This window comes from Ipomoea nil, unplaced genomic scaffold (assembly GCF_001879475.1).
Source record: "Ipomoea nil cultivar Tokyo-kokei standard unplaced genomic scaffold, Asagao_1.1 scaffold1421, whole genome shotgun sequence".
Lineage (NCBI taxonomy): Eukaryota > Viridiplantae > Streptophyta > Magnoliopsida > Solanales > Convolvulaceae > Ipomoea > Ipomoea nil.
The window spans coordinates 7273801-7411315 of NW_017617849.1; the positions used below are offsets into that span (position 1 = coordinate 7273801).

General features: G+C 34.8%; 18 protein-coding genes across 29 annotated transcripts; 9 read left to right on the plus strand and 9 right to left on the minus strand.

The window, feature by feature from the left end:
- Nucleotides 1-5378: 5378 nt before the first annotated feature.
- LOC109187969 (phosphoglucan phosphatase DSP4, amyloplastic-like) lies at nt 5379-9326 on the minus strand. The gene is made up of 14 exons (XM_019338416.1): nt 9071-9326; nt 8900-8978; nt 8765-8809; nt 8084-8183; nt 7773-7849; nt 7609-7685; nt 7442-7522; nt 7238-7370; nt 6897-6956; nt 6697-6753; nt 6454-6549; nt 6276-6335; nt 6048-6155; nt 5379-5751 (listed from the first exon to the last, which is right to left on the minus strand). Exons 1-14 carry the CDS (start codon nt 9097-9099, stop codon nt 5620-5622), a joined length of 1134 nt encoding a protein of 377 aa, XP_019193961.1. The 5' UTR covers nt 9100-9326; the 3' UTR covers nt 5379-5619.
- Nucleotides 9327-11214: 1888 nt separating this feature from the next.
- LOC109187971 (uncharacterized hydrolase YugF-like) lies at nt 11215-13865 on the plus strand. Its single transcript, XM_019338418.1, has 9 exons — nt 11215-12018; nt 12095-12192; nt 12456-12553; nt 12654-12703; nt 12808-12903; nt 12981-13070; nt 13167-13355; nt 13445-13510; nt 13609-13865. Exons 1-9 carry the CDS (start codon nt 11821-11823, stop codon nt 13747-13749), a joined length of 1026 nt encoding a protein of 341 aa, XP_019193963.1. The 5' UTR covers nt 11215-11820; the 3' UTR covers nt 13750-13865.
- LOC109187970 (SEC12-like protein 1) lies at nt 13839-17428 on the minus strand. The gene is made up of 10 exons (XM_019338417.1): nt 17032-17428; nt 16826-16920; nt 16572-16704; nt 16287-16378; nt 16072-16171; nt 15911-15983; nt 15535-15655; nt 15318-15437; nt 15077-15147; nt 13839-15000 (listed from the first exon to the last, which is right to left on the minus strand). Exons 1-10 carry the CDS (start codon nt 17194-17196, stop codon nt 14873-14875), a joined length of 1098 nt encoding a protein of 365 aa, XP_019193962.1. The 5' UTR covers nt 17197-17428; the 3' UTR covers nt 13839-14872.
- A 9784-nt stretch (nt 17429-27212) lies between these two features.
- On the plus strand, nt 27213-34901 carry LOC109187903 (glycosyltransferase family protein 64 protein C5-like). 2 transcript variants are annotated; one of them, XR_002055319.1, is made up of 5 exons: nt 27213-28031; nt 28404-28526; nt 29388-29555; nt 29638-31454; nt 34890-34901. XR_002055319.1 is itself a non-coding variant. In XM_019338301.1 (4 exons), exons 1-4 carry the CDS (start codon nt 27684-27686, stop codon nt 31318-31320), a joined length of 2322 nt encoding a protein of 773 aa, XP_019193846.1. In that variant the 5' UTR covers nt 27213-27683; the 3' UTR covers nt 31321-31584. The 2 variants fall into 2 exon arrangements, 1 of the variants encoding a protein (XP_019193846.1); XM_019338301.1 differs by lacking the exon at nt 34890-34901 and having other exon boundaries at nt 29638-31584.
- LOC109187904 (protein trichome birefringence-like 14) lies at nt 33839-38541 on the plus strand. 5 transcript variants are annotated; one of them, XM_019338305.1, is made up of 7 exons: nt 33839-33912; nt 34705-34889; nt 35178-35345; nt 35783-36004; nt 36212-36407; nt 36634-37479; nt 38455-38541. In XM_019338305.1, the coding sequence occupies exons 2-6, from the start codon at nt 34745-34747 to the stop codon at nt 37460-37462; spliced, it is 1560 nt and encodes a 519-aa protein (XP_019193850.1). In that variant the 5' UTR covers nt 33839-33912; nt 34705-34744; the 3' UTR covers nt 37463-37479; nt 38455-38541. The 5 variants fall into 5 exon arrangements, with proteins under 5 accessions (XP_019193850.1, XP_019193851.1, XP_019193847.1 ...); XM_019338306.1 differs by lacking the exon at nt 38455-38541 and having other exon boundaries at nt 35783-35836; nt 35870-36004; nt 36634-37882; XM_019338302.1 differs by lacking the exon at nt 38455-38541 and having other exon boundaries at nt 36634-37882.
- Nucleotides 38094-43164, minus strand: LOC109187902 (pentatricopeptide repeat-containing protein At1g71210). Of its 2 annotated transcripts, none has more exons than XM_019338300.1 (2): nt 40228-43164; nt 38094-38788 (listed from the first exon to the last, which is right to left on the minus strand). In XM_019338300.1, exon 1 carries the CDS (start codon nt 42994-42996, stop codon nt 40303-40305), a length of 2694 nt encoding a protein of 897 aa, XP_019193845.1. In that variant the 5' UTR covers nt 42997-43164; the 3' UTR covers nt 38094-38788; nt 40228-40302. The 2 variants fall into 2 exon arrangements, with proteins under 2 accessions (XP_019193845.1, XP_019193844.1); XM_019338299.1 differs by having other exon boundaries at nt 38094-39978.
- A 2871-nt stretch (nt 43165-46035) lies between these two features.
- On the plus strand, nt 46036-50749 carry LOC109188342. The gene is made up of 13 exons (XM_019338976.1): nt 46036-46620; nt 47291-47434; nt 47524-47736; nt 47821-47910; nt 48090-48206; nt 48277-48546; nt 48752-48908; nt 49051-49128; nt 49221-49324; nt 49517-49687; nt 49838-49912; nt 49995-50102; nt 50199-50749. The coding sequence occupies exons 1-13, from the start codon at nt 46231-46233 to the stop codon at nt 50514-50516; spliced, it is 2235 nt and encodes a 744-aa protein (XP_019194521.1). The 5' UTR covers nt 46036-46230; the 3' UTR covers nt 50517-50749.
- Nucleotides 50750-55355: 4606 nt separating this feature from the next.
- On the plus strand, nt 55356-57790 carry LOC109187590 (protein LAZY 1-like). The gene is made up of 6 exons (XM_019337819.1): nt 55356-55472; nt 55560-55632; nt 55818-56362; nt 56447-56636; nt 56733-56788; nt 57355-57790. The coding sequence occupies exons 1-5, from the start codon at nt 55467-55469 to the stop codon at nt 56750-56752; spliced, it is 834 nt and encodes a 277-aa protein (XP_019193364.1). The 5' UTR covers nt 55356-55466; the 3' UTR covers nt 56753-56788; nt 57355-57790.
- A 2304-nt stretch (nt 57791-60094) lies between these two features.
- Nucleotides 60095-62693, minus strand: LOC109187583 (pollen receptor-like kinase 3). Its single transcript, XM_019337814.1, has 3 exons — nt 61747-62693; nt 61008-61630; nt 60095-60851 (listed from the first exon to the last, which is right to left on the minus strand). Exons 1-3 carry the CDS (start codon nt 62463-62465, stop codon nt 60283-60285), a joined length of 1911 nt encoding a protein of 636 aa, XP_019193359.1. The 5' UTR covers nt 62466-62693; the 3' UTR covers nt 60095-60282.
- Nucleotides 62694-65263: 2570 nt separating this feature from the next.
- LOC109188150 (sm-like protein LSM1B) lies at nt 65264-78495 on the plus strand. 4 transcript variants are annotated; one of them, XM_019338699.1, is made up of 7 exons: nt 65268-65666; nt 65808-65876; nt 66047-66162; nt 66241-66303; nt 66442-66523; nt 68431-68440; nt 78485-78495. In XM_019338699.1, exons 1-5 carry the CDS (start codon nt 65564-65566, stop codon nt 66517-66519), a joined length of 429 nt encoding a protein of 142 aa, XP_019194244.1. In that variant the 5' UTR covers nt 65268-65563; the 3' UTR covers nt 66520-66523; nt 68431-68440; nt 78485-78495. The 4 variants fall into 4 exon arrangements, with proteins under 4 accessions (XP_019194246.1, XP_019194244.1, XP_019194245.1 ...); XM_019338700.1 differs by lacking the exons at nt 68431-68440; nt 78485-78495 and having other exon boundaries at nt 65268-65615; nt 66442-66770; XM_019338698.1 differs by lacking the exons at nt 68431-68440; nt 78485-78495 and having other exon boundaries at nt 65269-65666; nt 66442-66770.
- LOC109188149 (ubiquinone biosynthesis protein COQ9, mitochondrial-like) lies at nt 66983-69502 on the minus strand. Its single transcript, XM_019338697.1, has 6 exons — nt 69152-69502; nt 68594-68701; nt 68141-68302; nt 67832-68003; nt 67373-67446; nt 66983-67226 (listed from the first exon to the last, which is right to left on the minus strand). Exons 1-6 carry the CDS (start codon nt 69473-69475, stop codon nt 67146-67148), a joined length of 921 nt encoding a protein of 306 aa, XP_019194242.1. The 5' UTR covers nt 69476-69502; the 3' UTR covers nt 66983-67145.
- LOC109188148 (probable polygalacturonase) lies at nt 75612-81523 on the plus strand. The gene is made up of 5 exons (XM_019338696.1): nt 75612-76493; nt 78932-79052; nt 79574-79822; nt 80378-80531; nt 80834-81523. The coding sequence occupies exons 1-5, from the start codon at nt 76074-76076 to the stop codon at nt 81357-81359; spliced, it is 1470 nt and encodes a 489-aa protein (XP_019194241.1). The 5' UTR covers nt 75612-76073; the 3' UTR covers nt 81360-81523.
- Nucleotides 81524-95148: 13625 nt separating this feature from the next.
- LOC109188371 (protein TIFY 10A-like) lies at nt 95149-97249 on the plus strand. 3 transcript variants are annotated; one of them, XM_019339019.1, is made up of 6 exons: nt 95149-95532; nt 95741-95867; nt 95961-96247; nt 96351-96428; nt 96610-96632; nt 96717-96797. In XM_019339019.1, the coding sequence occupies exons 1-4, from the start codon at nt 95382-95384 to the stop codon at nt 96410-96412; spliced, it is 627 nt and encodes a 208-aa protein (XP_019194564.1). In that variant the 5' UTR covers nt 95149-95381; the 3' UTR covers nt 96413-96428; nt 96610-96632; nt 96717-96797. The 3 variants fall into 3 exon arrangements, with proteins under 3 accessions (XP_019194564.1, XP_019194563.1, XP_019194561.1); XM_019339018.1 differs by having other exon boundaries at nt 96610-96797; XM_019339016.1 differs by lacking the exons at nt 96610-96632; nt 96717-96797 and adding an exon at nt 96840-97249 and having other exon boundaries at nt 95152-95532; nt 96351-96408.
- A 3707-nt stretch (nt 97250-100956) lies between these two features.
- LOC109187199 lies at nt 100957-102381 on the minus strand. The gene is made up of 2 exons (XM_019337326.1): nt 101731-102381; nt 100957-101495 (listed from the first exon to the last, which is right to left on the minus strand). Exons 1-2 carry the CDS (start codon nt 102279-102281, stop codon nt 101330-101332), a joined length of 717 nt encoding a protein of 238 aa, XP_019192871.1. The 5' UTR covers nt 102282-102381; the 3' UTR covers nt 100957-101329.
- A 6052-nt stretch (nt 102382-108433) lies between these two features.
- On the minus strand, nt 108434-109400 carry LOC109187994 (ethylene-responsive transcription factor ERF017-like). Its single transcript, XM_019338445.1, has one exon. It carries the CDS (start codon nt 109151-109153, stop codon nt 108647-108649), a length of 507 nt encoding a protein of 168 aa, XP_019193990.1. The 5' UTR covers nt 109154-109400; the 3' UTR covers nt 108434-108646.
- Nucleotides 109401-110370: 970 nt separating this feature from the next.
- Nucleotides 110371-111346, minus strand: LOC109187993 (ethylene-responsive transcription factor ERF017). The gene has a single exon (XM_019338444.1). The coding sequence runs from the start codon at nt 111238-111240 to the stop codon at nt 110608-110610; it is 633 nt and encodes a 210-aa protein (XP_019193989.1). The 5' UTR covers nt 111241-111346; the 3' UTR covers nt 110371-110607.
- Nucleotides 111347-118843: 7497 nt separating this feature from the next.
- On the plus strand, nt 118844-121374 carry LOC109187991 (20 kDa chaperonin, chloroplastic). Its single transcript, XM_019338443.1, has 6 exons — nt 118844-118961; nt 119072-119248; nt 120064-120243; nt 120324-120479; nt 120781-120858; nt 121005-121374. Exons 2-6 carry the CDS (start codon nt 119075-119077, stop codon nt 121176-121178), a joined length of 762 nt encoding a protein of 253 aa, XP_019193988.1. The 5' UTR covers nt 118844-118961; nt 119072-119074; the 3' UTR covers nt 121179-121374.
- A 136-nt stretch (nt 121375-121510) lies between these two features.
- On the minus strand, nt 121511-127479 carry LOC109187990 (auxin response factor 19-like). Its single transcript, XM_019338442.1, has 13 exons — nt 126517-127479; nt 126198-126310; nt 126002-126097; nt 125858-125914; nt 125622-125777; nt 125462-125546; nt 125142-125232; nt 124811-124975; nt 124517-124712; nt 124255-124393; nt 122487-124171; nt 122207-122397; nt 121511-122120 (listed from the first exon to the last, which is right to left on the minus strand). The coding sequence occupies exons 1-13, from the start codon at nt 126557-126559 to the stop codon at nt 121985-121987; spliced, it is 3153 nt and encodes a 1050-aa protein (XP_019193987.1). The 5' UTR covers nt 126560-127479; the 3' UTR covers nt 121511-121984.
- Between the last annotated feature and the right edge of the window lie 10036 nt (nt 127480-137515).

Below are 137515 nucleotides of genomic sequence, written 5' to 3' on the forward strand. Positions count from 1 at the left end.
CATGTTAATTTGGGCTGAAATGTTGTAAATGAGGATTTTACTTTTATTAAAGTCATTTCACTAAGAACCTGGAGCTTGTGGTTGAGTGGAAGGGACACATCCATCCTTATTAACCAAAGGTGAGCAACTTTAAATCTCTAGGCCAAAGCATAAATGATATTGCAATAATTAATTTATTTATGATCATTGGTTCACATATTTGATTTATTTATTTTTTTTTTAATTATTCTCGTTGTAAACATAAATGATATTGCAATAATTAATTTATGATATTTAGCAAGTTGTATTTTTTTTTTAAATATAAAATTTTATCATGTTTAGGGATTAAAAAATATTTTAGAATTATTTTTATTAGTAAGTAATTTTATTTTTAAAATATTTTTCAGCAACCCAAACACTCCATTAGTCTATAATAAAAAAAATGAAAAATAAAATAAAGTTATTTCATTAAGAAAATTAAAACTAATTAAAGTAAATCTAATCATGCTATATTTATTTGTAACTGTATATTAATTTCATTTTGAAATGAGTGGTTAATATCTTTGAATTATTTTTTTTTTTCAACTATTATAAACAAAAATTATGATACTTATCAAATTGTATTTAAAAAAAAAAAAAACATTTACACATGTTATGAGGGATTAAAAAATATTTTAAATTATTTTTTATTAGTGTGCATTTTTATTTTAAAATATTTTCCAGCAATCCAAACACTCCCTTAGCGTCTCATCAAGAACGGATAAAGAAAAGTCATTTCATTAAGAAAATTAAAACTAATTAAAATAAATCTAATCATGCTACATTTATTTGTAACTCTACATTAAGTTTATTTTGAAATATTTGGTTCACATATTTGAATTATTTTTTTTTCTTTAACTATTATAAACAAAAATTATGATATTTATCAAATTGTATTTTTTAAAAAAATATAACATTTACACATGTTATGAGGGGTTAAAAAATATTTTAAATTATTTTTATTAGTATGCATTTTATTTTAAAATATTTTGCACTAATCCAAACACTTCCTTAGCCTCCCATAAAAAATTGATAAAGAAAAGTCATTTCATTAAGGAAATTAAAACTAATTAAAGTAAATCTAATCATGCTATATTTATTTGTAACTGTATATTAATTTCATTTTGAAATCATTGGTTCACATATTTCAATATGTTTTTAATTATTATAATTTATAAACAGAAATAATATTGTACTAATTAATTTATGATATTTATCAAATTGTATTTTTTAAAAAAATATAAGATTTACACATGTTATGAGGGATTAAAAAAATATTTTAAAATTATTTTTTATTAGTAAGTATTTAAAAAAAAAATCACCAACTCAAACACTCCCTTAGTCTCCATAAAAAAACTGATAAAGAAAAGTCATATCATTAAGGTAATTAAAACTAATTAAAGTAATTGTAATCATGCTATATTTATTTGTAACTATATATTAATTTCATTTTCAAATCATTGGTTCCCATATTTGAATTATTTTTTTTCCTTAATTATTATAAACATAAATAATATTGTACTAATTAATTTATGATATTTATCAAATTGTATTTTGTAAAATATAGCGTTTTACCGGGAAAATTTTTTGTTGTTATGAATTTAAAATGAAAATAAAAAAAAATAAAAAGATATTAAAATGTACAATATAATAATATAGTTGGATTTTTATATATTTGGTCAAGTACCTATTTTCATAACATACAAAATTAAATTTTAAATATTGTATGGTTAATATAATCTCTAATCATGTACATATTTAGATAAATTTATAGAAAAAATTTATAAAATTAAATTGATTTATTCCAAATTGTATTTCATATATATTATAATTCTAAAAAATATGAATAATAATAATTAAGAGAATTGTACTTAAAAATCAATAAAAATGTAAATTCTAAATTTTGTATGAATAAATATAAACTCTAATCAGAGGTATATCATTATCTCTATATCTCTATCTCTATCTCTATATATATTAAAGCAAAATGGTTGACACAAATTTTTTCCCCAAAACGTAAGGACATTTTTGTAATATCATTTATTATTATTATTATTATTATTATTATTATTATTATTATTATTATTATTATTATTATTATTATTATTATTCATTACCCTATTGTGGTGGCTGGCAATCCAATTAATATGTCATTATTTACCTATTGATTACGCTCCAATTTTTATTTGACTCATTATTCTGGCTGGTAATCCTCTCCATAATTAGTGGCAATCCTTTCCATATAATTACTATTTATATTTAACTTATATTATGCTGGCTAAATAATGAAAAAAATATATTTCCATAAAATAAAATATGTCAGCACTTATCTAAATAATTACTTACTCAATAATTATTTATCCTCTCCATATAATTAGTTCCGTATTGATTATAGAAATTATAGAAATTTAAATTATTATTAATTAGTGAATTTTTGGTATCATTTTCCTTTTTAGTTAATTTGGTTTCCTTTTCTATGTTTTTTACTGTTAACAAATTATTAGTATTAATCTCCTTTTATATTTTCCTTTTTAAGCTAATAATTTATATCCAAAATTATTGTACATTTATTTTAGTTTCATTTCCTTTTCTATTTTTCCTACTTTTATTCCTAACAAATTATTAGTATTACTCTCCTTTTATATTTTCATTTTTTACTGCTAATTAACCTTATTATTACTATTATTATTATTATTATTATTATTATTATTATTATTAACTGAATCCCGTTTTCATTTCTTTTTTTTCTACTGGTAATATTATTATTATTATTATTATTATTATTATTATTATTATAGTAATTATTATAGTAATAATAATTCGTTATTATAGTATAGTATTTTAAATTAAATTATTTAAATTAAATCACCCTATATATTTAAATAGATTACCATAAAGTTACCATAATAATTACACAAAATAATGAAAGAAAAATTATGAGAATAATTACCCTTAATAAAAATTAGGAAATTATATTAAAAAATAATGAATATATTATGGTAAGTATAATCTATTTTGTGCGAATCATATTATATATTAAGTATAAAAATATATATGTATGTAAATTACCATAATAATTACACCAGAAAAGGTGACAATACATAATTATTAGGCAATAATATTAATAATTAATTATTAAGGCAGGTAAAATTGATTTTGTACTAATAATATTATACATTAATTACTAATAATATTGTACTAAAAGCCGTGAGTCTATATAGTACAAATCCTTTCTTAAAAGTTAAAAAGGACAACCCCGAAAGCATTGGGTGGCTGCTAACTGTCAATCACCTTGCTTTTATTTTTTATTTTTTATTTATTCTAGGAAACCTTAAAAAAAAAAAAAAAAAAAAACTTGTACCAATAATTTTACTCTAATCATCCAACCATGATATACGACATAGTACAATGTGGGGGAAACGAAATAGGTTTGAGATGACTGCATTCTTTGTATTTAACAAACTATAGCATGACATCATACATCAGTCGTGTACTAAATTAAAAAAGAAAAAGAAAATATCAAGATGGTCACAATAGCAAGCACTCAAAGGATAGGGAGCTACACAATCCTTATTTGTCTTGCATGGCAAATCATTCTTCTTCTTTGCTTCATCACCACTCCAAATACCTACAATCATTATATCAACTCACAATATTAGAGTTTTCACACATCTAATAAACATGTATGTTCTCTCTTATATATTTTTAATGTAGACTCTTAAAATATATATATCATTGTGAAGTTGAAGATCTGATTTTACCGTCGTTATTATTCTCGATCGTATCTCTACAATCTTTCATAAAAACTAAACCATTAGGGTTCTATTACCAAGGCTCTTCCTCCTCAATTTTCTTTTGTTGAAGCAGAGCATCCTTACGTATCTTCAATCTCATACCAGACGATATAACCTGCAAAACCTATTGAAGTACTGGAGAATATAGTTAGAAAAATATAATAAAAAAAAATCATACGAAAAGAAAGCAGAAAAATAAGTCTGAGATTCTTTGATTGATGGGGGAGGCTAGAGATTAGAAGAATTATAAGTTTGTATTTATAGGTAGAAAATACTAATTCAAAAGGAAAGAATAATAATTTATTTATTTAAGGTAATGTTGAGGTAATAACATTATTATTATTATTATTATTATTATTATTATTATTATTATTATTATTATTATTATTATTATTACAAAAATGCCACTAAATTTTGGGGAGAAAACTTGGTAGGAGGATTTTACTTTTATATATATATAGATTATTATTATTATTATTATTATTATTATTATTATTATTATTATTATTACAAAAATGCCACTAAATTTTGGGGGGAAAACTTGGTAGGAGGATTTTACTTTTATATATATATAGATAATGAGTAAATATCTGAAATGGTCCCTCGACTATAGCTAAATTCACAAATTGGTTATCGATTTTCAATTTCAACCAATTAAGTCCTTAACTTTGTAATTTTGACACAATTTGATCCTCTGTCTATTTGACCGTTTGTTGACTGTGATTTTCGAGGATATATATGTAATTTCATGGTCCATCGTCGGTTTTTTAAGGTTTTGGTTGCATTTCCAGACCGCATTATTACATTTGAATCCAGTGCCGAAAGCAATCTACCAAATCCGGTCGCCTTTCTTCATTCTCCATTTGGATTCAATGTAGTTGAGTTCGTACCAGAGCAAAGAAGACGACGTGTTTATGAACCAGTGCAACGTCATCCTGGAGGCCTCCACGTGCTCCGACGAGAGCTGAAGGTTCTTCTGGAGATCGTCGATCACGGTCAACAAACGGTCAAATAGATGGAGGACCAAATCATGTCAAAATTATAAAGTTAATGACTTAATTGGTTGAAATTGAAAGTCGAGAACCAATTTGTGAATTTAGCTATAGTCGATGGACCATTTTGGGTATTTACTCTAAAATAATTGTTCATTAAGAACCAAATGGCTTGTGGTCCACTGGTACTCGGTCACTCCCTTAAGTGGGAGGTGATAGGTTCGTACCTCAGTTGAGGTAAGTAGTGCCCTAGGATGTAGGGTATCCCCTTCCTTATAATAATTAAAAAAAAAAAATTGTTCATTAAAATGCTAGCAATGAAATTGGCATCAGCTGTTATCATGCCTGTTATCGTAATTTTACCAGTAACAACTATTACAACTTTTTAAAAAATTCATTGGGCTAATTATTATTTTTGTATAAAGTTCGATAGTCTACTTAGCCCTTTTTCATATATTGTTTAAAAAATGACTATTTAAAAAAACACTTCATAGATAAAAACCACCGCTTAGTAAATAATTGATGAACAAAAATTAACCGTAGATCGATATTATTGAAGGGATGAAAAATGTTATTTCTCTATAATCTAAGAACAAATAGTGTTTATTTCCTATTTTCTTTCTCATCCAAACATAACATGAAACAAACAATTATGTTCATATTATTTTCAATAGTAAAAGCGGTAACCTATGGTCATGTTTTATGTGTATATCACCTACAAGGAAAGAACTTATTCAAACTATGACCAAATCTACAATCACATATAATTGTGATTCCTTCTAACAACTCCAACGGTGCATCTCTTTTCAAGGCTTTCAGTCTTCAACTGGAAACGTGTCGAGAAACTGTCTAACTGTGAGCCGTTCGTTCTGTGTAAGATCGGGGTCAGCATCTGCCAGCCTTTTACGAGTTGCTGCGCTTGTACTATTTGGGTTCCGGTCGAAAACCTGCAGGATATGTTAGTAAAGAAAAGAACTATGTCTAACAACTTCACTCAAATATCATTGTGCAGTGGAGTACTCTTAGCTATCGAGCATCAAGAATGCATGAGATTGGTTAATTTCAACACTAAAGGCGTGATTTCTAGAGATCGTATAGGGTTATGCACTCCCCGTGTGTGAGGATATTGGTTCATTTTGACACTAAAGGCGTGATTTCTAGAGATCGTATAGGGTTATACACTCCCCGTGTGTATATGATATGTGTAGGAAGAGGCAAAAGCAAAAGAGGAATAGAGCCTCACATTCATGCAGTTGTTGACATTTCCATCCTTGTTTGGAGAAGTGACGGGCTCAAACCTATTGTAAACCCATTCTCCATCAACGATGTACTTGTACTCGTAATATCCTTCCTGTTTAAACGACAAATTTCAAAGTTCAATAAACTTTAGACAACAATAGGTTTCGCCTTTTCAAAGTTATTACATTCATAAATAAAACCAAATTAAAAAATAATAAAATTAATAACTTACTGGCAATTCCTTCCTGAGAATCCATAAACCTCGATATTCATCAAATTTTAATGGTAATCCCTGAAAAGAAACTGCAATAAGAGATCTCGTAGAGTATATGGTAACAAATAAAATCAACTAAGTATGCAAATTACTATTGAGTCGTAAACTTTTAGCAAAACGGGGACTTGAGTATCACCTGGCCCCAACCAATATCAAGTCCAGATATTTCCACTGTCGAACAATCATCACCATACCATGTCAATATGATCGACTTCTTTTTAAGACCTGTAAGCTTTTAAACGGGAGGAAACTTAGTTAAAAACCGATCAAATTTAGAATTTTCGCAATCAACACCGAGTCACAGCAGAAGTATATGTCGTAGACTGGATAAGAAGCACCATTATGGCTGTGACAAACTGAAAAAGATTCCGGGACTCACAATATCAGCCGTGGCACTTTTTATGGCATCCAATTTTGGACAGCACGAGCGCTTACTCTGATAAGAGAGAAACAGTGTTTTGAATTTATAAAATTTTCTGTATAGAATTGAAAATCTTAAATAACAATGAAATAGAAAGAGAAAGATTCAACATTTGGAAATATTACATTCCCGTGATAAATGGTAGAGAAAAATCCTACCAAGAGTAAATCATAAGCTTCGCTAAGTTTATATCCTTGAACCCAAAACATATACGATAACTGTAATTCAAAGAGTCAAACCGAATATTAGTGCTAGGCATGAAAGAAAGCTTCAGATCTTCTAGGCGAAAACCTAACGTTAACAACTTGATCTTGTCAATCCAAGAAGTAATGACTCGGGAGTCAGGACATAGCTATGTGTTAAGAGTCCCACATTGATAAAATAAGAGAGAGAATATATGGATTTATAAGGCTATGGATTAGACTAGCTAACTGGTTGGATTCAATCTTTTAGTGTGATTTATAACATGGTATCAGAGCCTATATTAAAGAACTGATACCGCAACTGCAGGTGCTCTTCCAAGTCCAGCAGTGCAATGTATGTAAGTTACGCCCCCATTTTCATTGATAGCCTTATGCAATTTGCTAACTACAGCTGGAAGTCGCATCCGCAAATTAAAAGCATCAAAATCCCTGCATAATTAAGCACCGGTTAGTTAACTAAGAAGCATCACCGGACCACACATTTACTAAATAATACTAACCTTATTTCAGCACGTAAGTGTTGAATGTCACCGCATTTATTGGCATACTCACGAATAGCACCAATATCAACGTCAAAGTATCTGAAAATTTCTAATTAAGGCCTTCAACAAAAAGAAAAGTAGCGTGGATAGCAGTGTAAAGACATCAGAACTAATATTTTGGATACTCGAGATCTGAATTCTGCTGTAAGCAAAAAATAGTTTTCACTCCTATCTTGCGAAGCTTGTCAACATCCTTGGGAGTCTGCCATTAGAGGTAGAATAAAGAGAAGTCGAAAGATTGCTGATTTAATGGATGGTAATTCATACATATCAAAGAAATTTGAATCACCTGTAAGCATGACCCGACAATCAAATCTGGACGGATAAAGTCATAGTTCATTCCAAGTTCATGTCTATAGGTCAAGACTGCAATTATTCCGGTTAAAATAAGTTAGAAGAAGAATGATCAGCAAACAAATTAAACAAGAGATTCTGATAGATGCAACATTTGTTAATATAAGAAAGCACGTCCAAAGGGTTAAAGAAAACCAAACCAAATAACCAATATGTGCATCTAATAGCTAGTCCACCTATCCACGCGGAGATTTGTATGAAGTATTCATATTACGTGTGGTTCACATTTGAGTAAGATTGACTTACCGGCCCCCATTGCTTCAGTCATGTTAATACTGTAAGTGTCAGACTTTTCATCAACTTTGACACCTTCCTTTCCGGTACTGGATTTAGAACCAGATATAGCCTGAAAGAATAGTTTACCAAGCAAAACTATGGCCCCTGATCATGGGATTAAACAAAGGGATAACATATCTGAATTCACTAGCGATTCTCAGTAAAGTGTTGGGATTAGGATGAACGCTTTACTGGTTCAAAGTCCATGAGTTAGGACTAGCTAATTGGTTGGATTCAAATAAACATATAGGGAGTATAAAAACGACACCCTCAAATCTCATTGAGTTAAAGGTGAGATCTTGACAGTGTTTAGCACTTTAGCCCGCACAAGATGGTAGATTGTGGGTAAGGACACAGATCGAGCCCCGACAGCCACAGTGTGGGAGCCACACCCAATATGGTGGGCCCTTGTGGGCACGGGGCACTAGTCTTCGCACCAAATGGGAAGATGAGTCACCCTAAATTTATGAATGAAACCCCCCATATCAATTACAGAGCAGTAAATTTCATCATTTATGAGAGAATGCTGATCATATATATATATATATATATATATATATATATATATATATATATCAGGTTCCATTTATGCATCAAGAAAACTTCTAATAAAAACTTATTCACCCATTAATATAATGATTCAAATTTTACCTGTGCCACAATGCGAAAACCATGATCTGCAGCTTTCACCACTCCCTGGAATAAAAATTTTCCCAAAGATTTGTTTTTTTTTTTCAAATTGATCATCTAAGAACACCAATATCAAGAAATATAAGTAAAGATTACCGGTGTGGTATTAAGCGAGAGTGGTGGCGAAAGCTTTCTCGTAGTGGCGGTGAAGCTTTGCAGTGGCAGAGAAGACGATCTGACAAAATTTACAGAAAATTAGCATTGCACATTACGAGGTAAAAATGACAGTAATTTATAATATAACAAAATAGTGGGATTTAAACAGACCCAATAAAATGATTCTGAAGGCAAATCATTGTGATTATGTATAGCTCTAGCGGATGGGAAGCGGCGCGGGGTGGCGGTTTACGATTTACGAGTATTATTTCGTGAGGTCTGATGACTGGGAAGCTCTACCGAGCTGGGCTTAAACCAATCTGCATTGATATCTTACGTTATTGAAATCTAGAAATCGATGTTTGGGATGGAGAACTCCCTTCCAATTATTTTACAAATGCCACCATGTTTTTGTATTTTGCAGTTGTCAAAGAAAACAAATTCAAGAATTGCAAGTTTGCAACCCAAAATATCCATTGAATTAGCAAATTTCAGTTAATTATTTTTTAACCAACAAATTTAGATTTCATTAATGGTTAATAAATTTTAAAAATTTTAGTTATTGGTTAATTAGGTTTGAAAGTGTGGGTTAATCAAATTTTTAATATAATATAATTAGTTTGGTTGGTGCGAGTGGATGTGCACTCTTGTTCATTAAGAGAGATAGGAAGTTTGAATTTCCTGGAAAAATAGCATTTTGTCCTTTAATTGGGTCGACTTAGTGCGAACGAGGATTAGTCTGAGTATGGTACGGGTTTAAAGGTGTCTCTTACAATTAGGCCCTACTCAGAACACCTCGTGGTCTGACTAAAAAAAATTAATAGGGAAAGGGGTCAAATAGGCCCCTGAACTTTATTCGAAAATACAATTAGGCCCTTGAACTTCAAAGATGTACAATTAAACCCTTAAACTTATCATTTTAGTGCATCCAAACCCAATTACCGATAATTTACCTGAAATAGCCAATCATCAAAATTCCGGTGACAATTCCGACCAATATTTCGGCGATATTTTGAATTAAAAAAATTCGGCGCCGGTCGTTGGAAGATGACTGGACAGCGGCCTTCTCTATCGGAGAAGACGACCAGACGGTCGTCGTCTTCTCCACTAGAGAAGGCAGCCAGACAGTCGTCTTCTCCATGACCTGACAGGTCGGTCTTGAACTAATGGAGAAGACAACCAGACTGGTGCCTTTTCCAGTGGAGAAGACAACTGGTCTAGTTGTCTTCTCCAATGGAGAAGGCGGTCATTCGGTCGTCTTCCGATAGCCGGAATTCGACGATCGTCGTCGTTTTTTTTTTTTTTTTTTTTTTTTAACTCAAAAAATCTTTAGAATTTTGGTTGGAATTGTTGCCAGAATCTTGATGACGGGCTATTTTAGGTAAATTATCGGTAATTGGGTTTGGATGCACTAAAATGATAAGTTTAAGGGTTTAATTGTACATTTTTGAAGTTCGAGAGCCTAATTGCACTTTCGAATAAAGTTCAGGCATCTATTTGACCATTTTTCCCATTTAATAATGATGGCCTATTTGATCATTTTTCCCTAAAATGTATTATTCTCTAACTGAGCTTGTGCGAGTAGCACGCGTGAAATGTAGGATACTATGAATGAGTATTGCATTCCTTTCATTAAATATCTTATGTCTTGTCAAAGACAAGACACCATATACATCAAACTCACTAAGAATAAGTGGAATATAATGCCACTGAGAAATAGTGGAATGCCATTGAGAAGTATGAACGCAGGACTGATCTGATTAGAAACCTTGACGTTCAAGCGTGCCCCATACCAAATGATGGCTTCGCCATCTTCAACCATTTCAGTGGGAAACCCAATTATTCATTCATTTCCTAAGATCAGAACCCACAATTCAACTCCATAAACAAACAAAGCTTCTAACTTAGCTTGCATAGGAATCTTAATTGTTTCGTCGTACTCAGGACGGAGTCAGAGGGGGCTGCCCCTCCCCATCACATGTATAACCTTTGTATATATATATAGTACAAGTGTTAGTATTAATATAAAAAAACATATGAATGTTAACATAGACTTCCTTAAGGGAGCAATCGGATACCAGTGGACAAGGACCTTGATTGAGTTAACATGAATGCACATGGCCAAGACTGACAGGCCCTATCATTGAATAGTGTGTTTTCCTCGTCATTAAAAAAAAAAAAAAAAAGACAGCAATGGAGATTCCACTTTGATGGAAACTACTTCATTCATGCCCATTATATATATATATATATATATGCAAGTCAACTAGCAGTAGCATATATAATGAATGGTGTATCAGTCAAAACAATGTCTGCAGACTGATCCTGATCCTCACTCAGCTCACTGTTCTCGAATTGTCATTCCAAACCGTGTTGACCAAGACTTATCCACCTGATGATCTCCTGCTCAATCCATTGCATGATTCATCCTTTCATCACTCACATGTCAAGTCCCAAGATGGCCTCAACTGTGTTCATCTGCCTCTCAACTGTTCTTTCAAGAAACTGGAAAGCAAGAGCTCATGCAACTAGCTAAGACACTAACCACTACAGTGAGCCAATCTTTAAGGTTTCCAACATTAATGGAAGCCAAAAGCCAAGAGGGTTTGGTTCTGGGGTTCATGTTCCATGGACAAAGATCATTAGCTAGTAACTAATAATCAAGTAGTTTTACTAATTTGGGATTAAAGTGCACTTATTGTATGTTAGTTCCCATTAATTTGAGTATCATAATTAGGCAATTCAAGTCCACTCCAGGTCTCCAGCAAACTGCTAAAAAGATATATAGTTTCTTGCACTTTTTGCACTTTTACTAGAAGCTCTGCACTGTCATCAAACTTACATCTTGCTACTGAGCTTCTGCATATAAATACATCTCACAAAGACCATCTGTGGTGCCAAAGAAACAAAACATTCTAAATATGGGAGCTTTAACCTTAGGATCTCCAATGGCTGCAGGAATAATTAGTTGTATGTCCAGAAAGTGGATGGTGTTGGAGGTCCCTACTGAGAATAATGGCTGTTGTGGATTTCCATCTTTCCTTCCTAAGGAAGTTCACAGAATCAAAGACCCTTTTGCCAGAACTTTGGCTCAGAGAATCCAGAGGCTTCCTGTCCAGGTCAGTCCTAAAAGTTTTTGGGGAAAATAAGGTAATCTCTGGAGTAAGTTCTGTTGACATATATTATATTATGCAGGTTGGACTGTCTGAAGGGTGTATAATGAGTAGTTGTGTGAAGCCAAAGATACAAAACGGCGGCGCAAATCCAGTGGTTCTTCTCCACTGTTTTGACAGGTTTCACACTTTTCTGCAATCTTTAGTTAGTATCATTATATTCTGCACTTTATTGCAGTTGTGGTTTTGGATAGTGACCATTTGATTGATAGCCTGTGACTAAGATTTTTTGTCACATCATCCAAAAATAGAATCATAAAAGACTGCACTTAATGCCTTAAAGCCCTTAACCATCACCTTTTTGAATTGGCTTAATCCTATTTTTCAACTTTTTGGCTATGAAATGGTTATTGGTCTTCTGTTTTACATGTTTTTATCTCCAGTTCTTGCCTGGAATGGAGGTGTGCATATCCCTTGCTTGAGGAAGCTGGCTTAGAGGCCTGGGCCATAGATGTTCTTGGATGGGGTTTCTCTGATTTAGGTTAACTCGAAATCGCATCAGATCATATATAATTTCTCATCTGACTTATGTCTTATGTTATAATGGTTTCATGTTTTCTATGTTGTATCCATTTTTACAGCAAGGCTTCCTCCTTGTAACTCAGCATCAAAGAGATACCACTTGTACCAGGTAAAACCAGTCGAAAACAATCCAAATTTCCTGATTTTGTATCCTAAACAAGTGTTTCTAAACCATCTGATCTTTCTGATAACACCATATATATATATATATAGCTCTGGAAGGCTCACATCAAACGACCGATGATACTAGTTGGCCCGAGCCTTGGTGCTGCAGTTGCAATCGACTTCGCTGTCAATTTCCCAGAAGCTGTAACAAATACTATTTTCGATCTGCTGACTTAATTTCAATATCTTTTTGGATGAAACACAAAAAGTTGTTTTTGCAGGTTGATAAATTGGTTTTGATCAATGCAAGCGTTTATCTGGAAGGCGCGGGATTTTGGACAAAGCTGCCAAGAATGATGGCTTATGCTGCAGTATTTACTCTCATTTCTAAAAACTAAAACTTTATACCTGTTAGAATGAATAATCAGTAAATTATGTATCGCTAAAAACGGTGTCTTGATGATTAGGCCTCTCTGCTGAAGAGCATCCCGGTAAGGATGTATGCAAAACTAATGGCTTTTGATGGTATATCGCTGTCTACCTGCATCGATTTGACTGAGGTAAGCCGGCTGCACTGTCTGTTACCTTGGTGGAAAGATGCCACTGTTAACTACATGCTCAGTGGGGGGTATAATGTTGTTGATCAAATCAAACAGGTACCTTAAAAAACATTATTCTTAGTCTGTCTGTTTCCATTCGTGATTCGTTGCCAGCTTATTCTACTAACACGGTCTTGTCACCGTAGGTGAAACAAGAAACTCTCATCATCTGGGGTGCCTGCGATAACATACTCAGAAAGGAGCTTGCTCATGTCAGTGTTCTTTTCTTTTTTCTGCAGATATTTGAACTTAAATTTGCGTTATTTATGTGATGATGAGTGGATTGTTTTCGGGGGGCGTTTTTGTGCAGAGATTGAGAAGTGAGTTGCCCAATGCGATTGTGAATCTGATCCCAAAATGTGGCCATCTGCCCCATGTTGAGAAGCCGGAATCAGTGGCAAAGCTGATTGCAGAGTTTACAAATGGCAAAAAGGAGGCATCTTTTCTTTAGTTTAGCATATTTTAATTGTGTTCATCTTAAGCTGTAATAAAGTTGTATGGTTTGAAATTGTAAAAGAAGTGGGCTGAAACCCAGAAATCCAAACATGATTAAATTCCAGAAAAAAAGTGTTGTATTTTTCAGAAGTCAATAGACAAACAAGCCCAGATTCTCTGCAAATCTTGAGGTGAAACTGAAACATTGGCAGAGTTTTCTGTGTTTTCTCCATCAAGAAACATCTCCCTCAAATGATTCCACTCTTGAATCAGCCCTTCCACTTTAGCATTCAATCTTGCCACACACTCTCTGATGTTCATACCTTCTGCACTTCTTTCTTGCAGTTCAACAACTTCACCTCTGGTTTTCTCTACCTCTTCTACCCAAGCTTCGATTTCGCGTTTCCTCTTCTTCTTCTTCTTGTTCTTCCCAGCTTCCATGCCCACTGTGAAGCTGTTCAGGATCTCCAAATTCCTCTGCAGATCATCCATACACCCACTCCGAGCCTCGGAGATAGAGTCTGCAGAATCAACCTCCATATCCATCACTCACAAGCTTATGCTATGATTGAAACTGAAAGAAAATCCAATTACATAAACAAAAAACCAAAGAGAGAGAGAGAGAAAGATGGTTTTGAAGAAGCAATCTGTACAAGATAACTTTATTTATCACCATTTTGCAGAAAGCATACAATTCAAAGTCAACCATGCCCAAAGGATAGATTGTTTATCTTGGAAAGTAAACTAGTTGACAATACTTATTTTACAGTTTGTTTCTGTTTCATTTACCTAACCTCGCTTTACGTGACGCAGATCAAATTTTTTTTCTGCAACTGTCAGGAAAAAAAAAAAACAAAAAAACAAGAACAGCACAAACAACCAGGATGTGTTCATTGAACAGAAACAAAAAACCTTAACAATGTTTTGAGACAAAAGAAAAGCTGTTAATAGTTAGGCTACAAGTAGTTGAAATGAGTCTTTAGGTTACTAACTGTCTGCAAAAAGTTTTCTGGTTCTATAACATAATAGCCTGAATACAGTCTGTTAAAAATCTCGGAATATATTGAAAGAACATGGATCCAAACGATCCCTGGATCGATAAGATTGTGTATTCCAAATGTCCAAACATGATTCAGTCTTCAGATGTCTGTTGGTCTCGAGGATGGATCGGGGAAGTTCCAAAAAGACTGGGATTTCTGGAAGAATACGTAAAATGCAACAGCTGATGCTAAGAACATTCCCAGGAGTAACAGATAAAGCTGCCATTCTGCAATGACAGAAAGGAATACGATCAATCTCAGATTCTGAAATGGAGAGAGAGAGAGAGAGAGAGAGAAAGGCACCTTTCCATTCTGCAGGAAGACTTAACTTGGTTACCATTGCCCCCCATTCAGCTGATGAAGTAAGAACAACCCTGAAATCGACACAATTTGAAAATACTGAGGTTAAGTATCCTAGTACACAATGCCCCAAAAAACACGACATTTGGAAAGAGGTTCTCTTTGATTTACGGGAAAGCACACAACTTTCCCGTCAAAGGAGCATTAAGAGGTTCTCTTAAGTCTATGCAAGATTGCAACATACCTTTCACTAGGACAAAACTCCAAGGATGCAATGTTTGAGCCCGAGTGAAGTCTCTTACTCGAGTGGGAAACCTCCATCTTTTTCACTTCAATAGTACAAACATCCCCATCTTTGCTTCCACTGCATTTCCATAAATCGAACACAAGCACAATTTTTGTTTTGCTCGAGACGATGATGATACTCAACAAACGCTCCAATTACAGATAATCATACTTACATGGCAAGGTATTTCCCATCTAAACTAACTGACATTACGGAAGCTGGCTTTTTCAGAAGACTTTTATGCCCAATTTTCTTCCACTCACAAATATCCCAGACAGCAATCACCGTCTTATCACCTGTTCACAGCCATAAGTAGGATCAGATCAAAACAAAACAAAAAGGCCGGGAAAGTTGAAGCATGTGCTCCATCTCAACTAAAAGCCTAAGCTGATAGTTGATTGCACATTAAGCTCTGATACCAAATTGAAGCATGTGCTCCATCTCAACTAAAAGCCTAACTAAAAGTCTAAGCTCATAGTTGGATTGCACATTAATGGTTATATGCTCAACAGGGAAGACTGCATATATTAAAGTCTGCATTTTTACCATACCCTTTTGGACAGTGCAAAACAAGAATGGCTTTGTTCCATCTTTAGAAAAGCGACAAAGTCCAAACTTCTCGTCCTGCCAATATACATCAAAATCCTAAGAGAATGAGGGAAACACTCTGTATCAAACTTAGGAATTAGGTACTAATTGATGTTAAACGTACAGGGTTTCGTGCTAGAGATGACACCGGAATACCATCACTTGTCTTCCATATTCTCGCTGCACCATCAGTAGATGTTGAAGCTAAGAACTCGGAATCTAAGCTGAAAATATAAAAGGGGAGAATGCAACAATCACAACAATCCAATCCTTTATCCAAAAAGATAGTTATGAAAAGATATCCTTAAAGATGCTTGAAAGTGCATTCAATTCAGTCACCTAAAATCCATATCTTGAAATGACTTGTGAGCTCCTGGTTCATCTACAATAATGTGCATGTTTGGCCACTCATAGAGTCTGAAATGTCCATCCTTCAAGTTTAACAAGGGAAATGTCAGATGATGGATAAACTATAGTCATCTATAATACTATAAGGTTCCAAGTTTGACTTTCCGTGGAAATTGTCTATTTTACGCCGATCAGCTATGGGCAACCTAGACTAGAATCACAAGACGGGTTTTGTCCAGAATGTATACAAATATAGGAATATTAAAATTCACTTACAACACCACCAGCAGCCAATCTAGATCCATCAACACTGAAGGCCAAGCACTGTTGTGGACCAACATTTTGGAGATGAATTAAGTATTTACACGAAAGTTTTAGGTTATCTTCCCGACCATACAACTCGAACAATCTGCACATAAAACCAAATATTTTGTCTATCAACTTGTAGTGTCACAACCAAACTCAAAAAAAAAAAAAAAAAAAAAAAAAGGAGCCATTTTTATTCATTTTAGAGAGGAAAGAATGCTGACTTGCAACCAGTGGTAGTAGAGCAAACGACGACGTCTCCACTGGGATGCACCGCAATGCTCACAGGTTCACATTCTCCTTCAAACGCATACTTTGCCTGATAAGTTTTCCGGTCATCATTAAAATTTCACCAATTTCTAGCCATAAAGATTGCATTTTTATGTTGCAGGAATGGTAATACATGAAGGGAAAATGAGTGTGGGCGAACCTTTGGAGAAGGAGAAAGCGAAGTAGTTTTGGGATGGAAGGAAAAAATCTGCAGCGAAGAAGGGTTGGACTTTCCGATGACCACCAGGTGAGCGTTCTCCGGCCGTCTGATCCACGACGCACACGCCACTGTCCCCTCCTCCACCGGCGCTTTCCCATTGTCCATTATCCCTCCCTCAAACTAATAAACCTCCGACGCCCACGCAATCTTGAATGCACAGAGGTACCAACTGAGGAAGAAGATAAAGGCTGTTAGTTCCTTGTAGGAGTTTAGTTTTTTTTTTTTTCAGGTGTTGAACGTCATTTTCGATCTTGCCAATGTAAGACAAACTGGTCGTGGTATACGATGAGCAGACCGCCGACTTTTGTTTCTTTGCCCGGACATACGTCGCACTGAAATGGTCAGCAGTTTATGAAGCATATATATATATATAATACGGAGTATATAATATATAATATATAAATGTACAATTCAATTATCAGACTTTTAGTTAAAATGAAACACATGCGCATCAAAGTTAACTCCATACCAAAAATCATGAGTTCGATAATTCACAGTTAAAAAATATTAGCAAAAATTAAATTCATAATTTGTGTGTACAAAAGTAATGGTCCACCCGTTCAATTATCCCTTTCGTGGCAATAAATATTGTTATATTTTATTATTAATGAAATATAATATAATTGTATTATTATGACCATATTTTCTGGTTTGGAACTGTAATCTGTGGTTATAATCTTACTTGAAAAATAGTGTGCAAAAGCATCTGGGCTTTCCAATGGCGTCCTTAGTCTGGGCTCATATGATTGGAAGTCTACTGGGCTTTTCTAAGTTTTGACTAAATAGTGGATTCCTTTCAAAAAAAAAATAAAATAGTGAATTAGTCTCTCTTTCTTCCAAGTCTTAATGGGATGCTAAGAGCATCTCCCACGGTGAAGTCTAATGTGTATGTGTTTTGTATTATGATTTTTTGTGTTTTGTATTATAAAAATTCTGTATTTTACAAGTATAAATCTTGTATATCATTATTTTGATTCATGGTCCATAATACTATATAGACTTTAGTTTATGATATAAATTGTCAACATGCTCCGTGTAAGCACGTAAATACACGCGCATGTTGGTGCGCTTCTTTGCCCACACGTGATGTGCGAATTGAAGTATTTTTTCTAATCATAAAAATTGTAAAAATTTACGAAGTAATATGTTGTAGAAAGACTTTTTTTTTTCTTTTCTTTTCCATTACCTATCTCCTTCACATCATATGAATTGCATAAAAACTAAGAAAAATTCCATTAATGAAGATGCTCTAAAGATATTACTCTTTTTAGTATCTTTTACTCCCTATTTAATAAAGTTATATAATATGTTTTTGCTAGTAATACATATAAATACAAAATATATTTACGACACTATTATAAAATTAGGGGGGGAAAAAGAAGATAAAGGAGAGGACATTTAAGAATAGACCCTACCTTCACATGATGCCTTCTATTCAAGAACATTTAGTTTGACGTATTTTATCAAACATATTTATAAGGAAATTAATGTTTGTGTTAGAGTTGTTGGGTCGTGTCCATTTAGACCACTTTTCAAGATGGCTGGGTTATGATTTAGAAGACTCATTTCAAAAGTGGTGGGCCAATCCATTTTTTTCATTACTTATTACTAACTATCTCAAAGAGTCGAAGTTAGTCCCACCTGCTTAGTTCGATCTTTGAGTAATATCCATAACTACTCAAAGTCTTTTTTTCTTACTGAAAAGTTCGATCCCGTCTCGTCTCTCAGTGTCAGTATCGGCCCAGCAGAGTACTTTCGCTGTTGGTATTCTTTTCGATCTCTACGCATTTTAACCACTTTGACCATAATTAATCGGTAATTACCCTTATGCCCCATAATCAAATAATACCACCTTAACTAATCTCTGAACACATACATCTGCAGATAGCTGAGATAAGCCAAAGGAACACTGACAACATTAACAAAATGTGCAGTTAGTTTAATGTGGTTTTGCATACTGCCAAACCCAAAAGTACAAGTACAATACCACACGGCTATCTACAAACCGTACATCGGTGTACTGCGTGTCTATGTCCTAACAAATCGAAGAGCACTTGTATATATATATGGTGCAAGATTTGGATAAGCATATATAACTACTCCAGATTATTTCAAGTGGATACATATATAAATTTTATATTTTGGGTGACTAAAAAAATTGTAACAATTAGGGATAGTAATGGGATGGGATTGGACCCCTATTCTTACTCTCATCCCCAGTTGGTAATAAAAACTCCTCACATCCTGGTCTCTGAGGAAAATCTCTGCCACAAGTCAACCTTATAGTTAAACTAATACTAAGTAGTGTATATTGTAATAAATCTCGTTTTACCCTAACTGATAAAAGAATCACAATGAAGGAGGTAAACCATACTGGATATGGATAAGCAAAACAACTGCTAATACTTCATATTATTTCTAGTGGATACATATAATATCTTATGTACTGTGTATATAATATAAGTATAAATCATTAATTATTCTGACTACAAGGTCTATAGTTCGACTCTTTGTAGAATTTATTTTGGTCTTTTCAATTTGAGCCGGTTAGTTATGGATAATTCAGTCTAATTTACTTCGTTATGCTCTTTTGATGGCTAAGATTTTGACGACCGATTTCACCTAAAACATACGTTTAAATAACAATTATATAATTTTTTTTTTTTTAAAAACAATTATGGACTGCCCAGTATAAACTACTCCAGATTTAGTAGCCACGTAAGATATCCTTTTTAGTTGTTTATGTTCGTCTGTTGTTGATTTGTAACTTTAATAGAAGCTAAGGCTCCTGATCGTGCCGTCGTGCATCACCGTACCAACGCGTAGGATTAGGAGCAGGATGTAAGCAAATAAGCAATAATGGTTATCTTATAAATATTCCATTAAATAAGTACAACCCCATAATCATATTCAGTTATCCTGGATCCGGATTAGGTATATATACATGTATCATTTACCCTCTCAAATTGTTGGAATAATTTGTTTAATGAGCACAAGATTTCAGTTCGCACGATTTCACGGGATCCACATTTAATTCAGTACTTTTATATATTGCTCTGCTTTGCAGAGCTTATAGTTTATTTTAAGCTACTAATAAGCTATAAGCTCTGTTTGGTAATGTTCCTAAAATAAACTTCTAGCTTAAAATAAGAGCTTATTTCGGAACGCTACTTTAGGTAGCGCTTCAAAATAAGCTCCTAGCTTCTTAACTTTTTTTCCATCTTTATTCTTATTATTTTAAAAAATGACATAATTTACCCTTCCCAATTAAAACAATTTTCTCTTCTCTTTTATCCGCAACTTTCACCGTTATTATTATTATTATTATTATTATTATTATTATTATTATTATTATTATTAGATTTGCAACAATATTAGTACTTCATTATGAGATGCATGCTAGATCATGATTATGTTAATAGTTTTATTTTAAAATGTTAATTTTTTTAAAAGACAAAATGTTAAATTTTAATATGTAAACAAACTAATTTAAATTTTATGAAAATGTCATTTTTAGTCTTTTTACATTTATCAGCTTATCAAAAAGCTAATTTTACCAAACACTTTCAATCATAACAGCTCTTCAGTTTTCAGCTTCGAGCTTATATCTTTTCAGTTTTCAGCTCCTAGCTTATAGCTTTTCAGCTAGGTTTGCCAAACAAAGCCTATATATATATATATATATATATATATATATATATATATGACTTTACTATTATATAATATAATAAATTAAAGTCAAATTTTGCTATTGGTTTAGCCTAATTTTGACCAAATAAATGAGATAGCTAGTGGGTGTGTATGTATAATATTTTGTGCAATTATAAACTTGGTAGCTAAGCAAGCCACTAGCTCCATTCCAACTTCCAAGAAGGAGTGAGCTAAGGTAGTGGGTTGATGATCTTTAGATGTTTCATCATCACTGATAGTTTAATTATAGGAAGCAACTTTAACCAATTAAGTTGTTGAATAATTGATTTGATAATAATAATAATAATAATAAGATTTAAAGTTTAACTTCTTGTGATAGTTTTGTAATAATAATAACCATTATTACTTAATTGGGTCGGTTTGGTGCGAATGAAGATTAATCTGAGTATGGTACAGTTAGAACGTACTAATGTTTTTGAAAAATAAAGGTGTCTCCTACAATTAGAACATATTAGAATTTTTGAAAAATAAGAAAAAAAAAAAAAAAAAAAGAGGAAGGGATAATTTTATAAATATTACAAATTTAAAAGTTTATAATAATTATAAAATTAAACTCGTATTTTTTTACTAAAATTTTTAATCATTGACAAATTTTAATGAATGACAGTGAAAATACTATGTCATTAATATCATCACCATCTACAATAATGTAACTTACTTTTCATAAAGTAGTTAAAGATAATGACACTATCCGTTTAGAAGCTCTTATGCATATATTCATAATACACACCTATTAAAGGTATAATTGTATTTTGAATTGAATAATATAATAATAAATGGAGGATCATATGAATCTTCAAGAATAGTAATAAGCCAAATCCACATTTTCCTCCATTATTTGGCCCTATTCCACCTTAATATATTGTTTGCTTTCGTGGGATATTGCCAATACAGCTAAACTATGATTTGACAACACTTTTGTAGTATATACCGATATTTGAATATAATATATATGATACAAGAATTTCGATTTAGTTTATTTTATTAATTGAGAGAAGTGTTAAGTACTACGACTCTTCACATGAAAAAAAAAAAAAAAAGAAAAAAATCTAGAATATTGATTGAAACTAGTGTTACAGATACTATACGCAACTTAATTTAAAAAAAAAAAAAAAAAAAAAAAAAAGATTCCACCCTCAAACCCATCTAATTGAAGCAAAAATTATCCGTATTACCGTATATACACTCGGCAATCAAGAATAAATTGCATTTACATTTTGTTTGAATATTCTTTGTGTAAAGCATTTTGTTTTGTTTTGTTTGGATTGGAGGAATCATGTTATGAAATCCTTGCCGTCCAAGAGCTGGCAATAAGACATTTGGGCATAAATGAAGGGATGTGATGAGTTGTTTTCAAACACCATATATACCATCCCAGGAGGGCAACAGATGATGAATATTAGTGATGTAATTTCATTTTCATAGGATGAATTGTGGACAGATCAGATCAGACCACTGAATTATTGTGCATATAGAATAATATATAATAATTGTGCATTATTGAGAAGAGAATTGAATCAATTCAATGTGGTCCTAGCTAGCTTGTTTACATTCATCATCACCATCTATCATTCTTCAATTTCACCCTGCCTTTTACCTCAGATCACTAGTGACACCAAATCAGTCTGAACATACATTTCAATTTATATATGCTTTTTTTGCCCCGTGTTAAGCAAATAATCATTAATGTGCAATCTAACTATCAGCTTAAGCTTTTAGTTGAGATGGAGCGCATGCTTCGATTTCTCCGAAATAAATGACCAAGTAAGTTTAGTATGATTCTCGTACTAAAACAAAAAATCATGAGTTTGATTATTATCGACACCCAAACTAATAAGGTCGATAGACATGGGTAACCTGACAAATAAGGTCAATAAATACCTCCCACAAGGAGTCAAATTTAATTTGAATCCATCTATTTATCAACATAACTGTCTAACCAATTTGATTGTGAACCAAAAAAATACTTTTGTTTATGGTGTCTTTTCAAAGCTTTAAATAAAAACGATACACACATATAAAATTGTTAAAAATTAATTAATTAGTAGGAAAAAAAAAAAAAAAGAGCACAATTGGGATTGAATGTTTTGCATGTATTTGTCAATAAATAAGTGGAAAAGAGATATTCGGCCATCAAACTATTGGGGTGTGGGCAATGCTTTATAGTCAAGCATTGTATTTGGAGCTATGGCGGCACTAATTCATCATCAAATTCTTTGTTGATTACCTGTCCGACAATGACATTGTGACAACAAAACAAGCTAAACCTATTCCCTATTTAGGATGCTCTACAATTAGTAGAAAAAAAAAACATAAAAAAATACCTTGATAGGATTATAGGAATTTCTTAGTGTAAAATCTTAATGACCGATAAAGATTCTCTTTTTATTAATTATACTTTATAGCTGCATTAGCAATATGCTTACCATCGTTTTTCAGTATATTAATAAATTTTTTCTGCACCCACCATCCTTTAACTTTATAGTTACATTAACAACGCACTTATCAATTGTCCTAAACTATTAAATTTTGTTGGATATATACTAATTAAATATTCTTTCTATATACCCACCACAATCCTTTAATCTTATAATTACATTATCAGCTTGCTTATCAATTATCTTTAATTGTTTGATTTTTCTATATATTATTTTAATTGTGAAACAATTGTTAAAAAAGAAAACAAAACAAACACTATTGAGAAAAATAAATGGCGTAGATTCCCATGGGCAGTGTGTTAAAGCTAATGCAGGTAGTGTATGCAGACATAGAGACAGACAAGAAAAGTATACCCACTACAACATTGTAGTTTGGCCGGATCGGATCACCATTGGGATCCAAATGTTATCCGTTTAGGGTTTAGGAATATACTAGATACCCCAATATTGCTTCTACTAAAATATGGATCTTCATGGTCATCATCCTTGTCCCCTGCACAATTATGCTATTGTTAATGACCTACTTTATATATATATATATATATATATATATATATATATATATATATATATAGCACACAATAATAAATAAATAATACAATTTTGAAATGATTAAGTCGTCTTTTAAAAATTAAATGATATGCGTTTATAATATAAGGTGCTGGCGCGCACAAGGGATTTGCTCACTTTAGACATAACTATTGCCGCCGAGGTTTGAACCTTGGTCTCTTTTCTCAAACACTACCTATTGAAACCATTGAGCTAAACCCGTGCATGCTAATTAATGATTTCATATATGTATGTGATAGCGTAAATTATACTACGAGTCTATGAATTGTTATAGGTAAAATCAATAAAGTAATTAGAGTGCGTGTAAAACCTATTTTTTTAGACTAGGAGGTAAAACCGAATTATCGACCCTTAAAGTTAATTATCAAAATGGTCCATTGATTATAGTGAATTACCAATTTGGTCCATGTTAACGGTTGACTAACGGTCAAACAAAAGGAGGACCAAATTGGTTAAGATTTTTAAAGTTGAGGGACTTAATTGGTCAAAAAATAGTCAAGGACCAAATTAGTAATTTCACTATAGATAATGGACCATTTCGGTAATTAACTCTAACTTTATAGGTGTTGGAAATAGAAAAATGCTATTTGCACCACCATCATTAAATGTGGTCAAAGATTAATATTTATTATCAATTTTTTTTTAACAATCAAAATATTAATTAATTATTAAATTTAAAAAAAAAAACCGTCACTTTTCCCGGTGAGAAGGCAATCCACAATGGGTTGTCTTTTCACCACAGAAGGTGACGCTTCATCTTTTTTTTTTTTTTAATAAAAATTTATTTAATATTTTGTAATTATATTTTTAAATTATAAAATTATTAATTATACCTCATAAATGAAGTTTGATCAAGGTGTTGCAAATAGCAAAATGAATTTCCATTTGACTATTTACACCATTTATATAATTATGAAAAATTTCACCTTAGATCCTTAGAATTGGGGTTCAATCTTTTAAAAAAATAAAAAATTTTACCTTTTTACATTTTTAAAAATACTTTATATCATTTTTGATCAAAGGGTGGTGCAAATAGCAACACCATTTTCAAAATTGAATAGCTTTTCAAATCCTAGGGCGGCATAAGGAGCTCTTGACTAAGATCACTAGGTTGGGCTAAAACTTGGAAATTGGAATCAACGACCAACTCAGGCGGCTGGAGCCTGGAGGCCACCGCACACGGCGGCACGTGTCTTGTCCACCTAGTAAGGTTGACCAGGACGTGAATTTACTTTCCTACCCATGAAAATATGGTCCTAGTGTTCAACGCCAAACAATTCCTTATAGGATAGCTTCGCACAATTAATTAACACTCCAATTCTAAGAACGTTAATGCTCGTACCGCAAGCTGTCCGTTTTTGACTTTTGATAATCCAATTTCTACAACATTAAAAAAGAATTGTTCAACAAATTCCTAATCTTTTAGGACTACAATGTAATTCCCATTTCCCAAATATAAAATAATAAAGAAATTGTGCAGTTCATCATAAATTTTAAGATAACTGCACTTTTGCTATTAAAAGAGAGTCGTGTAATTTCACTCACACCATCATGGGTAAATTAATTATTTTTATTAACAATAGTTTGTTAACTAGTCCAAATCAATCATCTAAACCCATATTTCATAGGTGAATTACTATTGGACATTTTCTCTTTATTGTTAAGAACGCCGTAAAATTTTACCAAATCAAATTGTGTCGTTTATTACTATTCTATGCTACCATGGAAAATTGAAACCTAAGTTTGATAATGTTACATCAATGGATAGAGATGTGATGGCATCATAGTAATAGTGGGATAAGGACATTTTGTCAAGGATGGCTGATATGGTGATGCCAATAGAAAGCTATGGTCAAGCACTCCAAAAGTTTTAATAAGTTTTTAGGCATCCACTTGCATTATGGTTGCCCATAGAGCACAAATTCAAATGGGAAGTTAATTTTTAAATTCGTGATTATCAAATTAATTGTTCAATCAATTTAACTGCTACAATAAATATTTACTCTTTCATGTTTTAAAGTTAGTTATTGCAGCTCAAGTATATTCATTTAACAATAAATCATCTTATTTTGATATGAAAACTTACTTAAATTTAATTTAATCGAGAAATTAAGATTTGTTTTAATCGGCAGGAACAAAGTGAATGCTCATAAAATTTTAAAAATGAATAAAAACGCATCTATTCATGCAAAGAATCCTCTTAGGCTGAGGCAAATCAGACTTGTCCTATAATAAAATCTTATAGATGGAGGATGAAATTAAGATGACTATTTAAATCATTTAAAATAGTTTAAGTTCTATTCTTATTGTTAATAATTAATACGGAGTAACTCTTATTAGAGTTTAGGTCTCTAATATGGACAACATTTTTTTTTTTTTGGTGAAATTTAAGAATGAAAAAAAAAAAAAAAAAAAAAACTAAAGAAACAATCCATAATACTAACTTTTTATATGGGCAAGAAATATAATGCTAAAAGGTCAAGAAAATGGAAAATATGACTATGTAAAGTTAGAAATCATTTAATGGTTCTCATTTAGCACTTCCCAACTCCTACCAATCAAAGGAAAATGGTGGGAAATGGAAGTGATTTCATGACTCTTCTTTGTCAAATACTAGTGGAGATCATTAATTAAGGTCAATAGATGAAGGCCCTACCCATTTCGATCCACACCCAACAAACACTGCTAACTACATGATTATCAACATAATAATGATCTTTTGTTGTATTCCAAACAAACAATGTTAATGTATGTATACAATGTGAACATAATTATGTATTGATAATTTTATTGAATTCCTTTATTCTCGCTCACAAATGTCAAATTCTCTTACCCCAGGCTCCACCCTTACTTGAAAAGTAATTGAAGACTAAATCACTGTAACTCTAAAGCTCTAAGGAGGCAATGAGCCCATCATATTAGGTGTAACTCTTACACTGTAGTTGCCATATCATATTTGGTAGAAAAGATACTAATACATATCAATTATCTTATAAATCCTTGTATTATTACGCTAAACATAAAATTTTAGCCGGAAAGTTAGAACGAAGCAAACTCAAAGTACAAGAATTATGCTCTATCCACTCGTTCACTTATCTCGGGACATGACCATTCTTCATTTCTTAATGACGAGAGAAACTTGCAGGTTGTGCACCCTACTCCTGCACAATAACCCACAAACCACAAAATGATAACTAAATTGTACTAAAACTACCCCATGTGACAACTCAATCCAAAGATTGTTTCATGTTGGTAAGTATCCAGAAACATACTCTACCCACTCAATCACAACGTACAACTTTAAAGATTTTAACTTATATTGATGAATTCAGATTAAAGGAAAATCTTTTAACTAAAGTCCAAATCTTTTTAACTAAAATGAACAGAAAAAAAGGGCGTTAGATATCTTTCCCGAATGGATGCAAATATTTTGTAGTGAACAGAAGACCAAAAATGTGTACAATAGTAGTTATAGACAACTCATGATGTTGGAGAGATTGCCCGAAGTTGCAGTTAACGTTTTTGTTCCGTCACCTTCCGCAAGTTTCCAAGTCTTTCCCAGGAACAAATAGACAATTTCCAGTCTACTCCCACAGCCACCGCTAGTCCACTACGCCACCCAGTTTCTCTCTCTCTCTGTCTCTCTCTATCTGACGTTTCTCGTTTGCTAAATTTAGGTTCTTGAAGAGTTGTAGACGTGTTTGTATATATAGGTAGATGGATACATTTCCACGCATGAAATGCTGGTGTTCTAGTTTGGGTGTCTGAGCGCTCACGCCCACCGAAGTGCCGGCGGTGAGAGATATTGTTATTATTTATCTGTTTTTCCGGTGGCTCAGCTTTGAAAAATCCGGTCTTTGTTGGAATTTGGAGATGGGTTCGGTCTCAATTGCGGTCTCGGGGTCCGCCGCGGCAACTCAGGGCAGTGGTGGCGGGTGGTGCAAGTGGCGGTGGAGGAACAATAGCGGCGGCGGCGGCGGCAGCAAGAACGGCAACAATAACGTTAGCGGCGATCTCTGTGATCTTTCGTCCGCTTTCGCTTTCTTTGTGGTGTCGTTTGTGGTGCTGGGCTCGATTGCCGGCCTATATTCGCGGCTCATGCTGACGCCAAATGTCAGTGCGGGCCTCTCCTCCTTGGGCTGCCGGGAGGACAATGAGGGTTCGTGGGCCATTGGTGTTTTCTACGGCGACTCTCCCTTCTCCCTTAAGGCTGTTGAAGATGTAAGCTTTACAGTCTAAAATGAACTCTTTTACAGTGTCTTTTATTGTGATTTTTAGGTCAAAGCTTCCATTTTTTACCATTTTGAGGTATGGGTTTTCTGGGTTCTCATTAATTTTCCTGTTCAGGTGATTCTGGGTTTTTGGTTTTTGCCTTAAAGTTTGATTTTTTTTTTTATTTTTTATTTTTTGGAAATTCTGAATTTGGTAACTATTGATGCTCTTCTGGGAATCAGCCTGAGGATAATCATGCATGATGAAACTTTAGCTTTCTTTTTGGGGGAGGGAATTGATGGTTTAAGTTTTTTGTGACTTTATTTTTTTAATTTTATTTTCTTTATTAATTCTGAGTCTGGAAATGGATGGCATATGCAGATGAATGTACAGAGGGATAAGAGTGCAGCATGGCCAGTGGCCAACCCAATTGTGACCTGTGCTTCAGCTTCACAACCCGGTTTTCCCAGTAATTTTGTTGCTGATCCCTTTCTTTATGTTAAGGTAACTTGATTATTCTTTTCATTTAATTATACTTATCTCTTTTGACCTGGATAAAGCCCTCTGGCCTACTAGGCACTGGCTGATGAAGTTTGCAGTTTAACTATGCTTGCAGTAAAGAGTCTGAATGGATGATCGGTTGTTAGTGTTATACTCGGTGTGGATTAGTATTAGAGCTTAATCCTGTATTAGTTTAATCATTTGATGGATTGCCTTTCCAGCTTAAATTAAGCCACTACTGTTCTTAATTAGTTGATTCATAAATCGTTATCTGCTTTTTGGTATTGCCACTATTTAAATTGTCTGATGGGGTCGGGATCTATGATGAACTTATCCAGTTGGTGGTAGTTCCTACATGCGCTATCTTGATGACTTTTAAGCTATATATGACAAGTTAATTGTTGCTTTGTCTATGTTTTGGTGAGATTTCAAGTTTTATTCGCTTTTCTAGATTCCCATTGTTCATTATGCATCAACTAGTGTGGTCAATTCTGTGTTGAGAGGAGGGGACCGGTACAATTTGATGGGCTGCATATGACAATGAGAAAGAGTACAATTTTCAAGAGTTGATACAAATTGCTTTGATATTTCGAGAGAATAATCGTTGCCCGGGAGCTCAATAGCTCATTGGTAGATTGAAATCTGACGTGTAGTGTTATTAGAAACTCGAGGTTTGAGTATCGTTATGACAGTGAAACCCGAAATTCCTTTCCCCTGTTTATTCGCCCTCTCCTTTTATCACTCTGAAGCTTACCTGCTAATCTAAGTATTGGTTGCACATCATGAACCTTTCCAAGTGTAATTTATGTTCTCGGATTACCTTTTATCTCTCCCAAAGCCTGATTTTTGCTCACTCGATTTCAGGGAGACGTTCTGTACCTATTCTTTGAAACTAAGAATTCAATCACAATGCAAGGAGACATTGGAGTTGCGAGAAGCGTTGACAAGGGAGCAACGTGGGAGCAATTGGGCATCGCCTTGGATGAATCATGGCATCTTTCCTATCCATATGTCTTTGACTACAAAGGCAACGTAAGATCTCAAATCCATAAAACGGTTAGTATTTTTTTAGTTGGGTCATTTATTCAATATTTGAGATACACGTTTTCTGCAGATATATATGATGCCCGAGGGGAGTGCAAAGGGGGACCTTCGTGTGTATCGAGCTGTAAACTTTCCATTGCAGTGGAAACTCGAGAAAGTCATAATGAAAAAGCCCATGGTAGATTCTTTCTTAATACTGCACGATCGAAAGTACTGGCTTTTCGGTTCGGATCACAGTGGTATTGGCACCCAGAAGAATGGACAACTAGAGATCTGGTATAGTACCTCGCCGTTTGGTCCTTGGAGACCACATAAGAAAAACCCTATTTATAACACGGATAAGAGCATGGGAGCTCGAAATGCAGGCAGACCGTTTATGTATAATGGAAGTCTTTATCGTGCTGGTCAAGACTGTGGTGGAACATACGGGCGACAGATTCGTCTCTTTAGGACCGAAGTTCTTACAGCTCATGAGTTCAAAGAAGTTGAAGTTTCATTGGGGCTTAAAGAGTCTAGTAAGGGACGAAATGCGTGGAATGGCGCTCGCACACATCACCTCGATGCGCAACAACTGAGCTCGGGCGAGTGGATTGGTGTTATGGATGGAGACCGTGTGCCTTCGGGAGATGCAAATCTCCGGTTTGTTCTTGGTTGTGGTTCGGTTCTAGGCGTTGCGGGGCTTGTTATGTTGTTGGGAATGTTACTCGGGGCTGTGAGATGTATCGTGCCCTTAAGTTGGTGCCCCCATAACGTGGGAAAGAGAAGTGACGCTTTATTGGCTTCTGAAAACCCGAACTCGTTCACTTCGAAACTGAGACTGTTTTGCAGCAGATTGAACCGTGCAAGCACATCTCTACACGCGAGGATAAAAGTGAACACCTGTAGCGGGAGCTCTATTCTTGGTTTAATATTCTCGGTAGCAGTGTTTTTAACGTGTATCGGGGCGAGTTATATCTATGGAGGGTCTGGTGCTCAGGAGCCTTACCCGCTCGGTGGTCACTATTCCCAATTCACCTTATTAACCATGACGTACGAAGCCCGAATGTGGAATTTGAAAATGTATATCAAACATTATTCGAGATGTTCTTCGGTGCGGGAAATTGTTGTGGTGTGGAACAAAGGAAAACCCCCAGAGTCGAGTGATTTCGAGTCTGCAGTCCCCGTGAGGGTAAGAGTAGAGGAAAAGAACTCGTTAAACAATCGATTCAAGGCTGATCCACTGATAAAGACTCGAGGTGTTCTCGAGCTGGATGATGACATTATGATGAGTTGTGACGATTTGGAGCGTGGGTTCAGGATATGGCGTGAGCACCCGGACAGGATCGTGGGGTTCTACCCCCGTCTCGTCGATGGCAGCCCGCTGAAGTACCGTGCTGAGGAACACGCTCGGGAGCAGGACGGGTACAACATGATTCTGACGGGCGCAGCTTTCATCGACACCGAACTGGCTTCCAGAAGGTACTGGAGCAAGGCCGCTGCCGCTGGGCGGGAAGTCGTGGACGAGCTCTTCAACTGCGAGGACGTGCTGCTGAACTACTTGTACGCAAATGCAAGCTCGTCCAAGGCAGTCGAGTACGTGAAACCAGCATGGGCAATCGACACGTCAAAGCTCTCGGGCGCGGGAATCAGCCAGAACACGCAAGCCCATTACGCCATCAGAAGCAACTGCCTCCTAAAGTTCTCGGAGATGTACGGTAGCATAGCAAACCGGAAATCAGAATTCAGACACCGGAGAGATGGCTGGGATTTATAGGCGACGGGTTAGTATAAGTTTTGTTTTATAATTGGCCGCTTTTCCTCGTGTTGTGAATTTTGGTTTGAGGAGGGCTTTAGTTTGGTTGGTCAAGTGTACATTGGCTAGCTGTGTGTGTAGTTTATAGAATAGTTGTTTACTTGTTTAAGAGTTTTCAGAACATTATATTGATAGTACAGTTAGTGGTTCCTATAGGCTATAGATGAAGATGTGATGAAAGTGTACATTTGAATAATACACAAGTTTAGTTTTATTTGCAAAATCTGTATTTTGACTACAAAGTCCACTTGCACTAAACAGATGAAGTTAGGTAAACTAACTCCCTTTAACCTCTAGACAAGCCTGCCTGCCTACCATGCTGTTTAACTAACTTATCATTGCCTAACCGGCTGCCCATATTCACCAATTAAAGGGTAAAACGTCAAAGTCACTCGTCATGACTTATTATTACACGGGCCCTTAGGGTTGGGGTACAACCTTTTGGAAGAATGACTTATTATTACACCAACGTTGTAGGAAGAAGTATAAATAGAATCGAGGTTTACAGCCAACTACCATGTAGTGTGATGATATTTCGGTTATTATTCTAAATGGATAGTCATAGGTTCAAATCTCGATGGGGAAGTATAGAAAAGAACAAATACTAAATTAGACATATAAAATGGGATAGAACTATAGAAGAGTACATTAAAATATTCTGTGCCTTTAATTTATTAACTGTAAATATATAATTTTTAGACCATAATTTACTTTTAAATTTGAGTCTCTAATGCAAGGTGAATCATGGCCAATGATAGAAAAATTGTCAAATACATCATTAAACTTTACCCTAAAGGTTAATTAGGCCCTTAAACTTTTAAAAAAGGTCAATTAAACCCTCAAACATGTCAAAATGAGTCAATGAAACCCAAAAACCGGTAAATAACCTGTTATTATAGGTCATTTCAATTCCGGCGACGAATTTCGGCCATCGCCGACAAATTTCGACCACCGGTCGTCTTCCACAGGAGAAGACGACCGGGCGGCCGCCTTCTCCACCAGGTCAGGTCGTCTTCAAGGAGAAGACGGCCAGATCTGGTCGTCTCCTCCAATGGAGAAGACGACCAGACGACCGTCTTCTCTAATGGAGGAGATAGCCAGATCTGGCCGTCTTCTCCTTGATGACGGCCGGACCTGGTGGAGAAGGCGACCGTCCGGTCGTCTTCTCCTGTGGAAAACGACAGGACGGCCAGAATTCGTCGTCGGTGGCCGAAATTCGTCGTCGGTGGTCGAAATTCGTCGCCGGAATTGAAATGACCTATAATAACAGGTCATTTACCGATTTTTAGGTTTCATTGACTCAATTTAACATATTTAAGAGTTTAATTGATTTTTTTAAAAAGTTAAGAACCTAATTGACCTTTAGGGTAAAGTTAAAGAATCTATTTGACCCTTTTCTACCAATGATATAATAATGGTTATGATATAGCCATATAGGTAGCGGTGATTCAAAGAGAAAAGTTAACGGGCCATGCCGACAATGGTAATTAAACCGCCATTATTACTAATTAAATCACTCGGTAATTATTAACTTCCTCCCTACCTCAAAAAACCAATAATAATGGAAGTTTAACAAATTTTATTTTTTTTTTAAAAAAAATCGAGAATTCCTAATTTCCTATGATGCCATATGTATTATTAGTGATTTAGTGTTACTGTTAATTATTTTAGCCAAACATAAACTAAATGAGGAATGACTGATAGGATAAAGGGTAATCCCAGCCAAATGCAAATTATATCGTGAATTAAAATTTATCATATGTATTGTAATAATTAATAAAGTTAATTTTGAATGAAGCTTGTATTGTGATTTGTAATTTTAGTTGGTAAATAATCATGAGGAGATAAGTTAGTTTATTCTTATGATTATCAAATTAATTGTTCGACCAACTTGACTGGTAATTATATATTCTGTAATATGTTAACTATAATATAGTTATATAATGACGGTAGACTCAATGACTCAAACATAGTCAAAGGATCTGTTCATTTTGAGTATAATTCTTACATTGTTGCCGTTCAAGCTCGAACCTTGATCTCTCCTTTCAAATACTGATTACTGAATCATTAAACTAAACCCGTGCAAACAATAGTCAAATTAATCTGATAATTAACTTGGTAATAGATTTGGAAATATATATATATATATATATATATATATATATATATATATATATATATATATATATATATATATATATAAAAGGAAAGAAAGTAAACACACAAAGAAAGACGCGGACCATTTGCCTCACTCTTTCCATTTCTTTTCATTCATTGCTCACCAACGCTTATGCGGAGTTACTAAAAAATTTTGCCTCACTCTTTTCATTCTTTCCATTTATTTTGTTCCCGATTGTCTCCAATATTTCTCACCGTCACTCTCATCTCTCCGGCGGACGCCCGCTCTGTCTCATTTTCTCTTCCGCCGGAATTCACTGTTATACACGTTTTTTTTTTTTTTTTTTTTTTTTTTTTTTTTTTTTTGTTTTTTTTTTCAGCTTTCAGTCGCACGGAGATCCGATCGCCGAACCTCCGGATTTCGCACTTGATCAGGTTCTGTATTCATATCACCCCAGCTTTGTTTATTTAGCTGTTGATGGCTTTGAATTTCAATAGTGTGATTGTTCCCGTTCCGAGATCCGAGCTGCATGCATTTTGTGATATTCAGCTGGCTGCCAATTTATTTTCCGTTTTTGAGGAAAGGACAAAGTGGTTGTATTTTTGGTATGGTTTATTTCTATGTGGAGCGAGCTTTCTTCTGAGTTTATTGCCAAATCTGCCATTCTACAGTGTTTTTGTTCAGTATAGGAGTTTGCTATTAGTATTTCCAATTTTTTGGGGAATTTATTGAGGGGATTGTGGAAGGTTGTTTCTGCTACTAAATTGTCTCAACGACTGGAATGCATCGCGTTTAAAGTAGTTTCTGATCCGTGTTGTCTTTGGATTTGAGCAACGTTTTTTACTTAATTGTATTATTGCGTGCTTTAGTGGTTAATTCAACTATATCTAGAGATCGGAAACTAAAGGAAAGTGGTTACATTGAGAAGTAAGAGGGGTTATCAAAATTAATGAAAAAGTTGATTTCCATTGCTTAATTAAGTAGCAGAAGTCTTTATTTATGATGCCTATTTCCTTATAATGCATGCTTGTGAAAGTCGATATTTTCATGGAAAATGATTGGGTCCACTACTGAAAGAGTGCAGTATTTTTGTTGTCTAAATAGCGGTGAGATTTTATCAGCTTGAATAGCTAACTAGACTTTTTGTATTACATACAATACATACAAATGGTACCTTTTTGCATGTCATGGAGTATAATGTTCCTTTTCCTTTCAATGGTTTGCAGATGCTAAGCTAAACGAAACACTTAACTGCAAGCACTAAGGATGAAGGGAGGTTTGAAGGTTTCACAGATCTCTCTCATCCTTATTGGTTTCATCTGCATAACTATCCTGACTTTGGCATTTGCAAGAAGTTCCTTTCTCTCATCTTGGATACCATCTCAGAGTAATATCTTCCGTCTATCACCAGGTTTGAAGAACATCCTCTTTTTATTTTTCTATGCACTCTGTACTTGAATTTTGTATAGAAAAAATGCACAAGTGTTTCAAGCCAGTTCTACATTGGTGAGTAGCAATTCAGTATAACCATCGAAAGTTGTAAGGCTTTTTTCCCCCTTCTTATCCCTTCTGAAGCGTTTGGGAATGATGGTTCATATTATGGCCATTGTGTTTGACCTTTTAGGTGCTTAACTTTGCCTTTTTCTCTCTATGAAATTATTGTCAGATTCTTGTGCATAATTAATCCTTACTTTTTCAGTGACAGAACGGGCAACAGAATATGGAGTAGATCTAGGAAAAGAAAATACTTCTGTGCAGGTAGAAGAAGGTTTAAGCTCTAAATTGCAAGAAAATTTTATCAATACAAACACTTCCTCACAAGGGAAGAGCACTGAAGAGCTGACTACTCAAACTGATGTAGAAGAAGGTGAGACTTTTAATGCATGGATGAATGTTTTTCTTCATCTCTATCTCCACAGCAGAAGAGTACCTGAAGTCTAATAAAAATAGATAGAGTTGTCTAAACTCCTGAATATTTTTTTTAATAGAAGACAAAACACTTCTTACCAATGGTGGCGCTTTATGAATGATTTTAGTTACTCCGTACTACTTACACGAGAGGGATGACAAACAATTGGACAAATACATTTGTTGAGACACTTCTTTATTATGTTGCCTCAGTTTTCCTGATTAATAATTGGTGGCAGTTTTTGCATGGTTTTACTGACTACTTAAACTGGATGAATACTTTTGTTGAGACACTTTGTATTATGCTTACTTCAGTTTATACGTAATCTGGTTCTGTGCTATGATTTGATGCTTGTGCACCCTTTTTAATTCTTTTCCAACTTTGTGATTTTGCAGATAGTCCTCTTAGAGTCACTAAAGAAGCAGAAGTTTCAGGAGCTAAAGAAGCAGATAAAGCAGAAGTTTCAGGAGCTAAAGAAGCAGATAAAGCAGAAGTTTCAGGAGGAAAAAATAATTCAAATGAAGAAAAAGACTCCAATGCTCCATTGCATTCTCTAACCACAGAGAATTATGTCAAAGGACAAAGAGAAAATTTGACAACTCATCCAGAAAAGAAAGGTTTCTTTTATTTCTATAATAAGTAAAGCTAGTCTTGGTTTGAAAGTAACTCACTTCAACAAATCTTAGAGAAGCTAAGTACCTAGATTTGGTTTTGCACATTGATAGATTTGGCCAATTGTCCATCCTGACAAGTTGATAGATAATAGATCTGGTTTTCATGTACAAATTAACTGCTAATTTTATTTTATTTTTTTAAATTTTCAGATTGTAATTTTGCCAAAGGTAAATGGATCAAGGATGATAATCGCCCTTTATATTCTGGATTTGGCTGTAAGCAATGGTTGTCATCCATGTGGGCTTGCCGCTTGACACAGCGCACAGATTTTGAATATGAGAAATTACGTTGGAAACCTAAAGATTGTGAGATGGAAGAGTTCACAGGTTCTAAATTCCTTAAAAGGTAAAATAGTTGGTTTCCTTAGAAATTTCATATCCAAGTATCCAACCAGTCAAACTCGTATTTACATTGAAAAGAATAATCTTTGCTAGTGCTTCAGCATCAACCAAACCTATTTATCAGTTGATGCTATTTCTTCTCATGACCCCTATGACATTGCCTAACCAGTAATCTATTGGCCTTTTTTTTAATCGTTGACAAAAGAATTCTTTAAACTTGATGCTTTCAGGATGGAGAACAAAACTTTGGCCTTCATAGGGGATTCATTAGGTAGACAGCAATTCCAATCACTAATGTGTATGATAACTGGTGGTGAAGAGAGAACCGATGTTCTTAATGTGGGACGTGAATATGGTCTCGTAAAGGCTCGTGGTGCTGTACGGCCTGATGGGTGGGCTTATCGATTTCCAAGCACCAACAGCACTATCCTTTACTACTGGTCTGCAAGTCTTTGTGGCTTGACACCCATCAATGCTAAAGATCCAGCTACTGAATATGCCATGCACCTTGATCGTCCACCAGCATTCTTGAATCGTTTCCTTCCAAATTTTGATGTCGTTGTTCTAAACACAGGACACCATTGGAACAGGGGAAAAATTAAGGCCAATCGATGGGTCATGTATGTAGGGGGCAAGCCTAATACAAACAGGAAGATAGCAGATATTGCAGGCGCTAAGAATTTCACAATTCACAGTATTGTCAAGTGGATGAACTCACAGCTGCCTAAGTATCCTGGCCTGAAAGCATTCTATCGCACAATATCACCCAGGCATTTCTTCAACGGAGATTGGAACACTGGGGGCACCTGCGACAACACTACCCCACACTCTGCCGGCCTGGAAGTTTTACAAGACGAATCTAGTGATTCTTCTGCAGCAGGGGCAGTAAAAGGAACGAACGTTAAACTTTTGGACATTACAGCAGTGTCTCAGCTGAGAGATGAAGGCCACCTATCTCGTTACAGCATTAAAGCAACACCTGGAGTGCAGGATTGCTTGCATTGGTGCATGCCTGGCATTCCGGATACATGGAATGAAATGCTTTTCGCCCAACTCTAATCATCCCAACCTGACAGGTACGAACAAAAAGTAATTACTGAACAACTATATCCATGTCAGGTATAATACAGGCAGGCATCTTATCAGGCCTGAGCAAAGCTTTTCTGATGCTTTTCATACATCATTTTTATGTGACTATCCAGTAGTGGTAGCCCATTTTGCTCATTATAGCTGATTTTGGCTATTTCATTACACTAGAGTTCGACCTGTTGTATACGAGAGTGTCTTTCTGTACCCATCATGAGGAAAATATATAGGACTATCCCCTATTATTCTTCTAGCAATAAACAATAGCATCACTAGCTGTCTTCTGGCCCCTTCTCATTGTAAAATTTCTACTACACCAATATTTTTCTATTCCATTGATGAAGAGTTGCAAATGAATAGTACAATTATGACTGAGACTAGACTTGCTTTAAAGTGAACTTTTATGGTGCTAACTGTATTCGTACAATTTATATATGGTATAATGTGTTACAGTCCACGATTATATGAAGTACAATTTGACAATATGATATACATGATTATATCGATTATCCAGTACAATCTAACAACAATTCTTTATCACAAATTTTTTCTTAATTTAGCAATAGTTAATAAAATTTATATGGGTTCACATTTCCATTTTTTTACTAAGGATCTCATTACTGATAATAATGATGATAACCAAAAATAGCAAGAACTACAACAACATATCTGAACTGAAGCAGAGGTTTTATTTTGAGTGCTATACTACAAACATGGCTTTTCTCAAAGGCTAGTGATAACAGCTAACAAAAAATCATTTCAGGATTAGACAATTTTAAAATAATTGATGAAGGCAGCTCCACACCCAAAACATTAAGGTGGCATAGATATAAACCACCAAAAGCCTATAGTGTTAGAGGAACAGACTGCTTCACATGTTTTTTTTTTTTTTTTTTTTTTGGATAAGAAATGGTTTTATTCACATGAAACCACAGGAGCAAAGTTAACCTTCAAAAACTTTTCAGCCACTTTGAAGGGCTCTTTATTGCAATGCCAGAGAGCTGTTGTGGGCGAGTCTGCATCACCTGTATCTCAATCTATAAACTTTACAGACTTTACAAACACAACCATGAAGAAATTTCGCTGTTGTAGCCAAGTCAGTCCAAGCAGATGCAAATCGTGACGATTGGATTGCTCTTTTCTTGTACCAGATTTCTTCTGCCAAACTAGCACGGCTTTGCCAACTGCTTTCTTGTATCAACTTCACCTACCATTGATGTTTCCCAGTAAATCAATCGACTTCAAAGCAAAAAACTAAAGTGGTGTCTACTAGAACCAAGGATGAAAATGTGTATCTTCCTGTCATTAAAGAATCCATGTAAACATGTAACTTTGCAGAATTGCAGATGACACAAAATTTAGCCTTTCATGTTCATTATTAGTCATTGAATGTATATGAAACTAGGCATCCCAGAACAGTAAATCCCGCTTTTGGTCTCGTAGTCCAAAAAACTTTTAATCATGACACATTTGGTCCCTTGGGTACTCGGTTATAGTGGCATTCCTTATCGTACCACACTATACCCAAGGAACCAAAAATGGCATATTGTCCTGAATGTGGACCAAGTACCAAATGTGTCTTGCTTACGAAAATATCAGTGCTTTTCCAAAAATTATATCTTTCCAACAATATTTGAGGTCCACTTTTTACAGAAACTACGAGCATATATTTTATTTTCAAAATTTTTATGCATCTCAACAATGATATTAGAGGTCCAAATTAAAAGATTCCATTGCTTCACTGAAAGAGGCATAAACTTATGCCTCTTACTAAGAGGCCAAATAAGTGACGTAGGCACACAGCACAGACTTGTTTGCCAGTTGCCACAATAGATAATTTTAACTCTAATCAATACTTTGAATGAATTCAGATAAAATTCAATGAGAGAACCACTATAAACATAACATGTTCAGAACTACTCTAGAAATAAAAACATAATTTGATCCTGTTCCCTCTGCCCTTGAAAATCTCAGATTGCATCCTAGTTCTCTTTACCAAAAGACACTGAATGCTTGGAACATAATAACTAATGAATGACACCAGAGACAGTACAGACTGACAAATTTAAGAAGTCAACACTTATGTTGTTCAATGGGCAATTTAGATATTATAGACATCACTCCAGAAACTTATGTTTATTAATGTAATAGTTTGGTAAAAGGTTCAGTCAGATGCTTAGCCTAGTTTGGTGCAGAAGTGAAACTCACCAACTGGATATATACAATGGGAGATGATTAAGAAGCAGATAAATATTTACTTAAAACATGCTTCAAGGCAGGCAAATCCTAGTATTGTAATGATTCTGTTGCAAAGAGAGACATTAAGGAAGTGCTCCGAAATGCAGATTCTCAAGAACACAGATACTCTCAATTGCCCCAAATCATAGCCCCTCCCACCCAGCCAAAATGAAAATGCAAGCATACAACTTGTATATAAATCAGCTAAGAAGATTTTAGCTCCAGACAAGTTTTCCTAATTGATATAGCACCTATAAGATATGAAAGCAAATAATATGTTGAGAAAGATCAAGAATTTGTATTATTAGTCTTAAAGTAACATATATCTATGGCAATAAAATGAAATAAAATATTAGAGAATTCCTCATCATTTCAGAAGAATCAATATGTGAAAAATTGTTTGGATAACCATTTCAGAACTACCACAAGATCATCTAATTGAACTTCATTTAAAGAAAACATGGAATAAACATGTATTTTAAAGAGAAAAGTGAACTCACCAAGCTACAAGCAGTGCTAGGAGGAGCAATATCATTAGAAGTCTCTTGAACAGAAAAAGGAAACTTCTGAATATATTAGACCATGGCTTCAGTTGCCTCTGTTAGATCATATCCTTTGCCAAGCATTTCTGCAATCCACTTCCTAGCTTCGGAAGTCCGACCACATTTTGACAAACCATGTACTATTATATCATAACTCCACCTATTTGGCTCATATCCTTTTTTACGTAAAGTATTAAAGTAACCACAAGCATAATCAACCTCACACATACTTAATCTTCTCAACAACAGATTGTAGGTGTAGATATCAAGAGGAAAGCATTGCTGAATTAGTTCTTCAATTTCATTAATATCCATGCTCGTGTTACTACAACCAGAAAATGTCTCCATCAGCTTGCCTAATTTCAAGCTCTTAATTGTTGTATTTTCATCATTTCTTGAGTTCAACCAAAGGTCATAAAGCTTTTTAGTCCTTAAAGAATGTAATAAAAGCACATTGCCAATAAATGAAGAAACCTTTCGACCACTTCGCAGCAAATCATCAACAACAATCAAAGCCCAATAGTATTGTTTATGTGAGCACAACAAATTCACAAGTTCCTCATAAGATTCCAAACTTGGTTTCTTCCCTTCTGCCCTCATCTTCCAGAATACATCCCATGCATGTTGTTGATTGCCCACTTTGCAAAGGCCAACAATCAAGCAGTGCCAAAGTTTCCGGGATGTTTTGCCTCTCTTGCTTAAATCATAAAAGAAGTTTAAAGCTTCTGAAATCCGTCCATTTTTCAAATAACTGTGCAACAGCAGCACATGAGAATTCAAAGTTGGTACCGTACCAGTTTTCTCCATCATTTCATATACTTCTTTAGCCAGCTCAGGTTTTCCAGCATGCCCAGCTCCATCAATGAAGAAATTGTAATTTTTACATGTAGGCTCAAATCGGGACAACTGCATCTCCATCAACCTGAAAAATTGCTTTTCTGGATTATTCAATTGACATAAACAGCAAATAACTGCTCTGTATAACTGGCTGTTAGCACTGTGGCCATTTTCTTGCATTTCTATAAGTAATCTTGCTGCAATATCTGCCCTACTTGACTTGACGCAGCCACTAATTAAGTCAAAATAAGTATTCCTGCTTGTAACCTTATTTAATCGGCTGAGCTGTTCATGTAGCAAGAAGCCATCTTCCACTCTGTGGGCTCTACACAGAGCTGATATGAACCTGTTGTACATTATATCGCTGGGCATGTGATTGTGGTCTAGAGCAGCGAGAATCAACTCATTCACCCTATCGAGCTTCCCCTCTTTGCAAAGAGAATTGGCAATAATTGAAAAGGTCCTTCTACCTGGAAAATAACCTTGTTCAATTCCATTTCTCAGCACACGACAGGCGTCATCATTACTTGAATCACCCAAGAGAGTGTTTATAAGATAATTATAAGCCATACTATTTACAGAGAGCTCAAACTCAGATCTTGCATCATACAGTTCCAAAGCTACATCAACCATTCCCACCTTGCAAAAGAAGCATACTGTAACATTCATGGTGACCTCATCTGGAGATATACCTTGATCCTTCATCTCCATTAACCAGTCATAAACCTCTTCAAGTCTATTCTCCCTTAAAAGCTTACAAACTAAACCGTTATATCTGAAAACACGAGGAACATGCCCATCAACCACATTCCTATTTTTCAGAAACTCTAAAGCCCCATCCAGCTTCCCCGCCCTAACAAGGTTGTTAATCCAGGCACCATAAGCATGCTCCATAGAGACCAAACCGGACTCGCGAAACTCTTCAACCAACAATCCAGCCTTCTCAAAATCTCTGTTCTTAGAAAGAGCATCCACAACAGTGGCCACAACAATGCCACTCAAACCAGCTCCTCCATTTCCTAACAAACCCCTAATGTAAGCTTCAGCCTTATCCAGCTCCCTTTGCTTACAAAGACTCTTCACAAATATGGAATGTGTGACCGAATTCTCAAACCCATGGAGCTTAATCTCCCTCAAAACCATATCAACAGCATCATAAAATTCATCCTCCACTAGCGCATTGAGCAGCACATGATAAGCGAAATAGTCCAAATCAGCACCTGTAAACCGCATTCTACCGAACAGCTGGAGTGCAACTTCTGGCTTCCCCGCAATTGAGTACCCAATCACCAAAGTGTTGTAAAATCTTAATCTGTGAATATACCTCTGCTTGGCGTACTTCTCCAAGAACTCAATCATCAAGGTAGTGAGCTTGGCTTTCGAGAGAATCTTGAAAATTGCAGAAAATGTGGCCTGGGTATGGTAGAACCCGGGTTGACGACCCGCCCAATCGAAGAACTTCAAGCAAGACAGCACATCTTTACCCTTCTCATAGTTCAAAATCTCTAGAACTAATGATTCGGAGAGACGGAGATTGAACCGGGACAAAGCTAAATCCGCTGATGCCTCGTCTTTGGTTCGTAAGATTTCGAAGATTCGATCGAAATCCGGGTTTAACCTACTCTGGAACCACTCTTTAAACGACAAAACCACATCCTTGAGCTGGAAAACGCCGGCATTTGAAGTGTGAATAGAGCTGGAACATGAGGCTGATGAATGAAAGCACTCCTGTGAAGAAAACTGGTACGGGTGGGAGGTTAGGATAGACTCGGCGGCGGCTCTGGTGGAGTATAAGAGAAAGAAGAAAACTTTATTGCTATTGCTTTTGGTGGACGGTGGAGAGATCAAGCTTCTGGCATTTTGTCGCCCCGACCTAATCATTAGCAGCATAATTGAGGTGTTCTACAAGGGCTTGCGAACACTGTAAAGATTATAGCCTAGCCGTGAATCGATAGGTCACGGCGGCGCTGGGGAATCTCGGCGGCGGCCAAAGTCGAAGCGGCTTCCAGACTTCAGAGATAGTCGAACATGACGGTCAGAACTTGACCACGTTTTAGTGCCTCGTTTTGTCTTTGATCTCTTTGTAGCCCCAATACTTTATCAAATTAACAAAAACAACCCCATAGCTCTTTCCCAAACAAAATCAACCCCATAGTTTTAACAAATTGGTAATTGCATCTTTTGGTTAGACATTCACTTAACAATAAAGATTGAAGAAATGTATGTATACAATGATAATGACTAAAAAATATATTCATAGACTATATTGTTCGATATAAAAAAGAATGTTTAAAATTTATAAGTGTTACAAGATCAAATTAGGTATGTGAAAGTGCTCAATATCAAATTCACATCTATCATTATATTATATTTGTGGGTCAAAAGCCGAAATCTTGTTGTCTAATGACACCTAAGTTGCACTCCTATATAGAAGGGAGTGGGTTCGAGTCAGCAGCATTGTTTTCGTTCCCCCGAGCTTGGGCAATGGCAGTGGTGCATCATATTGTACTTTGCCTCCTATATGCTACCATTTTTGTGAGGCATATCTCTATTGTTGTATTGGGTTACTGTTACGTGATTTGACTATGTGTCTCCTATTAGGTTCTTTCATACTTTCTTTCATTCAAGAATGAGCTTTGTCACTGAGTCATACTAAATCTTCTCTTCGAGTTTTATTATATGGACTTTCAATCTTTACTTTACTCCTTAATGTGACAAGGGATAATAAATTATATTCATTTTGGGTACAAGTAAGGTCGTAAAGAGTAGAGCTTGAAAACTCAACTAGTATTTTCTTTGTCTATTGTTGAGTCCAGTCGTTATATCGTGGACCGCAGTGCACATGCACCACGATCAAAACGGCGCCGTTTCTTTACTTAAAGAAACGGCGCGCCGTTAGTGTTAATGGAACGCACATTTTTTTTGTATGTTAATTACTAACTGATACTACAGGATATCTAAATCGACACTGCCTCACATATTATTTTATATTATCAAATGAAACTGCAGTTATATCAAATGATACTGTAGTTGTGGTGAAATGAAACTGCAATGTATATAAAATGAAACTGAATAACATTTCACATATTTGTGTGTATATTGTACAACGAAGCTGTAATTATATCAAAATAACCATGTAGTTGTGTTTTGATAAAACTATAATTTATATAAAATAAAATTAAATAACATTTTAACATATTTGAGTTTATAAATATCGAATGAAACTGTAGTTATATCGAAATGAAACTATAATTGTGTTGAACTGAAACTGCAATGTATACAAAATGAAACAGAATAACAGAGTTACTTTTTGCTGAAGGGTACGGAACGACAGAAACGAATGCCGTTTCTTTTCATTAATCAAAACAACGTCGTTTTGATGCGCGGTATATAATCGATTATACGTCGCGGTGCACGATATAATTTGCCTGTTGAGTCCTAGAGTACGAATCACAGCCCAATGAAAGAACCCAAAAATCAATGGGTGCCCACTATTTGTTATGAGAGGAATTGTTCCTATTATATTAAGCTCCACAACACCTACAATGGATCCTCCCACTTTGGGCTGGCCCATTTACCCCCACCCTAGAAGCAAATTGCATAAAAAAGACAAGTGCTAAGTCATTGATTTAACAGATAAAAACTCTCACTTAAAAAGACTTGCTTTAAACGTTGTGGTATAGTTTAACCCTCCACTCATCACGTTAGAGAGCTCTCTAGTCATTTGGCCCTTCCTACTAGCCCATTGAGTCATCGTGATTTACATCCTCCTACATGTTCTATCGGGTCGAAGTATGGGGACCCTTAGGGTTGGGGATTCAGCATTTTGGGGTAAGAGAACTCTCTAGTCTCTCAAAAATAGGGGAAGTGATCAAAGCATGCGCAGACTGGGTTCAGTGGCTCCCTCCAAGATAAGGTTGGTTCAAGCTAAACACGGATGGAGCAGCCAAACGTAGTTCGGGCCTTGCATCCGCGGGTGGACTAGTTCGAGACAGAGGGGGTATCTGGTTTGGGCTTTCACAACAAAAATTGATAAAGCTAATAGCTCCGTGGCAGAACTGTGGGCCCTAAGGGAGGGTCTACGGCTCTACCTCGAGAAAGGGGGTTCTTCGGGTGATGGTGGAGATGGACTCCAAAGCCATCATTGATCTCCTACATGGTGAAGTCAGATACGGACGATTCTGGGTGTACACTTCTACACGACTGTCTAGTTTTGGTGCCCAGATTCGAGGGGATCTCTTTCAATCATACTTTTAGGAAGAGTAACGCATGCGCAGATTTCTTGGCTACTCTCGCGCAAGTGAAAGATTGGGGCATGAGCGTGTTCACAAACGCTATGAAAGGTCTTGTTTCCCTCCTGACTCATGACGTGGGGGGCAGTTATCGTAGAATCACTTAATCTGAGGCATATCCTCTCTTTCCTCACCCCAAAAAAAATAATTTAACCCTCCACAAATATTGGGTATTTAGATTTGGAATGAACACCTTATACGTAAAAGTGTAGAGTCGTAATATGACAACATCGAGGATGTAATAGGACGAAAATAATATTACAAAAATGCATGCAATCATTATATGGATATGATGAATTGAACTTGCAATTATTGTGAATATTTTTATTAAAAAAAAAGAGTAATTAAATATTTCACGTACTCTCACTTTTTACTCCATAATGTGTCGTCCTTTGATTGATTTAAATAACAAAATAAATCACTATTTCTATTACCGAATAAAATGTATATATATGGCGGGAGTTATATTCCATGTGAGTAGATATATCATTTTCCAAAAAAAGAAAAAAGATATTGTGAACATGACAAGATGGGGCGGTTCATTAATGATGAAGTATTGAAGTTTATTAAATGTCTCTCTAAAAAAACAGTTGTTCAGTATGATGGGAAATTAAATGTGACAAAATAAGATACCGAACCGGCCGGATAACGGAGCTTGAGCCGTGACCGTGGCGCTGTTATCCCGGTTTTTTTAGTTTTGTTTGTCATTTACGAAAGATAAAACCGGTCAACGTGTCGACGAAATAAAAAGGCGACAACGAAGCAGCACGGCAGCGTTGCCTTCCGGCGATCTCCAATTCGAAGACCTTCAATTTCCTAAGCGCGCGGCGTCATGGCGGGGGAATTCGCCGCCGCCGTGGAGGACGGGCTGCGGCTTTCGAAGCGGATAAACTTCGGGAAGGACAGGGCAGTGGCGCCGCCGAGAGCGATGACGGCCATGGAGAAGACGGCTCACTCCTACCTTCCATCAGCTCCAATGCTCTACGCCGTTATTGAGAACCCCGCCGTGGTGGACAACCCGGACGTTCCGAGCTACCAGCCTCACGTGCACGGCAGATGCGACCCTCCCGCGCTGATTCCTCTGCAGATGAACAGCATTTCTGTCGCCGCCGAGTGTTATCTGGACACGGCGTTCGTCACCGTCACCGGATCCTGGCGCGTGCACTGCGTCATGGGCAGCCGCAGCTGCGATTGTCGTATTGCCATTCCGATGGGCGAACAGGCAAAGCTTACAATTTCACTGTTCTGTTTTTAAATTATTAAAAAAAAAAAAAAAAGAGTTTCAAATTACTGCAGTAATATAAGGCCATTTTACTACTTAATATTTACATTTTTACGATATAATAATTTAATTACTTTTTTATTTAATTAATAAGTAAATATATATATTTTTATCCCGGTATGGAGGGATCAATTTATGGTAATAAATGAATAAAATGATTTTTTTAAGAAGTAATATGTGACAATTAAAGTAAGATGGTATAATTAAATTTTATGTTCAAAAAGTCTTGTAGTAAGTAGTGAGTTTAATCTTCGTTCCATTTACATATATTAAAATAAAATTATATTAATTATTATGCAATACTCTGCATCAAAAACCAAAAATGAATCGTAAAATTTTATTTTAGTTGTTTTTATGTATTTTTCTTTTTATTGATGAGAGCTTCATGTTGAGGGGATAGGTAGATTGGTCATGGCTTTGTGTGGGGTTTTCCTAGTCCTTTTAAAGGTCATATCTTTACATTCTCCAGTCCTTTTTGTTCAATGATAATGAAAGTTACCACCTGGCTATGCTTTTCATGTATTTTGCTAGTTATCTTAAACTGGGAATGCTGTTTATTTCAATTCCCTTTGTTTTTTGTCCTCAAAGTGATGAGTTATTTGGCTAACAGGGTTCGATTCTAGGTCTCGAGGTTGAGGTGCCCGGGAAACATTACCATACTGAACTAGTTGCTGTAGATGATAAAAAGGAAACAGCCAAATTTGAGGATGGATACTATTTGAATCCCAACATTTTTACCCTCGAAATACCAGAGGTAAAAGAAATGCCTCCAAGATGGCATGATATAGTTCAGTTTTATTTTATGTTATTTTTTCATTTTAGGATGTGAATTTCCATTTTCAGATTGATGGGGGTACCAATCTTTTAGTCACTATTAGATGGTCTCAGAAGTTACTGTACCATGATGGGCAGTTTACCCTGAACATCCCGTTCAGTTTCCCGGAATATGTCACTCCTGCTGCCAAGAAAATCTCGAAAAAGGAAAAGATAGAACTAAATGTTAACTATGGCCCCGGAACTGAAATTTTGTGTAGGACAAGTAGTCATCCTCTCAAGGTGCCTGCTCTTTTTAGTTTATGTACAAAAGATTTCTGATTGAATACTACTGTAATCATGGTTTTCTTAATTATCATATTCTAGGAAGTGCGTCGCCTAGCTGGGAATTTGAGCTTTTTATATGAATCAGAAGTTCTTAACTGGTCCATTCACGATTTTGGTTTTACGTACTCTGTAAGTTTATTTTGTTTTACTTGTGCATTAATGAGATGTAGTGATCATTGCTCTAACTTTAGTGTTGTAACTGGCTTTCGACTCAGAGAAAGGTCATATCCAAATTTCCATGTTAAGCATGTTTTTTGATCATTCTGCGATCTAATTTCTTAAGTGTTTTTGCTTCTTCATATCTTCAGGTGTCATCGAGCCAAATCTATGGTGGTGTGCTTTTGCAGTCCCCGTTAGCACTTGAGAATGATAATAAGAAGACATTCTGTTGCTATCTTTTTCCAGGAAACAAGCAGACTAAAAAGGTTTGTTAAACCTTTAGCCTGAGAATACATTTCTGGTGGGTTCTCACTGTTTTTTTGATTTGTTTGATAGGTCTTCAGAAAGGAAGTTGTGTTTGTTGTGGATATAAGCGGGAGCATGAGAGGAAAACCTCTTGAGGATACCAAAAGCGTGCTATTGATAGCTCTGTCAAAGCTCGACTCTCAAGACTTGTTCAGTATAATAGCCTTCAATGGCGAAACTTTTGTGTTTTCATCATCTCTAGAGTTGGCAAGGGAGGAAGCTATCGAAAGTGCTATTCAGTGGATTAACACGAATTTTGTTGCTGATGGCGGGACAAATATTTCGAATCCACTAAATCAGGTTACACTCTTAACTATTCTCATTGGATTCTCGAGGTTACCTTTTCTTCTTCTTCTTCTTCTTCTAAATCATGCCAAATATACTGAAAATTGATGAGATGCACTCGTATAGTGTAGCTTAAAACGTGTTCGTTTGTTCTATTTGAGTTATACGTGTATTATTGTTTGTGAAAATGGCATTAAAACACTAACATTTACTTGGTTAGGCGATTGAGATGCTATCTAATACAAACAAAGCTGTCCCTATTATTTTCCTCATTACCGATGGGTCTGTTGAAGATGAAAGACGAATCTGTGATATTATGAAGAGCCATCCAACGAGAGGGAGGAGAATCTCCCCGAGGATTTACACACTTGGGATTGGTATGCATTAGAACGAACTCTATATAATTACGGGTGATATTGATATTGATTGCTGAAATATGTTGGAGATTTATACTTGCTGATATTGATATTGCTTCTGAAGTTTCATTAAGTTAATAACTGGTTGCTCGAAAATTTCCAGGATCATTCTGCAACCACTATTTTCTGCGAATGCTGTCAATATTGAGCGGTGGCTTCTACGATGCTGCTTATGATGCAGGTAAGTTCCCCCGTGGCCTCATGTGAAATCTGCGTAACTATAAATGCTAAACTGACTGCCTGATCCAATCTGATGCATGTTTGGCGTTTCAGATTCAATCGAGGCTCGAGTGGAAGGCCTATTTGCCAGAACATCATCCATTATCCTTGCAGACATTGCTATCGACTTCGAAAGTCTTGATCTTCAAGACTTTGAGGTAAGGTTAAGCTATTCTTGTTTCTTACTCGAACTTCTTGAACTGATCGTAATAATGGAAATGTTCCATACTTATGACTTATCAAAGAAAAACTATGGGAATGGTAAACTTCAGTAACAGAAGTTTTTCCCAATGTATAATAGTCGAAAGTTGCCTAATGGGAATGCTGGTTTTTACACAATTTCATGATAGGTATATCCACCTCAAATCCCAGACCTTTCACTTGAAGGCCCATTGGTTCTCTCAGGCAGATACAGTGGAGAATTTCCCGAGAGCCTTGAAGCTCGAGGAATCCTTGCAGACATGAACAACTTCTCTCTACACCTGAAGGCGCAAGAAGCAAAGGAAATACCTCTTTCTAAGGTAAACTCGCAGAACTTTTCCCCCTATCCCCAAAAACTATCAGTAAAGCAGAAGTGGAAGCCAAACTTGCACTATATCGATTGCTCCTTAAGGAAGGGTGTTTCTTCATATTGCATTTGTTATTAATTTATAATCCATTGCGCTCCGTAGGTGCTTGCAAAGCAGCAAATCGAGATACTCACAGCCGAGGCATGGTTTACCAAAAACAAGAAGCTCGAGGAGAAGGTTATTACACTGTTAATTTACGCCCTATTGCAGAAACATGTCTGCTTACTTTTGGTTGCAATTAAGGTTTCTTGATTTGCAGATAGCAAGGGCGAGTGTACAACATGGTATTGTTTCTGAATATACAAACATGGCATTCATAGGAACTGAGGAAACAAAAGGAACCACAGAGCCATCCAAAGTAAATAAGGTATTGTTACCATCCAAACTTTCGACTGATCTGTTCTTCCTTTGCTTCCGTTTTGGTGCAATACTGCAATGGTTATGGTTCTATTTGAATCCACAGAAAACGGGAGACCCTAAACTGCAGAAGGCTATAATAATGCTCCGAAATCTTGGACTTGGTTTCGGGGACCTTACTGCCACAGCCGAAAACACTCCTCCCGGTTCCACATCGAAACCAGAAGCAGCAGAGATGTTTGTGCAGGCAGCCTCAAACTGTTGCAAAATGGTGTGTGATAAGTGCTGTTGCATGTGTTGCATTCAGATGTGTTCAAAGATAAATGACCAGTGCGCAGTGGTAATGACACAGCTTCTTGGTTCATTAGCATGTTTAGGTTGCCTTGCCTGCTGTGAACTGTGCTGTTCCAAACAACAGGGATAAGGAAAAGCAACATATGACTGCCCCACTGCTTCTTGTTGTATATGTTGTGTAGTTATGTGACTTGTAAGGTTATTGTTGTCCATGGTTTTACATACCCTTTTTCAGATTTTCGTTTTCGGTGTATAGTTCAATGGAATACTAAGGCTGTATAAACAGAATGAAACACGTTACTTTTTCCGTTTTTATTTGTATCTAGTTCAAAAAATGTGAGTATGTTGAATTAAGTTATTTATTTATGGAAACAATTTGTTTGGTACTAATGGTTATTTAATTTCAGGTCCACTACAACACCGGATAATTTTAGGATAAAGAATATTGTAAACTGTGTGATCGAATTATGAACTTGAGATGTTCACTTTGTCGGACTATATCTAATGACTCTATGAACCCGCCTCAACGCCAAATTATATATTTCTGTGCACAAGGACCCCACCTAAATCCAAACTCCCAATATTCAATCTAAACCCAAACCCCTAATGCTAGTGGTAGAAATCAAACCCCCACCCTATTGTTGGAAACAAGTCTTAAATAAGATTCCCCTCCATCCATTATATTAGACCAATATTCATGATATAATTGCCCGCATGGGCACAGTTAGTCATAGAGGTGAAGTTTGGGAAGAGTGACAAGGGATCGAGTCTCCCCAGCGGTAGTGTGGAAGCAGTAAGCAAAGGTTTAGCATCTGTAGTTCAGCTGAGTTACAATGATTTCAACCTAACCACTCTGAATCTTCCTCCAACTCAATATAGTGATTTTTTTAAACAAATCTTAAAAAAAAAATACCCTTAGTAATGAAGCAAAGAACATAAGAGTCTGCATCGTTAATAGGAAAGCAGGGTGCAAAGTCCTCAATTGTGGGCGGCACACCATATTCCATGCAAGATTTTAACCAATTATCATGGTGACCTAGTTGCATCCTAAGAACATTAATTATTATATATAGGAAGAGTGAAAACGAAGCAGCAGTTCTTGTTACCAACATCTAACATTACTGGAAGACATCTTCTCTTGGTCTGCTGACATCTTTCACTCCCCACACCTTCCAATGAAGTTCTAAAGAAGACTTGCCATTTTGGGAAAGTCATGGTTAGGGTTTCCAGTTATAGTTTGTAATCCTGTGGTGATTCCCATAAAGATATAGTATATGTAGCAAATTGGGGGACCTCACATAATTTTTCTCTCATAAAAAAGTTTAATTTGTTCTCCAAAGGGGAGACCTTTCTCTGAGTTTTGAGCTAAATTAGGGTTTTCATTGGCTAGCTAACAAATTATATCTGCCAAGATGGCATGTTGGAAGACTCAAGCATATCAATTATATTGGTTCGATGAGCAATGAAACAATAGCTGTATTATATAATGACACAATATTTATATACATATATAGTAAATGATTTGTATTCTAGCTCTCACCAATAATGCAGAGAAGAGAGGTGGCCTAGTTTTATAGGATATGGTCTTGCTGCTTTGCATGAATGCATTATCCCTATATGTTGGAATTGTTTGGACTCTCATTCGATATATTTATTATGTGTCTTAGTAAGTCAGTTAGTTACTAGTCAATCAACAGACTAAGTCTTTAAGAGAGATTATCTCTTTATGACTTAATAATAGATCTTTCAATAAATCGATCAGAATGTTATATATATGTGTTTCTGTTACATTTTTTGCTCTATATAAAGAGCCATGGTGCTTTGAATAAAATGCAATGAGCTGAGTTATCCTTTTCTCTTACAATTTTTTATTCTATATCCTATTGATATTTCTACTACCTTACTTCAATTTAAAACAATAGGATCAAGTTCTAACAGTTGCATTGTGAGAGTTTCAACCCAGAAGATCGAGGGTGTTTCCTTAGCTTGTAGGCACCAAACACTTAACACTAGTCCAAGGGCCCAAGGATTTGCCTTTGTGGGCAAAGGCAAAGGCAACTAATGACCAAAATTAAAATTTTTTCTGAAAGACACTTATGTTAAAGTGCAAACACATAATCTGAATGTTGTTTTATGGATAGGAGTCCGCAACGTAATGTGGACCTGGTCTATATTATAACGAGTGTTATAACCGCAACAGGCACTGTTTACTCATGTTGATTGTTCTGAATATATATTTGCAGAACTGAAAAGAGGCAAGCTTTCTACTTATGCCTGCAAATCCTGATATATCATTTGAGACCCACAAATGGTAGTGTTGGACCACAGACTGACTATCCACCAAACCAAACCTCTGTGGTTCCTGGAAACTTAGTACTAATTCGGGTTTGATGGAAGGACCACCAGGCACCAACCTTAAAAAAATGCTCCAACCAACATATGCCGCAGGGCGATTGGAGCTTATATTATACACTAAAGAAAGATTTTCTTGCCTTAATCGTCTTGGTAAGATGCTAATTAATTAACAGCCTCAAATCCAGAGAGATTATTGAAGCTTTGAAAGCAGTAAGCATTTGCCATTTGCTTGCATGGGAAAACCCAACCCACAAACACTGGTTGAACAGAAAGAGATTCCCAATGATTCTCTGCACTGTTGCCACGAAACCAGAGGCCGCAGAAAACCGAGGCCGCTGCAAATTTTAAGGTTGACAGAATGACAGACACACGTGTAGGCCAGGTGTGCTACGATGAAGGGTCATCAAAATCTTGGTGTCTGACACGTAGACTCCCGCCAACTTGCAGGGAATTGAAATATATATAATGGGTCCCATCCGATCCGGCCAGGCTGCAGCTAAAAGTAGTGTGAAGAAATAGATGGGAGCAAATTAAAGGGTCCATGTGAGGAAGTAGACAGCTTCACGTGGCAGGGTGGTGTGGACTATGGACTTGGATTCCAGCTGAGAAATCTGTGTGATAAAGTTAAGCTAAAATGGACGAAAAATATGATTTTACTTTGGGGGGAATTGAAATTGACAGTTCTAATAATTGTACATGAACTACTGGGAGAATGACAGTTGTGATATATGTACATGAACTGAGGGGTGAGGGGAAGATTGACAGAATGACAGTTTACTCATTGGTACATGAACTGAGAGATCAGGGCAGATTGAATGTTTGAAACTATTTAGGTAAGAATCGAATCTTACACCTTGCGTTTTTTATTACAGTGTACGAGTGTACGTGGCACGTGATTCTTAACAGAGTATAAAATTTTGTGAATTTTAAGATTCGACTTCAATTTTGAAGGTCCCACCACCCTTTGGCCTTTTCAGGCGGTGTTTCTAGCAGACTTAATTTTATACATCTCATTGTAAGAAACGACTCTATACTCTCGGTTACCAATAAAATAATGAATATGGCCTAAGGTAAATAAGAGGGTTCTAAATTTTATGATTTTTAGAAGTTCACTTCAATTTCGAGAACCCTATAGCCCTCATATGCTAGTACATTAATATGAGAATTCCTACCAGTCTTTGTCTACTACTGTATGATACGCATAACGATATCAATTTCATACATTCCCCTATAAGAGTCGAATTGTACACCCTGCATTACCGACGAAACAATGCATGTGACCTAGGGTACTTAAGAAGGCCCTAAATTTTGTGAATTCTAAAATTGTACTTCAATTTCGAGAATATCCGTTTTTGTGTGCTTGTATATATATTGGTGTGCAAAACAAGGTCAATTCTATACATTTTCTACTATGAATCAAGCCTTTTGAACTCTATATATTACTACTGCTGGTGAAGTAAAGCTATTAACTTTTTTAAATTTGTCAATGATTGAGCTGTGTCTTGAATGTAAAATATGTATTATTTTCCAAGAATAGTGATTTTTTAAATGTATATTTGTGTGAATGTTAATTCTAGGACCAGTCAAATGGTTTTGGTGGTGGAGATATAGGGAGGTGGCATTGGTGGTTGGGTTAGTAAGGGACAACCTCACAAGGCAGCATGGTCACCATTTCCCAACTAAACCAATCTTTTCTCCCATCCCAATTTCCAATGCAGACTTACCTGGATTATGGCTATCTTTTTCCTGCCTTTCACCTCTTAACTTATCCAATTATATTTGTGACCATCTTACATCATCAAGATTTTGCAACATCAAATCTCTAACCACTCCATTATTTCAACAACATCCCAAAACTCTTTCCATTTTAAGCCACAAAATCCCTGTGCTTAGCTTCCATCTCCACATCTGGTTTAACTCCACATTCCCATGATGAAAAAGTTGCAGAAATGGTGATAATTCTTAGGGACAAAAAAGATCATGAAGGAACAATATAATCCTAACCAATTAAATTGATTATACAGTTAACTTGGTAACCACAAGATTCAAATTTTAATTCTGGGTGAAAGTTGTCTACTGGTCTTCTCAATTTGAGCTAGCTAGCTATGGGTAATGATCATTTTCCGGCCGCGGCTAGGGTCACATGACAGACTTCACCTAGAATTCAGGAGCGGCTATGGGTAACTTAAGTTGCGGGCTTTCTCGTAATTTTTTTTTTTAAAAAATCACATAATGCAATGGGATATATCGAGTTCAATAACATGATTTTGGACATAATCTTTTAACACATTCTTAACAATATATACCACTTTGCAGAAGTCTATATTGATGAAAGAATTGAAGTTGATGGACTAAACCATATGCAGTCTACATTAATCCTAGGTTGTCTGCAAGATGATGAGGAAGTACTAAAGTGGACCTAGTTTTAGGTAAGTTAGGAGTGTTGTGTTATCAGCAATGTAATGGTGTGTCATGTGAACCAGATGCTATATACCATTTATGATGATGGCATTTCATTAGTAGAAAAGGAAATGAAAATGACACAGAAGAAAAGACAAAAGACGACGGCGCGAAAGGCATTGCATTGGAACTTGTACCACCACTGGTACCAGCTTGGATGTGGCATCCAAATCTCACCACCCCCCATTGCTATTTATAGCCTGGGATTCTTGGTTTTCTTTGGTTCATGTGATCATCAACTCCAGGCCCTGCAAAAGCACCAATAATGAAGGTAATATTCTCATCAGATTCTCACACTGCATTAATGTTTAATTTGCAGATTCTAACTTGATGGTTATGATAACATTTGTGTCATCAGATCTTTGATTGGATTCATGGAAAGATCCATGGAAAGCAATCTGTCAGCAAACCAAACCCAAACACAGCTGCCTGTAAGTCATCTGTTTCTTGCCATCTTGTCTGCTTTTTTGTTTCTCCCATGATTACTTGTTGCACAGAGGCCAGTAAAGGGTCAAGTTCAGGCAGAGGCCTGTGAAGGGTCGAGTCCAGTATCTGCCTCTCGAAAAGCGTTTGATCCTAACAGTACTTATGTTTTATGTTATTTGTTTGTGGATAGATGCATCTCATGCATGTGAGAAAGAAGAATTCAGTGACTGGCCTAATGGGTTACTAGCAATTGGGACATTTGGGAATAACACTGCAAAAGATTCTGCAGAAAAGTCCAAAGAAACTCCTTATTCTTCCTCCTGTGAAGATCAGCAGCAGGATCAAGAATTGACAGTTGAAGAAGTTGGGGAGCTGAGCAAAGAGCTGAAGCTTCTGGTGCATAAACACTCAGTTAATGGATCAGAAAAGGACAAAGTGGCACTACAGAAGCTGTTTGACTGTCTGCAGAACATGGAGGAAGATGAAGAAACAGCCATCACAGAGCTGATGATTTCTGAGAGTTCTGGGAAAGAAGAAAGCACCAAACGTGGCAAAGAAGTTCAAATGGAAGACAAAAGCAGCAGCCACTTTAGCAAAAAGTCTCTGTCTTTCCTCCTCAAGAAGGCGATTCTCTGTCGAGGCGGGTTCGCTCCTCCTCCTCCCCTTCCCCCTCCTCTCCCTCTCAGGGAAAGGTTTCCAGCAGAGACGAAATTCGAGAAATCAAGAATGGAGAAGGTCTGAACATTAAAAAAAATTTAAGGTTATGTTTTAGCAGCATGCATGAACCTGGTACATTATATTCTGTTTTCTTGTCTGCAGATTCTGAGAGCTATATTGCACAAAAAGATATACCCACAGGCATCCAATCCAAGGGCTGCAACCAAAAAGTATCTGGATAACAACTTGTATTTATGTGAGAATACTGATGATGATGATAGTGAAGATGAAGCAGTAGTGGGGAAGCAGGCCAGTGAGGGAAGCAGCAAATGGGTGAAGACAGATTCTGATTGTAAGCCATCTTCAAGACCATATAACTTTCTGAGTTATTAATGTTTTAATTCCTTCATGGAACCTGATTTTGTGAAATACCATGATGATGTTGCAGTCATTGTTCTGGAGATCTGATTTTCCTCTTCTTTCACCACCTTTGGAGATTTCAAGGTAAACCACTCAATTTCAACTCATTCCGTTCCAAACGCAAAACTTTTGAGTGACAAGGAAACCCGGCAGCTTTGTAACTTTAGTTGGCAAAAGATTATAGTAGGGTAATCACTTATCCCGTCTTCTGACCTTAGCCGACAAAGGACTACAACGTAGGACAGTTACAGTTCCCACCTTGTAACTTTAACCAGCAAAGAACTACATCAAGGCGACTTATCCCGCCTGCAGTCACAGTTCCCGCCTTGTGACTTTAGCCAGCAAAGGACTACAACAAGGCGACTGATCCCGCCTGCAGTCATAGATCCCGCCTTGTGACTTTAGCTAACAAATGACTATAGCAGAGCAGTTACTAACCCTGCCTTCTTGTGACCTTAGCCAGCAAAGAACTATAAATAGGTTGTTCCCACTGAGAATAACCTTGTGGGTACTAAGTCAACAGCCTACCAATTTGGCTGGGATTGTCCCCTCCGAACTCAAAACTTTTCATCTATAAATATGCATTATGTCTGAACTAAAAGTTGATTATTTATACATATTATGCTTGACACCACCTTCATCTTTTCCAGGAGTTTAGAGTAGGGAGAGCTGGGGAGGATATCTGATCTGATACATCCACAAATTACACAGGAACACTTGTTACAACAACATCTGAACTCTGATATGGTGATAGTCAAGACCACCTTTTTTGCCATGGCTGATTGATTTAATTAATTAATGCAACATGTAAACACACAAGTCACCATTGTTGTTGCCATGGTTGTACGAGGTTTCCAGAGCCTGGGATTCAATAACTGGGTAAAAACATCAAGAATTTGGTTCATCAATTTTGGGAAAAAGCTGAGGGTGGAAGATTGGTGGGGGCCGGGTTGAATTGGGTTTAATTAATTTGTGTTGCATTCAAGTTACAGCACAGTATTATTGGTCTGAGATGGTTCATGTTTTTGCTGTTGATATTAATTGTAGCATATATGCATTATCATGAATAAAGAGATCACAACTGAGGCAGTTCTCTTTGTCTTGCAACATGAAATTTTAATTTGTTGCCACCACGTAAAGATAGAATATAATGTTCATGATGGGTTGTGGGTACCATGTCCACATGGTATTTCGTGACCAAAAAACAAATGTTGTGTCACATAGGATGGTTATTTTATCTGGATGTGACATTTTTGATCTCGATGGAGAAGGAAACGTGAAATGGGACTATTTTGTAATTCTGATAAGGTTCGGGGTTGGATTTTATAAGGAACGTCTATGCTAATGTCGATATTCCGTACAATTTTTAAAGTTTTGCAGAAAACTTTAGATTTTGTTCTCAAAATATCTAATATATACTAAAAACATTTTTCATTCACTTTTGAGTTGTACATAGTGCAAGAAACTCCAATGTTTATCATACCTTAAAATTTTTTTATGTATGTATAATTAATATTGAAAGCAAGGGATCCTTGTCCCTAATGAAATTTTGCCTTCGGTTGCAAGGAAAACATATCCCCAAATACAGTCACATGAATGGATCGGAGATCAAGGTGGAGAATCAAGATCGGGGCGGAGATATGCCCCCCCCCCCCAACCCCCCATATTCCCTGTCATGTGACAATTCAAGTGTCATAATGTCAAAATCCCTACATTAGTATCAATACCCACATTTCCTTATTGTCAAATCATAATAATGACACTTACAATTTTTTTTGAAACATATTATACATAAATAATCCCTTGATTGAAAAATATATAATCTTTTTGAGATACCATATCAATATTTATATACATGTCACTTATACATTTATATTTATTAACTAATTATGAATTGATTGACTTTATTTTTAATGTCCGATCCACTAGGAGTTACATATTTTCATCTTATAATTTTATTATTTTCATCCATCATTTATTTAAGCGTGCAATGTACAATTACTTTAATATAATTTTTTTAAATGTGTAGGGTGACATTATTATATCATCATGATTTTATTTTTGAGTAATAGTTATCCTAATGCCCTACTAAACTACTACTAATCAAATTAAATAATATGCCTAATGGCTCCAATAATAAACTAACTATAGAATTGATAGGCTCATACATGTAAAAAAGCATAAAAGGACACAAATCTCTAAAGCTAGCTAGTGATCTTAAAGAAACGCATGTCCAATCATACAACAATTTTTATTGAAACCAATTATTATTATTATTATTATTATATTATTATTATATAAATTAAAGATTGCATGGCTAGCTTGAAGCAATCCTTACCAGAGATCATGCAAATATAAATAAATAAATAAATAAATAAATATGTGTTTTAGTGGTTAACATAAATTCATAACTACAATTGAAAATATTAATTTTATTTGAATTTTTAATTTTTACTAAACCAAAAAAATGGATACCCCAAATTAGATCGAAATTGATATTGACATCAAAATGTGTATATTAAACTTGAACCTTAAATTGAATGATAAATCAAACTATAACCCGATTTCATTTGACAAACGATTAAGGAATTATATTAATTTTTTCTTTGATAGATTAAAATTATAAATTATAGTAAATTAAATGATCAATTTCAATTATAGTACATAACATCAAGCATACATCAAATATAGGGCCAACTACAATCGAGCTTGTCCGGGATTAAAATACACATACTAACTAAGTGCAAGTAATTTTTTTTAAAAAGGTGATACAGGACAAAAATTCTCACAAACATAAATTTTTTATGATACTGATTAATATCTTATCGATACAGTGTTAATAATACTTAATATAATTATTTATATCATACATAATTATATTGGATACGATTGATAATTATTTTTAATAGTATTCCGTAGAATCATATATATAATATTTGCATGAGGAAGAAGGAGAGCTTAGCTAGCTTCTTGGTTTGCGTATGTTTATGGAAAATAATATTGGGTAGTGGTGGAAGTAAGATTTGTAAAGTGGCTATTTGGTGCGAATAATTAGCCTTAAAATATTAAAAATCATGAAAAGCTAATTAATGCTTCTGGCTGGTGATGATGCATAATAATTGAAATATTGGTGTTTTGCCATAATTGTCTTTACAAATGCACTCTTTGTGGTAGCTAGAGGATTATTTAATGGCTTAATTCAATTTGAATTTTTTTTTTTTTTTTTTTTTTGTCTAATTACAAGTTTCTTCCACTAAAGTAATTATGTTTGTATGCTAAACACTTCACATGCATAGTCAAATTGACATCTAAAGGAATTTGGTTTGAGTGTTACAGATTGTTAAAATTCATTATATACAACAAAATCGATCTGTACATGTAAGTGTCAGTTTGGAAGATTGGATTGAATACAGTGTAGAGAAAAACAAAGAAAAAAAGAAAAAAAAAAAAAATCTGACATTGGTCCTTATACCTATGAATGATGGGTGAGAGTTGACAACTTCTTATGTTTGTGCATCATATATACTAAACCTGCTGATCTAACATAATTTACATATAACAATGGAGTCTGAGCCTCTTTACTCTTGGACTTCTTGTATTCTTTTAATGGCTTCTTTCATGTCAATCCGGTTAATCAGATCATTCTCTGTGCAGGCACCTCCAATATGCACAAGCTTCTCCATCTGTGGTAGTGAGTTTTTGGCTACAGCTATCTCTGGATCAATCACTTCACTTTCTCTCTTGTCTGCAATGGCCTGTCTCACCCACTGCACCACATCGGTCCCTCCGTTTTGGTTGTTGACGTACTGGGAAGGGAACTTCCCCGTGATGATCTCGAGGATGATGACCCCGAGGCAGTACACATCGCTCTTTGGGGAGACTTGCTGGTGCTGGATACCCTCGGGCGCCTTGTAAGCGAACAATTGTTGCGCGGTTGGTGTGTTGTTGAGCAGCGGATGGTATGCGTAGTCCGTGAGGACTGCCTCGTTGTTTGCTGAGAAAAGAATGTTGCTGGACTTGAGGTTCCCATGTGGCACTTCAAATGTTGCAAATTCTTTGTGTAAGAATCCCATCCCATTGGCTACCCCCTTCACCACTTTTAGCCGCTTTGGCCAGTTAAACTCCGCATGGGATATCCCTCGATCACCTGAAAGATTGCAGAAAGTTTAAACTGATAGTGAGACTGAACCAGCATGTGATGATATTTCAAGATTGCAGAAAGTTTAAACTGATAGTGAGACTAGACCAGCATGTGATAATAAGATTGTAGAAAGTTTAAACTGATAGTGAGACTGGACTGTACCGTGGAGCAGATAGAGCAAGCTGCCTTTGGGCATGTACTCGGAGATGACCAGCTTCTCCTCTTTCCTGTAATGGTATGCCAATGGTGTCAAGATGTTTGGGTGTTTTATCTTCCCAAGCTTTTTAATCTCTGCATCAAAGTTATCTTTGGTGATCTTAGTGTTGATTTCTTTGAGCCTCTTAACCACAACAGAAACCCCATTCCCCATCACAGCCTTGTAAGCTGATCCCAATCCACCACTGCCAAGAACTTCAGCGGCGGCCTTCATCAAATCCGGCAGCCCGAATTGCCCCTTCTCGCTGTTCACCACCACCAGATCCCCCATTGCCCTCGTAACGCCGCCGGAGCCTCGCCTGGAGTGATGGGATTGGGATTCCTTTCGCCCCGACCCCGACCCCGACCCCGACCCTGGCCCCCGCCTGCTGACACTGCCGCCGCTATTGCTCCTCTTGCTGCTGCCGACCTTGTGCACCGGGACAACCTCGTCCAGATTCTCCTTCTTCACCCTAGCAAAATTGTCGTCTTTGCGCCGCCTCTTGATCAAGATGATGATTATCAGGAGGGCTATCGCTACTGCTATGATTATCCATTTCATGCTGGAGTTGTTCTTGTGATCAGATGATTGTGGCGGCGATGGGGATGCATCAGCAGCAGCAGCAGCAGCAGGAGGTTTATCATGAGCGGGGGCGGCAGGGGCGGGGTGGTTGGGCTTAGGGGCGGGGTGGTTCGGCTTAGGGGGGCGGGGTGAGGGCATTCTTTGCCCACCGCTTTCCCACAAAGACCAGGATTCCCTGCAAATGTCTTGGGGCCAAATTTTTTCATTTCCGCCGGGACTTCTCCCTGGAGTTTATTATTAGCCACGTTGAGGTCAGCCAGGTTTTTCTGATCCAGGGTGGGGATTTGGCCGGAGAATTCATTCCCTTCAAGGTGAAGTTCAATCAAATGTGGCAGCTTCTCAAGCGACCCCGGAATCCTGCCTTTAAACTTGTTGTTTGCCAGCCAAACTTTCTTCAGAGACGTGAGTTCCAGGAAGTAATCCGCAGAAATCTCCCCGGAAAATTTATTGCCTTGGATGAAAATAGACCGCAAAGCTCCGAGCTTGTTGAACTCCGGGATTGGGCCGGAGAAGTTGTTTTTTCCCACGGCAATCACCCTTAGCCCCTTAACGCCGGCCAGGGCCTCCACGTTGATGACGCCGCCGAGGCCGAGGCCGTGAAGGAGGAGCCCGGACACAACCTTCTTACGGCATTGAATCCCAAACCATCTCTTGGGCTTTTCGCACGGATTGGTGCCGCTCTTCCAGGTAGCCTCCAGTGCCCTAGTGTTCTCCAGGGATTCTTTCAGCCGCAACAGCGCCTCTGTCTCCCCGGCCGCCGCACACGGCGAGGGGCAGCGTAGAATCACCACCAACACCACGGCGGAGAAGAAGAAGAAGGGGGAAACATCATTATTACCCATTATCTAGCCGTGGTTTGAACTTTGAAGCAATAATAATAATAATAATAATAATAATAATAATAATACAAAGACACCAACCCGGAAAGGAAAAGCAGCTAGGGGCGCTGTTCCCAGGGATTGGTAGTCTCTGATGAAACGTTGGTTCTTTGCTTTGTGTTCTTGGGCGGTGATGGTTTTTGATTTTCTCGGCTCCTGGCCGGGCTTTTTGGTTTTAGAAAGGGCAATGGAAGCAAGTCAATCCATTTTCTATCGTCTTGCCAATAAGATTCAGGAATTGTTTGATACAAAAGAGAGGTGAAGCCTCTTCCATTGACATTTTCATTGAAATGAGAGCCCTTTTCGCTTCATTTCACCTCATTTCGCAAATGAGGACAACACATTCCCTCATGGGGTTTAAAGTAACACCTTCTCAAAGTTCAAATTCAAGATATCTATTTAAAAAATATCCTATAAGTAGAGCTGTCAAAGTGATCTAAAAAGTCTGTCCATAACACGACCGTAATGGGAGGCCAGCTTGCCGGGTTAGACGGGGCCCACCAAAATCATAACTTTGTAATTTTTGTAAATTTATAATTTGTGAAAAAAAAATATGCAAATGCTAAAATCATTTTAGATAATCTAAACTATAAAATTTAAATAAAGATACTCTAAAGATAAGAAAATTGGAAGATTATCTTAAGAATTTTGTTTTATAAAACTGTAACATTTATTTATTTTAATATTATTTTTTTTAATTTAGTACTTTAGCGGCAAATTATGTTGTGCATACAGATGCAAAAACGACGTCGTTTTAATAAAAGGCGCGTCTCTCCTTAAAAAAAAAAAATCAGGTTCGATTCCCAGCAACAACATATGAACTAAAATTCCATAATCGATGAACTATAATTCCATAATCTAATCTATGAACTAAAAATTCCAGAATGAATGAACTAAAATTCCATAATCTATAAACTAAAATTTCAGAATCAATGAACTACAATTCCATAATCGATGAACTATAATTCCATAATCAATGAACTATAATTCCATAATCAATGAACTATAATTTCATAATCTATGAACTAAAATTCCAGAATGAATGAACAATATAATGTTGTTGCTGGGAATCGATCATGAATTTTTTTTAAAGGGGAGACGCGCATTTTTTAATAAAACGACGTCGTTTTGACATCCGTATGCACCATGCATGGTGCATACAGATGCACAGCATAATGATTGTACTTTAGCAGGCTCCCATCGGCCTACCAAGCCCGCGAGTTTGTTGTAATGGGCTAAAAATCTGTATTTAAAACTTAAAATTTGATAAATTTAGACCGTTTTGATATTGTCATTACTTATAAGAACTCTCACATTTAACATTGTAAGAGAATGTTATTTTTAGGTAAATTCTCAACACTAGTGTCTCTTACCCTTTGGTTAACTCCAAAGTGAATATAAATTAAAGTATTTTTTTTAAAGCTTTCTAACTTATATTTATTACAAACAAATGAACAATACTCATATAGATCATCACTACAGACTTTTCTTAATTGAGATAATATATTTGTTGAAAGTTGGGGTTGGGGCCCACCTAAATAAGTATAGGAGCAGTGTAATAAATAAATAAATAAATGAAAGAAAAGATCTTAGATTCTTAGGAATTTGAAACCCACTCTAATAATTGGAGATAAACTCCAAAAAATGGGCACTTATATTTCCTCCATGCATAATGGTAGATATTGACTTGTGCTTCATCTCTTTCTGCTTTAATTTCTTAGTAGCTCATGGAACCTAGTAACCTTAGCTTAGTTCCTACAAAATCTTAATAATATCTTGGTCGGTTTTAGGCTTATGCAAAATGGAGCATGTGTGAATGATTTTTACCATACCTACTTTTATCATCAATTATCGGTTTTCTTCATATCACTCAAATAACAAATGGTGTACAATAAAGTTATAATCTTCTCAACAAATTACTCATATTAACACGTGTCTCTCAACAAATTATTCATATTGATACAGATAATTTAATACCGGCCTGTATCTAATAATAATTTTGAAAATTAAATAAGTTGTGTCACTTTTGTAACGAATTCCTAACCTACTTTAATGCATTTTGAAACTTAAAGTTTGAAGACGTATTAGTCCAAGATCGGTGACCCAATTCTCCATAATTTCCGCAGAACCCTCTCATAATTTTACCAACTGGACTTTTGTAACGTATACTAAACCTCAATATATAATTTTCAAAAGTGTATATTATATTACAAAAATTTTGCTATAAATTATTTTATATATTATCAAGAATGATGTGTCTATTCATGTGGAGGACCAATATCATTGAAAGAGATGAGAAGGCAACCCAAATCAGAGATTAATTGTGATTTGGGAACATCAAGCCACCAACAATTGACTTTTAATACATTAATTTGTCAAAAAATTAATTTACAAAACAGTCCATAGTAACTAAATGAAGGTGTGTGTTTTGGATAAAGTCTACTCAAGTTTATAAAAAAGGCAAAGAAATAAATCAATTTAAATTGATCATAATTAATTGACTCAATGAAGTAGTAACCGTGGAATATATTTTATATTTGTATGGTATTAAAGTATATAAAATTGTGTAAAATTAGAGTAGACAGCATGCATGTCAAGATAGATATGATGATTGAGAAGCTAAGCAATATATTATTATTATTATTATTATTATTATTATTATTATATAAATGATTATAATTTCAACAGTGACGCAGAGAATTATGGGACTTATTAGGTGATAAAAGACGCAACTTTCAGCCAACCCACCGACCAAAAAAAAGCTTCATCTTCAACCCCATCATCTCTTATCTTCCATCATAAAAAGTTAAACTCTTTTTCTCCTTTGAATTGAAACCCACACCCATCTGCTTATCTTACTTTCATTTTAAGTTTTATTCACCCAAACCAAACCTTCCCAGCATTGATTATTGATTTGTTTATGTGTATATACTGCAAATCAAATTATTAGGTGTCTTTTCTCACTTTTTTATATTTTATTTTTCTAAATTAAAAGTAATTAATTACTATTCTTGATATTTAATTATTGTTATCAATATTCTTGAGGAGTTGGGTATATATAAATGGATGGCATAGCTGGCCATACAAGTTGGAATGGTTCCATGTCTTGGTCAGGTTCAGATCACACCACATTTCTTTCTTCTTCCATTGCTAGCTATCTTGATAGTATGGTTTCTATACTAGCTTCTTTCTTTTCTTTAATTTGATTATTCCATTTCTTTCTTGATTCAATCCTTAGCTTCTTGTTTAGCTGTGCAGTGTATTGACTGACTATTGAGTTGTTTCTTTATTCTTGGGATTTTTAAGGAAAAATTCTTGTGCTGTTGAGAGATGGCAGGAAGCTGTTTGGGACATTCCGGTCGTTTGATCAATATGGTATTTGAATTCAACTATGAAATTCGTTTTCTTGCCCACAAAGGCGAAATCCCTCGCCCCAGTGCTCTCATACCCCTTGCCCGACAAGATTTGTGGTGATAGTAAATCATGTTGACTTAGTGACCCATTAAGGTTTTGATGTGTTTTTCTTTTTCATGATATTGATGCAGCAAATGTTGTGTTAGAAGGTGTTTGTGAGAGGGTGATTGTTGGGAATCTGTACAGTGACATTCCCTTGGGACTGTACATAGTTCGTGGAGAAAATGTTGTCTTGATTGGAGAACTGGTAATTTAACTATCTAGTTGTTAGTTTAGAATAAACCGAGATATATATATTAGGTGACATAAAATTCTATATTTGTAGGGATCATCAGAGGAGGAGCTTCCACAGCATATGATTCACGTCTCAGCGACGGAAATCAGGAGGGTAAGGCTTGTGCATGCATGCACAACGCGATACGCGTTTGAGGGATGTGTAGCACTGCTCGATCTTTTGGTTTCACTGATCAATAATTGCTTCGAGTTTTCGTTTTAACTCTAGCTAGTAATTTGTCATCTCCTGCAGGCACAGAGAGCAGAAAAGGAAGCTGCAGATTTGAAGGGAAGCATGAGAAGGAGAATGGAGTTTCTTGATTTTGATTGATGAAGTAATAGTGTCTGTGGCTCTAAGGATTGAGCATATTAGTTGTACAGGAGCAGGGATATGATGTCTAACCTCACCTTCAATGAAGTCCATGTATTTTTTGCTGCCAACCAATCATGGAAGTATGATGATTGCTCTATTGTTCAAACTCCTAACTTGTGATTAATAATGTTTAGTGAGTGTAATAAGATTCCTACCTTGATGTTGCATAGAATTGTTTGACCCTCTGGAAGTCTCACAATTTCTCATCACTTTAAAGTGGTTGGAACCTTGTTTTCTGGTAGTATCTGTTCTATACTTTCCTAAATATTTTCAGTCTAAAAAATCTAAAACCCCACCACCGGAATTCGAACCTATGACCACTCATTTGAAATAGTAGTCAGGATGTCATAACACTAAGCAGAGGTTGGTTTCTGAGCTTGAGAAGGTAATCCAAATTGACAAGACTGCAACACTTTCAAGAAGCAAAATTTTCTGGGCACTAAACCCATCAGGAACTTGATTATTAACCAGCAATCTGGGTAACAAATGAATTTCTGCCTAGTACAGAGATACAACATCTATTTTGATCCTCCCTACATTTTATTGACTGCAAAATCGTTTTTAAGTTGAATTGCAAAAGCTATTCAACCTCGGAAAACACTCTTAATAAGTCCTTGTAATGACCCACCCATTCCTGCACCAACTGCTTCTGCCAAATATTTTGCCTGCAGTAGTTGAAAAATCTTTCTTAAATCAAACTTTCAGAATGGGGGATCTTGTCAAAAGAGCTCTAGGAGCACATGCAGAAGGATTCAAAGAAAAGGAAATGAAAAACCAAAATTGATCAAAAAATAAAATACCACTATATTACCTCCTGTGCAGTCTTCCTCAGGTCAAAAGCATCCTTTATTCGATCATTCAAGAATGCCCATGTATCATGAAAATCTGTAATAAGAAGAATGAGAATAAAAGGGTAAAATTTTAAAGCCAATTTAATACAAGGTCACACCAGCGGCATCAACTAAAACAAGGCTGCATTCATGTGTATCATTGGCAAAATGTTTATTTCCATAATACTAAACAAGGAAGCAATAAAGGAAAGAACATCCGATGTTACAGGTGACCTAGATGTCTCAGAAACATGTCTGCAGAATTATTGGAAATTGTCTTCAACTTGTTGCTAAAAACAGTAGGAAGAACACTTTTTAAGGTTTTCTATGACATAATGGGCATTTTTGGGGCCACTGTACCTAAAGTTTTACTGATCTTATGGCAAGCTGGAATACAAAGAATAGATTATCAACAAACATAAGAGGCAATATCAACAAACCTGGAGAGTGATCAGTCAGCATGTAAAGCTCAGTAGTAGAGTATATTCCGCCAAGCACTGTGCGCTTCACATACCAATCAATATTGCTTGCATCATCACCAGCTGCATGCCAAATCTCATCAACCAACATTGCTCTCTGTTTGAAGCTTGTTGGAATGTTTGCTGGTTGTGCCTATAAAATAAGCGGCGATTATTAAGATCTTTAACAGGTATTTCGCGAGATGTGTGTAAAAGAATACAAACAAATAAAAAAGAATCAACTTTTGTACATAGCACCAGTACACTACAATAGAGTAAATAAAATTGCACCTGTACACTCAGTGCCTGAGCCCATATTGAGATATAAGGAGCTTGCAATTCTAAGCGAATTCTGACAAGTGCTGCAACACGCTCACTTGGTATCATGGTTTTTAAATCCAGTCTTGATTCAATAATATCAATTAGTCTTTCCAAACACTCATCCATAAAAAACTGAAGAGGAAAAAGAATTAATGGGTTAAAAGTTAAGAAAGGCTTAAATAACTCAATTCAACAAGTAATAAAAATATTAGAGCTCAGTTATCAGGAAAACCAGAAGAATAAATTGCAATTCTTGCAAGTGGTAATGAGGTCATGCATGCATAGGGAAGCACTAGAAACACAAAGTGGACAGCGGGAGTTTATGCTAATCTCCCTTGTATATGCTTTGCACTTTGTTTGTTTCTTTGGTGCCTCCAATGGCCCCATCTTATTATGCAAAAGTTCATAAAGAGAGTGAATAACCTCCACCAGAGCAGCTTCTTTCCTAGGAAAAGATCCAACAATTGAAGGAGACAGCCCAACCTCCCTTGCACCTGCAATCATGGCTGCTTCAGTCCATCCCAATTTTATCTGCATTTGTAAAATCAAATCAACCCACTATCAAGTGAAAATGTAACAGTTTTGAATTAAACAAACATGATTAACTTCATAAGCTTATCCAGTGTGCTGGATTTTCAAGGACTACAAGCCTTAGCAGGCTATCTGCAATTCTGCAATTCTGCATTTCCACTATTAGTCTGGTTAGAAACCTATACTCTGCAGTCATATTTTTAATTTTCAATTTTTACATAAAATTTTCCAGAGCACTTGATAATATCATGAATATGATCACCAAACTCCATAGTTATTCAAAGAAGCAAGAGATTAATTGCACGGTGCTACTATTTGTCCTTATCGAAGCATATAAACCCCCATACTTATTGATACTTAGCTACAGCACAACATTCCAGCACGTACATACATCCATATAACACACGATGTAATATTGAAAAGCACATAGACGCGCAGATATATGCGTACCACATGGGGGAGAGAGGCGCTCAGAACACGGGCCTGCTCGTCCTGGTAGTGAGCTCTATGCCTGGTTTTAGTCGTTCCGGAATCCGGCTTCTCCTCCTTTTCGCGGCGGCGATCCCTCTCTTCCTGGCTCCTCGATGATGACGCCGAAGACGGCGGTGCGGAGCCCGAGAGTGTAGGCTTTTGATTCGAAATGGTCTCAGATGCAGCAGAGTTGAAAAACCGCGGCGGTTGGGGCTCTACGAGAACTGGAACGGGAGAGATTTTCAGCTGATCGTTGCATCGGCGCAACGCCGGAAACAACCGCTTCGCCGCCGTTCGGTACATTTTCGGCGATCGTATCTAGTGACGCAGGTAAGTCAGTTATTATACTTGTGGGTATCAATTTTAATTTCTATAAATATCTGGGTTTACCTAAGTATTATATGGAGTAGCATTGTTCAGGGCATTATGGGGAATATTCTAAAATTTGGGCTCGAAATATTAGAGATAACTACAATAATAATTACATTCACCTCCCTCAGATTTTTAACCATTCAAAAAAGTCCCTAAACAATTTTGAACTATTACATTAAAAAGGGAAAAGGGTCAAATAGGCCTTCGAACTTTAGCTTAAAAGTCAATTAGGCCCCTAAACTTTTTAAAGGTGCAATTACACCCATCAACAATTCATTTAGGTGCAATGAAATCCAAAAACAAGTTAATGACCTGCTATAACAGGTCATTAGGGTTCAGGCCACCTTCCGGCGAATTTTTCAACAAAAAAAATGTGACCAGCAACTGACCCAGATTTGTCGAAAATTTCGCCGGTCACTTCTTTTGTCGAAAATTTCACCGGTCACTTTTTTTTTTTTTTTTTGCCGGAAAATTCGTCGGAAGGTGGCCTGAACCCTAATGACCTGTGATAGCAGGTCATTAATTTGTTTTTGGACTTCATTGCACTTAAATGAATTGTTGATGGGTGTAATTGCACCTTTAAAAAATTTAGGGGCCTAATTGACTTTTAAGCTAAAGTTTGAGGGCCTATTTGACCATTTTCCCTTTAAAAAAAGGTAGAACATAATTATGGATTTTATTCTTATCAATATCTTATTGGTTGAGCCTGTCACACAGGATTTTCATATTAAGATATACAAAATATCGTGTATTAATAGATTTTACATGTGCATATCATCTAATAATTAATTAATGGTTGCGAATTTTCCTCGTCATTCAAATAAATTATAAGAAATATCTTGATTCCTTAAGGAAGAGCGTCAAGAACTTGAAAACCATATTAGTTCGTGAAACTTTGCCATCAAATCTGCGCAATAATCAGTCTCGCTAGTTAGTTATTCTCCCCTTTTAAATTTAATTTAGGGAAAATAGCATTTTTTCTCCCTATGTTATATACTTATAGCACTTTTTTTTCTTGAATTATTTAAGTGGCTATTTTTCCCACTGAAATGTTAAATGAACATTTTTACCCTTAAAATATTTTATTTATTTTTCTTCTCCTACAAATTATGACCACAATTCGGTTCAAACCGAACAGACACTATAGCAACTAAATTGAAATATTCCAATTACAATTTAGAATCGAAACCTTATATTTAGAGTTTATTAAAATCACGAACCGGAACGGCCGGTTCATGTTCCGAACTAAAAAAAAATACATTTATTGTTGATTTTAGACTATTTAAAAAATAAAAAAATAAATAAAAATTTTAAAATAAAGACGGTTCAAAATCGCGAACCGGACCTGGAACTGTCGGTTCACGGTTCAGGATCCAATTTTTTCGATTCATAATTTTAATAAATTGAAATCCAAATATTGGGTTCTGGATCTGAGTCATAACCGGAAATTTTCAATTCGATTTCTATAGTGTCCGGTTCAGTTCAAATCGAACTGTGATCATCCCTACGTATAAGCAATAATTTGTTGGAGAAGAAAAATAAATAAAATGTTTTCTTTAAGGGTAGAAATGTCAATTTTATATATCAGGGGGGAGAAACTGCCACTTTTAAAATAATTGAGGGGGCTAATGTGCTTACATGAACAACTCAGGAGAGAAATGTGCTATAACCATATAATTCAGGGGGGAAAAAGTGCCATTTTCCCTTTAATTTATAATATTTACATCTTAATGTGGTGTTACTTGATTAGTCATTTTCATGATATGTCATTACATATTTGATGTTCTTTTTGTAACTGATTTTAGAATAGTTAGCATATAGGTCAATTTTGATTTATTTGACCATTATTAGTTGTTTAAAAATCAATATTACTGTTTGGTTAATTAGTTTTTTTACTCCAAAATGTTAAAATTCAAAAAACTACTTAAAGTTATTTTTTTCAATTAGCTTTCTGAGAAAATAAATTATACCAAACAACCATCAACTAACAGTTAATTACCAAACACTTTTTCACATCAGCTAATGTTATCAACTAGTTATACTCCCTAATTAACCCAATCAGCTAACAGCTAACAGTTATTTACCAAACAGAACTTATGTCTTTTCCAACAAATAAATGCATCAAAATTGAAGTTTTTTGAGGTTATGTTCATGAAGGCTAAACACTTCACACAGTCAAATTGACATATAAAGGAATTAGGTTTAAGTGTTACAGATTTGTTAAAATTCATCATATACAACAGAAACTGTATATGTAAGTGTCAGTTTGGAAGACTGGATTCAATACACTGTAGAGGAAAACAAAGAAAAAAAAAAAGAAAAAAATAATTATGGCATTGGTCATTATACCTATGAATGATGAATGATGGCTGAGAGTTGACAACTTCTTATGTTTGTGTATCATACTAAACCTGCTGATCTAACATAATTTACATATAACCATCGAGTCTGAGTCTCTCTACTATTGGACTTCTTCTATTCTCTTGATGGCTTCCTTCATGCCAATACGGTTAATCAGATCATTCTCTGTGCAGGCAGCTCCAATATACACAAGCTTAAGTGTTGACTGCCTAGTCGGCCGATTAACTATTATTATTATTTTTTTAAATGTATCACTCAAAACGACATCGTTTTGAACGAAATAATCATAAATTTTCAAACTTTATGTATTTTTAGGTTAATATTTAATATTTTAATATTAATTATTAAAGTATTAAACAGTTTATAATTATTAGAACGTCTTAAAAGAATTAAAAAAAAAAAAGTAAACATATCTTTAAAAATAAAAAATACACAGACGACCGAATAGTGCTTAGCGATTTTTTCAACCATATTTTTTTGTGTAATAGTTTATAAATCAGTTCACACCAGATTATCGAAAATTAAATTACACTAAAATGATCTTGAATGTGTGCTCTAGTTGAAACCGCTTTGTGGCCATCACGGGTTAGGAATCGCAATGATATAACCCATTTTATATGTGTCATAACTGATCGGGTCAAACCAGTAAGACCAATAAATAACCTTGTACTTTTCAAGCTTATTTTTCAATTAGGGTCCGTTTGGAAAGCAGGAAAATGACTTCTGAAAAATGAGTCATTTTCTGGAAAACATTTTCCTTTCCTGTGTTTGGCTGCACAATGGAAAACTATCTTTTTGTGTTTGGCTCATTTTCCAAAAAATGTAGAATATAACAATTTTTATTTCAAATTTCATGCAACATAAATTTTGATTGTATTTAATCACAATGTCTTTGCTCTCAATCTATCTTTCTAGTACTCAAACTATTCTCAATCCATATCCTCCTCAAGAAATAAACAATTTAGCATTGAAAATCCCAAAAAAAAAAAAAAAAAAAAAAAAAAACATTGGAAACCAGTACTGGTTTACGAAAACCAGTGAAAAACTGGTTTCAGATGCCGAAACCAGAACTGGTTTCAGATGCCGAAACCAGAACTGGTTTTCGATGCGGAAACCATAACTGGTTTCAGATGCCGAAACCAGAACTGGTTCCCGATGCGGAAACCATAATTGGTTTCCGGCTGAGAAAACCAGTGAAGAATATCACAACTGGTTGATGAAGCTTTTGTGGTTGTAGAATTTTTGGAGGAGGAGGTGTTGGTGGACTTTTCTCTTCTGAATGTTGGGAGGAGGCGGAGGAAGTTGAAGCAGTAAGCAGCGTGAAATTAGAAGATGGATAATGACTTCCCAAAAAAAAGGGAAGTCATTTTCTGAAAACTTTGCCCCATTTTCCTTTGACCACTCAATTTTCTGCCTAGCCAAACATAAAAAAATCCAGAAAATAATTTTCAGAAATCATTTTCGGGATTTCCAAACAGATTAACTTAATTTTCAACCACATGTGATCAAATTTCAAATGACTTATCTTAAATAGTAAAATTGTTATTTTTCATTACTTTTTTTTTTGTTTCTTAAACTTTTTGAGGAGGGTGACTAAAAACGACAAATTTACTCTTCAAAATAAGTCATTTGTTTGAATTTTAGTCATTAGTAACTAAAAATTAGGTCGAGAATGACCAAATATGATAAGTATTTAAAATTATGAAATGAAATTAAATATAAAAAAAATAATCAAATATCAAATATGAAAATTGTCTCATAATCGTGAGATTAAAAATGAAAAAACTCCAAATTTATTTTATAGAGATGGCTCTTGAATGACTATCCAGAATATGAGACCTCAATTTGATAAATATTATTGGAGTAATTCATATAAATTAAGAGTTAATTTCAGCAATCGTCCTCCGATTATGTTGATTTTTCATAATTAGTACTCGACTTTTAATTTGGACAATTTAGACACTTGACTTTCGAAATATTTCCAATGTTGGTCCTTCCGTCAGTTGAAGGTTAACTGGACGTTAGTTTGAGGGGTAAAGTATTCATTTCACAATTAATTTTTATTTTTACAATTAATTTTTATTTTTAAAGTAATTTTATTCTTTGCTTTTTCTTCTTCTTCTTTGGCATCATCATCACCAAGTCCTTGAGATTCTTTCCCTGCCATTTTGCGGATGTTGATGAGTTCGCTGTCATTCTTTCCCTACCATTTTTTTTCTTCAGTTCTTGAATCTTGTTCTGGTTGTTCAATATGGGTTTGAAGGGATTTGTTGAGGGAGGGATTGCTTCCATTATTGCCGGGTGAAAATGCAGCTCCAGGGCGAATCTGCGACGATGGTTCAGACCCGTGATTTTCACACCACTGCTACCCATTCTGGTCATATTCCTATTCCTCTGTCGCCGTGCTTGGGACCCATTGCGGTGGGTGTGAGGATCATTCGACCGGTGATCGATTTTCAAGAAGCTAAAGAGGCCACTTCGGCAGTGCGCCTACTCTCCAGGAAGCTAAAGAGGCCACTTCTGAACTCAAAGAAGCCATTGAGAAGTAACATACTTTACATTTTCATATATATATTATTTTCCCTCATTTAATTATAAATATTTTTTTATGCATTATTATGTAATGAGTAAGAGCAATCTCGCTTAAAGATACAATTTTTACATGATCACAATCTCATGTTCGTTTATCTCTTGAAATCTTTCTTTGTTTACAGGCTTCATGTGATGTTTTCTGTGAGTTTATGTTTTACCTATGAACTGAAACTTGCATATTCCTTACACATTTTTGTTGTTATGATGTCAATAACACAGATTGGAACAGTTAATAGAAACATACACTCTTACAGTCTTACATGAAGGTGGAGCGGGGATGGCGTCGAGATAAGCCTGCATTTCGAACCAGATTTGCAGATTTCTTCAAGAAATAGCAACCTGGATGTGATGGCTGTTTTCCGGCGTGTCTACAACCGTCCTCCACCAGACGCTCTATTCGACCGAGCTGTACGACATGATGAAGCAGAAGTGGAGTGACCCGAAAACGAATAACATGGGTTACATGGCAATGTCTAAGAAAATTGGGGTTGGGCTTATCACCGGTGGGATCGGAGCTGCCGTGGGGAACCCCGCAGACGTGCCGGTGGCATCGAATCAAATGGACGTGCTGAAAACGAGGATGATGAACATGAAGGTGGAGCCGGGGATGGCGTCGCCGTACACCGTCACCCTTGACTGTGCCTTGAAGACGATCAAAGCAAAGGGCCCCATGGCTCTTTACAAGGGCTCTTCATCCCCACCATTTCAAGCCAGGGACCCTTCACTGTGGTGCTCTTTGTGACATTGGAACAAGTCCGCAAACTTCTCAAGGACTTCTGATTCCGGTAATGATGATGCCGAAGAAGAAGAAGAAGAAGAAGAAAAAGCAAAGAATAAAATTACTTTAAAAATAATAATAATTGTGGAATGACTACTTTACCCCTCAAACTAACATCCACTTAACCTTCAACCGACGGAAGGACCAACATTGGAAAGATTTCGAAAGTCAAGTGTCTAAATCGTCTAAATTAAAAATCGGGGACCAATTGTGGAAAATCAACATAGTCGAAGGACCATTACTGGAATTAATTCTATAAATTAATTATAGACTATTTTTGTTTTTGAAGCAAAAATCAAATTATACAAATTCAATTAGAATCGAATTCGAATTACTCTTACGAATATTGCTATGAAGTTAGCAGTTCGTAAAGGGATTAACTGCTCACCAAATCCAAATCACCGTAAAGCCCAAGCTATTGGCTTGTAGCTTGTTGCTGGGTTTGATTTGATTAGACCAAAAATAGAAAGAACCAAGAATTTGATTATGATTTATGGACTTATGGTTATGGATCTGGAGCCATCAAATCAAAATCCATTTTCGGTTTTGTACTGCCTCTAATCTTCTGCATCTCCTTCATTCCTTTGAACCTACTCTTCCTCGTCTTCTCTGTTACCCCATCGCCGTTTTCCTCACCAACTTACTGCTTCTGACCTCTACACTTGACCTTCCATTTCCCCACACTCATCTTTAAGCTCATCGTTGCCCTCACTATAGATTAATCCATGTGCTCGGAGATAAGCGCTTTGTTCTCGGCAGCACCCAGCTGACGGCATCGCTGAATCGCGTCGCGGAGAGATGGTGGAGACGCTGGCGACGACGTCGTTTCCGGGGCGGTGGCGCCGCGGGATCCCTACGTTCTTCTCCGCCCACAAAACCCTTCTCGCTCTTCTCTGGATCGCCTTCTGCTTCACTGTGTTTTTCTGGCAGTGGGATAGTGCTGATAGAATCTTGCTTTTCACGCGGGCCTTCCCCGTGAGGCAGCTGCCCAGGCTCCGGCCTGTGGCGTTTAACTTGACGGACTTTGGGGGGATCGGGGATGGGGTTACGCTCAATACGGCGGCGTTTAATAGGGCTATTCTCGCTATCTCCAAGCTCGATAAGAAGGGTGGTGGACAGCTTAATGTGCCTCCTGGGTTTTGGCTTACCGCTCCGTTTAATCTCACCAGCCATATGACTCTCTTCCTGGCCGAGGGTGCTGTTATACTTGGCATTGATGTGAGTATCCATTTTTCTTAGAGATTTATGCTCATTTTACTTATTATAGATAGATTCCAACATAAAGATTTATATTTATTCCCTTGATTTGAGAATGATGGACTGCATTAGTGTATTTCAAGTCCCCAATGAGCAGTATGAGTCATTTATCAGCTAAAATTTGAAATTTATTGCTCATTGTATGTGGACTTTTAGCATTTCCTTGGATGTGTTATGGATGGATGAAGGCTGTGTTGGCCTAAAACCTGTTTATAGACTTAAACACTATTTGATCTGTTTTGATAAGGTAAGTGGATTGTTGTCTTGACTCTTGGGACTTTGATTTGTGAAGTTAAATGAGGAAGCTACTGGATTTCCATTTCTAGTTGTTTATGTGGATATTGGTGCATTATTTTCTTTTTCTTTTCATGTTTTTACTGAATCCCACATCGGACTACCAGACTATGTTTTAGTGACCAAATTCTATAACTTGATACAATTGTTCTTCCCAACTAGGTGGTATTGATATTTGCAAGATCTAGATCTAGTAAAACGTTAAGAGTGTAGAAGCACAACGCTGGATGATTTAACAAAGATATGTGCTATATGGGGGAAGGATTTAAGAGTAATTTATGAAGTCTTCTTTTGAAATTCAATTAGGGGGATGCTTAGACACTTGTAAACATGCAGATAATGGCTCAAGTTTACAACTTCAGTAGCCAATTTGTTATCCATTTTGGGGATACTTAATTTAAGATCTCTGAAGTCTGAACGACCTATCATGGATCAATACTATAATTTCTGTCAAGTTAGAGGCCCTCTAACTTGTGCTGGGACTTTGGGAATTTGGAAATTAGTTATAGTTTGTTGGACTTGTCTCACGAGTAAGAAGAGAGCTTGATTGAATGCTAGTGGTAACTCACTTGTCAAAAGCAACCGATTGTGCTCCACTTCAGCAAAGTGCTGAAATGTACTAAAGTGGACCGAAGCGAGCAACATGAAAAGCGCAACCCTAACCACGGTTTTGAATATTAGGTGAGAACAACACAGTCAACAGATGAAATTGAGGGTTAAAACACCTTAGCTGCAATGACACAGTAAAGCTCAGGAATGACCTCCAATTAAACTTTTTGGCTGCTAAACATGTTCACAGTTTGGCTGAACCGCCTCATCCTTCACTGATCTCTCAATTATGCTTTTCTTCTTCTTTTCCTGAATCACTTATTACTCCCCTTTTTTGGTGGGCGGGGGAAGAAGAAGCCAATGCCAGTGGGGGAAGAAGAAGATGATAATAATGCCATCTCAACTCTTCCTCTTTAAGCATGCTTTCTCTCATATACTCCTCTCTCTCTCTCTCTGGGCACTAATCAGAGACCTTCTAATCCTTTTTTTCCTAAAAGTAAATCTTAATTAATAAATACTCTATATTTTTAATTTGTGTTTAGATAATGTGTTCAAAAGGGAAAGGAATAGTTGGAGCATATAAACGTATTAATAAGAATGAAGAGAAAGATGATGAAGATGATGAAATTTATTTTAAGAAATTTTCCAATAATATTAATGATTGAAAAGGTAATATGTTTATACTTTATATTACTATAAAATGATGATATTACTTGTACTATTTGTCTTAGAAATTGCCGTACAAACCAGTTACATGTTATATTGAATCATAAAATTTGATGTTTGCATCACTTCTCATTCAGAGGTGACAACTTCACTTTGTGCTTTAAAGCACGGCAAAGCATCGTCTCTCTGCTGCACTTTTCACATTAAAAACTGAGTGGTAAACAATTCTGAAGCTTCTAGGTAAAGTTCCTCTGTTTCTTCTTTTACCTTCATCTTCTCAAACCATTCTCTCTCCATACTATTGGAACCAATTCAGGAAGTGTTGTCTTTGAAGGGTTTAAAGTGCATGGTCTCCTTTGTTTGACTACAAGCCAAACCATCAGAGTTTTCTGTTTGACAATCTTACATTAATTGCTTGTTTGGTTCAAGGTCATCTAGTGAAGGAATTAATAATAGCTCTTCACTATTTTATCATTAAGATTGTAATATAATCCATCCTCTTCAACTTTATCCCAACTTCTAGGAGTAACCGAGTAGGTGGGGGGGGAGGAATAGTTAATTGTTTTCTGTAGTGGAATAGGACCAGAAATGTTTCTTTCTAAAACTGGAGTCGATACTATTAAATAAGTAATAATAGAACTTTCTATTTAATTTTACAACGGAAGTGTACCAAGAATTGGTATTTGTAATACTATTATTTGCTGTGTTTAGGGGAGATGGTATCTTCTTTTCATTAATTGTCATTATAATGCATTCATTGTAATCTCCAAGTCCCATGGCCTTTGGAGAAGGATTACCCAATAATCAGAATGGCTGGAGAGATTTACAGTCCATTTTGGAGTCACAGCTTTTCTGATAACTAAGTCCATCCTTATTATTGTACTCAACAGGATGAGAAGTACTGGCCTCTCATGCCTCCATTGCCTTCCTATGGGTATGGGAGAGAGCATCCTGGACCACGCTATGGAAGTCTAATCCATGGTCAACATCTCAAAGATGTTGTAATAACAGGTCAGATTTTGTCACTGAATCCTTCTGTGGAACTTTCTCAGTCACTTTCTAGCATGTTATAATTCTGGCAAAGTAACATTCCCCAAATTCTTAATCTTGCATTTTCACTTTGTATTCATTATTTTTTAAGATCAGAGATGAATTTCATATTTGTTTTCCACTTTCCTTGGAGTTGTTTAACAAATTAATATTTATTTTAATCATGAGTGTTAGTTAATCTTGAAGACATAATTGATAATTGATCGAGTAGCAGTTCTCCTCAGCTGCCTCCGCCCCAGGAAATCCTGAATGACGCACTTTGATAATTCATGATAATCCTTCAAACAAATGCAAACTTACTGCAAACTTTAAGAGTTTTTGGCAAATAAAAATTATATTTGCTTTGTTGGCTTGCTTCATAAATAGACTGTCTCCAGTAGAAGAAGACGGATTGTCAAGAGAGTAAAGGCTAGTTAAATTTCTGTTGCTTTGCAACTGGTCACCGACCTGTTTTGATTCATATACACCTCTTGTGATAACAGGTCACAATGGTACCATAAATGGGCAGGGTCAAACATGGTGGAAGAAGTATCGGCAGAAGCTTCTTAACTACACCAGGGGACCGCTTGTACAGATAATGTGGTCTAGTGATATTCTGGTCTATAACGTAACATTGCGTGATTCTCCCTTTTGGACCTTCCATCCTTATGATTGCAAGAACGTTATAGTCCGAGATGTGACAATCCTAGCACCCGTTCATGAGGCTCCAAATACTGATGGCATAGATCCTGGTGAGTGTTTATACTGTTGTCTATATTTTAAGCTATGATTATTTCAATATTAAACATGAATTCCAGAATTCAAAGTATTTCAGGAAAAAAAGCTCATTTTCAAGAAGTTCCGCTCCAGGCTTCAATGGCTCAATCTAGGCCAAACATGTTCCTAAAGATCATCTTTTTTTTGAAAACTAAAGATCATTTTTATTTCTTGTTTCTCTAGTTAAATTAACAGTTTTAACTTTCGGGTGAGTTATATCATGTGGTTGTGTTGGAAGAAGAAACCAAGCAAATCCACTATCCTGTTGGGCCGGGGTGTGAAGGCCCTGGGGCGAGGAAATTTGGCCTTTTGCGGGCAAGAAACCAAGCAACAATATATTTTGGAGCTGACATGTCTAACCGGACATTGTCAACCTTATATCCTTTCTCTGTTAATTTGTTAACACAAGATTATTGATTTTCTGCTGCTTACATTTGAACTTATAGAAACTTTTCTATTTAGAAATTATTTGTTTCTATGGAGTTTTGTCGATATATAAGCTGCTAATACGGTTGTCATCAACTAAATAGATTCATGTGAAGATATGCTGATTGAAAACTGTTACATAAGTGTTGGTGATGATGGCATTGCAATAAAGAGCGGTTGGGACCAATATGGGATAGCATACGGACGGCCTTCCAAAAATATACTCATACGGAACCTTGTAGTTCGTTCCATGGTCAGGTGAGCGCTTCATTCCCGATTGTTCTGTTTCAATTAGCTTTTTGAGAAAAGAAATTATACCAAACAGCTATCAGCTAACAGCTAATTTACCAAACACTTTTCTACTATCAGCTAATGTTATCAACTATTTATACCCTTTAATTAACACAAGCAGCTATCAGCTAACAACTATCAGCTAACAGCCATTTTACCAAACAGGGCCAATATCTTTCTACTTGTGGCCAATTACATAGGTGGATACCACTTTTCCTATGGAAAAATGTTGCAATTTTAACCTAACTACACTGAACTATACATGACAGCGCTGGTGTATCAATAGGAAGTGAGATGTCTGGTGGAGTATCAAACATTACTGTTGAGAACGTCCACGTGTGGAGCTCAAGGCGTGCGGTTCGCATCAAGACAGCCCCGGGGAGAGGAGGATACGTTAGAGATGTAACATACCGCAATCTAACCTTTGAAGATGTCCGGGTTGGAATTGTCATCAAGACGGATTACAATGAACACCCAGATGGCCAATTTGATCCAAAAGCTGTCCCCATACTCGAGGACATAAGCTACACGTCGATCCATGGGGAGGGAGTACGAGTGCCTGTTCGTCTCCAGGGCAGTGAAGAAATCCCGGTGTGGAATGTCACTTTCCAAGACATGTCAGTGGGGATAACGTACAAGAAGAAGCACATATTCCAGTGCGCATATGTTCAAGGGCGCGTTATAGGTACCGTCTTCCCTGCACCCTGTGAGAACCTCGATTTATACGACGAACAAGGACACTTGATCAAACAATCTGATGCCCAGAATGCATCAGACATAGATTATAGCTTTTGAGTATCTCAGTTTCCCAGTTGCCTTTTTTGTTTTTATGACCTTTTCTCCCTTTAAAGTTACTTCTCAGCTTTCATTCTTTCCATGTACAGCTAAATTTCAGCTAATGTATTCAAAACATTTCCACACATTCTATGAAACGATATATATATAGTGTTCTTGACTTATAATACTCCTTCAATTTGCAAAGATGATAAAGTTCAACCGATTAAAGATTTTCTTAGTTTAGATTAAAAGAGAGCTATTGAGTTTACTTAAACACACCATCGGGTAGTGACGGCAAGTTCTGAGTTTTCTTCGTCACTAGGGAAAGGGTTATCTAATAGCTTGCTCAAACATCTTGGTCATGCACAATTCTTGGTTAAATCACACCTATTATTGTTTGTTCATAAGAAAGAAATATGAAAAATATCTGCTATCTTTATGTGTAAAAAAGAGATTTTTATAAGATGGTATGTAACCTTATTTTGTTTTGAAACATGTTGTGCAATCAAATTGAATAGTAATAATTAAATATAATTTTAAGGACAGGGTGTAATTAGGTAAGACAAATGGTGTAATTGAGATTGGGTTTTTTGAATAATTATTGTTGCACCCCACTAATCCCAACCACTTCAAATAAATTAATAGATTTTGAATTAGTGTACAAGGCGGTCAATAGTGGAAAGCCAACAACAATTCCTTAATTATTTATTTCTAGCATTCAACACGTGCTTTGACTCCCAATTACTATTATGTCCCGCTTTATTTTATTATTATTATTTTTTTTTTTTGGCATAAAAATCAAATCTCAAGTTGCGTGTGGGTCCTACCTTGAGCTAACCTCATCCTTGGTGGATTATATTATTTGCTTCAATTCATTTTAACTGATCCATTCACAATAGTGTCAATTACATGCGCGCACACATATATATAACTCAAAAATACTAGATGTCGTCTCAAGACTATACTCTTAATTTTTACTTCATTTATGTTCAAATTTAATTAAAAAAAAAAAAAAAAGATAAACATCATATTCCCCTACTAAATTAAGCAATCAAGGCATGTCATGTCATAAGGAGTGCAAATGAAAGTTTAATTTGAGATTACATGTAGAATTACCTTATATAAACTATGTTTTCAGCTTCTCTATATTATATCTTGGCTCTCATTAATCTATCTTGAATTGTCTTGTGTACACTTTTGTGCATAAGAAGTCTTCGCTCACCACTAACTGATTAAAGTTCCACAATTACATTTATTGATATACCACTTGAGCAAGAGTAAACGTTAATTGGTTGACAACTTGAGTTATTTTGATTATGCATGTCAATTGATTCACAATAAATATTTTGAGGGTACAAAAAAATCCACACACAGAGAGAGACATATCTAAGACCTCTAGAAAGAACATCGATGTAGTACAAACTATAGATCATTCCACTTAATGGACCGTTGAATTTGTGATTTACTCATCCACTATCTTGTTAGGTCTGGTTATAAGAACCTTATGACATGAGAATTTTACGTATTGTGGGTAAAGAACATCGATGTGATTAGTGATCTTAATGGCAGTTGATAGATCTCATTGACATCAAACTTATCCACCTAAAATTAGGGATACATATGAAATTATCACCAAAAATATGGGGTATATGAGAAATTTAGCAAATACAGAGTATAATTTAATGATCGCTGATTCTAGTCAAAATAAAATAAAGCGATAAAAAAGAATCACGTGATAAAAATAACATACAATGGGTCAATATTCCAAACTCGGAAATCCATAAGCACCATACAATATTTATTCTCATCACTTACATATCGTTTATTAAATCAATGAATTAAGCTCGTGTCGTAATTGCATATTTCTCTATAACCCCTCGATCCGCTGCCATGTGTCCGACATCGCACCGGGAGGATAACATGCGCGCCTACCCACCTTAAAATAGGCCGCCTTCATCATCAGTATCACGCGGACCTCAAGTCGTGGAATGAACGTGAACTCGCCGATTCCATAATTTTTATTATTAATGAATTAATTGATAATAATTTGTTTTAATAATTATTCTAAAGACAATAGGATAAGGGGAGCATGGGGTTAGGTGGGATGGCCCACTTCCGGTCGTAATGTTTACCGCCTTACCGGCACTAAAGATAAGCCTAAAGTTATAGAAAGCGGAAATTTACATAGTTACACTGTTAAACTTGACACCGTTTATGAAACAATAAAATTAACTATTGACATTTTAATTTTGAGAAAATTCTTCGATATTACCCCAATCAAGTTGACCAAGTTAATTTAGAAATCATAAAATTTTAAATTTTTACAAATTTTAAAATGTCAAATAGAACAAATAGATAGAGGAAAAAAAAAAAAAGAAAAATTATTTTTAAGCGTCAAGTGTTTCTGACGTGCACTTGTGGCGATAAATTAGACTTCCCTTCCTGACAATAAATTTCATAAAAAAATCTCTTAAAACAATAATTAGGGGGAATCTTTTGGATCTATAATGAAATCGCGTAAAAATATTCTTAATAATTTATGCAATGGGAAGCTTCCTAATTCTATTTGTGCATAAAGGAAAAACAATATTTTGTTTCTTCTACAAGTTAGTTTTACTTCAAATAGAAATGTTTAAAATAACATTTTATGCTTTATTTTGAGTGGCGAGAAAAACTCACAAATTCCGTAATTATTATTTAAATATATCCAATGAGTAAACTTCATTCATGTATAATAGTTTGATTTCTTGTATCTATACTAGCGTTAGATGATCATGAATTACACAAGTCAAATACATTTTATATTTTAATTATGGAGTATTGGAGTGTTTTTTAAATTAAAAAAAAAAACTACTCTATTATAAATATATCTAAACTTTATCCAATTTTTGTATTTTGTAATATATCATTTTATTTGAATAATATAAGCAACTCATTAGAATCAAGTTGAATAAGAATTTTTTTGGGTACTGAAATAATATAATTAGACATACTAGCTTGTCACAAAATAAAAATAAAAAATTGGTATTAAATTGTTAAATTTTAAAAGAAAAGAAAAAAAGAGACACTTTTCATACGGCAGTTAGAGCATCCATGAGAGGAGATTTTTGTGAGTTTTTCTAGAATTTTTACTTGCTTGGATGAGAGAAAATATTATTGTATTAAGAGTTAATTCTATTTTTGATCTTAAATTTAATTTATAGGTGATAGTTCACTGTTAGTCTTTTTTTTTAGAACATTCGCCTTTGGTCATAGTATTATTGTGACATGATCATTTTTGGTCCTCCATCAACAAAATTGTTGAAATGTCGTTAAATATAATGATATTTTGATATATATTTTTTATACAAAGTGAGTGGACTCGTTATATTTATTTTTTTATTTAAAAAATAATAATTAATGACCTAAATATTCTTGTATTTTACAGAAGGGAAAATGACACTTTTTCTCCTGAGTTATATACCTATAGCATTTTTTCCCCCTAAATTATTGAAGTGTCTGTTTTTCCCCTGAAATGTTAAATGGACATATTTACCCTTAAACTAAATATTTAATTTATTTTTTTTCCAACAAATTATGACCATAATTTGGTTCAAACTAAACAAACACTATAGCAACCAAACTGAAATAATCCAATTACAATTTAGAATCGAAATTCGATATTTAGAGTTTATTAAAATCGTGAATCGAAACGGACGGTTCATGTTCCGAACTGAAAAAATAAAATACATTTATTGTTGAATTTAGACTATTTTAAAATAAAAAATAAAATTTTAAAATAAAGACGGTTCAAAATCGCGAATCAGATCCGGAACCGCCGGTTCACGGTTCAAGATTCAATTTTTTTGATACATAATTTTAATAAATTGACATTTAAATATTGGGTTATAGATCTGAATTATAACCGTAAACTATTAATTCGATTGCTTTAGTATCCGGTTCAATTCAAACCGAACCGTGGTCATCCCTACGTATACGCAATAATTTGTTAGATTAATAAAATAAATAAAATGTTTACTTTAAGGGTATAAATGTCAATTTAATATATCAGGGGAAAAAAGCACCACTTTTAGAATAATTGAGGGGGCTAATGTGCTTACCTAAATAATTGAGGGGGGGGGGGGAGGGGGGAGTGCTATAAGTATATAACTCAGGGGTAAAAAGTGTCATTTTCTCTTTACAGAATTTAAATATTTTTATTAATAGAGGACCAAAAATACTATTACGACTAAAGGAGAGTGTTCTAAGAAAAAAAATAAAAACGAATTACCACATATAAATTTAGTAAAAATAGAATTAATTCTTCTTCAAAAAGGCTAAATTCCAACTCTAAGGGCTTTCACACTCTGACCCGACAAAGCATTTGGGGTGATGAAAATAGAATTAGTTCTTGTATTAATTTTTTTTGGTAAGATTAATTCTTGTATTAATGTTAAAGTGTGTCTTTACCCCACTTTTTGAAAAGTAAAAAATAAAAATAAAAAATAAGTGGCGGGCCCGGTGGTCGCCACCCCATATATCATTTTGTTTTTCCTGATTAAGCTGATAAAAACCTCAAATTTGAGTTTACTGCTTTGAATGCTTTTACAACAACTGCAATTTAATTTAATTTAATAATAATAATAATAATAATAATAATAATAATAATATGAAGCTTAACTTAACCATAGTTAGCTTTTTGCATGCTTCAAAATAAAATATATCCAAAGAAATGAAGTCAATTTATCAAAAAGAAATTATGAACTGCCCACTTGATTCAATGGATCTCTTTATTCGAGAGTATACAATTAGTATATATTGCATAGCAAGAGTATACATCTTTTACTGTGCTTATAATTGATGTTTCAAAAAGATTAAGTTTCACTATCTCCAATTAGCCAATATAATCCAAAAATCCAAGTCATGATCATATGCTATCATTTACTGTAATCTATAAGCAATTGTACAACATATCTCTCCATCAATATTCCAAAATCATGAATCAGATTTGAATGACGAGAAAAATCTGTAACCACTGTTTAATAATATGTATTTGATAAATATCATTCTTATGTGATAGTCTGGAATTTACATTACATTGATAAATCACACTAAAAAAAAAATTATATATGTAAAGCTCGATCAAGATAATATTTATTAGAATTAAAATCATTATCTTTAAATACGAGAATCATATTTTATTTATTCAGTGACCCCTCTCCTCGATAAAAAAAAAAATAAAAAAAAAAAGATCATTATGGTAATTTGACACAAATATTGATTAGAAAAGATGTTATCATCAAGGCTGGATTGAGTATAATCATTTAAATGCTCCTGCAGATTATAAAAGGTGTGGGAATGAGGAAACCGAGATAGACGGCAGCTTAACGGAAAGAGGGAGAGGGGCAAACGGCGTAAATTTCAGGAGAATCAAGGAAAATTTCTTGATCGGATATCACAACGCGCAAAGTACACCGCATTCGAGACGCAAACAACACGTGTTTGAAATGCCCCTTAGCTTGTTTTTTTTTTTTTTTTTTTTTTTGGTAATATTAATTACTCCGAAATTTCATTCACCAATTAATTAGTGCGTTTTACAATTCAAAAAGTGTGTATCAAGTACTGTAATAATAAGTGAGGCAGTTTGGTTGGAATGAAGGGATAGGGTGGACAGAAATTGTAATTTGGTGGGAAAAAAATAAGGTAAGAATAAAGTAAGAATTCAAATTACAGTGTTTGATATACAAAATGAAATTACAGGGAATTGAAAGGGAATAAGTGATATAATAATTGAAATGTCCTCATGTACTAATAATAATAATAGATGTCAGGGACAAAAATATCTTTCTAATCTCCAATTCAACACTGAATTACAATTCATTGGGGGGGGGGGGGATTGTAATTCAGCATTTGGAGGGAATTGCAATTCCCTCCAACCAAACGGCGTAATTGTAGTCTTTGTGGAATTACAATTCAACTACACCTAAATTACCTTCAACCAAACAACCCGTAAATTTTTTGTCTCCAAAGTGTAATCCAACACAAAGTGGTTTTCGTTATCTTAGTTATACTGAGACATAGTGTATAAAATATAATAAGTATTAATGAGATCTAGAAGTTAAGGATCTGATCATATGATATCGAGAAAATTTGGTTGAAATAATACAAGTTGTAAGGAATTCACCTAATCACATTATGAAGGATGTCCTGTTTATACTAAGTGGCAAGACGATAATGATGACAAGTCACTTACATAGCAGATGAGACATCCATTGATTGGATAGTTAGATTGATCACGACACATGTAAGTTGTTGATGTGATGGTTGCTGAAGTGATAACGGAGTTGACTTGTCTAGTAGCAATTGTCAAAAAGTTAATTGATATGAAGCTCATGGATGCCCGGTGATATCAAAGTCAAAAAATCTACTAATATCAAGGTAAATAAAAAAGTTTACGATATTCATGTTGCATTATAATCCCATTAACTTCAATCAACCAACGTTAACCAAAAGAAACATATAAAATGAGAGAGAATTAATAAATAACCCTTTTTAAGGAATACCAATTAGATAATACAATATTATATCATATTTTACAGCAAAATATTCATACGAAGATGATCCTATCTAACACCATATAACTACGACATCTACACAATCTCAAAACCAATATAATTATCTATGTATATACTATCAACTTAGATAATTTTCTTTAATTTTTTTTTCAATCAACACCAATATATATTGAAACAATTGAACTAGTATAATCGCATCATAAATCTAACTGCTTCAAATCTTGAATCTCCCTTTCACCACCAAACAACTCATGTTGGTAGAACTTAATGGGCAAGCAAAAACTTTATAATTAATATGGAGTATTTAATAATAAATATATTTTAGTTTAAACAAAATTTAATGCTATTATTATTTACTAGTATTTGCACCCGTGCGATGCACGGAATGAATTTGTTGTAATATATTAAGAATATATGAATTGATATATAATTATTTAAATTAGAACATCAAATATTATATAGTGCAATTAAATATATGGTTTGGATCGTTTATATATTTTGATGTTATCATTGCTTGAATTTGTGCAAATAATTGGTCAAATTAATAACTAATGTCTAGATGTATGCATACGGTGCTATAACTTTGAAGATTTAATTTATCATTATTTAGAATTTTCATAAATTAGACAAATGTGTTCGTTCTCTAACAACTCAATTATAGAAATGAATTGGTATCCTTATTCATTTGTATGGAAGATATATTTTTCTGTCTAGATATATAACAATTTTTTCATTTAAACAAAAAAACTGAATATCACCGATTATATTTACACATTATTGAAACTTCTTTGTAGACGACATTGGTAGTGACAACACAATCTTGTTCATCTTCGTTTAGAGCTAACACCTTCAATCTATCAGGACGGATTACTTGGATTAAAATATATAATGGTAGAATATTACTCAATTAGTTATCGTTTTATATTTGCAGTCAATTAGTGATATCAGATTCATTTTCAGCAAATTATTCTTTTTTATTTTCAGTCAATTAATCAATTGGTATACCAAATGCAATGATATTTTTACTTAATTTGCTTTCCATTTTTAATTGATGATGTAGATATTGTTATTGAAATATTTCCGTTTCATTTTTAATTTACCTTTACTATTGTTTAAAATATGCATTTACTATTGATAATGTAGAATATTATTATTGCAATATTTTCTTCCAATTTTTAATTTTCATTCCATTTTTAATTAAAATGCAATGATATGACCATTTTTTTATCGAGCATTTTTTATTTGCAGTCAATTATTAATATTCATTTCCTTTTATATTTTCAGTCAATTAGTAATATTAGATTCATTTTCAGTCAATTATTATTTTTTATTTTCAGTCAATTAGAATATAGATGTATTGATAATTTTACCTAATTTCTGTTACATTTTAATTTGATGATGTAGAATATTATTAATGAAATATTTTCGTTCCATTTTTAATTTACATTTACAGTCAATTACTATTTGTTTGGATTATTATTATTATTATTATTATTATTATTATTATTATTATTATTATTATTGTTGTTGTTGTTGTTATTATTATTATTATTAACGATTTAAAAAAAAATTGAGATTGACAAATTCACCAAAATTTTAACAAATTCGTCATTTTAACAATTTATCTTTAATCAAAACACCAAAAATATTATTTAATAACTTAGTAATTTGCTCTAAACTGCTAAAAACTAAAACAACACATACATTTTGGGTTAATCTTTCCCAACCCACTAATAATAAATAAATAAATAAATAAAAACTAAAATAAGAAGACAAAGCTAATGTTTCTTAAATAAGAACCTTTTAACTTCTCAATACTTGCAACATTGATGGGCAAACAATTATATTTGTACCTCTTATATATATAGAGGAGCTCAAGAGCTCATCTTTTCAAACATTTTCAATGTGGGATCAAAATAATCACATATCATTAACAAAGGGAGCCCGTGGCTCCCCTTTGTCTTCTTCTTCTTCTTCTTCTTCTTCTTCTTCTTCTTCTTCTTCTTCTTCTTCTTCTTCTTCTTCTTCTTTTGTTAATTTTAATTTTATTTTGTATATAGTTTTATTTGGATTATTATTATTATTATTATTATTATTGTTGTTGTTGTTGTTGTTGTTGTTGCTGTTGTTGTTGTTGTTGTTGTAATTTGATTATTTGGCAAATTCGACAAAATTTTAACAAATTCGCATGTTTAACATTTTATATTTAATCAAAACACCAAAAATATTATTTAATAACTTAGTAATTTACTCCAAACTGCTAAAAACTAAAACAATACATATACATTTTGGGTTAATCTTTCTCAAACCCCCTAATAAATTAAAAAAAAAAACTAAAATAAGAAGCAACTAAAATAAGGTTTATTAAATAAGAGCCTTTTGACTCGTTAGGCTTCAATAGGTTGATAAAGTTTATATGAACAGATATTATATGTAACAGGGTCAATCGAATAGTGGATCGTTATGCTGTGCATCCGTATGCACCATGCATAGTGCATACGGATGCAAAAACGACGTCGTTTTATTAAAAACGCGCATCCCACTTTTAAAAAAATTCAGTTTCGATTCCCCTCAACAGCATTATGGTGTTCATTCATTCTGGAATTTTAGTTCATAGATTCTGGAATTTTAATTCATAGATTCTGGAATTTTAGTTCATTGATTATGGATATTTAGACGTGAACTGAAACTGATTTTTTTTTTTTCATTCATGCTGGATATTTAGTTCATACATTATGGATATTTAGTTCATTCATTATGGAATTTTAGTTCATAGATTCGGGAATTTTAGTTCATAGATTCGGGAATTTTAGTTCATAGATTCTGGAATTTTAGTTCATCGATTCTGGAATTTTAGTTCATCGATTCTGGAATTTTAGTTCAAATTATGCACAATATAATGTTGTTGCTGGGAATCGAAACTGAATTTTTTTTTTTAAGTGAGACGCGTTTTTTTTTAATAAAACGACGTCGTTTTTGCATCCGTATGCACCATGCATGGTGCATACGGATGCACAACATAATTTGCCTCGAATAGTTATGCTGTGGAACCGTGTCCACCTTGCAAGGTGGACACAATTCTATGTTAATAATTACTGAACTATATGTTCATAATTATAAAGCTATATATTCATAATCTTTGAACTTCATATTCATAATTATTGAACTCTATATTCACAATTACAAAACTATATGTTCATAATTACTTAATTATATGTTCATAATTATAAAGCTATATATTCATAATTTTTGAACTTCATATTCACAATTATTGAATCTCTATATTCATAATTACATAACTATATGTTCATAATTATGTTCACAACACTATGTTCATAATTATAGAACTATATATTCATAATTATGAACAATTTTGAAACAGTGTCTACCATGCAAGGTGGACACGATTTCATAGCATAATTTGTCGGGTCAATAGTACTCAAAAATAAAATAGGAGCCTTTGGACTTCTCAATACTTGCCTACATTGATGGTCAAACAATTATGTTTGTAAGAGGAGCGGCAATGCTCCTCTTATATAGAGGAGCTCAAGAGTTCCTCTTTCCAAACATTTTCAATGTGGGATCAAAATTATCCAGCATCATTTACAATGAAGTTACTGGCTCTATTACATTGTAGTATCTGTTCATATACTTTCTCAACCTACTAAAACACAAAGAACCAATAACGCCTCCACTGAGGCTCGAACTTATAATCTTCCAAATGGAAATCCAACCCGGATACCATTGGACCACATAGTCCTGGTTTTTATTTGTAATTTGATTATTGATAAATTCGTCAAAATTTTAATAAATTCGTCATTTTAACATTTTAACTTTAATTAAAACACCAAAATATATTATATAATAACTCAGTAATTTGTTCCAAACTGCAAAAAACTAATACAACACATACATTTTGGGTTAATCTTCCACAACCCCCAGTAATAATAAATAAATAAATAAATAAATAAATAAAAATTAAAATAAGAAGACAAAGTTAAAGCTTCTTAAATAAGAATCTTTTGACTTCTCAATACTTGCCCACATTGATTGATAGGCAAGCAATTATGTCTATAAGAGGATCATTGCTCCTCTTATATAAAGGAGCTCTCTCTTTTCAAACATTTTAAATGTAGGATCAAAATGATCCCACATCATTTACAAAGGGAGAAGGTGGCTCGCATTTATCTTTTTTTTTTTTTTTTTTTTTTTGTTAATTTTAATTTTATTTTGTATATAGTTTTTTTTTTTGGATTATTATTATTATTATTGTTGTTGTTGTTGTTGTTATTGTAATTTGATTATTTGGCAAATTCGCCAAAATTTTAAGAAATTTATCTGTTTAACATTTTATATTTAATCAAAACACCAAAAATATTATTTAATAACTTAACAATTTGCTCCAAACTGCTAAAAACTAAAACAACTCATATACATTTTGGGTTAATCTTTCTCAAACCCCCTAGTAAATTTTTTTTAAAAAAAAAAAAAGTTAAAAAGAAAAACTAAAATAAGAAGCCATTAAGATAAGGTTTCTTAAATAAGAGCATTTTGACACGTTGGGCTTCAATAGAATATTATTATTGAAATATTTCCCTTTCATTTTTAAATTTCCTTTACTTGATGATGTAGAATATTATTATTGAAATATTTTCGTTCTATTTTTAATTTCCGTTCCATTGTTTAAAATTGTGAAAAATTTATGACATAATTGTGATTCGATGTATTATACTGTGTAATATTATCGTGAAAAATTAAAATGCAATGATCTAGTCATTTTCTTTTTCATTTTAGTCAATTATGGATCATTTTTTATTTTCTTCAATTGTTAATATTCATTTTTTTTTCCAATTAACCTAATTTATGTTCCTTTTTCCATTTTTAATTTCCAGTCAGTTTTTACTATTCATTTCTTTTTCTAATTTACCTAATTTTCTTTCCATTTTTAAGTGATGATATAGAATATTATTGTGGAATATTTTTGTTCCTTTGTTTTTTTCCATTCATTTTTTTAATTTACCTTTACTATTTATTATTGTTTGAGCGGGAAATTAAGTAAATAGATTTTTATTTTTAATTTTAGTATAGATAATAGATAGATTACCATGTTGAAATAATATTACTATATTTAAATAATTCTTTATTCAATCGTAGCATATATGAATTGGTTATATTAACATAATATTACCATATTTATACAATTTTTTATTACAGATTATTTGCTAAATTAAAAATTATTAAATTGTTAAATTATACTTAAGATAAATAACATACATAAGATTACCAATTATGTAGTTATGTTATTAGCGAATTAATGTATTTTATAAACGGTAATACTACACATAATATTTGCATACATTCTTCCCATAATATTAGCATATATAATTCTACACGATAATACCTAATTATTATTTTGTAACACCATACATAATATTATCATACATAATTTTACACAGTAATACTATACATAATATTACCATATTAAAATAATTTTACATCCAAGAACCGCAAAACTAAGCGAAAAACAATGGACTCGAGATTAGTTGATGTCAAGGCTTTTAATTTAAAGCCATATAAACCCGTGCATGCATACTGTACGTACTTCTTTCTCAAAATATTTTTCCAGCTGGTTATCTGTTTCAGGAATATTAATTGCATTTTTATTTAATTATATTATGTATTTATGTATTCTTTTTTCAAAACAATTACGTCATTGAAAATTAAATTGGGAAATATTAAATAAGCATTAATTATTATGAGTTTTTTTTATTGTTCAACAGACAAAAAAAAGTTTTATTAAATTATATATATATATATATATATATATATATATTAAATAAATTAGAAATTATATAATTTAAAAATGATTAAATTGTGAAATTATACTGAAGGTAAATATTACTAATTATTGTGGCAAAACCAGAACCACATTCTTATTGAGAAGTTACAAATGCCTATTACATAACAACGATGAATAATATAAGAAATGACTGATTCTAATAGAAATAAATATACAGAATTATAAATGATGTTTAATCTTTGAATAACTATTTCAACCTAGATTTTCAACCTTTATAGCTCTTAACAGATCCCTCATTATTTGAATCACATTCCTGGTTAGACTCAAAATTTCTAATAGGACGTTGAGGCACCTGTCCATCCAGAGAGTCGTGAAAGGTAAAAAATAAAAAATAAAAATAAAAATAAAAAAAAAGTCAAATACATCAATAAAGTAATACAAAAAGCAAAACAATGTAAGTGAGCAATAAATAACATCTTCAAAGAAATCATAATCTTCTTTGTCGTAAATATGTGTAGAGGAATCTGCATCCTTCAATACTCCCACAGTGGTTCTATCACAAAACTGCGGCATATACCTGAGTAGTAGTTTTGTTTCTATACATATTATAAAGCACAAAAAATCCATTAATTCGATAAACCCCCCTTCTTTAAATTTCTTCAGCCACTTTTGAACAAACCTTTGAGGAATATACATATGTAGAAAAGTTCTCTGAATTTGTAGTGTAAAAAGAAAATGTTGTAAACAACGATATGCATAAACTAAAAGTTTTGAAATACAAAATATTAAGATTATAGAAAAAAAAGTACCGCTACATCATGGACTACACACTCCGTAGCTAGAGTTCACGACTAACAATCTCGCTGTGTGTTGAAGCCATTGCTATTCGGTGTACATAGGAGAGTAAAGAGGAAGAAATACGTTTGAAGCTTACAACTTTAAGTTTTGCAAAATGATATGTTTAAATAGCAAGGTATGTTATTACATTATTATGGTAGAATAATAATATAATATATATAGATTATATAATATTCGGTGTAAATAGGATAATTAAGGTATGCTATTGTATACTTATATTGTATAATAATAGTCAGTGTCAATATTGTATAATATTCGGAGTTATTAAGGTAAATTAAAGTAATTGTGTTCTTATTCTACCAAAAGATAATTTTGCCATCTACTACGAATTGTGTTTTAATTTGACCAGAAATATGGAGATACCATAATTATGCAATATTATCAATTAATACAATTTACTTAATTTCCATCCAACATTTGCTTACCAAATAAGATTTTTTATTAATTTGACCAATAAAATCAGTTTGGCATTTTAGGCGGGAAAATGCTATAGGAGGATTTTACTTTTATATATATATAGATATAGATTACAATTTGGTGGTTTAGAGACCAAAAAAAAAAAATATATCTCCAACAATTGGTTAGGTCGACACAGTCAACTATCGGAAGCTGCAAATACCTCAACAGCATACATTACTCGTGCACAATTCCCTTTACAACCTTAACCGCCGCCCACCATCGCCTCCTCTCCGATAATTTAAGAATATAAAGGAGACGTGTACGATTGAACGAGCAGACTAGGCTTTGCGGAAGAAAAGTATTCTGGGTTTGGAAAGTACTAGGCTTTGGAGAGAAACAATAGCTAGCTTGAAACGCCGCCGGGAAGAGATGGGTTCGTCGGAGATTGTGGATTCCGGGAGACCCTCCGGCCAGAAGTCCAACTTCTCTCACACCTGTACTCTGCTGAGCCAGTATTTGAAGGAAAAGGGCTCTTTTGGTGATCTCAGTCTCGGAATTTCCCGCAATCTTGAAGGTTCTGGTATGTTTACCTTCTTCCCCGGGCGTTAATTCTTTCTGGGTTTTCTTGAATTTTCGAGTTTGTTCTAGTTTAGGTTGTTATTCATGTTGTTTTGTGCTTAAAGATTCGAACTTGACTGCCATTTCTCTCCAAATCTAGTTTTCTCTTCCCACCTATCTCGGAAACATGTCTGATTGTTGCAATGTTTTGATTTGTTTCCATGAAATAGGGACAGCAGCACAGACGATGAATCTGTTGCCCATGATTGAGAAATCAGGTCAGAATTCTGGACCCAAACCCGGGAACTTGTTCCCTAACTTTACCAAAGAAGAGGCCACTAAGAAGACTGATTCAAGGTGTGGGTTGTTCCTTAAACACATAAAGATTCAATCTTTGGACAATTCTGTTTGTGTTTTACTAAATCTGTTGTTGTTCTTGTTGTGTGGCAGTGTGGCAAAGGCAGAGACTGAGAAGTCACAGATGACAATTTTCTATGGTGGTCAGGTGCTTGTGTTCAATGATTTTCCAGCAGAGAAGGTTAAGGAAATTATGGTTTTGGCCAAAGGAGGAAACACCACACACAACCCCAACAACATCTTTTCATACAACAATACTCCCACCTTGGTGTCTCCAAAACCTGCTGAATCTTCAGCTACCAATATGGTCACTCCCCCTGCTGTTCCTAAGGTTGTCCCCAGTCTTGGCAACCAGAAACCATCACAGCCCATCACTTCTGGTAATCTCTTGTTCCTTCTTGTGTCTTTCATATGTTGCTTTCCCAAGTTTCTTCTCTTTATTGTTCATTCTGATGTCTTATGTAACCTTATCCTATGTTGCAGACTTGCCAATTGCCAGGAGGCATTCCCTAGCCAGGTTCTTGGAGAAGAGAAAAGACAGGTGAGCATTTCAAGAACATCTTTAGACTTTAGTGTTGAGCATATAACCATTAATGTGCAATCCAACTATCAGCTTAAACTTTTAGTTGAGATGGAGCACATGCTTCAATTGGGTTCGAATCTCTATGTCACCCGATAAGCGACTACGGTCAACGTGTTGCTTGGAACCACTTTTAGTTGAGATGGAACACATGTTTCAATTTTTAGTACATCCATCAAAACATGGGAAATTGCTAAATATTAGGATGGAAGCTAAGAAAGAAACAAATAGATCCCCTCTTGTGTTGGCCAAACAATAAAACATCCTAGAGAAAACATAGCTATAGAGCGTTTTTCGTTACACGAACCATGTTCTTAGCCACAGATCTAGACTTATAGTTTTGTCTGTCAGAATGTTTGTGAAGTGAGATTGACGTTGGAACTGGATTGCAGGGTTACTTCGAAGGCGCCATACCCGATAGGGAACGCCATGGGGGGTTCATCTAAGCCAGAAGAGAGCAACAAGAAGCCATGGCTGGGACTAGGTGCCCAGATTCCAGTGAAGATTGAGCATCAGTCATAACTATTTTGTGCTTTGATCAATTACTACTAGCTTGGTAGTAAAGATTTAGCAGCAACTGTTTTGTGCTTCAAAGTGTTATTTAGATCTAACTATATATATTTATATTTCTGATATATATTGCCAAATTACTAGGTTTTGTAATTAATCTAGAGACTTCTTATTCTCAGACTATATGAATCTGCTTTAATTTGTCCTATTGTTCTTACTTATACAACAATCATTATTGTTTCATGTGTATTTGATTGTATTGTTTTGAATGAATGTTTTGTTGTATGCAAAAGCTTGAATCTACTTCTAAGTTCATAGTGTAAAATAACATATTTTATTTCTGATTTAGTATTACATTTGTTAGTATAAGTATTACATTTACATTTGACACAACTCAATCTGACCCGTCGCACAGATAAAGATATCTGAGATGGTTTCACACGAGACAGAATGAAAATGGACATTTAAAAAAAAAAAGAATAAAGAATATAATCTGGGGAAAATGTGGTAGTAGGGATAATGGAATTGATGATTGTGGCCTTGATAGGCCAATTTTGGCCAGAATTGTCTCGACCCATTTGACAATTTTGCACGTTTCCTAACACCCCTCTGTCCCTTTGCATGTTCTGGTTCTTGGTACAAGTTGAAAAATCAAATCAAGATTAAAAAATTTCTGACTTTTACGGATTATATTTTGGACTATATAAATCTCCCTCATGCTTATAAGAAGATAAACCAAACCAATCTACTATCTAAATTCTCAATGTTCATGGTAGGAATTGAATTTCCCATCTTGCCGGTTGGAAGAAAATCTTAAATAAGATTTTTCATTCACTAAATCATGCCATAAGATAACTTTTAACTTTGTTTTTCACCTGAAATAGTTTGGTGGATAACTTAATGGATGCAATTTTTTTTTGAAATATTAGAGTTCGATTCTCTTTAAATTAAAGTTTTCTTTAAATGAAGTTTGGTGATAGAAATATTTTGACCTAGTTGGCACTTGGTATAGTTACTAAATATAGAAAATTTAATTAATGTTTGGGTATGTATTAGAGTTTGGTTCTCTTTAAAGTTTCATGTGAATAAAGTTCTGCAACGGAAACACTTTGACTGAGTTGACATCTAATATAGTTACTAAATATAGAAAAGTTAATAAATGTTTCGGTACGTATTAGACTTCAATTTTCTTTGAAGTTTGGTGACAGAAACATTTTGACCCAATTGACACCTAATATAGTTACTAAATATATAAAAGTTAATAAATATTTGAGATATTTTATCATATCGTATCATAGGGATAAATATTTTCTCGTTTGTGTAATTAGGTACTGTAATTACGCACAAGAAGCCCTCTTTTTTTATTTGAGAGGTTGCTCCTAGCCTCCTACATTGTTATTAGTGAGACGTTGTTATTAATCTCTTGTGACAAATTTTATACATGTGATCAGTTGACTTATCCATATGAATTTGAAACTTCTTTTCTAAGGTAACATATATGTGTTAAATTCTTTACAACAAAGTACAATTATATTCATATCAAAATTTCAGGTGCGTGGTGTATAAACAATATTAGAAATAAATTATATAGAACATGACACCACCGACAAGTAAGTGGTGGGGATTATTTTTTGGATTAAAAAAAGAAACTTTATATAACATATATTATCCCATATATGGAGCATTGTGGGTTTTTTTTTTTTTTTTTTTTTTTAAATAAAAATAAAAATTTAAAACAATTCTTGTTGTGGTCCAACAATAAAAGATTCTTCCCCGTGATTCAAGTTAATTAAAAGCATTGACTAGTTCTGCACTCTTCAATAATTTTGTTTTTCTTCTCCCAATTAATTTTGTTTTTCGAAAAATCACACAGCTAGTACTTGAATGCGTGTTCTATGTGACACTCATTTTGTAACACTAGTTAGTAAAGAATCATGAGAAAATAAACTAATTTAAGTTGTCACCGATTCAAATCGAAAATGCTGAACTTGAAACCTTTTGAATACCTAACAATTTGCCTAACCAACTCAACTAGAGATAACACACACTTCAAAATTTTATTTCTTAGTTCAATAATAATAATTATTATTGTTCTTAATAAAATGTTATTTGCAAAATTTGTAATTAAGGATCCGTTTGGAAACTCGAAAAATGAGTTTCAAAAATCATTTTCTGGATTTTCCCATGTTTGGCTATTCAAGTAAAATGTTCATCAACTAGGACTATGTGGTCTAATGGTATCCGGGTTGGACTTCCATTTGGAAGGTTGTAAGTTCGAGCCTTGGTGGAGGCGTTATTAGCTCTTTGTGTTTCAGTAGGTTGAGAAAGTATATGAACAGATACTGCAATGTAATAGAGTAAAATGTTCATCATGATCAACGAAAAAAAAATCTAATTGTTAAAAAATGTCTTCCGTTTTCCTAGACTTTTAGTTGGAAGACATTTGTCAGATTCTTTTTTTTTTTTTTTTCGTATTTATCTTCTCTCTCATTTCTTCCCTACTTTCAAGATTATTATTACCACCGTCGTCACCACCACCACCACCACCATAACCACAAGTCCACAACTACCACCAACAATAGCACACCGCCACCACAACCACTTATTATTATTATTACAAATAATATGTTTATTTTCAGGAAAAAGAACCAAACATTAAAAAAAAAAATACAATTTCTTATCTTTCAGCTAAAAAAATTAAAAAAAAAAAAGAATTGACATTAAGCCAAACATAAATTATTTTTTAAAAATTATTTTCCAAAAAACATTTTTTAGGTTTCAAACCAACCTTAAATAGTTTCACGCCTAACGCGTTACAAGTATTACAATTGTTCATATTTACCAACAATATTTAAACTAATTAATTTTACTATAAGTTAATATAAAAACATGTTTTTTATGCTTTACTTTGTGTAAAATTTAGTTCATAAAATTTTTTCAATTGATAGTGTGAGGATCCGAGCCGAAGCCCAATATATCATGCAGGTATTTGGACCTATCGTTTGTAGGATGAATGGTGGGCTTGTGGGCTTTTCCTTTCAGTTAGAGTGGCCCAATTCTAATTGCATTGGTCTTTAAACCCAATAGTGCAAATATCCAAACCCAAGCCCAATAGATAAGCTGGATCAGTTCTCATTCTGCTTAATGCTCATTAGTTGCTGGAAATTTTGGATTGCAAGGAACCAAAAGATTTGGAATGCTCATTGTACTAACCTAAACTAGCTGAAGTAGTGGGCATTAGAGAGGTATTGAAGTGGTTGAAGAAGTTGGGAGCTGACTCGGTCCAAGTTGAATCTGATGCGTTATTAGTAATTCGAGGACTACAAAGTTGTAATTGTAAATCCTCTTTTGATTTAGTCCTAAAAGACATTAGGAAACTAGTTAAAGATTTCTCTTCTATTAGTTTTGCGTTTGTTAAACAATCCACGAGCACAGCATTAACAAACCATGAACATGGCAACTCATTTGCTCGCTTAGGAGGCCGCGTTCTCTGCTGATTGTAGGGAGTAGATTTCTACCCCTCCCGCTTTCCTTTCTGATGTTATTTCTTTGAAAGCATTTTAATGAAAATAGTTTAATAATACTTATACCATGGCCCAGAGTCTACATGGTAAAATGGATCTATGGTACATGTTCATTTTTAGTTTGTTGTCAAAACAAACCAACTCGACCCATTTGGAATGACACGTGACGGCCAACAAACAACGACATGTCGAGTTGGTTGTTTTCAAAACAGGTTGGAAAAGCCCCACAATAGAACATCAAAAAGTGAGTTATACGGGCCAACCCGTCAATCTCATGAGTCTTTAGTCTTTACCAAAATCACAAATTATTACACATAATAATTCCATTGATTCTAAGGAACAATTCGGAGCTTTTATACTATTGGAAGAATACTCAACATTTTATAGCATATTTATTAAACCGCTCAATTTATATCATTGACATAACATATAATACAACTTTACCATACATACAACCTCGTAAAAGTTCACCGTTACGAATAAAATAATGATATATTCACTAGAATGGTCACTCCTAAATCCTAAGACAAACACTGCATAAAGTACAAACGTAGAACTGCAACAAAAGCTAACACCCGCATAAGGATTTCAAAATTTCATTGAGAGAGCATAAAGATAAGCCTTTTACAAGATTATATCCAGAAAAAAAAAATATTGAAGCCCCTCTTGTTAATTTCTCATATGTATATACCCAGGATTATAACCTAACCTATGCCCGCTTATATCCTTATGATAATTTACTGATTAGGATTACAAAACGGACTTCACTCATAAGTTAAAGATTATAATCACTTATTAGGCTAATATAAGGTTGCACTAATCACTACAGCTTTATTATATATTGTAGATCAGAGTGCCAGAATTCCAGGTGAAAACATCTGCCCGTTACTACAGGGAGAGGAGCTTGAAACATCATCAGACCTTAAAATCTCCGAACTCATCATCTTCTCATTACACTCATCGATCACCATCTGCCTGTATCTACACTCTGTGCTGCAGAATGACATCTCACCCCTGCAATATTTATCAACACACATCAATCTCCATGTTTCTTGAAACTTAAAAAATGGATTTTTCTTTTATTTTTTAGTGTAACAATGAAAACACACAACCATTACTCGAATACTAGGTAAACCCGACTTTTGATTTTAACCGATAAAGGATGAATCAGTTTAGACTGATCGACTCAAACTAATAAGGTTAATAGATTGCTGACACTATCATTATAATATTGTATTGAAGTATGTACCTGTACATGAATATGTCTTTGCCGTGGAGATTTTTCCGGCACATGTGACATGAACTGAGAAAATCGGAATCTGGGTATCCCGGAGAGTGAAAGGATATCGCCGGAGAAATCTCGAAGACGCTCGGCCGGCGAGGTTTCAGGCTTGTGCGGCTACCAACAATACCGCTATCACAATACAGCCGGGTGTAGCACTCGTTATCCGGACCACGGCAGGTCACCAGAGTATACTCTTCTTCGTCTTCCTCCGAGCATTCCGCCTCCGTTTCCCCAAAACCTCCGGCGAGTCTACCGGAAAACCGCCCGGAATTGACCGGAATCGGGCCCGCCCGGTTACAAACAGCCCGGAGAGCCAGAAATTCGCGGTCTTTGCCACGAGACGTTTCGAGGGCAGCCACTATCGCCAGTCCAACCACGCCAAGATCGTAACTTTTCGGACCTCTCGGCGACTTCAACTCCAAAGGACTTCTCGGACTGGTTGATCCGTCGGAAACCGGCGCACTGGACTTACCGGAGATTTTTCCGATCACCGGACTCAGGCGTTTGCCTATCATGACTGAATTTTTGGGCTCCTCTTTGAGAAGTGGACAATGAGGAGTGAAAGTTAGAGCGTGGCGAATTGAAGGTCTTTATGATGATAGATGGAGTTGTATCATTATACTACGCCCATGGTTTTTGTTTTTGCTTTTGTAATTATATATAATAAAGTGAACCATGATTGCATCAAAAGAACAACTGAAATTATTGAACTTTTTTTATTCTCTCATTTTTATAAAAATAAAAAATAAAAAATTGTATTACTCCACAATTATACAAATGAACGTTGCCGAACTGTATTGAATTTTTGTGTTTTAGTAAGTTGAGAAAAATAATTATAAACAGATATTACATTGTAATAAAATCAGTAGTACTATACAAATATATACAAATGAATATTTTCTAGTAGTTTAAGAGCCCATTTAATTATTTTTTTATAATATAAGGAATTCTTTTTTAGTTTGACAGTACAATGGAATGTTTTCAAATATTTTTGAGAGTTTATTTAATCTTTTGTTCTTAGTAATATATATGGAGTTTTAATGTTTTATTATTCTGTCAAAAAGTAAAATTTTAAGGAGAAAATAACATTTTTCAAGATTACTGAGTAAATGTTGGTTGAAATTTATTTATTTATTTATTATTTTTAATGATTCCAAGTTCCAACTCATTTTATTAAGGTGTCACTTGTCAGTGGCCAATATTATTAAAAAAATGTCTTTATCCTAAAACTGGGACCCAAGTACAGGAGTGGGACCCAAGTAGCCGTTAAATGAGTCATCAGAGATTCCGGCGACGTCGCCTCGCCGGCGGCGAGGCGTACGTGTCTAGGAATCAAAGCAGTGTCAATATCGTAATTATTGCGGGGTCCACTTAGTGGACGTTCTTAGCCCACTGATTTTATTTTCGTGTTCTTTTCCATACTGATTGAAGCTCTCTAATAATTGAGGCGGGCCCCACTTTTGTCTCCCTGCTATAATTTCATCTTTCATCATTTTTATTAAACTATATATATATTTACAAAATAATACAATAATTGTTTAAAAAGAAAAAAAAGAGAATAAGGGTGAAATAGACAATTGAATTGCATACGATAATGTAATTAGCCAACTAAACCTTTAAAAAATTATAATTGAAATATTAAACTAATCAATTTTATGCAATTAGTTCAATTTACATATATATTTTTCAGGTTTCTAACCGATCATTCCAAATTTAAAATATCTACATTTTTTAAAACAGTTTCAGCTTCGTTTCCATCTCCGGCCATGGAGATGAAGATACCTTCTTCGCCTTTAGTGGAGACGAAGACGAAAATGAAGCTCTGTTTTTTTTTTTTTTAATTTAAATATTTTAAATAATTATTTTTAAAAAATATTTTAAATTTGGAGTGACTGGTTAGAAACTTGAAAAACCTGCAAATTGAACTAATTGCATGAAATGAGTTAGTTTAAGAATTCAATTGTAGTTTTTTTTTTAGGTTCAGTGAGTTAATTGCATTATTGTGTACAGTTCGATAGCTTATTTGACCCTTATTCAAAAAAAAAAAAAAAAAAAAAAAAAACTTGAAATGAATTGTCAATTGTATGGAACATGATATTTGTACTAAAAGGTCTCGAATTTAATTTTCACGAACACTCTCATAACTTTGTTACTAGGTGACACAAAGGTCGATCATCACTCTTGCCTTAATTTAAGATATATGGGAAAGGTAAATAAATCATGCCTCCCTTTTTAGGTGTTTTGTATGATCCCAAATTTCAAACAAGTAAATTAAAGCTTATGAATTTATTACAAAACATTCATTCTAACAAGTGTTTGTATACAATAGTTATGAACAAAGTAGTGCATTTGGTTCATAAACTAAATTATCACACATCTAAGAATTTAGTGATTATATTTATTAAATGAGTAACAACTAAAAAAGCATTAGTGTCATTTCTCCAAGATAATTATAACAACTCACTAATTTTATTTTGTCCAAAACAATTTCTCAATTCTCATGTGAATTGTCAATTCGATCTTATGACGAAGCTAATAATGTCGTTCAATTTTAGAATTTTGTAAAGACATTGTGATTTTACATTTTCTTTACACTTTTCCCTTTTGGATAAACCTATTGATGGCTCCCTGTGGCCTACCATCAGACCATCACCTCTAATAGCTTCCAGCGCAATATTTTTCGAACAATATTACACGTACTAACAATGTTTCTTTATATTTTATTCTATTTTAATTACCCTAACATAATAGGTTAGGTGCACCAATAATTTTTACGCCTAAATGTGATTTAAGTACCAACAAAAAATTATTAAACACATAACATTTATGTACGAAAATTATGTTATACCCACTTGATCAGTTCGGTCTTGCATTCAGACACTTTATCGCCCCATTTGCTCTTGTTTTCGTTGTTGTAAGATTCAAAGAATACTTCACAAATTTTGTTTTATAAGGTTAATTAATTAGTGGGGAGAAATTTGTTGAAGCTAAGCAGCGCACTTGGAGTTGTCTGTTGATTCAGTGACCTTTGAGTAATGCTTTATCTACTTAGCTTGTCGATCTCCATCAAACTTCTCTGCTGGCATTTTCTGTTTTGTTCGAAAATTCGAGCTGGGGGCTCCATCACAGCTGCTAGTACGTGCTACTAGTAAATCGAGACCGCGTTGATTGTACCCGATACAATTAAATATATTACAGTGATCGATTATATTCGGCATGAATTGAGGTGGTGTGGATTGATCGACTCTGATATAGTAAATACTATACGGTTGTTTCTACTAATTCGTATGGATAATAGATCGGGTTGCATGTGAACCCTCGAATCGTTTAGTATTTGGTTTAAGGAATTGTGCTCGGGTCGATGTGACAATAGGTTAGAGGATCCCGGGCTTGATATAGATATGTGAAAGATACCAAAAATTCTCATCTCTATCATTTAATGCAATATTTAGTTTATAGGAGAATGAAGGGAACACATGCTGGATCCTCGGCATGCGTGACATATGTTTCTCGTGCACGGGGTGTGGTCGGAAGCTCTGTTGATTCCCCCACGTGTCCTAAGGTTCCGAACGCCCTAGTAGCTGCTGCGATTGGATTTGACTAAGGGAATGAGGTTTTGTTACGTGGATAAGGTCGCGCGTTTTGTCCCGACGACCTAAGATGGTCAATCGGTGCGATCCAGTAAACGGGCAAGTACTACTACTAAATAAGTCCATACTTGGTCCTAGGGGTGTAAACGAGCAGAGCCGAGCTCGAGCCTGAGTAGGTTTGAGCTCGTGCTCGTTAATAGAGGCTCGGCTCGAGTTTGGGCTAGCTCGATCGAGCTCGAGAATTGATGCTCGAGCTCGATAATTTTCGAGCTGCTTGAGCTCGGCTCGAGCAGCTCGATTGTTCGAGTTCGAACTCGAGCTCGACTTTGACATATTTAATACTTTTGGTTTAAAATTCAAACTACTTTGTTTTATCCATACATAAATAATAGAAATCTTTTAGAGATTTTGAGTTTAAAATTCTAATTTATAATTGTAATTTATATATATTATTATTATATTATATTATATTATATTATTATTATATATATTATATATTATATGGCTCGCGAGCGGTTCGACGAGCCACGAGCCTAGAATATCTAGGCTCGCGAGCGGTTCGACGAGCCACGAGCCTAGAATATCTAGGCTCGGCTCGAGCTCGATTACCAAAGAGCCGCTCGAGCTTGACTCGAGCTCGATATTGACCGAGCTCGAGCCGAGCTTTGACCGAGCCGGTCACAAGCGGCTCGCGAGCTGCTCGACTCATTTACACCCCTACTTGGTCCTTTATATATGATCAGGTCGATAAATGGTCAGGAAGGTTTCCTCTCAATAGTCTGCTCGGATGCCGAGCAGGTACGCGATACGTATAGGTAGCTAAGCGGGGGAATATTCTCAATCAGACTCTTTAAAAATTCGTTGAGATTAATTTGTATTGAGGTAAATTTTTACAAGTTCATGAAGTGTCACTAGTTGTATTCTATTATATTGGTTTGGTCTTCTAGGTCCCGTTGAGCTTTAAATCCGCGACCCTACTAGTGTTGACAATATATATATATATATATATATATATATATATATATATATATATATATATATATATATATATATATATATTGTTACTGTAAAAGTATCTTCAATGGAGATATTGGGGTCACATCATATTTCTCTGTTGTTTGCTAATATCATATGGAATATAATGCAAATAGTAAAATTTAATATAATATTGGCAACTTAAAAAAAAAAAAAAACACTCAAAAATTGGTGATGAATAATTAATTCTCTATTACTTTCATTTGGCCTTTTCGTTTTCTTATTTTTATTTTTATTTTTTATTTGTATATATTATTTGGGAAGATATCCTAAAATATACTTCAATATTTATGCATTTTTAAAACAAAAATTAGTCTACATAGTTCAATTAAATGTAATAAAACTCTTTATTTTATTTTTGTAAATTAAATAAACTTACCACTCAAAATGTTATAATCACTGAAATATTGTATAGAAATATAAGGTCCCTAGCCTGTCTTAAATTAACGTGACTACTAGGCAGGACCATGAAATGGGGAAGGGAAGGCAATTATACGCAAGCCCGCTTATACCCCTACAAAAATCAATAATCGCAAAATTTATTCAGTCAACATTTTTAAATAATAGTTACACGTTTCTTTGTCATTAAAAAAAATCAAAAATAATCACGCTTGCCAGTAAAAAATAAAAATAAAAAAAATAATCACGCTTGCCAGTAAAGAGTAAATATCGCTAAAGATATAGCAAAACATACATCAAAATTATAAAATATGAGTTAATACATTTAGAGCGTAGTATAATGTTTTTGTCAGGTTTGGTTTTAATTTTTAAATTGATCACCCGTGCTACTTCAACTTTCAAATTGTTACCATCATCCGTGGTACCTCAACTTTCAAATTATTACCATTCGCGATCCAAATTAACCACCCATGATTCTTTTACTATTAAATTTTTACCAGTCATAGTCTTTCTATGAAGACCGATTAAAATTTAAAAATTGAAAGTCATGAATGATTAACTTGGACCACGACAAGTAACAATTTAAAAGTCTAAAAATCACCACACAAAATTAATCTGAAAATTTAAGACTAAACATGCATGACAAAATCACTATACTCAAGGACCCCATATAACATTAACTCCTAAAGTATATAATTAGAGATGATAAACTTAACAATTTTGAAAAATAAGCTCTTAAAGAAACAATAATAATATCCTGATCTAAACAAATTAATTGCGTTTCTCCATTTCTTCTTTGCTCACTGGCATATTCTTCTCTCACTTTTAAAATAATTATTTTTAATATATATATATATATATATATATATATATATATATATATATATATATAAAAGCGGGTTCAGGTGCGGCAGTGTCTTACGATGCGGCAATACCAATAGTTCACCAAATATGCACCATCAACGTTAGGAAATACACCACACAAAACAGAATAAACAAAGCCCTGCATCACCAAACACACACCATTAGGTGTGAGTAAAAACATCTGTTCGGAAATACGCCATTGGGGGTGGTGAGTTATATAGTGTGTTTTTTTGAGTCTGTGGTGTATTTTGTGATGTTTTATTACATTTCATTGGAGTGTGTTTTATTACACTATTAGTGCATATTGTTAACATTGTTGGTGTATTCTGAAATTTGACCGCACCGCCGCACCGTGCATATTGTTAACATTGTTGGTGTATTCTGAAATTTGACCGCACCGCCACACCGTAAAACCCCGCCGCATATGAGCGCTCTTTTATATATATATATATATATATATATATATATATATATATATATATATATATATATATATATATCAACATATTCCATCGACTTTAAACAATATTTTTGGCATTCCAATGATTAGTAAATTAAAAATCTTATTTCGTCGAACTACTGCATAAAATAGTCGCAGTTGTTAAGATGTCACTTTTTCCTCCGTATATACTAAGAACAATATACACCAGCCTTATGGTCCGTTTGCATGCATGCAAGATCTGAATTTAACTTGTTTATTTTCACTTTCAATGAAAAAATACGATTATTATTGATAATTTCAAACCCAAAAAAAAAAAAAAAAAAACAATAAATCAAGCAAAATTAATTCAATCATTTTATTTGTAATATTTAAATTAGGCAACCTAAATTTTGGTATGTGTAGCTAATTATTCGCTAGTAGTATGTTAAAATCACCAAACAATACCAAATGGTGTAGTGGGTTCTGTGGACAGTTGATATAACTATGTAACTAATTAACTTCTAATGATGTTTTTTTTTTTTTTTTATTTGTTGGAATCTTCGAATTCAATTCAGAGATTCCAGACGATGCGAGAAGAATCTAGAGATAGTGCTGCATTTGGGATGGCCGCCATGGCTGCTCCACTATGATGATCTTCATAACAAGCTTCGGCTGAAAACTGGTCACAAAATGAAGAACCGCCAACTTCCGGCAGCACGGACGGCGGGAAGAAGATATTTTCAACGGCGGGTTGTTTGGTCTCCGCCGCCAAGTTACTGCGCGCGTGTCTGGACGCGGCGACCTGAATCTCCGCCGGCGTCAGACTAACGCCCTGCTGAAGCCTGGGAGGATCGTCGGGGAAGTTGAGCTTCGCGGTCTGGCCGCGGAGGGAGAGCGCGGCGGCGTCGTAGGCCCTCGCGGCCTCCTCCGCCGTGTCGTAGGAGCCCAGCCAAATCCTGTCGCGGCTGTTGGGCTGGCGCACCTCCGCCACCCATTTCCCCCATTTTCGCATCCGCACGCCCTTGAACTTCCCGCCGGCGTTCCTCCGCTCGGCGCTCGCGGCTTTGGGCCTCACCATTATTATTCTTCGTGATATGCGTTGGTTCCTCTGAGTTTGGAAGTTTTTATGGACGGTGGTGGGGGCGGAGGACCGAACGTGGGGGTGGCCTTTCGCCGCCACGTAGTGGGGTGGAGTTTGACTGGCATGGTTTTAAAATCGCCGGTGCCACTTGGGGGATACACGTGTGATTGGGTGGCGCTACGTGGCGGTCATTTGGGAGCGGACACATGGTGTTGCGGCGCTAGTTTCGGAGGGCTTATGTTATCCTTTACCTCATAATTAGTGACTAATTTATAATTTATAATTTGTATTAAATCAATACATTTTCATTTAAAAAAAAAAATAGGTGTATGTAAATCCTATAACGTACTCCGTACATGATTGAATTTTTATTCACTTTTTAGTGTCACAGTAAATTTATTTTGGAAAAGAATAAAATAAGAAGTCTAAAATAACATAATAGTTCAATTGAGTTCATTAAATGATAAAAAGCTATTCATGTCATTTAAACAGAAAAACTTTTTAACTAGATCCTAGTACAATGGACTATGTAATAACTGACATCCAGATCGGACAAAGGAGAGGACCATGGTTGCTTCCATCCTCGTCCAGGACGAAGGTCGGAATAGCCATGGCTGCCTTCCCCTTCATCCACGGTAGACGAAGATGGAGGCAGCCATGGTGGCCTCCACCTCCTTCTGAAATTCTTAAAAAAAAATTCTTTTAATTTTTAAAAATAATAATTAAAATACTTTGTATATATAATTAGACATTATGACATCATATTTAAAGGAAACAATGGAAGTAATTTGTAAAAAAATATTATTTATACAATTTTTAAGTTTTTAATGGTTCGATTACCTACTTTTTTTTGTTCGATGGTTCAATTGTAAAAGTTCAGTGACGTATTTGATTTTTTTTCTTATTATTATTTGTTTGAAATGTACATTTAAGATTCATATTAGTATAGTAACCTATGAATTAACCACGTAAATTCACATGTAATTACCCACTAAATTCAATCCATTTTGTCTTTCCAAAACAAAGGATTCAGACACATTTGATACTCTCACCTCTCAACCATCCAAGTAAGAGCACTTCACAAGATCACACATTATGTTACAAATTTATGTGGGAAAGAGTTCCAAGAGTTCTTAATATGAAATTATGAATTTGAGCATGGGTTTGGATAAAAATGAACAAAAATCGATAATCATGTACACAAGTACCAAAAGAGAAAATATGAACTCAATTATAGATTAAAATGTTTTTTTTTTTTTTTTTAACATTCCTTTTATGCATTCAAATCACTATATATGAAAAGCTAATAAACATTGTAAATTATGTTAACGCTGATTATTGTACAAGCCTAAATATTTTTTGCCTCCTAATACGACGGACCAAAAAGACATGAATTCCAGCAGCGAAAAATTTCCCAGAATTCTATGCCGATGTCCAAAAGAATCTTATCCTTAAAAATTCCAAAGAAAAGAATCTTGTGAAGAAAATCCGTCGTAATTCTCTGCAAAATCGTCGATATCCGGTGAAACGTAATAATATTCGCCGGAAAAATCATCAAATCCTGGGAAAATCCCATAGTTCGCCACATTGTCCTCCATGCCTATATAAGAGCAAAGGTCTAGAAAGTCGCTGTCCAGGGACGTTTCGGTCATTTCACTGCACATTTGGTCCGACCCGCTCCCGTCCGACGGCGAGGGTGCATCCGCATTTAACAACGACGAAGAATCCGAATTTCCGGGCTGACCCGAATTGGCAATCGGGGCCGCCGAGTTAGCGAACCGGACAGCCGCGATCTGAATCTCTTCGCGGGTGAGGGATCTCCCGTTGACGATGTCCGGCGGGTTATCGGGGAAATTAAAATTGGCCGTCTCGCCGCGCAGGCAAAAAAGCGCGGCGTCGAAGGCGCGCGCCGCCTTCTCCGGCGAGTCGAAGGAGCCCAGCCATATCCTCTCCCGGCTGTTGGGCAGTCTAACTTCCGACACCCACTTCCCCCATTTCCTCTTCCGGACACCCCGGTATTTGCAGGAAGACGACGAATCGGGTTCGTTTTTAATCTCGGCAGTTTGTCTTTTGGGTTTCACCATGGAAACAGTAGTTTCGATTCGGATAAGGATGTTCCAATTGCCTGCACTGTCGAATTGAAGGAGGTTTAATTTGAGATCGAGCTGATCGAGAGACGATGAAGTGAAGTGAGGATGAAGAGAATTGGCGGCTCCATTTATATGTTTTGCGGGAGAGTGAAGGGTCAACCCGCCGTGTTGAGAATACGCGGTGGCGTTTCATGCGATAGATTAAGAAGCATGTGCAGATAAATTGTACACATACTCGGATTGACTCACCCACGCGGGGCATATCCAACATATACTATATACGGAGTACTATATAGAATATAAAAACGTTGCCAAAAATAGACCGTAACAGATCGAGTCACGATGAAAATGTAATACTTATATTAAAAAATATAATAATAATTAAGAATAAATTATTTATTACTTATATACAAAAGTGTAATACTTATACATTTTGTTTTAAAAATATTACGTTTTCTCTTATAAGTATTACTATTACAGTATCTCTTATAAGTAATAAATAGTTGTCAACATTACTTATAAGGGAAAGTGTAATACATTTACATCAAAATATAAAAGTATTAAATTTTTGAACGGGAAGTATTAGTCTAAAAGTCCCTCCATTTAACGGGATACCTAGCTTTTATTGGTGAAGGGGCATATGCCATAATTCCTGTCATTTTTTAGTACATAGCGGCAGGGCGCTAACCCATAGTTTGGCCGATCAAGTTAGTCACACCACATATCAATAGTGGGTAAACTTAGCTTGGGCTTATGGAACGGCTAAAATGACACTTCATGAGTCATTTGTGTAGAATTATTCTCTTAGTCTAAAAGGTCAAGAAGTGCACTTCTGAGATCGGATATGGTTAAAAATCACAATACATGCTCTCTATATTTACATTAAAGTTATTATATGATGGGGATTATTCTCTATCTGTCTATGCATTGTATTTCGGGGCAGATCTGGACCCACTCATTGAGGGGAGTCCGACCCCACAATCGCCGACCTAATGTGAGTATACTCCCCAGCTCAAGGTTAATTAGGCAATTGGACTTAAGAGAAGTAACAATCACTTCTGCCCCCGACCTACCAACATGGTTCTCATGGTTGGGTGTGGGGCATCACACCTAATGGAATCAGGAATCTTTTGCCACGTAGTTGAGCTCCATTGGGCCCTAATCTGTAACTGCGCATGGATTCCACGTGTTGCACATGGTGAGAGACCGATACTTGTCCCCCATCTCTCTTATAAATTCGTCATTAATTGCGCGGAGGGGGACTTTTGGCTATTTCTACATGCTAACTGTTAGTTCGGAAACCTCTGACCCACTGTCAAGTATTCCAAATTCCACAACTTAAACCAACAAGCAGACTAGGCAAGGGAACCGTAACCGAAACCGACCCTAGAACCATATCTTGTAGTATACGCCCGTATTTACTATATATATATATATATATATATATATATATATATATATATATATATATATATATATATATATATATATATATAGACTTGCGTTCAAATGAGGACAAGTATATTATAGAGGACTGTGAGGATAGATGTAGTGTGTGCCATTAGTCTGTATGTTGTGTGCATGGCCGAATGTAGCCGTGTGTCACAGTTTGTATGTCGCATGCATACATTTGTTAATTAATAGAGTCTGGGTTCGAAACCTGATGTTTACATGTATTCTTGTGTGCCTGATAATAATTTATTGTGTGCCCATTATTTGATCTCATATATATATATATATATATATATATATATATATATATATAAGAATTAATTTTATAATAGTAGAAACATGAGGATATAACAAGCAAAACAAAAAATATTCATACAAAATATAGGCAAGTTCAACGCGTTATATATCAAAGTACTTATCATAGTCTTTATCTAAAATTCTGTTTGCGTCATGCATGATCTCCAATAATTTGTCAATTTGCATCACCACTTTCCTCCTTACTTCTATTTTAACTACAACCATAATTCATATTTTTTTTGTTGTGACAGAAAATTTTACATTCACTATTTGTGATGGTGTACTGAGTAAATATATTATTATATAATAGTTTGCAAATTATACATGCGTGAGAGATAAATCACAATAGAAAGATCTTATGTGATGAATTTGACCTAAAAAGATGTTGACAAAAAAATGAAACTTGTGATACTCTAGAATGGGTAGCTCAACTGGTCATAGAGGTGAAACTTTGGAAGAATGACCAAGGATCGAGTCTCACCAGTGGCAGTATAGGTGCAACCTCTCAAAGTGAGGGGGGCTCCTTGTGTGAGCACTGGTCTAGCCTCTGTGATTAATGTTCGGTGATTTTTACAACCTCCCAAGTGAGGGGGGCTCCTTGTGTGAGCACTGGTCTAGCCTCTGTGATTAATGTTCAGTTGAGTCACCATGATTTTTACAACCTCCCACCGCTCTGTCGGGCCGGGGTGTGGGGTTCAGCCTTTTGGAAGAACTTGTGACACTCTAGAATGAGAATTATGTGTCCAAATAAAAAAAATTACAATCTTGTCACTAAACAATTAAAATATAATGCAATTAAATCTAAGTGGTCTGTTCTCACAATTCTTGTTGATGTGGCAATTATTTTATTTAAAAGTAAATTTTAAATTTATTTTAATAATTTTAAATAAAATAAAATAATTAAAAAATAGAACCCCTTTGGTGGCCAGAGATGGAGAACATTCTTTGTTTCTAGTCAGAGACAAAGGCAAGGTGGGTTGTTTTTTTTTTTTTTTCTTTTTTTTCTTTAAATTATTAAAATAAATTTTAATATAATAACTGTCATGTCAATAGAAATTGGGATAACATATCACTTTCGATTCAATTACATAATTTTAGATTGTTTAAGAACTCAATTATAATTTTTTAAATTATATGTCTCAATTACAGTTTGACGTGTAATTCGGTAGATTATTTCACTCTTCTTCTAAAAAGATATTTGTTGGGACTCCAACTATGATCACGAGTGCAAAGACCGTTGAAATTATTTTGGTGGAATAGAAACTAACAAATGTATATCAGTGGACAATAATCAAAGTAATTATTAATTAAATATGGGAATTTTTAATTAGCATTCTAGTCAGCTAAATTTATTTATTTACTTATTTAGGACAAAGAAACTGTTACTAATGCATTTGGTTTAAACCTCATTTATCATGCACATTGGAGTTCGTCTTTAGTAAAAATAAAAGTAGACAGCTTCTGTAAAACGTTGGGCAGACAACGTTGAAGCCGCCAGTGGTCTCAATACACGTCATTATGAGAATATTTATGTCGTATTTCGGAGCAATTTTAAGATGCTGGATTGATACTGATACCAATTTTTTTTTTTTTTTTTTTGAAAAGAAAAACAATTAACATTAAATAATCAAATGTTTAATACAACCAGGAGTAATAGAACTAGTAACTCTAGCTAATAAATGAGCAAGCTAGCTTGTTCGCTGATCTATGGACAAACCGAATAGACATAGATTCAAAGTGTCATTGTAAAGAACGACATTCCCCTATGACTCAACCCGCATAAGATAAGTCAGGCAAATCATCATTTATATGTCTACAAATCATCTGACAATATGAAAAGAGCATTAGATTTTCTCATCGTCTTTCAATAATCCATGATAAAGCCTCCTTAATAGCTAGTACTTCTACCAGATGAGGATCATTCATACACCAAAACATGCCACTTTTTGGAGTCATACGGATACCATTATATTTGTAACAAGTATAATGATATAGTATTCGAATCAATGTTTTAATTTCACCAAAAAAGTTAACTTTAGAGTGAATATTTGACTCCAAGTTAAGTATGATTCTACAATATTTTGTGGAAATACTATGATACAAGGTATAATTAATTAAACCAAGTTTGTGGGTATTAGAGCAAGGGTTAGGTTTTTGGCATGAGGCAAACCATACTAAAATATTGAATCCAACCAATTAACTAATCTATCTCATGATTTTATAAACTTATATATATATATATATATATATATATATATATATATATATATATTAATGTGGGACTCTTAACACTAACAAGGAGAGAGGGAGGAAAAAAAAAAACAAAAAAGAAAAAGAAAAAAAGAGGTGTTAGCCTAGTGTGGATGTGCTCATGCACGCGCTTGTTCCAATATGTTACCTTTTATTTATTTTTTCTCTTTCCTTCTATCTTATCTAGCTCACCTGGTTTGCCTAAAGTCCTAAACAATTGGAGAAAAACTCATTGATGGAGTTACTCTAAGTGTGTGACACTACTTGATAAAATCTAAATGACACCAATGATTATGGTTGGTGCAAAACGTACATGTATAAAGAGTTTCTTTTACTCCATTACGTGACAATATTTGATACATTACTTACAACATAAACATAGAATGTTCAACCAATACAACGCCTATGTAGTCAGCTTAGGTTGTTACTTGTTACTATCACAACCTGAAATGAACATCATGTGTATGTCTTAACACCTCGTGTGGGTTTTGTTTATTTTCAGGAATCCCATAATGTTTGTACATCAAAGGAAATAAAATTAAATGTGATTAATTAGCCAAATAAAAAAAAAAAAAAGCAAATAATTTCAGTAATCAATAAACTTTTAATGTGTTTGAAAGTACGTAAGGTATAAAGATAAAATGCGAGTACATGCATGTAATAAAATTATGAAAAAGATTATGCAACATTTGTTTTATTTAAATCATTTTGTCGTGAGTATAAAAATGAGGACATGAAATGGAAGGCTTTTAGGTTAGTTTTGAGCCCCTTCCTTCCATGTATTGGAGGTTATACGGGCTGTATATGTTTAAAAGGGATTGAATGGTTTCTAGCTAGCTATACTAGACATGAGTACACATAGAGCTAGGTTATTACATGCAAATGAAAAACATTCAAAAACTGTTTTCTTCTTAGAGCAATCACAATAGTTAGTTTTTGCTTGATTTTTTCAGATGAACAAAATTTTGATATGATTTTTAGACAAATAGAGAGAGCGGTTTTTAATAATTTTTTTCTCTTGCAATGATCTAATTTTTGTGAGACCCACGGACTAAGAAAATAGGAAAAAAGTAGCAGAGAAGCAACCTAAAGCACTATCGCGCCTTGTTGGTGTGTGTAGTGCATGTGCCAACTGGACATGTAAATACTAAATTATTATTATTATTATTTTACTTTTTTGTTGTCTGGTCTTTTTTTTTTTTTTCTTCATTTTTTCCCTCTTCCATCTACCCTCAAAACCTCACTAATGAGGTTGCTCTATTAAAAAGCTTTTGACATTTTTCATCACAGAGGGTTTTTCTCTTCTTTGTTGGATCTATATGAGGTTGTTAGAAGTCACATACTTGTTCACTATAGCATCAACCTCTCCTTGAGAATACTGCCTGGTCAGATTCATTCTTTGCCAATTGAATCGAGAAATCCTATCAATGGTTCTAAATTTCCATGAGTGTCTAGCATAAAATGAAATAAGTTGTGAATACAATTTTAGCATATCTAGATTGAGAATTAGATAGATTAATTTCCAAAATTAGTGATTGAAGAGCAAAGTAACACCCAAAATTCAACAGATTTCATCAAACAAAAGTGGAAGCAAAAAAAAAAAAGTACAAAATCATTGAATAAATAAACAAATATAGTAGAAAAATAAATTTGGTTGAAGAAGTTACTTGATTGGAAGTAACGAAGCCTCAGGCTAAGTGAGAGAGAGAGGAGAGAAATAAATTCGAGAAGCAATGGAGAAGACCCTAATTGTAAGAGAATTTAAATAGTTAGTTTTAAATATAATTTTGCATTCTTAAAAAGCGCAAATTAATTTTTTTTTTCTTTTACATTATTCACATTTGAAACTTGCACACATCTTGCACATAAGCTCCTTCAAGAGAATTATTATGCCAATATTACATGCATGTTACATAAGATATTTTGAATAATTAAATGTTAAAATAGCTATGTGGTCCAATGGTACCCGGGTTGGACTTCCATTTGGAAGATTGTAAGTTTGAGCCTCAGTCGAGGCGTTATTAACTCTTTGTGTTTCAGTAGGTTGAGAAAGGATATGAACAGATACTACAATGTAATAGAGCTAGTAGCATTCAAAAAAAAAATGTTAAAATAGATTGTGATTTGAGTTAATTATATTTCACTCAACTGAGATTTTATTGTTACAAATTATATAATTCAAAATACAAACAACATGTTGGATAAAAGTATTTACTAAACAGTGTAAACAATTCAACAAATTCTCAAATCAAATCAAATAACAATCTAAAAAATCTCTCAAAAATCCATTCAAACATGCTATGCAAAATTAGGATCTGTAGCTCCATCATCTTCAAGCTCGCTCATTGTCGTCACTGCGTCATATGTCTTGGAAGGCGATCTTCGAATCTATTGAGTATATGAGATGTTGAGCAAATCAATCAAAAGGATGATTGCACTTGGTTCTTACCCGTCTTTCATACCCATAAACATTTGAAGATAACATGGTGGATAGTATAGTTAGATTCAGTTCTAAACTGAACTAGCTAACTCAAAAAATAACGTTTATATATACTAACTTCACCAAGATATCGAGTGAAAACTTCCCGTTGTTAGTACTACTCTTAAAGCAGTTGGGGCTAAGAAATACTAGCTTGCCCAGCTCCTATCATAGTTTAAAAAATAATTTTTAATAAAATATTAATTTAAAATTTAGTATTGAAACAATAAAATATTCTAAAACGTTTAAATAAATAATAATACCAACAAAAATACTCTAAAAATTTGCTTGCTTTTAATAAAATATTAAAATGTCTGTGTATATATACCAATAAGGTCTCAAAATATCACAACCAGATATAAAAAGAACAAAAAGATGTCATCATTAGGGTTGATGTTCAGCCTTTTGGAAGAAGAAAAAGAGGTAATCATATCTAAAAAAAAAAAAGAATTATGTTATAGTCACTTCATTCACTTATAGTTACTTAGCCATATGAATTTTATTATTATTTATTTATTTTAATACTATGCTAGTTCATGTTGGGATCAACCTTAAATCCATAGCTCACCCCACCTTATAATTTAATAGGGCAAGTCAACTTGGTGGATTAAACTCATTTTAATAGCTATAGTCATTAAATACTAATACAATAAAGAGTGAATTGAGTTAGATTATTGTAATTGTTTGGTTTTTTTTTTCTATTTATTTTTTTGGGTGGTGTCTCTTGAACTAAATTATATATATATATAGCAATTAATATATTGCAGATCATTGATATACGAGTACACTGAATGTTCATTTATAATGTAATATAATTTTAATTTAAAAAAAATTAATTTTTGTGTGCTGCATGTTTATTTTTAGTACACTACTTACAAATGAATCTATAATATATATGAAAAAATAAGCATTCAGTATACTAAAAGTAAATAATTATTAACAATTAATATTGCAATGTGGACTATGTTTCACATTATAATTTTCTGAGAACGAGTACATGGGCCTATATATGAAATGATGCCCATGGATCCATTACGGCCCATAAGTTTTGAAGACAAAATGGGCCCAAGAAAAACAAGATAAAATTCTAGAAGCATCTCCTGTTTTACACGGCGACCCATCCCTCTCGAACCTTCTAGGGTTTTATTATCCCCTACAAGCAATTATCACTCAACACTATCCTCATTCCACACTCTCCATTCCTCGGTTTCTCCACTGCATTCTTCCTAATACTCAGGTATGCATCTTCCCTACCGATTCTCCGCTTGATTTCATCTCCGTTGCCGCTTTCGATTCCAGAAAGTAACAATCTTTTAACTAGATTTTGTCATTCCGGGTCAAACACAGGGAATGGCATCAATTCAGCTCACTGCTTCAACCATCTCCGCCAAGGGATTTGCTTCCTTTGATGGGCTCAGGTCCACTAACACCGTAAAGGTTGCGTCTTTCGCTCCTCATAGGCAGAGCGCAAACAGCCCCTTCCGGGGTCTCGTCGTCAGGGCCGCTACTACTGTTGCCCCTAAGGTTCGTAGTGTTCTGTTGTAATTGCTTATAACCTGCATTTTCGACTAATATGTACCTATTACAATTAACATATACTTTCAGTATAGTTACAATTACGGAATTTATTATAATAGATAATTTCTTTTTTTTGGTTATGGTTGTGGTGTGCACTTGTTCTTTTGGTGAATGTTTTTGGTATTACTATGAAGAATTTTGAGTCATTTTAATTGTTTTCATGTTGGAATGTGAGGATACTGCTACTGTTTGACAGGAGTTAGATGAGCATAGTTTGAGCTGGACTGGTGCATTATCTATTTTTGTTGAGTTGCCATAGCCCATAGGGCCATAGTTTTGTGTCACCACTTAGGATATGAGAAATTTCTTTGTTCTTAGTTTTAAAGTTGGTATGTTTATGGCTTGGTTCATAGTTTTTGTTCATGTGCTTTTAAAAGCCAAACAAATTAAATCCACTAGAATTGGGCTTTCAAGAATAGACTAGTTATAATCCTTCAAGTGAGGATTTTTTTTAAAAGCAAAGCGCAACCTTCTCAATTAAGCAATAATCGTTTTGCCTAATTGCTTGCCAAGTATAACATTTTTGACTGCTGACACTTTATTTGTCTTGGTACTTGCTACACATGTAGCCTTGTATTGGTGTTTTGTGGTTAGTGTTCTCAGTTCTGTTCTAAAAGCCTTCGGTTGGCAAGACATTAATAGTCAATTACAGTTTTTGGTAGACGAATGGAAGCCATGATAAGCAGGGCCGGGTTTGAAGATTTTCCTCTAGATTGTATTTGCTCTATTACTTATTTTGGTCATTTAATTCCTCCTTTCAGTACACTACACTTAAGCCACTGGCAGATAGAGTGTTGGTGAAGATAAAGACTTCTGAAGAGAAGACAGTTGGGGGCATACTACTTCCAACAACAGCACAATCAAAACCCCAGGGTGGTGAGGTTGTTGCTGTGGGAGAGGGCCGAACAATTGGAAAGACTAAGGTGGACGTCAGTCTGAAGGTAATTGAATGTGATGAAATGATCTATTATAGCTATAATAACGTAACTTCCTAATGCTGAAAATTTCCTACTATGCACAGACTGGAGCCCAGGTTGTATACTCAAAATATGCTGGGACAGAGGTTGAGTTCGATGGAACCAATCATCTCATTTTGAAAGAGGATGACATTGTTGGTACTCTTGAAACAGATGATGTCAAGGACATGAAACCCCTCAATGACAGGGTTTTAATAAAGGTTTGTCATTTACCTGGTTATTATGTTTATTTTTTGCACGGATCATTTGTCTCACTACATAATGAACCTGTACCCTGAATGTCACACTTGTCATTTTTTAAAGAATAAGCCCTTTAAAACCTGCAAGGCATGATTCTCATTTTTGCAATATTAAGTTCAATATCTAGTGATGTGACCTACTATGAGGCCAGTCAAGTTTTGGAGTAATTGCATGCCTTCTCAATGACAGGCTTAGTTTTGTTTGATCTTTTATTTGCATCATTCTGAAACATGAAAATTCTTGCCTGGCATTTCGATATAGGTTGCTGAGGCCGAAGAAAAAACTGCAGGAGGGTTGCTGCTTACTGAGGCTACCAAGGAGAAGCCTTCCATTGGCACGGTAAGGATTTACTTTAAAAAGTAAAAAATTGCATTTCCACAGTAATAAACTTCATCATTCATTGTACTATCTCCATTTTAAGTTATCCGTGTTCCCATTATCGCATGATGTTTAGGATCTGTTCTTACCATTGATTGACATAACAGGTTGTAGCTGTTGGACCTGGTCCTCTTGATGAAGAAGGAAACAGGAAACCTTTACCAGTTAGTTCTGGAAACACCGTACTGTATTCCAAGTATGCTGGCAATGAGTTTAAAGGCAGTGATGGTTCTGAGTACATTGCATTGAGGGCATCCGATATAATGGCTGTGCTCTCATAGTCGCCTTGCTGCAGAATATTTCTATTTTTCCAAAAAAAAAAATTGTAGTGTATTTCGGCTCAGAAAACTGGAAAATCGTGTTTGAGAATATTCCTTAGCAAAGTCTTAGTGATACACTTGTGTCAACTGTAATAGAATTTCCTCTCTTCTTTTTGTTACATGGAAACTAAGCAATGGCATAAGTGAATCATCACACTTACTACTGTTTTATCGCATTGCATTTCATTGCCTCAATTATGCATTGCATTTACATATTCATAAGGTACATAGGTTTGTTCTAAGAGAACATAGGTTTGTTCTAAGACAACAATCCATCCATCTGGAAGCAGATGTTCCTTAACAAATTCAGGACAAAAGTAGTTGAGGATGTTTTGCATGAAACCTAAGAACTGAACAAAGTTTATATTATATTGTCTCTCTACTCTAAAAGCAGCTTTACATTTCCCAGTAAGAATCATAAGAAAAGGGGACCCCAAGAGGCCAAGATCTTTACACTTCACAATGTGACCTGGAAAGCAACTAGTGAAGCTAAGCAGTCAACACACCACCATTTTCAAGTTGTTTTGAGTCCTGAAACAACTCTCTATGAGTTCATGTCAAGGCATAAAACAAGGACACGAACTCTTGTCGAGTCTGCTCAATTGGCTATTGTACAATGGCTCCAGTACACTTTAGCGGGTGGGTGGATATGCAGCCTTGAATTCGTAGGAATCTCGGGAAGGGCTTCAAACCAAAAGGCATAGCGAGTTAGCTTCTGGATCTGAATACTTTTACATGTTAAAAAATGTAGGTAAGTTGTTATAGTCTCATCTCCATGCACCACCACTGTCAGTTCCACTGCAAGCTTGATTCGGGCCGGGCCCCAAATCTCCATCCAAACTCATCTGCTGCACTTCTGCAGCAGACAGTATTTTTACGCTCTGGACACAGCTCACGAATTCGCTGAAAGAAATTTAAGGGTAACATAAGTAAAAATTAGGAGTTAAAAGAGTACAAAGTAGACGACCAAGACCAAGACCAAGACTTACTCCCAAGGATCGTCACCAACGAGCAATATATCATTTTCATGGTCTACATATACGAGCTTCCACTCTGTTCTTTGTGGGTCTTCTAATTGTCCCTCGATGCCAAACATACGTGCCAAATCTTGCCTTAGTTCATCGTACCCCTTGTAACGTGTGACATCAATAGTTCTTCCTACAGAGCCACGCTTTTGAACCTTTTCACAATTTTTAACCAATGTCAGAACTATTATAATGCAACTCAAGGGCTAGCACTGATTTTGAAACGAAGATAAAAAGATCAAACCTTTGTGTATGTTCTCATACGTGGAGTCTGATTCGGCCACAACCCTCCATTCAAAACGCCAGGCTCGTTGATAGTGACATCATTGGAGCAACCTGCTTTAAAAGACATATCTGGCACACCAAACGTTTGAGAATTGATCCCGGCAGTGGATAACTCTGTCTCGATATCCCTTGGAGAGTTCCCGTAATTAGAAAACAGGTTTTGCATATCTTTCCCAGAGTCATAACCCCTTGATAACAAAGCATCGGGGGCCAGTGCATCGATATTAGCTGCAGAAGGCATGCTATTCCTAGAATGTGATTGAACGTCACCGTCCAAACAGAAGCCCGGGAGTGAAAAGTTCTGCTGGAGGCCGCTAGCATCCAAGCAATATGATGTTGCAGATGAGGTTGCGTCTAAGTTATCAGTACCGTTACCTTTGTATTTAGGCTGCTCGGTACCTTTTGAGATGGGTAACTCGTGTTTTATCGGTATATCAGACTTGGTGCAAAGCTCTTGAACCATATTAGAAGAAGGATCAACTATAGAATCGTCCAGCAAAATCGTTGGAGGCTGCTGGTTCCTATTGAGGAAGTTAGACGGAAATACTGGGCAATTATTGGTGGATGGTGAGGTTGAACGTAGTCGAGTATCCCCATCTGTAAGGCCGGAGTGTGCTTTTATTGTAGTAATTGGTGGCTTTTGCTGGCCTTGGGGCTGGTTAACTGGATATTTCGGGGATTGAAGTAGCGGGGATGTGGAGAAACTGTTGCTACCTAGCGGCTGTTGAGGCAACGGGGGAGGCTGTGATTGACGGTTTTGTTGGAGCACTTGTTGGGGCATCGGTTCCAAATTGGAGCCAACCGGGGACAAGAGGTGTTGTTGCTGCTGCTGCTGTTGCTGTTGCAGTTTCTGTAGCATCTGCAGTTGGAGCTGGTGTTCAGAAAGGCTCGGGTGTGAAGACTGATGCGATTGTGGCCTTTGCATTAAGCTTTGCTGAAGCAACTGTAGCGGGGCTTGTTGCAATTGCGTCTGTTGCTGCTGCTGCTGAGGTTTGTGCAGAAGGACGGACTGTTGTTGGTCGATTTGTTGCTGAAATGGCAATTCTTGAGGCAATGATGTCTGGGGAAATGGCGGTTTACTAGCGGCTGCAGGAGGATTTTGTGGCACCTGCAAATTTCCCGTCATTAGCTGCTGCTGCTGCTGCTGAAGCTGAGAATGCATAGCAGTTTGCGGGTGGCTCTGATTTGGAATCTGGGAAGGCACAACACCGTTACTTAAACTGCTCGAATGCATATTCTGTTGCAGCTGCTGCAACGGGTGCTGCTGCAGCTGCATCTGCGGCTGCTGCTGCTGCTGCGGGGGCCACGTTGGGGATGGCGTCTGTTGAAGCTGGGAAACTTGCTGATTTAGCTGATTTGGTTTGTTGAACTGGAGATTCTGGGCAGCAAAACCGGGGGACTGAAAGTTGAGGAGCCTGGAATGGTTATCCACGCCAAGGTTTCCTTGCAAAGCGTTTTGGTTTTGGTTTTGATTCAGTCCCGATTGAGCTGGGACTTGCTGGTTAGTCTGCTGCTGCATGCTCATCCATTGGACTAAGCTCAATCCAGGGAACATCGAGCTCGACGCATCTTTCAACCCGCCAAACTCATCCCCAATCCAAGGCATTCCTCTCCTGAACACATTCTCCATATCTGACTCGTCGCCTGCAAAAACATCCCCTTCCTCGCATCAAAAATCTTTTCGATTGTTTGTCAAAAAAAAAAGAGCAGACTACTAAGTTGCTTACCCATAAACCCAGGCTGTCTGGGAAACTTGGGTCTGAAAAATGGAGGAGGACAAATGTAAAAAGGAGTAACAACAGGCTCAATATCCCAAATTGAAACCCGAGTTGGACGTTCCCCAGCAGTTGATTCATCCCATCCAACCTGGTTAGATATCATCAAAACAGCATTGAGTGCATAAACAAAATATGAACTTTTTTCGTTTTCTCCTCCAATCGTTACATGAAGGTGGCGGGAAATGGAGGAAAAAGTGAATATAATATATACCTGAAGATTACGCCACTGTGAGTTTTTCCATCGAACGGGATCGAGATCACTGATACCCGTGATTGTCCCCATGTACCTACGCACTCCAGACTCTTCGGTCTCAAACATCATCCTGAACCGCATGCCTAGAGAAACTTGAGTGTACATAGCTTTGTTATACTTGGCAAGAGGGATCACGAATTCGCAAGGGCTTGCCCTGTTTGTTTAATCAACGAAATTCAGTCCAAAGATTCTGAGACCCCAAAAAACGAGGATTGCAGGAAGTATAAAGCAAGAAAGCATTGGCTTTTATACCTTGGATTGTAAAAAATGGTAAACGGGCTATTATTTGCTGCAGCATGAGCTGCGGCCGCAAGGATTCCAATGTGCATGCTGTCACTAGATATAACCGATGACGAAAGGGCGGGTTGTTGCCGGTTAGCACGCTTTATACCCAAGAGAAGCTGTGACTTTTCATCCCTACATCGCGTTTTATAAGCTCAGTGAAACGAAAAATACTTAGGTCGCTCTGTTGAGCATATAACCATTAATGTACAATCCAACTATCAGTTTAGGCTTTTAGTTGAGATGGAGCACATGCTTCAATTCGCTCAAACTCTGAAACCACTTTATTTTCGGATGATACCTTATGAAAAGGACAGCATCTCCAGCACAAAGTCTTTTCGACGACACAAAAACACTCCATCCAGTAGTCAATAGGTGCCTTTTCGGTTGCCCTAACGTGAACAAAAAATGAACTTTAATTACACATCAAGAACAAGATTGCCACTCAAAAACTATAACCATGTGCATTTCAATTTTCCACATTCTGCAATACTGAATAGCAAGAAAATGAATTTTGAGTGTAAAGAATACTAAGAACCTAAAATCTGAGGCATAAACATAGATAAGAAAGGGATGAGACAGGCTGCAGATGTTTGTTTGTTTCGTTAATGAAGTATGTACCTCGATATATATGTCTAAAAGTCCATGTTTGATCATGCAAGTCTCGGGATACTATCTCCTGAGCCGGAGGTTGCATCGAGTAATCCTATCCAAAAACCTCGGGTCAGAAACCGAACAAGAAAATATTTGTTTTGTACCACTTCAAACTTCCTAGTCTTACCAGAGGTGGGAATATTTTCTCAGCTGCTCGACGAGGAACAGAAAAACCACCATGAGTGCTAGTATCACTAGCGGTGAGCGTCTTGCAGAAGAATTCAGTAGGTTGCCTGCTTTGCTTTAGCCCCATATCGGATATAAGCAAAGCTTCCTGATCGTACTGTAAACAAATATATCGTTGCTTCGGATTAGTATCATGTTAGGTGAAAAAATGAGATAGTTCTAAGATAGCTGACCTACTTTGTTTACAGGTTGAAGAGTCATCTGAGCGTAAACCTCATCAGATTCAGGATCAGCCTGCAAAGATCATAGGAAACGAGGAACCAAATTAACTAATCTAGCAGGCTCGATAAGGGTATTTGTGGAACCGAGAAAGAACCATACATGTAAGGTGACATTGTGGAGCATGCAGATCAACTTGGAGGGAAGATTTGGATAGTTTGGGATGCCATCGGTCTCCTTTTGCATTGATGCTGCAACCTGAAAGTTGTCGAGATAAAAACACGATTTTTATCAGACATCAAAACTTCAGATTTCGGGTTTTTTAAATCTTGAACCGAATGGCGGAAACTAAACATACTTGCTCACTGTGGCCTTGGGGAAAATACACCACAAGGCTCCCAACAGCAGGCAGTGAAACCAATGGACCAGCACAAGCATGCCATAGCTCTGAATTGATCACCTTTCTCTCCCCTGATTCATCCCAAAAGAGAGATGATGAGTTTCAGACAATCAAATTTAGGTTTCAAGATTCAAGAAATAGTTATTTCCAGGAAGGATAGCTCAAGAAAATGCAGACATTGGAGCAAAGGTAAAGCACAGATTGCAGGAAAAAACATCACAAGAAACAGAAAAAATGGAAAGAAATGGCAAGAAATTTATTAGGGCATAATAAACACCTTCTCCTGTATTTGCAATATACCCATTTGATGGAACCTTCATCTCAGCAAAATAAGAACCCCAATCTGTGCTAAATCCAATCCAATCTTTCTTCTTCCCCAACAAAATCCAATACAAACAAAGCTTTCCTCCAATCACTTACTTCAATCTGCAATAACTTACAGTAACTACTGTTCTGTGCCTTCACTTCTCAGTAAAGGCCTCTAATTTCAGCTCTCCCCAAGTCAAGGGGCTTCAACAAACAACCCTTTTTTTGCCACCAAACCACCATCCCACAAGCTTCATAATGTTGAAAACAATCCTCCCCCAAAGACAGATTTTCTCTGGGCTACCCTAAAATACTGCCAAAGATTGAACCTTTTTCAGTTTTCATCCAAGAAAATACAAAAAAAGTCCTCTAGGAGCTAGCTGAAAAGCTCCCCTCCAAACAAAAATGGGCCCTTTTCCTCTATCCTCCCAGAAGCCAAGATCATGAGCTCAGCCGCTGGCGGCGGAGACCCCGGCCGGATTTTCAAGAAACCAAGCAACGAGAGACAAAAGAAAATCCCAAAAGCGGAAAGCTATATAGATAGGTGTAGAGCAGCAGGACGACAGGTAAAGGGCAGCGGAGCAATCGAGATGAGGGTGGTGGGGGAATCTGAAAACTTGCCGGAAAATCCGACGCCAATGAGCACGGAGGTGCTTTATAGTGCTAGCCAATACCAGCTACGACTCCATTATAGTACTATAATTATAGCATTATGAAATGGGTAATTAATTTGGACGCAGAAATAATCAAATCCTAAATCCTAAATGCTGCTGCTGGGCGTAGGATTATGTTTACTAATTACTGGGATTAGTATATGAAGATTATGAGAGTGGTAGAACAGAACAAGCCGACAGAGAATGGACTGGAGATGGTTAAACAAAGTAAGAAATTACATGCCGTGTTTGGCTCTACCATGACATTATTCCTGTTATTCCACGCCTCTCCCCGCCCTACAAATTAAATTCTCTATTTTCTTTCTTCATATTCCTCAACAATAATTATGCATATGCAAGAACCCCCAAAAAAAAAAAAAAAACCCATTTTTTGGGTGGTAGGAATTGAATGATAGATATATAGCCCATGAGAAATGTAATTTCATATTGATTCGATTTTTTTGGACTGTTCAAAGAATCAATGTGGAACGTATAATAAAGTTAACTTTACACGAGAATTCTTGCAGTCCGGATGTTGATCCGTGTGTCTGCTAACCTCATTTAGAATTTTTATTAGCTGTAAGAATATCACTTCATATTAATTAAATTGAGTGATTTAAACATAAAATCATTGTATCACCGTTAAATCTAAAGAATAAAATTTAATTGACAAAAAGAATTATTTAAAAGTTCACTAAATATTGGATACGATGTATTGTCACTGGCCAATTAAAGATAAATTTATCCTAAGTTGACTAATAACAGCATGATATTTTAATGTTGGGTTACATTTTTGTCAATCTAATAATGTCCAAATTGATACTTAAGGTTTAGACAAAGAAAACAATTAAGTTTATTAATGAGCACCAATAATGAACCCTAGCTAGGGATGTTTCTTTAGGGTAAAACAATATATACCTTCATCCCTACTATATACATACGTGACAAATCATAACACTGTTAATACATGCACATGTTGCACAGTAAATAATAATTACTGGATATACTCTCACTCAATAATAATAATAATAATAATAATAATAATAATAATACATGTGATTATTGATTCGATTTATATGTAAGTTATAGTCACTATCTGAATATGTATTTGGGTGAAGATCACATGTGACCTTAGTTAGTACAGGACCACACGAGATAAACCAGTCTATGTTGTTTATAATTGACACTCAAATAAAAAAAGCTAATACATAGCTCACACAGAGAGTCAAATTTTAAACATTATGATTATGAAATTAATTGTCCGATCAAATAGATTTGGGCGATACCTGTGATTATTGATGATTATGTGTAACATTGTCATTTTTGTCTATAGGGGATGAATTACTTTGTTAAGCTAAGACATATTTTTAGTTATGGACAAATCTAGCCATTACCAATGCATCCTCAGGGGGTTGGGGTGGGGCTTGGGGGGGGGGGGGGGGGTTTGAAGCTATCTCTTTCCCAAATTCACACCATTTAAAGATGACGTGTATATAGATTATTAAGTATAAAATGCAAAATTAATTAATCAGATAATCATGTGCAATTTGATTCAATATATAGCAATGTTGTGAAAATGTGTTGGGTGATAGACATGAGAGATGGGGCCCTCTAAAAAAGAATATAATTAAGAAGTCATGTGCATGTTTAGGCTGATGTTCTCTTGCAATCATGCCATTCATCACATTTTCATTTGCCTTTTCCCCCCTCACTTTATTTAATGTCACCCCAATTAATTCTAAATAATTTTACCTTTCACATTTATTTCATATTATATATATATATATATATATATATATATATATATATATATATATCATAGTTGTACGTAGTAGGCGTTAGTCGGGCGGTAGAGTAGTTCCTAGCGCCTAGATGACGTCTAGGCGGCTAACTAATGCAATTTGCATCTCTTGTATGGTTTGTAGTTGTGGGTTTTGCTCATTACTCAATGGCACAAATTCTCCTATGAGAATCCGTGAGGCGGGTCGAGTTTTTGATAAGTATTAATTATTTTCCACATAAGTATTAAAAATTTTATGTATAAACCAATGTTGAAAATATCGCTAGGCACCCTCTAGGGCCTAGGCGCCTAGGAGGCCGACCGCCTAGCGCCTAGGCGCGATTTCTGCAACACTGGTATAAACAACTCTTAAACTCTTAATATTACATTTTGATTTGAAAGTATTACAATTTTCATAAAAAATACAACATTTTTTGTCATAAATATTACACATTTTCTCATAAATAACAATTAAACAATTTATTCATAATTATTATTACATTTTTTTCTCATAAATTACTATTCAACCTTAAATATTACATTTTGAATAATTTTTTTTGAATGCCACTGACTCTATTACATTGTAGTATATGTTCAAACATACTTTCTCAATCTAATGAAACACAATGAGTCAACAACGCCTCCACTAAGGCTCGATCTCATGAGATCACTACATGCCTGAGCACAAGGTGCTTGGCTATTACATTTTGATTTAAAAATATTATAATTTATCATTGATTAATAATATATTTTTAGTATAAGTATTACATTTTCATTATGACCTAACTTATCTCACCGAATCTTACTAAGGAAAAAAGAATCATTTTTATTACTAATGTTTTATTGGCTTAATAGCACGTATATTAACCCCCCTAAGATTTGAAGTAAAACAAAGACAATCTTGTCACTTTGATGAAGATATTAATGTAAAACAAAGACTCTAATGTAATATGGTATCTAAAATACAGCTGTTCACCAACTTGTCTTCCATCTCCTTTGAAATTTCTTAACTGTTTTAAGTACTTGGAATTGGGAATTCTTGGCTGGGGAATATATTTTATTTCAAGAAAGTTACCTACTTTTTTTGTTATCTTTTCACTTTCCATTTTTTTTTTTTTGCCCATGGTCCAGAACAACATTGCTATTTTTTCATTAGGTGATAGAAATTTCACTTGTCATGAAAGATCAAGTAAAATCAAAACATTTAAACACTATCGTTAAAAAAATTTACACTAAAAAAATTCATCGTCAAAGGATAAGATATCACTTGCCTGACTCACAATAGACTCTTATATTTGTTTATTTTTTCTCTTCTATCCAAATAATTATCACCGAGCCACCACACAACTTTAAATAGACATCATTTAAAAAAAAAAATTGTTGGGTTGACGATGGAAAACTGTAGCTGCACAACCCTAAAAATGATGTTTAAAGTCTCGAAATGGGTGACTAAGAGTGTGTACGGAATAAACCCCGCTCCTGTGTATAACCCATAAAGGAGAGGTAACCGCACTTAGAAAACACACGCGATGGGCTCGAATGAGAGGGCATTGGTAAGAATCGAACTCGTGACATTTAAATACGAGAATTATGTTGCACCCACTTAATCACCCCTTTCGAGACTTTAAACATCATTTTTATTTACAACAGAGAAGCGTATAGTCTTTTAAAAAAAAAATCAATTATGTATTAGTGAAATTTTGTGATTACCAACATAGTAGTTTGAGTAATTCGTAACCGAACTATTAATGTAATTCGTGTAAAGGATAAAAGTAGACTTTACAAATGTGATATGTGCCAAATTTATACTCAGTATTAGTCTTATAATGGTGATGATACATGTTGTTATATTTAGAAACTTTGTGATTCTTTCAAAAAAAAAAAAAACTTTGTGATTACAGTAGATGTAATATTTTTTTTTTTGAACACTACTGACTCTATTAGAATGTAGTATCTATTCATAACTACTTGCACAAAGAGACAATAACTTAACGCCTCCACTGAGACTTGAACTCACAACCTCCTATATAAAAGTCCAACCCAGATGTCATCTGAACACAAAGTGCTTGACACAATGATTTAATATAATTTAATATATTTTGATGTCTTTTATACTAACTAAACACGTCAAGACTTATCTAATAACAAATTGTTGAGTCTTGTTAAGAGAGATAATTAAAGCATTTAGCCGCAAAACCAGGAGATTTTCCACATGCCATAAACTATGGAGTTTAAAGATTATTATATTCAAAGAAGGATTAGTGCGTAATTATACGCTAATATGGGTGGTGACCAACTCGATGGGATTAATTAATTAAGGAAATGATACTATCGGTGATAATGAGAAACGTAACCATTTTTCTTTTATGAGTCTATCGCGACTATTTGAATTAAGGTATACACTAGTTAAATCTCACTCTTATAAAAATAAAAATAAAAATTGTGCTATAAATTCATTCGAGAAAGTATTTGTCAAGAATTAAACTCGTGACTTTCTAATATTAAGATTATGCTCCACTTATTCGACCATCCTTTTAGACAGTAAGTATATAAGTTTTTGTAGCATAACATTCTACGGAGTACTTTTATGAAAAAAAAAAAAAAAAAAATTACAAATGTGAAAAGTTTCTGTCTACTCCAAGAAAACGTTGAACCCAACCGCAGCCTTACTATTTATTAATTGTTTTTACGTATTCCTCTGCGTATGATGTTTATTCAAAGGAAAAAAAAAATTAAAAATAAAGTTTAACCTCACTTAGTTTGTACTAAATGTTTTGATTTACTCTAAATTAACTTTTACAATTTGACATTAATTCTTGTTATCAATTTGGTTAACAGAGACTGGCTGGGTTGAATTAACCAGACCTAAATATTTATAAGTTATTTTTTTCTATATTGTACATTAAAAAAAAATATAAGTAATTTATGAATGCAAAGAGCTATGATGCATATCGCATGTCATAATAAACGGTATGATTTTTGTACAATTTTTTGGGGTGCAAATATAATTTTTATATGTATTTTGCTTTTTATGTGCATTATAAAGGGAAAAAAAGAAACGAAACATTTTCACTTTAAGAAGAATTTTTTTTAAAAAAAGTATACTTTTATATCGTATTATAATATCAAAAAATAACATCTCTATCCTATCTTTTCTTTTCTGTCCATGATGTGAGATGTTGAGAATCTTTATTCCGTCTTTTACTCACGTCTTTACACCACTCTCATCTCAGTTTATCAAGAAATAATAGTCCAACTTTATTTTATGGATCTTACGATTCACGTTTAATTTCATTCAACATATTATTATTATATTCTTAATTTCAAACAACCAAATAAATAAAAGTATTAATCGCAATCTTGAAATAGATATGAGTAACGATAGATGACTATTGAATATTGACTTTTGCTTCGCACTAGAAACATGTAAATTCCTATTGAATTCACAGCTTTATTCTATTATATAATATAATAAATTAAAATTAAAATTAAAAATAAAAAGTAGAAAATTATTTTTAAAAAATTAGTTATTTAATTTTTAGTACAGTGGGATATATTCATCATTCATTCATGCATCTGCAATAAAAGCTAGGGAAAAAAGAGGGTATCATTGTATCTTTCTGAAGGGTCAAGGGTACGATGAATATTCTTTTCTTAACTGTTTATCTTGATCAAAATTTACTAATGAAAACCTGCAAAATGTAATTATAATAAATAAATAATTTTCTGATAATAATAAATAAAAAGTAATAATTAAAATAGGTTTTGTTCCAGAATCCAGAGCTGAAGCTTGGTTGCAGCAGCAGCGTAGTTCAGCTTTGTGAGTATCTTCCCATGTGAACACCTGCAACCTTTGTCTGGCCACCAACTTCCTAACTCCGACCAACTTTTATTTTTGTTTTTATTTTTGATTTATACATTGTACCATATACTATAATCGGTTATTATTAGAAATCAATTTATAATGTCATTGATGAACCGGAATAGTAAAATTGAGCAAAATTAATAGTGGGCATATTTAGCAATTTCCGACCTTATTTGACTTCAATATTGTGCCTCCCTGACTTTGGAAGCCGGAAAGTGGACCCTATCTGGATGAACAAGTAACACGTGATAAAGCGTCCAGTCAGTCGTTATACATGTCTAGATCCTATTATACATAGATGGAAAATCAGCACGTGAAGCATCCATTGAGTTGGCACACCTATATATTCAGGTCACTTTAGCGCCAACCAAGGTTGTAAAAATCGCTAGGCGTTAGGTTCCTTGGGCGCCTAGGTGGCCTTTTTTTTTTTTTTTTTTTTTTTTTTTTTTTAATTTAAAAGATTTTTTGTCTAAAAAAATTATTATTTAAGACTTGGTAATTATAAACTATTTAATACTTTAATAGTTAGTACTAAAATATTAAATATATATTAATCTAAAAAATCTCTAGATTGTAAATTGTATAAAGATTTAAAGAAGCAAAGCACAACACAAAGTCACAACTCACAAAGTATTAATATTAGAGTACTTGATTTTAATTTTTATTATTACATTTTTTTGGATTGCAATCGATTTGAACAATTTAGGGTTATTTCATTAAAAACGGCGCCGATTTAAGCAAAATAACTCATTAAAAAAATACGAAAAAATAGTTAACCGGCAGCCTAAACGCCCGCCTAGGCCACCTAGTCGGCGCCTATACGCCTCATTGAGAACATCTTTAACCTCTTGAACTCCGAAAAAATTTGTGTATATCTTATTTGCAATCAAACATATGAACTTAACATAACAATAATATCATATAATTAACATTATCAATTAATTAAACATGATAATACATTTGAAAGTTGGGATGTTTGGTTTATAGGTTTTTTGATTGAACGATTATAGCAGGTAATACAACATGTTGAATATAATTATTTGGCTCATAAGTCTTTTTATGTATTTGTACATTGTTTAAGAGTATAGGTGATTAGATGGCATTTGATCCTTGATGGTAAGGATTGCTACTTGGTAGCCCTACTTGGTCAGTTGGTCACAAATCTCAGTTCTAGATGCCTGCTCAATATGCATGCATTTGAAATTTTGGACATATTCAACTATTCAATTCTATACAAAATATCGTATCATGGTGTGTCGTGTCTACATATCAATCAATCACTCAATTATATATATATATAATAATATTAAATCAAAACGCCGTTCTATCCATCACTATCATGTTAAAATTGTATAATCGGCCGACTATGTGACCTAATCAGTGCCTAGGAGGTCTAGTCGGCACCTAAGAAGCCTAAGCAATCAGCGCCTAGGCGGCCTAGCTAGTCGGCCGCCTAGCCGGCCAGCCGTCTAGACCACCAATTATGGTGATATGCTAGACAGCTGGTCAGTGCTTAAGCGCTAATTAATCAGTGTCTAGGCGGGATTTTTGCGATAGTAGTATGTATAGTATAACTTGTCGGCAATGTAAAATAATGCATGTATACACACATGTAGTCATGTAGAGCATGGGGACAAGAGTGTATATAGTTACATGTGGAGAAAGTACATTGATAATTGGTGTGGTATGTAGAAATTGGGGATAGGGCTAAGACAGCTTTTTACGATGATCGATCATCAAACCCATCCCAATACCCAAAAGATTCCGAGGATTTGCATGCAACCATATACATATACATATGCATGTCCCTTTGCTTTCACCTTCAACCATATTTCGTTTCGACAGTTAAGAATCTCCTTGGAACTCCCAATACAAGACAACATTTTATTTTCTCTATCTAATTAATTAACCTAGCTTTTTATGCTACCTAATTACCTTCTAATCATTTCCATCTTAATTGTGTTTCTTAAATTAGAAAAATGTATCAACTAACGATTAAACTTATCACTTTTGTGTAATTGGGTCACTGAACTTAAAATGTATACAATTAAATCAATAAACATGTAAAAATATGTGCAATTAATTAAGACATTTTACTAATTTTTCTTGATAGAATCCAATCATATAATTTATACTACTCCATTCTGAAAGTGCCACACCAATACTACTCCATTCTGAAGGTGCCACACCAAGGTAATTTCATAGAGGCCTTATTGGGAGGAACGGATTAGAATCCCGCCTACACCCTGTGATTACCAATAAAATAGCTAGAGCAATTAAAACTGCTTATTTACTTCGATTTGCTTTTTTCATTTCTTCATTTTTTTCTCTAATTTTATATTTCTTTATTTCATTATTTCTAGTTTTTAATGGTACAAGTAGTCAAGTAATGTTTATTTAATGGTATCATGCATATATTTTTTTTTTTTTTTTTGAAAGTTACTAGCTCTATTAGATTGTAGTATCTATGTTCATATACTTTCTCAACCTACTGAAACACAAAGAACCAATAACGCCTCCACTGAGGCTCGAACTCATAATCTTCCAAATGAAAGTCCAACCCGGATACCATTAGACCACATAGTCCTGGTGGTATCATGCATATATAGTTGATCATAATTGTACATTTAATTTTAGGGTAAATTGAACATTAATTGTTGTACGAGGTAAGTAAAATATTTAATTATATATTTTTCTAGGATAGTTACGTTGAGTAAAGTTCTAAATAGTAAATACCCTCCCATCTTAAATAAAATATAATAAAACAAAAAAAAAAATTAACCTACCTTGTTACATTTTTATTGTATGCATTGAATTGATAAAATATCTTATATATATTAATAGATATCCCTAGCTACACCATATTTGCTCATAGTAGGGTTACTCCACTGTATATAAAAGGGAAAATGTCAAATAAACCTTTAAACTTTACCCAATAAGTCAATTAGGTCATTAAGCTTTCAAAAGTTGTAATTAAACTCATAAACATGTTATTATGAAACTCACAAACTTGTTGGTTACCTGTAATTGCAAGTCAACTAGGGTTCTAGCAAACTCCGACGAACTTTCGGTGAATGTCCGACCAAATTCTGACAATTTATGTCAGATACCAGTGACTACAACTTGGTCGCCTTCTCCGGGAGAAGGCAACCAACTTGGTCACCTTCTCCAAACGCGATTAGCTCTAGCGACTGTTAAACGGTCGTCGGAAGCTGGTATTTGACATGGATGGCCATAATTTGGTCGGATGTTCGCCGAAATTGGCCGAAACCCTAATTGACCTGCAATTACATATCATTAACTGGTTTGTGGATTTCATTGCTCCAAAATAACATGTTTGTGACTTTATGAGTTTAATTTTAACTTTTAAAAATTTAAGGAACGAATTAACTTTTTAGATAAAGTTTAGGGTTTATATGACTCTTTTCCTTTATAAAATTTTGGAACGATTGATTTAAGTGTACGTGAATCGAGATAACATTTGGTACTAAATATTTGTGACAGTACAACTAATAATATTTTCATTTATTTAGTATACATCGTATTGTATGAGAAGTGGTCATGTAGTAGGGTCTACCGATCAGTTGGGTGGCAATTCTATCATATCTTTGAATAAATGCTCATGCAAGAGATTACATGATTTGATTGAATAAAACTATAGAAGATACTGGTTATATCATATGAGATCTTGCTTTTAGGAGAAAATTAAGAATTAATCTCAACTTTACATCTTTAAAAAAATCACACGATTCTGGTAAAATATTTTTAAAAAATGATGTGGCTTTTTTTTTTTCCTAAATTTTATTAATTTTAAAGTTTACTTTTCAACACTATAGAATTCACTTTTAACAATATAATATGTAATCACACGGTTCTGATAAAATTTAAAAAATGCAATGATTTTTTTGTAAATTTTATCAACTTTCATTCAAAATGCACTTTTCAACACTATATAGTAAACTTTGTAATACTATGGAGTGCACGTTTTAACAATATAATGTGTATTTCTGGATAATTCTGAGAACTTTGCATAGTGCACTTTGATTATATTTGATGTTTTGGTTTTACGTTTGGTCTAGAGGTTCAATTTTTATTGCTTAGGTTTAAAATTTATTTATTTATTGTTGATATTTTTAAAAGTTATTTAGAAATGTACTATCTATTGTCAAAAAGTGCATCGTATAGTACGTGCATCAACGGTTGAGGCTTTTAATATAAAACAATCACGATCTCAATTTTATAAATATTGAAAACTTTTAAGATTGTAATATTTATAAAACTAACTCCATTCTTTTTTAATTTCTATTATTTTCTAGCATCCCTCAACAATTGATTTAATCATCATATCAAATTATGAATGGATCAAATTATTCCTCACTTTTTACATGTTCTCACCAAAATCCGACGTAATCTCTATTTTTAAATTTGAAATATAATATCATATGTTGTCTATACAATCAATATAAAATAATAAATGTGCATTTATCAATTATCACTAATCGCTTAAAGTTTTGATTGTAGTAAAACACGCGTAGATTTAAACATAAGCCTATGATTACTCGAGTGGGAAAAGGTTAGAAAAAGCATGGGCAGAAACACACACTTTTTCGGATGAATTAAGGAGTGAGGAAGGAGACATATTCACAACATTTTTGACCTTAGCATATTATAA

Excerpts from the sequence above, each read along its gene's own strand:
- LOC109187583 (XM_019337814.1), bottom strand. The coding sequence starts at position 62,465 with ATGGGTAATAATGATGTTTCCCCCTTCTTCTTCTTCTCCGCCGTGGTG. Across the intron at positions 61,631-61,746 it reads AAAGAATGCCCTCACCCCGC|ATCATCTGATCACAAGAACA; the intron begins CCCCCTAAGCCG and ends ATCGCCGCCACA. Across the intron at positions 60,852-61,007 it reads CTTGCTCTATCTGCTCCACG|GTGATCGAGGGATATCCCAT; the intron begins GTACAGTCCAGT and ends GCAATCTTTCAG.
- LOC109187970 (XM_019338417.1), bottom strand. The coding sequence starts at position 17,196 with ATGGACAATGGGAAAGCGCCGGTGGAGGAGGGGACAGTGGCGTGTGCG. Across the intron at positions 16,379-16,571 it reads GATTGGCTGCTGGTGGTGTT|GATGGACATTTCAGACTCTA; the intron begins GTAAGTGAATTT and ends TTAAACTTGAAG. Across the intron at positions 16,172-16,286 it reads TTTCAAGATATGGATTTTAG|CTTAGATTCCGAGTTCTTAG; the intron begins GTGACTGAATTG and ends TTATATTTTCAG.
- LOC109187903 (XM_019338301.1), top strand. The coding sequence starts at position 27,684 with ATGGGTTCGGTCTCAATTGCGGTCTCGGGGTCCGCCGCGGCAACTCAG. Across the intron at positions 28,527-29,387 it reads ATCCCTTTCTTTATGTTAAG|GGAGACGTTCTGTACCTATT; the intron begins GTAACTTGATTA and ends ACTCGATTTCAG. Across the intron at positions 29,556-29,637 it reads TCTTTGACTACAAAGGCAAC|ATATATATGATGCCCGAGGG; the intron begins GTAAGATCTCAA and ends CGTTTTCTGCAG.
- LOC109188149 (XM_019338697.1), bottom strand. The coding sequence starts at position 69,475 with ATGTACCGAACGGCGGCGAAGCGGTTGTTTCCGGCGTTGCGCCGATGC. Across the intron at positions 68,702-69,151 it reads GCGCCTCTCTCCCCCATGTG|ATAAAATTGGGATGGACTGA; the intron begins GTACGCATATAT and ends TTACAAATGCAG. Across the intron at positions 68,004-68,140 it reads CTCAGGCACTGAGTGTACAG|GCACAACCAGCAAACATTCC; the intron begins GTGCAATTTTAT and ends CTTATTTTATAG.
- LOC109188150 (XM_019338699.1), top strand. The coding sequence starts at position 65,564 with ATGGATGGCATAGCTGGCCATACAAGTTGGAATGGTTCCATGTCTTGG. Across the intron at positions 65,667-65,807 it reads CATTGCTAGCTATCTTGATA|GAAAAATTCTTGTGCTGTTG; the intron begins GTATGGTTTCTA and ends GGGATTTTTAAG. Across the intron at positions 66,304-66,441 it reads CAGCGACGGAAATCAGGAGG|GCACAGAGAGCAGAAAAGGA; the intron begins GTAAGGCTTGTG and ends CATCTCCTGCAG.
- LOC109187990 (XM_019338442.1), bottom strand. The coding sequence starts at position 126,559 with ATGAAGGTTCCATCAAATGGGTATATTGCAAATACAGGAGAAG. Across the intron at positions 124,172-124,254 it reads CAGACAGCCTGGGTTTATGG|GCGACGAGTCAGATATGGAG; the intron begins GTAAGCAACTTA and ends ATGTTTTTGCAG. Across the intron at positions 122,398-122,486 it reads GTATGAGAACATACACAAAG|GTTCAAAAGCGTGGCTCTGT; the intron begins GTTTGATCTTTT and ends AATTGTGAAAAG.
- LOC109187904 (XM_019338305.1), top strand. The coding sequence starts at position 34,745 with ATGAAGGGAGGTTTGAAGGTTTCACAGATCTCTCTCATCCTTATTGGT. Across the intron at positions 34,890-35,177 it reads TATCTTCCGTCTATCACCAG|TGACAGAACGGGCAACAGAA; the intron begins GTTTGAAGAACA and ends TTACTTTTTCAG. Across the intron at positions 36,005-36,211 it reads AACTCATCCAGAAAAGAAAG|ATTGTAATTTTGCCAAAGGT; the intron begins GTTTCTTTTATT and ends TTAAATTTTCAG.
- LOC109187991 (XM_019338443.1), top strand. The coding sequence starts at position 119,075 with ATGGCATCAATTCAGCTCACTGCTTCAACCATCTCCGCCAAGGGATTT. Across the intron at positions 120,244-120,323 it reads AGGTGGACGTCAGTCTGAAG|ACTGGAGCCCAGGTTGTATA; the intron begins GTAATTGAATGT and ends TACTATGCACAG. Across the intron at positions 120,859-121,004 it reads AGAAGCCTTCCATTGGCACG|GTTGTAGCTGTTGGACCTGG; the intron begins GTAAGGATTTAC and ends TTGACATAACAG.
- LOC109187993 (XM_019338444.1), bottom strand. The coding sequence starts at position 111,240 with ATGGTGAAACCCAAAAGACAAACTGCCGAGATTAAAAACGAACCCGAT.
- LOC109187994 (XM_019338445.1), bottom strand. The coding sequence starts at position 109,153 with ATGGTGAGGCCCAAAGCCGCGAGCGCCGAGCGGAGGAACGCCGGCGGG.
- LOC109188342 (XM_019338976.1), top strand. The coding sequence starts at position 46,231 with ATGGCGGGGGAATTCGCCGCCGCCGTGGAGGACGGGCTGCGGCTTTCG. Across the intron at positions 46,621-47,290 it reads CCATTCCGATGGGCGAACAG|GGTTCGATTCTAGGTCTCGA; the intron begins GCAAAGCTTACA and ends TTTGGCTAACAG. Across the intron at positions 48,909-49,050 it reads GATTTACACACTTGGGATTG|GATCATTCTGCAACCACTAT; the intron begins GTATGCATTAGA and ends GAAAATTTCCAG.
- LOC109187969 (XM_019338416.1), bottom strand. The coding sequence starts at position 9,099 with ATGATTTGCCTTCAGAATCATTTTATTGG. Across the intron at positions 8,810-8,899 it reads TCTCGCTTAATACCACACCG|GGAGTGGTGAAAGCTGCAGA; the intron begins GTAATCTTTACT and ends TTTTTATTCCAG. Across the intron at positions 6,754-6,896 it reads AAGCTTATGATTTACTCTTG|AGTAAGCGCTCGTGCTGTCC; the intron begins GTAGGATTTTTC and ends CTCTCTTATCAG.
- LOC109187199 (XM_019337326.1), bottom strand. The coding sequence starts at position 102,281 with ATGATAGGCAAACGCCTGAGTCCGGTGATCGGAAAAATCTCCGGTAAG. Across the intron at positions 101,496-101,730 it reads AAAGACATATTCATGTACAG|GGGTGAGATGTCATTCTGCA; the intron begins GTACATACTTCA and ends TAAATATTGCAG.
- LOC109187590 (XM_019337819.1), top strand. Across the intron at positions 55,633-55,817 it reads AAACCCAAACACAGCTGCCT|ATGCATCTCATGCATGTGAG; the intron begins GTAAGTCATCTG and ends GTTTGTGGATAG. Across the intron at positions 56,637-56,732 it reads GGTGAAGACAGATTCTGATT|TCATTGTTCTGGAGATCTGA; the intron begins GTAAGCCATCTT and ends ATGATGTTGCAG.
- LOC109187971 (XM_019338418.1), top strand. The coding sequence starts at position 11,821 with ATGGGAGCTTTAACCTTAGGATCTCCAATGGCTGCAGGAATAATTAGT. Across the intron at positions 12,554-12,653 it reads ATGGGGTTTCTCTGATTTAG|CAAGGCTTCCTCCTTGTAAC; the intron begins GTTAACTCGAAA and ends CCATTTTTACAG. Across the intron at positions 12,704-12,807 it reads AGAGATACCACTTGTACCAG|CTCTGGAAGGCTCACATCAA; the intron begins GTAAAACCAGTC and ends ATATATATATAG.
- LOC109187902 (XM_019338300.1), bottom strand. The coding sequence starts at position 42,996 with ATGCTGCTAATGATTAGGTCGGGGCGACAAAATGCCAGAAGCTTGATC.
- LOC109188371 (XM_019339016.1), top strand. The coding sequence starts at position 95,382 with ATGGGTTCGTCGGAGATTGTGGATTCCGGGAGACCCTCCGGCCAGAAG. Across the intron at positions 95,868-95,960 it reads ACTAAGAAGACTGATTCAAG|TGTGGCAAAGGCAGAGACTG; the intron begins GTGTGGGTTGTT and ends GTTGTGTGGCAG. Across the intron at positions 96,409-96,839 it reads TTGGAGAAGAGAAAAGACAG|GGTTACTTCGAAGGCGCCAT; the intron begins GTGAGCATTTCA and ends ACTGGATTGCAG.
- LOC109188148 (XM_019338696.1), top strand. The coding sequence starts at position 76,074 with ATGGTGGAGACGCTGGCGACGACGTCGTTTCCGGGGCGGTGGCGCCGC. Across the intron at positions 79,823-80,377 it reads TACTGATGGCATAGATCCTG|ATTCATGTGAAGATATGCTG; the intron begins GTGAGTGTTTAT and ends TCAACTAAATAG. Across the intron at positions 80,532-80,833 it reads GTAGTTCGTTCCATGGTCAG|CGCTGGTGTATCAATAGGAA; the intron begins GTGAGCGCTTCA and ends TATACATGACAG.